The 123,332-nt window shown below is 49.3% G+C and overlaps 3 protein-coding genes and 2 long non-coding RNA genes across 8 annotated transcripts; 1 reads left to right on the top strand and 4 right to left on the bottom strand.

Annotated features, from left to right (window-relative positions):
- Window positions 1–26,824: 26,824 nt before the first annotated feature.
- On the bottom strand, window positions 26,825–49,949 carry Gm39923. Of its 2 annotated transcripts, none has more exons than XR_003953901.1 (2): window positions 49,729–49,949; window positions 26,825–30,270 (listed from the first exon to the last, which is right to left on the bottom strand). It is a non-coding gene; the product is annotated as a predicted gene, 39923 (long non-coding RNA). The 2 variants fall into 2 exon arrangements; XR_003953900.1 differs by lacking the exon at window positions 26,825–30,270 and adding an exon at window positions 42,303–48,385.
- A 7,228-nt stretch (window positions 49,950–57,177) lies between these two features.
- Window positions 57,178–61,220, bottom strand: Adra2b (adrenergic receptor, alpha 2b). Its single transcript, NM_009633.4, has one exon. It carries the CDS (start codon window positions 60,817–60,819, stop codon window positions 59,473–59,475), a length of 1,347 nt encoding a protein of 448 aa, NP_033763.3. The 5' UTR covers window positions 60,820–61,220; the 3' UTR covers window positions 57,178–59,472.
- Window positions 61,221–66,743: 5,523 nt separating this feature from the next.
- Astl (astacin-like metalloendopeptidase (M12 family)) lies at window positions 66,744–85,760 on the bottom strand. 2 transcript variants are annotated; one of them, NM_172539.3, is made up of 9 exons: window positions 85,514–85,760; window positions 81,923–82,048; window positions 80,384–80,445; window positions 78,856–78,949; window positions 78,341–78,458; window positions 77,070–77,251; window positions 74,154–74,235; window positions 73,787–73,941; window positions 66,744–68,058 (listed from the first exon to the last, which is right to left on the bottom strand). In NM_172539.3, exons 2-9 carry the CDS (start codon window positions 82,038–82,040, stop codon window positions 67,625–67,627), a joined length of 1,245 nt encoding a protein of 414 aa, NP_766127.1. In that variant the 5' UTR covers window positions 82,041–82,048; window positions 85,514–85,760; the 3' UTR covers window positions 66,744–67,624. The 2 variants fall into 2 exon arrangements, with proteins under 2 accessions (NP_766127.1, NP_001277932.1); NM_001291003.1 differs by lacking the exon at window positions 85,514–85,760 and adding an exon at window positions 82,648–82,763.
- Window positions 85,761–86,021: 261 nt separating this feature from the next.
- Dusp2 (dual specificity phosphatase 2) lies at window positions 86,022–88,240 on the bottom strand. The gene is made up of 4 exons (NM_010090.2): window positions 87,762–88,240; window positions 87,501–87,622; window positions 86,931–87,150; window positions 86,022–86,818 (listed from the first exon to the last, which is right to left on the bottom strand). The coding sequence occupies exons 1-4, from the start codon at window positions 88,159–88,161 to the stop codon at window positions 86,604–86,606; spliced, it is 957 nt and encodes a 318-aa protein (NP_034220.2). The 5' UTR covers window positions 88,162–88,240; the 3' UTR covers window positions 86,022–86,603.
- Window positions 88,241–88,847: 607 nt separating this feature from the next.
- Gm46762 lies at window positions 88,848–102,734 on the top strand. 2 transcript variants are annotated; one of them, XR_003953899.1, is made up of 3 exons: window positions 88,848–90,477; window positions 99,614–99,809; window positions 99,925–102,734. It is a non-coding gene; the product is annotated as a predicted gene, 46762 (long non-coding RNA). The 2 variants fall into 2 exon arrangements; XR_001783450.1 differs by lacking the exon at window positions 88,848–90,477 and having other exon boundaries at window positions 99,482–99,809; window positions 99,925–100,820; window positions 102,190–102,734.
- The last annotated feature ends 20,598 nt before the right edge of the window (window positions 102,735–123,332 follow it).

The raw sequence follows: 123,332 nt of genomic DNA, 5'->3' as shown, positions 1-123,332 counted from the left end.
CAAGATGTCCAGTGCCCTCAAACTGTGAACCACAACAAGCCCTTCTTTCCTAGAGTGGCTTTTGGTCAGCTGTTTGGTTACATCAACAGGCAAAGTGTATAAAGATGAGAGTGGGGTCATTTAGGTAATCGGCTCTGAGCACTCTAGGAACAAAGGACATATGGGTTCCTTCATCATTTCACTGTTGCAGCAAGCCACCAAGAGACCAGCCCTGAAAGGTCTCCACAGGACCGGGAAAGTGACTCAGCAGATAGGAGTTCATATTGCTCTTCCAGAGGACCTGAGTTCAGGGTCCAACAACTACATCAGGTGGCTCACAGCTGCCTGTAACTCCAACTTCAGGGATCTAGCACCCTCTCCTGGTCTCCTCAGGTAACTACACTCATGTGCACATACCCACACACAAACAAATGTTTTAAAAATAACAACTTTAAAAGGTTAGTGCAATATAAAATAAATTGGGGGGAGGTATTCCCTGTACCCCCAGCCCACGTGACAGCCCACTGACCTCCAGTTTCAGAACCTGTGAGGCCATGGGTCCCAAGAGCTGGCTCTTATTCCTAACCTCTACCTCTCCTCCACCGACATTCCCCTTGAGGGTATAGCCACTGTGTTCCCTGCTTTGTGCCATTTTGTGTCCCTCAAGGCCCAAGGGTCTCTTTCGTGGCTTGTGTGTGTGTGTGTGTGTGTGTGTGTGTTTTGAGGCTGGTCTCAAATTTGCCATGAAACAGAGGGTGGCCTTGAACACCTGACCTTTCTGTCTCTTCCTCCTCAGGAACAGCATCACCAGCTTCACATGTTGTATCTGGCTCCCATGTTAACTGTTGTTTTGTATCATAGTGCACAGGCCACAACAAGAAGACTCAGAAACTGAAAAAAGCAAGCAAGGAAAAGGAAACCCCATTATTTAGAAGCAGTAAGTTGCCCCCCCCCCACCTCCAAGTGCAAATCTAGATGTCTCCCAAGATCACCATCTGGATAGAAAGGTGAGCTTTTGTGGTTGGTTGTGAGCACCTCTCACCTTCTTGGAGGGATCTCATTCTGAGAGGGATCCCACAATAGCTGCTTCCGACTGGAAGGTTCCATGGGTAGGGACAGTGGGCCCCAGGGCTGTATTTAGCAGAGTTCTGGCCTCGTTCAGGCCTCAGCTGCACTTCTGCTTTAGAAAGGATGTGTTGGGAGGCTGCAGTGGCAACAGCTGCCTGCTGTAATTTGGGCATTGAAAGATGCATACTCTGTAGACATGGCTCAGGGTTTGATGCTAAAGATCTGACCAGCATTCTGGACCAGGTCCAGAGCTACATGATATGGTGAGACCTGCAGGCCAAATGCTATGCACACTGGTGGTCTGACTTGATCCTTGGAGACACTGAAACTCTCCTTTGCTCAGCCCATGAACCATGAATGAACTGAGAAAACCCCTCCCTGGACATAGGTACTGCCCCAAAGATCCTAACTCATGGAACTGACTCCTAGGGCCCAAAAGGACAAATGCCCTCCTGTGGGGAACACATATTTGCATGTTACTTCTGGGTGTTTCTAGAAGAATGGGTATTGTAAGAGTGGATGAAAGAACAGTTGTTCTCCCCAACTTGTGCAGACACCACCCAATCCACCAAGAGTTGAGACAGAGGACAGAGGAAGGGTGCATTTATCAGCAGGTCTAGAGTTGGGATACCCACTTCTTCTCACTAGCAATATGACACGTTCAAGGACTCCTAGAAGATCCTCTCATATGCCAGGAGCTCTGAGGACAGCCACCCTCATGAGGTGGCCATTGATGGGGCCTGATTTCTATGTCATAGATCTCTTCCTTCCTTCAGAATCTTCCATATGGTCTTGTAAACACTGTGGCAATCCACAGCCGAGAATGGGGAGCTCGACAGAGTTTGGATGTTGGTAGGAAAAGGTAGCAGAATTAATGCTGAGAGCAGCTGGTAGCATCTCCTTGTCATTGTTAGTTCTGTAGAAGCTGAAGCAGGAAAGACTTTGAAGTGTGTGTGTGTGTGTGTGTGTGTGTGTGTGTGTGTGTGTTCCATGCATGTTCACATGGCTGCAAATGTGGGTGCAGGTATGAATGTGTGTTAGTGTCTGTGGAAGCTAAAAGTCCACCTCAGATGTTACTCCTCTAGAGATGCCCACCTTGTATTTTGAGACTGGGTCTCTCTAACCTGGAGCTTACCAAGTTTGCCAGGCTGACTGGCCAGGGAGCCCAAAGGCTCCACCTATCTCTGCTTTCCTTCACTGTGCTTATGAGCACATACAGCATGCTTGGCTGCTTTACATGGGTCATAGCCAGAGGACGCAGCACAGGGAAAGGCACGCCGAGTAAGGAAGAGGGGCAAAAGGATGGTTCATGTCTGCTCAACGCAGGAGAGACCATCCCAGGACTCTCAGGATCCTCCACTTAGCATTGTCGTAGGTGGCCTTGGGGTCCAAAGATATTTAGGACCCTAGTAATTCCTCCCAGGCCTTTCTCCTGACCCCCAGTCCTTTCCCAGTAAGGAACAAGCTGGCAGGGTAGGTGGGTTTGATTGCTTGGAACTTGGAGGTTCTTTTTGGTTTTCCTCCTTAGCAACACCCCGGATCAAATCAGTGTGTTTTAAGCATAATGACTCTGGAGAGGGCCCTCAAGGGGTCCTGGTGCATTATAAAGAGAATGCTTGCTCAGAAGCAAATATCTATAATCAGTAGTTGCTTTCACCCCACAGTGGGCAAATGAGCAGTAGCCACAAAACAGCCTACTCCCTCCATGAGGGCCTTCTGGCCCATCCCCAGGCCCTGCCTCCATTCTCCTTTGCCTGCATTGTTACAACCCAGGCAAGCAGGGCTGGCCATTGATGCAGTATTTGGCTCTGAGGATGTGGAAATAACCTTTCTGTAGACAAATGGTTCTCAGCCTGTGGGTCTCTACCCCATAAGGGGTTGAATGACCCTTTCACAAGGGTCACCTAAGACCATCCAAAAAAAAAAAAAAACAACATAGATATTTGTATTACGATTCATAACAGTAGCAAAAATTATAGTTATAAAGTAGCAATGAAAATAATTTTGTGGTTGGGGGTCACCACATCATGAGGTACTGCATTAAAGGATCCTGGCATTAGGAAGACTGAGATCTGCTCTAGGCAGTTTTCATAACACCTTCCCCAGCCACCTGCAGCCTAGGGGTTTGAACACAGCCCTCGGCTCTCTGTGGCTGCGGTTCTGTAATGAACAGCCAGCTACACACAAGACTGAGCTCCCGCGGGGTTGTGAAAGGGAGCTAGCTGGATTGTTGCTCTTCCCTAGGGTAGGGGTGCTGATCTACACTGGCATATTGAAGCAGGGACTCAGCAGAGCAGAAATAGGGGGACTGGGTACGATGCTTCCTGCTGCAAGAAAGCTCAACTCAGAAGTGCTTAACCATAAAAGGACACATGTGACAATCAGTCCATGGGTAGGATGGCCCAGACCTGGTTAGTTCAAGGCTGTAGTGACATCAATAGGGGTCCAATCTTTATTCCCTGTTGCCCTCCTTAGTGGATCAGCTCAGACCAGTTTCCCAGGATTATAGGATAGCTGCTTCAGTTCTAGGCACCAACCAGCAGAGAAGACTACCTCTTTCTGGATACTTTTCCGTTATGCCTCACTAGGGCCAGAAAAAGAATAGAGCCTTTCCATGAGGGTCCCAGGCCTGCAAGGTGATGATGTACCTTCCCCCCCCCATCACCCAGCTTCTTATCATCACAAATCCCTGAGGTAGCCTAGAGAAGGGAGAGGGTCTTTGGGGCCTTGGTTTTAAAGGTCCCAGTTGCTAAAGAGACAAACATTCCATCTTTAAGACTCCAGAGCCAAGTCTGCAAGAGAGAAAGAAATACAAGCACTGCTTTCATGGCTGGGGAGGGGTGGGGGATGGAAGAGACCAGAAAGAGCTCCTTTCAAGGGCACACCCCAGTAATCCAAAGACATCCTCACCAGACCCTACCCCTTAAAGTCCTTTTGCCTCTCAGTAGTGCCACCCTGCCTTGGGGAACATGAGATGTGCAAAGGCTATTTGAGGCAGAGTGTTCTCAGGTAGGGTGGGATTTGAGATGTGTTTCAGCCTCCTTTGATCTCGAGTTATACGACATCGCCAAGTTATCTCTAGGGAGACAAAGACTATAGACAGATTTCTTTGTTTCAGTTCTAATGGGCAAGAAGAGAGTGGACCAACAGGAGGCCTCCACCCCAGGCCTGGGAGATACAATGGCTCCCTCTGGCTCCCCTGGTTTCTATCCTCCCTGTGCCTGAGCATCCTTCTATCTGGAGGCAAGGAGCTTTCCTAGAGTCTTAGAAGAGGTAGGTGTCCTAGTGTCAGCTTGGCTAGTCAACTAGACCTTAGGTAGAGTTGGAACGGGAGTGAGTTGGCGATGCAGGCCTGGATGTCAGTTCATCACTGGGAGAGCTAAGGCAGGAGAGGCCTCTTTGGAATGTGGATAGTGTTGTTCTTTGAGGGGCCCCTGCTCCTCCTGCAGCAAGGCTTGGATGGCTAAGACAGGATGTTGGGTGTTCTGTGTTCTGATCAAATTCATCCTGGGACCTCTCAGATCTCGATTTTGTAAGTAGCAAAAAGTCCAATTCAAATGGGTTGGCCTATAAAGGGAACCGGTAGGCCTAACCAGACACCAGAACTGCAGAGGGAGCTGGCACTATTTCTCTGCAGTATTTTCTCAGCAAGTCAGGTTTCTTTTGATCTCCACCTCTCTGCAAGTTAGTTATTTCAGGATGCTTGGCCCTGGATGGCAAAAATGGCCACCACAGTTTCTAGAGCCTTTAACACACACCCTGCAGGGAGCCCTTTCATTTCAAGATGCCTGTGAAGTTCTAAGCTTCTGCTTGCTCTGGTTGGCAGATGTTTGTCACCTGATCTTTGGGGGGGCACTTCCTGTAGTGTGAGACCCTGAGGGCTTGGAGGGGCTTGGCGAGGTTCTCAGTGCATCCTTTTCCATCAGGCCTCTGTCCCTTTCCTGGTAACATGACCCTCATACAAATTCCACGAGGCTATAGGACAAGAGAAGGGGAAACAAACAATGTCCCCGAAACCAGTGACCTCCAAGATCTAACTAACATGAACAGGACAACAAAACAGATGTGTAGGATGCCGGGATGTGGGAGTGTTATGGTGACTTCACACATGCACAGTGCACACCCTTAGCCCCAACCCGGGAAGGCTGCAGTTTGGGCAAAAGAGGGAATTCGTGTTGCTAGTTAATCCTGGATCAACTTTGGGAACCTTGAGCAATCCCAAGCTCTTTTGACTGTGAATAAAAAGGCGGAAGGCCAGAAGATTCATACAGACCGGGAGGGTGTCAGAGGCCAATAGAAGCAGCGGGCACCACCAGTAAAGCATCTGCAAGCTTTGCTTGGGTTTGTTTTGTTTTGTTTTGTTTGTTTGTTTGTTTGTTTTTTTGGTTTTTTGTTTTTTTGTTTTTTTTTGTTGTTGTTGTTGCAATAGAGTCAAGTTATGTCACATTAGCTTTACTTTGACCTTGGGAGGCAGCAGCTGCAGGAGAAGCGCACTTTACACTCAGGACAGCCCCTGTTCTCACCACCCTGTAGAGTTCCTGAGCAGCCCAGTGGCCAGCACTAATAATTGAACATTTGGCTGTGGGGCGGCAGCAGCTTCATCTGTGACTCCTGCTGATTGTGAGAACTACGTTTTAATGAGACTCCTGCATAGGCACAAGGCCACTCCCAACAAAGCCCAGAGCAGGAGGCAAGAAGGTCTTTGGGGGAGTGGCTTTGGGCAAAAGGTGGTATCTTGCTGGATTGAGGACGGGGAAGAACCCGGGTGGAACTAGATAGGCCAAGAAGAGAATTTAAAAAGCTGCTTCTGGAACATTCTGCCTCTCAAGATTCAGACGGACGCAGAGCAGGGCGCCAACTACAGAGGAGGGGTGAGAGGGCTGCATCTTTGGAAAATGAGCAGGAAATAGTAGCTTGAGCTTTGGACCAGAATATAGAGACTCCAGGAGAAATGAGATCACCTCTGAGGGGCGGGGTGGGGGAAAGGTTTGATCTTGCAGAGCTAGCAAGAGCTCCAGGGGACAGGCCAACAAAAGAGGTGAAGAGAACAGACAACCACTTCTGCAGCTGTGGACTCAGAGACGCAGACCTTAGAGGTAGCAGTGAGACTAGCAGGGGTGAGGAAGCAGGAAAGGAACAGAACTAGTCATTCACACACACACACACACACACACACACACACACACACGCACGCACGCTTCACTTTGCAATGGAACCCTTGATGGGCATCAACAGGTGGAAAAGCAGACCAAATTGGACATTTGAAGTGGGACTTTTGGGAAGAAATTAATTAAGTTTTTTTCTTTATTTACATTTCAAATGTTACCCCCTTTCCAGGTCTCCCCTTCAGAAACCCCTTATCACATCCCCCTCCTCCTGCCTCTATGAGGGTGCTCCCCACCTACCCACTTCTGCCTTCCTGCCCTGGCATTCCCCTACCCTGGGGCATTGAACCCCCACAGGACCAAGGGCCGCTTCTACTGATGTCCAACAAGGCCATCCTCTGCCAAATATGCAACCAGCACCATGGGTCCCTCCGTGTATATTATTTTGGTTGGCGGTCCAGTCCCTGGGAGCTCCAGGGGGTCTGTCCAGTTAACACTATTGCTCCCCCACAGGACTGCAAACCCCCTCAGCTCCTTCAGTCCCTTCTCCAACTCCTCCATCGGGGACCCTGCGCTCAGTCCAATGGTTGGCTGCGAGCATCCACATCCACCTCTGTATTTGTCAGGCTCTGGCAGAGCCTCTCAGGAGACAGCCTTATCAGGCTCCTGTCAGCAAGCACTTCCTGGCATCCACAATAGTGTCTGACTGTATATGGGATGGACCCCCAGGTGGGGCAGTCTCTGGATGGCCTTTCCTTCAGTCCCTGCTCCACACTTTGTCTCCATATTTCCTCCTGTGAGTATTTTGCCCCCCCCCTTCTAAGAAGCACTGAAGTATCCACACTTTGGTCATCCTTCTTCTTGAGCTTCATATGGTCTGTCCTAAGGAGACTTTGAGCAAGGGGCCTGATAGGACTCTGGCTTTATAGAACCTGAACCAAGATTCCTGCCTCCCCATGTGATGCCCTATGAGATGCTGGGACTCAGCAGAATTCCCATCAGAGAGAAGAAGGTCCTCACCAGAGGCAACCGCTGGTCTTAAACTCCTCAGCCTTGAGAACCAGGAGCCCCAGAATCCTTTAGTCTCTCTCTATAAATGACTCCACCTATGGCGTTCCAGGTCATCATCAGGAAGCAACTCTGTCAGACTGCTGCAAGGTGGCAACTGAGGGAAGTCTGAGCTGCTAATGGAGCTCACTTTCCCGAGGCCTCAGAGAGTCAGGGGGAGGCCTTCTAACGTGAGGGAGCAGGTGGCAGCCCCCATCCCAGGCAGCAGGCCTCCTGCAGTCCATGGACCTTGCCCATCGCCAAAAGCAAGGGGCACAATCCAAAACCTTTACTCACTGTCAGAGTTCTGCCAGCTCACAGGGGTGCATCAAGTACTGTGGCTCTCAACCTTTGCCCAGGGCAACATTCTTTTCTTGTTCTTTTTTTTTTTTTTTTTTTTTAAGACTAACTCTACAGTCCAGGGTGGTTTGGAATTCTCAGTATGTAGCCCAGGCTAGCCTCAAACTCATGACAGCCCTTTTGCCTCAGCCTCCTTAGTGCTGGGACTACAGGTGTGATGCAGTGGCAGTCGTGATTTCTTCTATCCTTCCTTCTTTCCTTCCTTCCTTTCTTTCTTCCTTCCTGAATTTCCCCTCTTCCTTTTTCTTCTTTCTTCCTCCTCTTTCTTCTCCTCCCATAATTCCATTCAGCCAACCTCTGTATCATCCAACCACACAGCCATCATTCAAGGTAGGCACCATTCCAACCCACTTTATGGATATAGACTGAGGCTAAGAGAGAGCCTCAGATAGTGAGATGAGAAGTCTCAATCCACACCTTCATCAATGACTGCCTGCACATATTCTATCACCCGGGATGGTTGTGGAATAGCTTCAGGATGGTGGCTGCTGTCTGGGACAGTCCCCTTCTCTATTCCCTGGCAGAGGAAGAAACAGAGGTGGGAGTGAAATGCAATTTGAATTTGCTAAAGTCCCCATGAAGTCCCTGCTCTTTTCTCTGTACTAGCATTTTCAACCACAGAAAGAGCTGCAAGCTGCTCTGTTGAATACAAGTCACTGTCCACACTGTGGTCCCAGTTTATCCCCAAGCAGAGAACGCTCTGCCAAGCAGGGCACAGTTGGCTGACACCGACCCTGTCCTCTGTCCTGCACATCGTGTCCCTGCTGAATCCTGATCTTTCCAGTTCCCTCAGGTTCAAGAGCCAGAAGATTCCTTATTCCAGTGGAATCAGAACCTGGTGTATGCCCAGTCCTGGGCGTGGGGGGCAGTCCCGCTACCAGCACTGATGGTCCGTTAATCATCTGCTTCTAAGCACTGGAGCCTGTTAATTGAAAACTCAGTCTCTGCTTCAACTGCCGACCTCTTGCTCACTGTCTTTTCCGACCCTGGATTCTCCATATCGGGGTCACTGATCTCTTCCTGGTTGGGTAACGTTTGCTGAACCTTCTGCAGAGATGTGTGTCAGGGCTGTCGCATCCTGTGTGAGGATCCTGAGAGTCTGGGTCTCATCCCCTGTCACACACACACATACACAGAGGAATGCCCTTAGAGCTGTTCTCCCGAAGTATCCTGTGTGAGGAGGACACTGATCTCTTCCTGGTTAGGTAGTGTTTGCTGAACCTTCTGCAGAGATGTCTGTTAGGGCTGCCGCATCCAGCGTGAGGATCCTGAGAGTCTGGGTCTCGTCCCCTGCCCCACCTACCCACCCACCCCACACACACAGAGGAATGCCCTTAGAGCTGTTCTCCCAAAGCTAACAGCCTAGGAGAAGACTCTGCCTAAGCATATGAAAGTCTTCTGAAGCCAGAATGCAGTTACCTTAACCCAGTTAAGAAGGGGATCTGATATTTTTTTTTTTTTTTTTTTTTTGGTTTTTCGAGACAGGGTTTCTCTGTATAGTCCTGGCTGTCCTGGAACTCACTCTGTAGACCAGGCTGGCCTCGAACTCAGAGATCCGCCTGCCTCTGCCTCCCAATTGCTGGAATTAAAGGTGTGCGCCACCACCGCCCGGCTTGATATTTTTTTAGTGTTATTTTATAATTACATTTTATTTCTTTGTTTTGTGAAAGAAGGAAAGGCTGAAGAACACTAGTGGGACTCAGTTTCCCTTTATATCATGTGGGTCTCAGGGACGAAAATCAAATCCTCAAGCTTGAGGGCAAGCACTTTTACCCTTGGGACTATTTCTTAGGCCCCTGTAGTGCTTGCCTTTGACTTGAGCCAGAGTAGAGTCATCTGGGAAGGGAGTCTCCATGGGAAATCACATGGATTGGGTTGGCCTGCGAGGGATTTTCTTAACTGAGTTAATTGAGGTGGGAAGACCCAACCTGAAAGGGGGCAGCACCACGGAATGGGCTGGAATTAATATGGAAGGAGGCCACTAAGCACTGGCATGCATTCATCAACCCACTGCCCTCTGTTCTTAGATGTGGACACCACACAGCGAGCTCCTCTAAATCCTTGCCCTGCCTTTCCCTCAGTGGTGAACAGTAGTAACCTGTAACGGTACGCCAAATAAACCCTTTCTCCCTTAAAGTGCCTTTGTGGTTGGAGTATTTTTAGCACAGCAACAAGGAAGAAACTAAGGCAGGGTCTTAGGACTGGCTGCTGGGAAGGGCTGCTGGGAATCTTGTCGAGTACTGCACCAGAGGCCCGAAAGTGTCTTCCTTGAGTGCCGAGACTTAATCAGTGCAGGCTGGACTTAACCTTCAGCGTCTGGGAACATCAGGACTCTGGGTGGCCCGGGCCTCCCTCCCCACTACTCTCCTGGGCTGGGTACAGACAGAATTGGGCCAGGTGTGCTAACATACACCGTAATCCTAGCACTCAGGAGGCAAAAGCAGGTGGGGCTCTGTAAATTTCAGGACAGCTTGGTCTACATAGCAAGTTGTGTGCCAGTCAGGACTATGTACTGGGACCCTATCTCCAAAAAATTCTGATGTTTGACAGCCGGTAGAGTTCTGCCTAAAATGCTCAAGGCCCTTGGTTCAAACCACAGTATAAATCAGACATAGTGGGGCATATCTCTCACAGCAGCACTTGGAAGGTGGGGGACCAGAGGGTCAGAAGTTCAAAATCACCCTTGGCTACACAGTGAGTTTGTAGCCAGCCTGTACTACATACATAAGGGCCTGCTTAGGACAAGTAAAACACAACACCATGTCACTCTTCTAAGGGGACTCTGAGTGCTGTGGGCAGTGCATGCGCAGACATGTTTTTGTGGGGCTTCTGGTTTTGTCTCATAGTGCAGGAACCTGAGCCCAAGGCCTCACACGTCGCGGGTAAGTGCCGCTACCGCTGAGGTGGCTTCCCCAGGCCCTGGTCCCGCCTCTTAACGCCATCTCTGGAGGAGTTAGACTGTACGGTGTGACTTCTAGGGGTAGGACCTTTGGGTTATACATAGTAGCCACTCTGCCTGTGAGAGCATCTACTATGGGAAGGTGTAGTTGGGAGAGGACGAAAAGAAGAGCTACATTCTCCCCAGTAAATAGTCTTTCCAGGAAAGGGAACCAGTGAATATTTGTCCTTTGATGGCTACCTTAGGGTTACTGTTGTTGGGAGGAGACACCATAACCAAAGCAACTTGGGAAAGAAAGGGTTTGTCTGGCCTATCCTTCCACATCACTGTCCATCACTGATGGAAGTCAGGGCAGAAACTCAAACAGGGCAGAAACCTGGAGACAGGAGCTGATGTAGAGACCATGGAAGGGTACTGCTGACTGTCTTGCTACCTATGGCTTCCTCAGCCTGCTTCCTTATAGAACCCAGGACTGCCAGTCTAAGGGTGGAACCACCCACAATGGGATGGACCCTACTCTATCAACCATTCATTTTAAAAAATGCCCTTACAAGCTTGCCTACAGCCTGATCTTAAGAGCATCTTCATGATGGTCATAGTGGTCATAACAGTGTGTCACCAGCAGCCTCTGTCCAGTCTCCTTTTATTGAGGCCATCCAAACAGTCAATAAATGACCTGTTGTCAGGAAAGGGAATGAAGGTTGGGATAGCATTGGTTAGTGTTAGCTGGCTTCTTTTCTGAGAAGTTGGAGTCTGAAAGAGTCCTGTGAACCCCAGTGTTGCCAAGTCTGTTCCCTGAGACTTGAGCACCCAGTCTGTTCTTTTCCTTCCTAATCTATTCCTGTTCTTCCTCCAGCCTTTTCAGAAGATGCCTAGGAGAGAGGGAGGCGGGAGATGGGATATGGCTGGTTCTTGACATCGACCTTAGCCAATTTGCTTTGGTGGCCCTGCTCATCTTAACCTACAGTGATGGGACCTCCATATGGGCATGGAGGAGGTGCCTTGAAGGGCTCTAACACCATCTAAGACTGGGCAGGTCAGCTGACACCTCAGAGGCTCGGGTTCTCCATTCTCCTTCTGGACTGGTTCTGACATCTGCCTGTTAGCTCCAGGTAGATGTCGTGTGCCTGACGGTTGTGATTCTCTGTATGAGATGACACCTGGGCTAGCACAAAGCTCAGCTTAGCAAGGCAGTGGCCTTCCTGAGATCCTCGCTGAGACTGGTCCTAGAACACCCCCTCCCCCAGTGGATGCTCCCAAGTCTTCCGACTCGCCATCATGCCACAGCCACTCTGGCAGCTTTGCAGAAGAACTCGCCTCTGAGACAGAGTGATGATTTCACCTGCCTCTCAGCCCTGCCTGTCCGGGAAAATCTCCCAGCCCACGTAATCACGTAATCTCCCTCATGTGCACCCACGTGCTCCACGGCCATTGTCTCCCTCATCAGCCGGATAGCTGAGAGAGGCACTACAGGAGGAGAGAAGGAAGCTGAACACACAGGCCACCAACTCACTAGGTCAAAGGCAAAAGTCACAGGTTCCTGAGCCTCTGCCTTCCTGGGCTCCAGATGGGGGCTAACGTGGAAACCAGGCCTATATACACAGCCTACCCTATCTAGGCTAGCATAAATCTCACCTTAGCATGTCAGTGGGTTTCCTGTGGCCTTCACTGGTCTTGCTTCCCTACCCCAAAAGAGTACCCCCAAGTCTCCTATCACCTCAGACATGCCACAGCCTGTGGCAGCTTTGTAGAGCTCACCTCTGAGATTTTAGACACAATGCTTTCTCCTAGAATTTTACATTTTAAATTGCCTGGGATTCAGAACTTCCTGCCACTTGAGGCCTAGAGGGTAAAGAGACCAGGGAAGGTACCCACACTGGCCACACAACCCATGGGGCTCTGCCACCTACCTCTGTTACCTGGCAGAGGTAGCTGGAGCTAGGACTCAGATGGCCAAGGCCTCTCCTTTCACAGCAGAACCTTTCACAGTGCCTGGTTCATTGGTCATTTAGATAAAGCCCTAAAGTCCCCAGAGAATGCAGGTAATCTCTGAGTGGGGCATACCCTAAAATAAATTGGACCATGGGGTCCCTCCCCTCTCCTACCCAGACTTATGGGTCAGAGGTTTGTGATAAGAAAAGGAGGTTCAAGAAAATGAGACCCGGAGAGGCAAAGGCAAGGGACAGGGGGAGGGAAAGCCCAGACAGGGCTCAGGGGTCTGGATGAGGGACGTGGAAAATAGATTGAGGCCTGGGACACACGGGTCACCCACTCAGAGGGGACATTGCTGTCTTATCTGAGACTGCAGGAAGAGTTGTAGCCATAGGACCTTGAGACCTACCCTAGAGAAGCAGGCATCTGATGGCCAAACAGGACTCCTGGTCTCACTCCCCATTCCCAAAGTTCATCCACCCCCAACAACCCCCCATACCAAGCTGCCTGTTCAAAACACCAATAGGGTGTTGGTTTCTGGCACCAAATGGTATGGGCATTCACTCAGAGACAGACCTTGGGGACATAGGCCCTGCCTGGGGGCTGAGAAGGAGGCTTCCCCATCCCATACAGGGCCATAAATATGCTGTGCTCTTTAACCTAATAATCTCACTGTTTGGAATTCCTCCCAGAGCTACCACAGAGGGGAACGGGCTATACGTGCAGTGCTGTTTATAGCAGCGTTCCTTAGAATGATGACAAGTGGGACCAGCTAATGCCTTCTGCAAGTGGAGGGGCATGCCATTTAGACAGATGCATCCAAGAAAAGTGGGAAACCGGACGGTCACGCAGTTATGAGAAGGGGGGTGAACACATGCTCATGACAGCCTCTTGGGTCACAGGTGATAGCAGCACCCAGCTCTGGGACATGCGAGACCCTGAGAGAACCAAGTCCTACCCTAGAGGAGGGGCCAGTCCAGGGGTGAGCCTCGTATGACAGGCAGTGAACAGGTAAATGAAATCACAGGTAAGTTCCTCCCTGAAGCAGATCAGCATCCCATGTCCCAGTTACCCTATGGCCTGCTAGGAGGTTCACATTTCCTCAGCAGGTAGTCACTCTCAGGATGACACAGCAAAAGTCCATGGGCTCCTGAGGCAGGAGCTGAGCTCAGGAATGAAGCTGGGAACCCTGGGAGGCAGTGAGATCTGCTCTGGGCAAGAGCAGAGCCTACACAAATACAAGGGACTTCTCTCCAGAATGGGGCTCTCAGCAGGTCATTTTTAGGATGTTCCTTGAGCACCTGGGGTGTCCATTTGACCCCCCCCCCACCTTCCACAGTGTGAGCTGTACTTCCTACTAACCTGGCAAGCAGGGACTCAGGCCTGTGACAGAGGGACTGAGGAGACAAGGTATAGATGGGTTGGCCCTGTGCCTGCCCACTCTCCAAGGTCCACCATGGAAGCTACTTGAGCCTTGGCATGTTCAGCTGGCAAGAGATGAGTTGTGAGGCCATTTCCTCAGTCCTAGAGCCCGAGAGAGCTACCTGGGGCCAGGGAGATGAAGCAAGAAATTGCAGCAACATACCACCAACACTCACCCTCCTATCCCACCCCCTACCCTATCCCCACACACACACCGTAGCTCCAGGGCCAGGCCTAGAGTCCTGGGAGAGCCACTGGCTTGGATGTTGCAGGAAACAGGAAGGCCCCTCTGCTGCAGAGGTTTTCCCTTATGTAGCAAAGCAACTTCCAGCTCTGAGTCTGTGGGAGGCTCCAGGCAAACAGAGCAGTCAGCAAGCTAAACATGCTATTAGCAGTGATGGAGAAGTGCTGATTACACATACAGCTGTCAAGAGCATCCCCAGCTCCTCCTCTGCCCTCCCGGATACACCCAGCCTGGGAAAGAAGCCCACAAACTGAGTCCTCTGACAGGCCTGGCAGTCAGGCCCCTTGTCTAGTGCGGGACCTGGGCCTGGACGTGAGGCTTGCCTCTGCATCTGCCCCTGGGCCTTTAGGTCTCAAACTGTAAGCTAGGAGTACAAGTGACACCAGCTTACAGGGCTGCTGGGCAGGTCCTGAGGAGAAATCTAGTGTGAACACACCTAGTGTGAACACACCTAGTGTGAACACACCTAATGTGAACACACCGTGCTGATTAGGATTCATCAAAACCCAAACCTTGGGGCTAGAGATGGCTCAGTGATTAACCAACTTGCTGCCCTATCAGAGGCTCACAACCACTCACAGCTCCAGAGGACCAAAGGCCACCTCTGGTCTACATCAGTACATGCACACACATACACATACTCATACTCATACTCATGTGCGCGCGCACACACACACACACACACACACACACACTCACATATATGCATACACATACTCATGCACACACATACTAACTCACACACAGTCACACATACACACTCACATATATATACACACATACACATAGTCATGCACACACACACTAACTCACAGTCACACATACACACATATATGCACACACACACACTAACTCACAGTCACACATACACACACTAACACACACTCATGCATACACATACATACTCACATATACTCACATACACTCACATACACACACACTCTTATACACACACATACACACTCATGCTCAAACACACTCTCTCATATACATAAAAGAAACAGCCAGACACCTGGGGTTATAGTCCAGGGGTGCAGTATTGCCTAGCACATATGAGATCCTAGATTCGATTTCTGTATCATAAAAAACAAAAACAAAAACTGTCTTCATGAACTGCCACTGATTCATTCACACAGGATGTAACTGAGGCTCAGGAAGGGTCACAGCTTGACCAAAAGTACACAACTGTAAACAGCAGAAAATGTCACTTTCCCGTGTTGGGACCATCAAGAATCTCAAAGGGCATCCGACCAACACACTGCAAAGGGGATGGAAGCCCAGGAATGAGAAATATGTCATCTATAACCACAGAGTGTCAAAAGACAGCACCTGAGGTCTCTGCAGCTCTAGGCTGTCCTCCCCTCACCCAGGGGGGCAGCCTCAGAAAGAGCTAAGGCCAGTACACTAATGAGAACCCCTGCAGCTCTCGGAGTTCCTCATACTGGAGGTGGGTGTCCGAGTGCACGTGGGCGTGTGTGTGTGTACAAGGCCCAGTAGCAGGACCTGGAGAACCGCACTCCTGGAGATGGGATGTGGGTCTGGGGCTGGCTCATTACATACATGGGTGTGGGTACATAGTGGGTGGGAAGGAACCTGATCAGACGCAAAGCAAGATGAGCCTTCTGACACTTCAGATAACATCTGAGGCCTTGGGAGCCTGGAGCCTTCTGTTGTACTTGAAACCCAACCTTCTGTAAGCCTACCACTGCTTTGTTTGTGATGTCTCCACAAAGATCAGTCTATTCTACAGAGGAGAGTGCCCTGGGCAATGGGAGAAGACTTAGATGGCCCCGGAGGAGAGAGGAGCTGCCCACAGGTACATCACCACCAGCTCCTGCCTGCCTCATTCCCATCAGCCTGTGCGCTCCTGGAGTGCATCAGGAAGGTAGAAGTGATCACCCAGTGTGGGAGGCCTGTGGGAGGTGGGAGGTGATTCTCGGGACAGTGAAGAACTGGAAACTCTCTGAGCCTTGCCAGTACAGGGAAGAGGATGGGTGCTGGTGACTCAGGGATACCTGTGGATAACACTTGACCCCCCCCCCCGAAGCCACTGATATCTGTACCCAGCCCTGCGCCTGCTGCAGCATCTTTTGCCCTTGGCCTCTTAGCAACTGTGTGGAGAGTGAACTTTAAGTGTTGCCAGCTGCAGCTGGATTTGCCAACCTTCAGCAGGCTACTGCCAACCTCTGGGCCTCACTTAAAGGTCTGTGGATGGAGCCAGAGACCCCAACCCACAGAGCCGGATGGCCTATCTTGTCACTACAAATGGCTTAGCTCCTAGCATGTTGTGAGGTGACTAGAGGGTTGCTGTAGTCAGCCTTGAGATGACCCTCACAATCAGGAAATTCCCCACTCCTCCAATTGTCTTGTTACCCAGTACCTCCTCCGTTCTGTGCTGGCCTCTCTGGCCCTCCATAACAACCTCCTGCACCCCCTGCACCCTCCTGCACGGCACTGAGGATCTTCTCTGATGTCTGACCATCACCAAGTCTCCTCCAGCAGGCTATTGACCCCCAGCCCAGGATGGCTCTTTTCCTCGCCCAGGACTGCCCTTTGCCTTCTCCATCATGGAGACTAAACCAGCCTATCACCCTTAACTGTTCTGTGAGGGTGACAGGACAAAGGCTCAGGCTTCCACCCCTCTCTGTCCGTCCGTCCGTCCATCCATCCATCCTTCCTTCCTTCCTTCCTTCTTTTCATCCATCTGGACATCCCTCTGTCTGTCTATTCATCTCCACTTCCATCTCTTCATCTTCTATGGATGTGAAATGGCCCCCATAGGCTCATATGCTCAAACACATGTCTTCCAGTTGGTTCTCACCTTAAGGGCTGGATGCCTCTGAAAGAAGTGGATCTCTGGTTTACAGGTTAGCCCCAGGGCCAGCCCGAGTTCCCTGCCACTTCCTGAGTAGCCACTGAGACAATAATAAGTTGTCTTATACTCCAACCACCACAGCTGCCAGCCACTGCCATTCTGCCTTCCCTGCCACTATGGAAGATCCCAGATAAGCGGTGAGCACAGAAAAAAAAATTCTTATGCTGCTTTGTCAGGTATTTCATCGCCACAACAAAACCCATCCATCTCACCCATGCACCCACCTCTGTATTCATCTACCCACAATCCATACATCCATACGTCCATGCATCCATTCATTCCTCCATCTGTCTTTCTTTTCATCCATCTATCCAGCCATCTTTATATCCATCTCTCAAATTAATCACATCAATCTACCCACCCATCCTGGACCCAGAAGAATCTGTGACATCATTCTTGGCAGGGTCTCCTAACTGGAGCAGGACAGCTGCAGGCTTTGCTCTTTGTAGTGGTCCTGGTGCCCAGAAGCTGGCGCAGAGTTAGTGTTTGGTGCAGATCTGTTGACTCTCAAATGAATAAATAGCCAGATCTCTCACCTGAAGGGTGGTGGCAGAGCTCACAGAGACAGAGGTTCCAATCCAAGGAAGGCTACGACTTGTCCCAAGTTCACAAAGCAGGGTCGGAGCAGCGCCAGGTCTTCTGCCTAGGGATCCTTCCTGGATGGATTCTCTCCACCGACTGTGGAGAGCTGCATGTGCTGGCCACTCATAGGAGCATGGATCCTAGAAAGAGGCAGGAGCAGAGCTAGGGGCAAAGCAGGGGCCAGAAGAGACAATCAGTTTGTGCCAGACGGAACTGATAAAATTATCCTGAGCTGCGATGGATATCTGAGGCAACAAGGGGGATGTGACTCACCTTGTCCCAAACGGACAAGGTGTCTAGAGTCAGGGGGCTCTGTTGGTATCACACCCAGCCCAGGTTTGTCAGACCCTGCTCAGTACTGTCCACTCTGGCCATACTTCTGGGCCCTCTGCCTACACCACTGGGGAACCTAAGATCCGGTGCCCAAATTCTTTCCCAACCAGAACTGTCTAGAAGCCAGGTCTAACCTCCTCCTGCCTGCCTTCTGCCAGCTGTGTGACCTCAGGCAGTTCACTACCCATCTCTGTACCAGCCTAGATCTGTCCTTCATAAACACCACATTGCTGAAAGCACACTCTTGGGCTTGTCACGAGGGATTCTAGTCTGATATGTCTGAGAGTCTGCAGTTTACAAAAGCCCATGGCCCGGCCTTTGGCTGAAGCCATGAATCAAAAGCTCTGGGCAACCGCCTCATTGTCCTGGGCTTCAGTCTCCTTCCCTACAAATAGATATACTCAGAGTCGTGTAGGCTTTGGTGGGCCCCATGGGAGATGACATGGTGACTGTCTGTGACAAGTCCTGAAGATTCCTAAGAACCAGGAGCTTAGGGGTTCCTCCTTGATCTGGCTCACAGTACCTGAGTAAGATGGAGTATGGTTCTGTCTTCTTGCTGGCTGTGTGTTGTGGTTTGAATGTGAAGTGTCCTCCCTCAGGCTCATGTGTTGAGCACTTGGTGTGGTGTTGTTTTAGAAGGTTGTGGGACCTTTAAGAAGTGGAACCTACTGGAAGAAGTGAAACACTGGGGGAGGGTCTTGAGACTTCATTACGTGGCCTCACTTCCTAACGGTTCTCTGATCCTGACTGTGGGGGCTAGGTGGCCAACTGCCTCATTCTTCTACAGCTACACACACCATGTAGGGATGGACTACACCTTCCAACTGTAGTCAGAATCAGCCCTCCCTCCATTTAGCTGCTTCCTGCCAGGTATTCAGTCACAGCAACAGATGAGTAACCACGGGGCTCACGGTCAGTTCTCCTCACTGTAACAAGATGCCTGAGCCAAAGAATCAAAAGAGGAAAACATGGTCTGGGCTCCTGGTTTCCAACGGCTCAGGGTGTGGTCAGGCGGCTCTACAGCTCTGAGGCCTCCATCATGATGGTGAGTCACTCCATCATGGAGGAAGGGCATGGCCAAACAAAGCTGCTCACTACATGGTAGCCAGGAAGAAAGAAGAGGCTCAAGGCTCGGCGTGGAGGTGCACACCTCTAATCCCAGCACTCCAGAGGCAGAGGCAGGTGGATCTCTGTGAGTTTGAGGCCAGCCTGCATAGCAAGTTCCAGGACAGCCAGTAACACATTGAGAGATCCTGGCTCACCAGATAGAAAGAATACAGACTGCCTTTGGAAAGCATTCTCCTAGTGCCTCACCTACTCCAGCTAGGCCCTACCTTCTAACCACCACCACCCCAACCCCAACTGTGCCATGAACTTATCCATGGATTCTTCTGTTGGTGAGGTTAGCAACCCTATGACCCAGTCACCATCCACACATGAGCTTTCAGGGACACTTCCTATCCAAATCACAGCACTGGCCTTATGGATTTCTAGCAGAGAGAAAATTACAAGAGCTTGCTTCCCTAGAGCCACTTCAAGGCTAAGGCATCATGCTGTAACTGAGCCCTAGAGAATGGGATCTCAGAGAAAAGCTGCTGAATTTCCTGGGGAAAATACCCTTTTAGTGTCTTTGGATATGTGCGGGTTCACTGTGTAGTGATATGGCAGCCATCTTGTGACCGTGAGGAGACAAGCCCAAGGAAGAAATCATTTTTGATCATCCTGCCATTGAGCTGATAAGCTAACCCGCTCAGGAAGCACCCTGGCTCTGTTTGTTATATGGCATGATAACATAGTTTCTGTGTTTATACACTTGGCTTGAACAGTTTGTTTACTGATAGGCAAAAGTTGCCTGACATAAGTCTCAACATCAGTGGGAACCCATCTGCTTTCCCAGCCTCGTTTTCTGATCCATCTCCAGGAAATGCTTTGCTTTTTTCTTTACTAACTGTAGAGTCCCTCTGGCCTTCTCGGCAAACTCCTAACCATCCTTCAACGTCCAGCTTCAACACTCGGCGCTCAGGTTGCGGTGAGCTCCCTCAGATAGGGTCCAAAGGCCCATCTCATTACTCTAAATGTCTTCACTGAGGAGCTTCCCAAGTTATCCCTCTGCACTATAGGTTCTTTAGGGGAGGGGCCTCTCCTTCATCCCGGTCCCTTCAGCATCACACCAGGTAACTATGGCTTTACTGACAGCCCAGATTCCACATCTCCAGCTCTCTGCATCCAATGTCCCTACCCCAGCTGTGCTTTCAAGACAGCCCTAGGGGAAGTCAGTGCTCAGTGAGTGTCCCACACTTTCCCCACCACACTTAGCCCATTGTCATCTCTCAGACCCTAACAAAAAGAAAGACACCAAGGTCCCCAGGCTGCCTGGGGCAGGGAGGAGCTCCAGAACTCAGCAGGGGAGTCTGGGTCTGTCCCAGAGTTGGGGTGACAACAGGGCAGGCATGGTTGGGAGGCTGGCATACTGTGGGAGCCTGGCCAGTGCCACCCTCCAGCCACCCCTCCCCTAGACAAAACCCCTTAAGAGAAAGAAGCCATGGATGGAGGTGACAGACCCAAGAGTCCCACCTTACCCTAGGCCAAGGCTCAGCCACTTAGTCTATGCTCAGGGTCCACTAGTGGAGGAAAGGGCCTAGGGGACTCTGGAGCTGGGGATGGATGGCCACAGATGGAGAGTTGCCCCATGGGAGATCACATCAAGAGTACCATCCAGTTCTGTGGGGTTGCACTGAGCTCACCCTGTCCTCTGAAGGAGGATACAGGACCCGATGAACATCCTGGTCATTGAGCCCTAAGGACTGGGACTCGGAGTATCCTTTGGACCTGGGCCTGGAAACGGCCCCCCTAGCTGCAGACCAGGGTCCTCCCCTGGGAGCCTGGGCCTCTGAACAGGGTGGGCCATGGAGAGGAAAGGGAGAAGAAGCTGAAGCTAGACTCAAGGGGGTTCTTTTAAAATAGGTTTTTGAGAGGTTTTTTAATTGCTCAAGAACATGTCTTTGTTAATTTAAAAAAAAAAAAAGGTTTAAAGTATTCCAGACAGAATTAATGCATCTCTTCACCACCCTTCCCTCCCCCAAACAAAATCCTGTCCCCAAAGGAAATGTCTTCAGCTGGTGTTTTAAAATAAAGATAATAGGGGCGCGCATTATTCAATGTCTTGTCTGAGATGACATGTTTCCCTCCCCCAAGCCATCATGGAAGGGTTTCTCACTATTTCTCAGATCCTTCAAACCTCAGGCAGAGAGCTTTGTCCTTTAGGCTTGTTCCTATGTCTGTCCTTCCAAATGGCTCGCCCTGTCACGGACCTGCCTCCAGCAGCGGTTTCTCCTTTTGTGGACAGAGAAGCTGCCAGAGCGCCTGCGAGCACATCACAGTGATCCTGGGGAGATGCCTGGGGTCTTGGCTGTGTGCGTCCAGGCACCCTGGGAGACACTCAGAGCATCTGTCATCACTCTAGACTTAGCTCCAGTCTCTTCCCCTGGAGCAAGAGTTAGACCCATGACCTTTACATTTCTTCCTTCTCTCCACTGTCCCTTGCTCATTATACAATGTCAGAGACCCAGAGCCCCTGGCCAGCAGGCCCAGCAATGGGGCTCAGGAAAAGAAGCCCCCAAACAGCTCTGCAGTACCTCACTGCCGGGTCCTGCTGTGGCTTCCAGTTTAGAGACAAACACTCTCTACACCAAAAAAAAAAAAAAAAAAAAAAAGGGAAGGCAATAAAAACGTAATAATTCCTGGGATAAAAAAATCTTCCCAAGCAGGAGGAGGCGGTAGCTGCTGTAGCCAAGTTTGTCACAGGCAAGGGTGGGCTTCCCTCTTCCCCCCCTCTCTCCTTGTAGTTAATATGTGTTCCTAGAGACTCCAGTATAGGTAAGTAGCATAATTTTTGCTTAACTTATGCCAAGCACTGGATTAGAGTCCAAGGCAGATAGGTAGGTAGATAGGTAGGTGGATGGGTGGATAGATAGATAGATAGATCAATTGATCAATTGATAGAGGACTGAGAGGTACCTAACCTCTGTGTGCTTTGCTTAAGACAACAGTGGCTGCTTTGCTGGTTAGTGTTTCCTGTACCTGCTTGCTAGAGCTTCTGGATGTTAGTGTGGAGGGCAGATGAGGGACATGTCCCCAGGTCAGAAAAGCTGCCCAGCAGCTAGAATCTGAGAGGTCAGCCAGGCTGGAGGTCAGTAATCTGTGCCTGAGACTGAGACTGTAGTGGCTAAACTGGTCCCCAGTTTTCAAGTACCAGAACACTTCCTTCCCTCCAGCTCTGCTGCCACTCCATCCAAACAAGAGGGAAGGGGTGTGTGTGTGTGTGTGTGTGTGTGTGTGTGTGCCCAAACCCATCACCAGGCAATTTTTATCCTGAAATCTGCCACACCTTCTCCATTTTCCTTCTGTTGCATGCAGCATCAGTGTAGGTGAGCAGCACCAGGTCATGTCATGGAACTGGGATACAACTGAGTGGTCTCTAAGGAGAGGGAAAACAGCCTGAATGCAGGATTCAGCCTCTTAGGACACCTTGGCGGTACCCTGGGCTGGCATGCAGAAAGGGTTCCATTGTGAAGGCCAGCCGCTGTGCCACCAAACACAGCAGCTGCCGAGGCTGGCCTTGAACCTAAGGAGGCTGCCCACTGTTCATCCTGCACCCTCACTCTATTAGGCTGCCACTCTGGACTGAAATTGCAACCCCTCCACAGACTGTGGGAGCCCTACACTGACCTTTGGATGCTGAGACCCAATGCCACCGACTGTGGGATCCTTGGCTGTACTGTGTCTTCTTCTCATCATTTTCATCTCTCCCTGTCCATCTTCCTCCAAGGGTGGGATTAAAAATAAATGCAAGGCCCATTCATCTTTGGAGCCACCACATCCCTAGTGGTCCTGTCTACTCACAGGTCTATTTAGCTCATGGGTTACCATGCTAGCCAGCAGGACTTGTTCATTGTTCATACTTGCCTACATTGTCTGGGAACAGGTCTTCACAAGCCTGGGCTCATCCATCCAAAGACACACCAAGGAAAGATTGGGGTAGGGGGCAGGGGTTAAAAGTGGGTGTGGCCTTGGATTTTTCTAGAGCGGGGGGGGGGGGGGAGGGCTTTGGCTGTCAGGGCCACGAGAGACTAATAGCCACTGGTCAGCTCCCATCTGTGCCCACATCTGTCTAGGACTCATCACTGCTGAGAAACTAGATCTGACCCACCAGGGTGTGAGACTACTCAGCTAGCCGGGGCTCTTTCTCCAGTCACCTGGTCTCAGGCCTACACGTGCCCAATGATGAGGGCAGGCACTTTGGGCAGTGTAGGTGGGAGCGAGCTCACAGGCTGGCTCAGAGCTCTGGGGTGAGAAGAGCCTGGTGTATCCATAAGAAGCCCAGAGAAGATGACCTGTGGCTGATTGTTTTCACCTGTTCCCTGGAAGTGCCACATGCCAGCATAGCCCTTCCCCATCTCAAGGCTGCTAGAAGCCAGTGAGGGTCTGCTGGCCTCTGAAGCCACTCCTGCCTTCTTCCCTGGAGGAGGCATGGGGGAAGAAGGGAGGCCTCCCCTCCCCCAGTGGCAGTCAGCAAAGCTGTTAGAGCTTTGTCTACTTTCCAGAGCTACCTCTCAGACAGCCATTAAACCTCCTCTTATTAGCACACAATTACTGCGATGTTGGAGTTGGGGGCTTGGTTCCTTTCATTATGGAAAGAAAGGCAGCTGAATCTCCCAGAGAGAGGGGTGGGAGGGCGTCTGGCTTGGGGAGGTTCCTCCTGGCTCAGGCTCTCCTTCTCCTGTCCCCAGGCTCCTGTGACATACGTTACAGTTACGTAGTCACTGAGCAAAAACAGCCCAGAGCTTCTGAAGTGATAGGAACTGCCCTGGGTGGTGGTGAGCTGTAAGGAGTGGCCACCACACTGCAGTCAGGCCTGCTGGCTTTTTTTGGCCCAGCAACCATTGTCAAGGGCTGGCCTGAAACACTCAGCATGGCTTGGCAGTGTGGAAGTATAGGACCATTTATTTCTCTCTCTCTCTCTCTCTCTCCCTCCCTCCCTCCCTCTCTCTCTCTCTCTCTCTCTCTCTCTCTCTCTTCTTCCCCCTTCCATCCGTCTTTCTCTCTTTCCTTCCCAGGGATGGAACCCAAGACACCTCAACAGGCTAGGCCAGCGCTCCCCACTGCAGGCGGCTTAGCCCTCACAACGCTGAAGAACCAGAAGCCTTGCTGTGTGGTAGGGGACTGACTTTGTGAGCAACTTGAACTCCAGGCAGCTTTGTGTCTTCAGGTCAACAAACAGCTCGAGTCTCTTATTTATGGTGAGCCCTAGAAGGGCTAGGAAAAGCACCCCATCTCACTACCACTTCCACGCCGCCAACTAGCTGGACTCTGAACCCAGCTTCTTCTGCCTCTGTAACTTCTCAGCCTCAAGAATGTGCAGTGGAAAATACTAGAAAGATGGGTGAGGGATCAGAAAGGCAGGACAGAAGGACCACTGGCTATTTAAGCATCAGCCTTTGCTTTACAGGAAAAGACATGAGTTCAGGAAGGTTGGCTGATGTGTACAAGGTGAGACTCTGCCTGCCTGTCTCCCACCTCATTCCATGTGTTTCCTGTCAGCCATCAGAATGGATTCTTGGAGGTTGTTCATCTGCTAGCCCTTTAAGGGCTAATGAGTAGTTGTTCACACATTAGTATGAATTAGCGTTATTGGCTGCTTTCTCAGTGCGAACAAGGCAAGGGCACTATGGGATTTTTTTCAGAAGAGGTAGACAAGGATAATTGTGGACCCTCTAGCTTTGTTCAAAGGGGACAAGATGAAACAGGGGGAAGAGCCAAGGCAGAAGAGCCAAGGCAGCTGTTGTACAAACAGGAGGCTTGGTTTCAAGTTTAGTGTCTACAGTATGATCATTCTGAGTTCTAGGTCCCAGTGCTGGCCAAACCAGAAATCCCCTCTTGGCTGACTTTTGTTCTTGAGATAGGGTCTCAAGTAGTCCAGGCTAGTCTCCAACGTAATATGTAGCCAAAGATGACCTTGAACTTCTGATCTTCCTGCCTTTACCTTCCAAGTGCTAGGATTACAGGTGAGTACCACATCTGTTTTATGCAGGCCTGGGGACAAAACTCAGGGTTTCAGGCAGACTAGGCAAGCACTGAGAGCTACATACCCAGCGCACACGAACACACACACACACACACACACACACACACACACACACATACACACACACACACACACACACACACATACACACACACACACACACACACACACGGGGGCGGGGTTGGGGGAGAAAGGATATCAGTCCCTGTCACACACTGTCTGATGTCCTTTGGGAATGCCAGCAGGAAACCATCACCAGCCGTGGCCCTACAACCTCCCAACATCAGGATCTTGAACCAAACCAATCCTTCCTTCTTCACGATCCAACCAGCCTGTGGTGTTGTGTGATTAGCAACAGAAAACCAGTAGCTATGCCCCACTGCCACCACAACTGTGTAAGTACCGTCGGTCAGTCCCCTCTGACCTACGACTGTGTGAGTACAGTCGGTGTCCTCTGACCTGTGGCTGTGTAAGTCCAGTCTAACTGTGTCAGGCCCCTCTGACTTATGAGTATGTGAGTACAGTCAGTCTCCTCTGACCTGTGGCTGTGTAAGTCCAGCCGAACTACGTCAGTCACTCTGACCTTCGACTGTGTGAGCATAGTCAAACTGTGTAGGTCCCCTCTGCTCTAGGACTGTGGAGGTATAGTCTAGCCACACTTGCCCCCTGGGCCCTCTGTACTTCTGCACTTACCTCTGCATCTCTGGCAGCCTTGGTTAAATAATCAAAAATGGGGGTGGGGAGTAAAAAAAGATCTCCCATCTGTCCACATTGTTGATTTTTCTGGGGCTTTGTTTCCTTCTGATGGGCTGGCGATCTCTGCCAGTCTCTTTCTCTCTGACTTGAAGAATTCCCACTAAGATTTTGTTTCAATTTGTTGTTGAGTTTTTGTTTGTTTGGTTGGTTGGTTGGTTGGTTTGGCTTGGTTTGGTGTTTTGATTTTGGTTTTTAAGCAGGATGTCACTAGGCTGCAAAGGCTGATTGTAAACTCCTGACCTAGGGATCTGACATCCTCATACAGGCAGACACCAATGTACATAAAAATAAATAAATCATCTAATCTCCTGACCCTCTGCGTCCACCTCCCAGGGGCCAGGGCCACAGGCATGTGCTGCCATGCCTGTTCTGGCCTGTTATGGAACCTATTGAAGAATTATGTCACTTCAGTATTTTACTTTCTGTTTCAGAATTTACACTTGCTTACATAGGCATTTTCTAGTTTATTTAGTTGATTAGTTCATACACATGAGCATGGGCCCATACATGCACTGGCATGTAGGTGGATCTGGGTTAGACTTTGAGTCAGAGTCTGTTGTTGGCTACTATGTAGATTCAGCCTTCTGTCAACCTCTGTGTGTTTGAAAATATTATAATAAAGTGTTTGGAAAACAGCCCAATTTGCTAAGGAGAAGAGTTGGGGTGAACAGGGAAACTGAGCTGCCAGTGAAGGGTGGGCGGCCCCTCCAGGAGGAAGCACTTCTGTTACAGAGGGAACGAGAAGGGGGTGCTGGCCTGGTGACTGTTCTTGTCAGTAAGGGGCAGATTGCTACTCTTAGGGATGCTGACTAAATAGAAAGTTCCATAATGCAAAGATGAGACTTCCTTCTCGACTTTTCTCACATCCTTTTTTGAAGAGACACTGGCAAATGAAGATTCATCAGTCAGGATAAACTAAGTTTTGCTGCAATAACAAAAGATCCCCACATATCAGTGATCTCTCTCTCCTGCTCCGTTTCCCCAGGCTGGAGTTTGGGCTACAACTTTGATACATGTCAACTGTATTCTGGGGTCCAAGGTAATAATGATACTTTCATTTAGAAAATCCTACTCTAAAGCTGAAGGAGCCAGGGAGGGGACTGGACCACTCAGGAGGCTGAAGCAAGATCACCATGAGTTATACATAGAAAGACTGTTTTAATCAATCAATCAATCAATCAGTACAGAGGAAGACAAAGGGATTGACAAAACACAGATTGTAGCAACTTTCTAAAGGGGCCTAAAAGCCTGACAATTCTTCTACATAAATTCCAATGGCTAAAACAAGTCCCTTGCTACACCTTGACTCAGATGCACAAGTGCCCCATCATTTGGCTATGAGAGTGCTACATCCTGTGACCAATGGTGACTAGTCCTGTAAGACTCCAGGGAGCCTTAGCTTACTGGAGACCCCCTGAGTGAACCACATGGAGGCAGGATTGATGCAAAAAGCAAGAGGAATTTATTGGTCCAATGCACTGGGGTCATCCCAGACCGGAAGGAGAGGCAGCAACCACCAGCACCAGTTGAGGAGTTTTTATATGGTTTCCAGGGGCAGAAAGGAGCATCAGCAACTAGACCACAATATGATTGGCAGAGCAGTACACCCCTTAAACTGATTGGTCTTTAGGGAATGAGGTGACAAGGACTTCCCTTGTCTGAAGGTGTGCAACAGTCCATCGTCCTGCGGAATGTGTCCCCACCCACAGGTCGGTTCTGTCCTGTCTGAGAAATGTTAATTAGCCTCTCCCTTTTGGAGGGGCAACTGTTTCATGGCCTTCCCAAAGTTCCTAAGCTGACCTTTTCAGTCCCACCCTGGGGAATTATCAGAATGGTTGGCGGTCTGGGAACAGTGAGAAGACTGGGTCAGGGCATGCCTGAAGACGGGACAGCACAATGGTTCTCTTCAAATGTTTTGAGGCTGGACAAGGCCTGTTCTGTGCCAACCTGGAGGCAGCCAGCCTGAAAACCTTACCACAGAGTGGAGGCTGCTGGGTTCTGACCATAGGACTGTCCATAGCGATAGAGCACGTGTGAACTCTGGCTACCTCTCTGGGTCCTGCAAAGACCAGTACAAGAAAACATCTCTATATTTCAGCATTCCCCTTTTCTGCTTGAAAACAAAGGATAGCAGTGAGCTCGTATCCAGGAAGGATGGGAGTGGCTGTCTCCTGGGTGTTCACTGAGTGGTAGTGTTGTGGATGGAGCCCTAGGACAAAGAGAACTAGATAAGCCTCATCCAGGCACTGGTGTCTGTAAGAGAACAGGGTTCCCACCAAACACATTATCTGAGAGGGACCACTGAATAGAAAACCCCAGCCTCCTAAATCTGCCCAGGGCCCTGAGATCTTGAATTCTGGCCAAGGCTATTACTGACCAGCCCTGGGACCCTGGGCAAGGGGCCTTGGCCTGTGTCTTTGAGTGTTTCCAAGTGAGGGCATTGAGCGCTGGCCCTTACCGTGAGAAGGCATTCCAGTGACGCCACCTCCTACTGTGCCTGATGTCTGCAGAGAGGAGCTGCCACATCCATGGCTGCTTTGCTTCCCAGGGTTATCAGTGACAACCTTGTCATGAAGTCATCCAAAGTAACAGAGTCTTTGCAGGCTCCCAGCCTGTGTACTGACCAGCATGGGGCCAGTCTCGAGCTCATCCTAGCCCCGTTAGCTACTAGTCTGAAAGACAATGACCCTAAAACTAAGCAGACTTCTGGAAGCAGTGCCCAAGGAAGAGCTGCAGGTCCTAGTGGACCTCAGCTTCTGTCCCTCACCCACTGTCTCCAACTACAGATCTCTAAGCCTTCATTCTGAGCTCAAGGGTTTCAAGCTTAGGACCTTGCATGACCTTACTGTCACCAGCAATAAAGATGGTATGACCTGGAGCCCTGGGTTGCCCAACCAGCAACTCCCAGGACCTTCCACAAGCACACAACAGGAAATATGACAGCAATGTGGCTGGGACTGTTATCTCTAATGCAAGAGGGAGATACCCCCCTGAGTCCCCTAGGTATGCTGGCATCATGAGGAAGTCCCATGAGGAGAGAAGATGGCTGAAACGTGGGGAAGGGGGAAGAGAATTTGGTAGGTAGAGTCCAGTAGCATACTAGAAAACAAGCCAAGTGTCTCAGGGCAGATCTTGGAAGGCCTTGAATGCTGTTTAAATGGAGTTTAAAGGTTAAGCTGTAGGTCAAGGAGCCTAAGGGAGGTCTTGAACAGAGAGAGATGATAGACATGCCCATTTTGACTTGTGTGGTGCTAGGAATGGACCTGCTATATGAATTCTTGGTCCTCCTGCCTCTGCTTTCTCAGAACTGCATACACAGGCATGAGTCACCATGAAAGGGTTTGGAAGCCTAGATTTCCTGAGTCCCTTTATAGACCCCTGTGCCCCAAGCAAAAGCCCAAGTGGAACCTTCTATTTTCCACTGGTATGAAGTGTCATCAATTAATTCACACCTGTAGGCCATTCTTGTCATCTCCCATGCCTGTGTGCAGTGAAATTTACATGGAAACACTTGTGCCCGAACAAGGCCCACTCCTGTCCTCATCACTTTGGTAGAGACAAAGAATACACCTTGTTCCAAGCCACACCATGTGCAAGGGGCTCACAGAGCCCAAAGCCCCTTACACAGATCTGGGGCTGCCATGGATGATGAGAAACCCTGCTGAAGCCAGCACACCCTGAGTCAACACCAGCTCTCCTGGCAAGCACTGCACAATGTCACTCTAATTAGGAGACAGCATATGGAGGCCGCCAAGGCACTCACAGCAAACCCCTTCCCTCCCTGTCCCAGCTCAGCCTTTTGCAGAATGTGGTCAGCCATTGACCTCCAATAAGGTTATGTGAGGAGGAGGGGATGACAGGCCTGATGCCAAGATCTGACCAGTCAGAGGCCATAGACCAAGAAGCCACTCACGTCTACACATTTCTGAGCATCCACAAGCCTTGACCTGCTTCCCCGGGGCCAAAGCCCCTACGCTTCACCCTACCCTTCAGAGCTGACTCAAGAGCTCTGGCTGGCCCAGCCTGGAGCCAGACCTCAGCAGACAGGCACGCAGAAAGCTCAGTCTTCCAAGCCTTCCCAGGCCCAGCCAGCCCTGCCTTAGGAGTGCACAGTCAGGGCCTATGCCTGCTTAACTTCACTGGAATCCTGACTGCTCACTGCCATTCCAGTGCTCTTTGCATTTTTTAAAGGACACGCCTCTGCCTACCTCCTTGCTCTTGCAGACCTTGAGACCCTGGACATGTCTATGGCTTTCCTTGTGCTGGAGCAAGGCATATGCCGGTTTGCTACCCACCCACCCTGCAAACCTTCCAGTGTGCCACTTGTGTGAGTTGGCTTTTCCTCTGCCCCACCCCCTTGAATGCACATGCATCCTTAAAATGATCAGTACGCCCATGTTTACTCAACCCTGTCCATCAGCACATGTTGGGTTACAGAGTCAGACATCTTTAACATGAGAGGGGCTGTCACTCAGCTCCCAGGCTGCCAGCACCATCAGTGGCACTCCGACTGGGGTGATGGGTTCCACAGCTCTGCAAACCCAGGCTGCCAACACTTTTCTTCAGTCCTCTGACTCTTGAAACCTGAAAGGGTAGAAAGTGGTTCTTCTGTCTCGGATTACAAGGAAACCAGAGTTTCTTCTCATCAGCATGTCGGTGACAGGGGTATGCATGAGTAGAATTATGTCCCCTCCCCAAATTGATTTGTTGGAGTTCTTTAAAAACATCCCCCCATGCTTCAGGATACTATTGAGAAGGTTTTTAAATGGTGGTTGAGGAGCTAGAGAGGTGGCTCAGCATGCGCGCTGCTCTTGCAGAGGATGTCATTCACTCTCCAATACCCGGGTTGGGTGGCTCATAACTGCCTTAACTCCAGATCCAGCGATCTGACACCCTCTTTTTGGCCTCTGAGGGCACCCATACATACATACATGGCATGCATACAGTCACACACACACACACACACGCACACGCACACACACACACACATACACACTAAAAGTTAAACAATGACTGTATTGAGTTACAGTGAGGTCATTTGAATGGGCCTGAAATGAACAGGCCTAGAATCCTGCTGAGCAGAGAGACAAGAACTCAGGCACAGGCATAGGACAGACCTTAGGAAACCATGGATAGACAAGAGGGGCTACACATGAAACCAACCTGACCACCACCACCACCACCACCTTCAATTCAACAGAGTCTCACTCTTCCCACTTCCAAAACTGTGAGAAATAAATGTCTGCAGAGTGAGCTGCTTGGCCTGTGGTGCTTTGTTCTGATGATCCCGGAAAGCAACAATATTCAAAACTCATAATGACCAGAGAGGCAGGTGTGCCAACCAATCAAGAGTTTGTGATGGTTGATGCTGCCAACTTAACAGAAACTACAGCCAGCTAGAAGAGAAACCTCAGTTTCTATATTTGGTTAACTGAGCTGAGAAGATCCTCTCTAAATGCAGCATCATCCCATGGATTGAGGGCTTGTATCAGATAGAAACGAGACAGTGAGCAGAGCACCATCGTTCATCTCCTGCTTCCTGCCTGCTGATGCAGTGTGGCCAGCGGCCTTCCCTTCCTTGCCGTGACAGACTATGTCCCCTCTGATTGTAACACAAAGCAAACCCTTGCTCCCATAAGCTAACACCACAGCAATCAGAAAAGTAACTAATGCCGAGATAAAGAATCCACTGTACCTGTGACCACTGCCTCGGAGACAGCGCCATCTGGGTCCCCGGGTCCCACATCCAAATGCAATGGTCAGGGTAAGTTTACACCCTCTTAATGCCTCATAAAAGAGGCTAAGGGAGTTTCCATAGAGAGCATGAACTATAACAATAAGGTTTTCAATGTACCAGCCATCAGGGAAGAATCTGAACATGCAACAGCTAATGTAGCTAGCTATGTTGGCCGACCCCACCCAGTGCTAAGGAGCTTGCTGCTGGACCATTTAGGGCCCTTCCCTAGCTGCCCCCTATCATTGTGATAAGGGTTATGGCCAAAAACAACTTAGGGAGGAAATGGTTTATTCCAGTTTACAGCTTATAGTCCATCGTCAAGGGAAGGCAGAACAGGTACTGAGACAGAGGCCACAGAGGCACATAGCTTATTCCACAGTGTGCTCATCCTACACAAGACTACTTGCCCAGAGGTGACACCAGCCACTGAGAGCTGGGTTCACCCACATTAATCATTAATCAAGAACAACCACCAAACCCAGACACTATTGTGGATGCCAACAAGAGCCTGATATAGCTGTCTCCTGTGAGGCTATGCCAGTGCCTGACAAATACAGAAGTGGATGCTCACAGCCAACCATTGGACTGAGCACAGGGTCCCCAATGGAGGAGCTAGAGAACGTACCCAAGGAGCTGAAGGGGTTTGCAGCCCCATAGGAGGAACAACAATATGAACTAACCAGTACCCCCAGAGCTCTCTGGGACTAAACCACCAATCAACGAACACACGTGGTGGGACTCATGGCTCTAACTGCATATGTAGCAGAGGATGACCTAGTTGGTCGTCAGTGGAAGGAGAGGCCCTTGGTGCTGTGAAGGCTCTATGCCCCCAGTATAGGGGAATGCCAGGGCCAGGAATGGGAGTGGATGGGTTAAAGAGCAGGGGGAGGAGGGATGGGATAGGAGATTTTCGGAGGGGAAATTAGAAAAGGGGATGACATTTGAAATGTAAATAAAGAAAATATCTAAGGGGGAAAAAAGAAAATAAAATGCCCTACATGCTTGCCTACAGACCAATCTAATGGAGGCATTCTCTGATTGAGGGTTCTGCTTCCAGTACAATTAACCCCTTGCAACCTGACATACAAACATATCATTATTAAACCAAAACTTTTCCTTTTTTTTTTCATCCCCAAGATCTCAACTAAATATCAGAATAAACATTGCTCAACTTTAAAAGTCCCACGGTCTTTAAAACATTTAAACACTAAAAATTCAGTCTCTTTAAATTATCCAACATCTTTAAAAATCCCAAGTCTCTCAACTTTGAGTTTCAGTAAAATTAAAGACAAGTCATATATTTCTTATTCCAAGATGGAGAAGAGGGACACAGTCACAATCAAAGCAAAGCAAAAACAAAGTCTGACGGTGTGCCTGATTCACAGTGCAATTTCTGGGCCCCACTTCCTCATTATCTTCTGGGCTCTAAAGGGCTTGAGCAATCATACTTCTCTGGCTCCACCACTACAATACACACAGTTTATCTTGTAGGCTCAGGCCGGCTCCACTCCATACCTACTGCTGTTCTTGCATCTCTAAGATTCTTTGGTCTCCCCTGCAACCGAGTCTCCACTTTCACCAATGCTTCCTTAGGCCATCTCCTGGGGCTCTGACCCTTCCACATATTAAGCCCCAGCCTCTCTCCATGACCCCTTCAATCCTGGGGCTTCCACTGTGACTGAAGCTGCACCTTCACTCTGGCCTCTCCCGGCCTTTCACAGCTGCTCTTCATGACCCCTTCTATCCTTCAGCCCTTATGCTGCGAAAACCAGTACCAACCTGAGAGACTTACATATTACCAAGCTCAGCTGCCAGCTTGAGACATAGCCTTGGCTCCCTCTGGACCTCAGCTCCTATTTACAGACTCTAAGGAAGTACTTTCCAGATGGCTAATTCGGTGATGCTGGTCTCTATTAATCACAGTCAATTTCTTGGCCCCAGCTAACCAGCACTCATTGTCTCAGTAAAACCGAGGTTTCAGTACAGTCGTGCTGGTCTCTTGTTAATCACAGTTTATTCTCCCAGGTCTCAACTGGTCAGAACTGCAGACATATGTTTGTGGTTTTTTGGTTGGTTAATTGGTTGGTTGGTGTTTTGTTTTGTTTTGTTTTGTTTTTGGCAGAGTATCTCTCTTTTTAAATTATTAATTAGTGTGCATTGTGTTTTGTCTGTGTGAGAGTGCCAGATCCCATGGATCTGGAGTCACAGACAGTTGTGAGCTGCCATAATGGGTGCTGAGAATTGAACTCAGGTCCTTTGGAAAAGCAGTCAGTGCTCTAAATAGTTGAGCATCTCTCCAGCTCTTTTGTAGCCCTGGCTAATTTAGAACTTGCTAGACCAGTCTGGCCTTAAACTCACAAATCTGCCTGCCTCTGCCCTCAAGTGCTGAGATTAAGGGCATGTGGCACCATTCCCAGCCCAGAAACCACATATTCTTAATAGAAAATATCACGTGAATGGCCCCAGTAGAATCTGCAGGACTCTGAAAGTTCATAAGCCAAGACACCGTCGTTGGCTCTCAGCACTCTTATCTCCCAAGCTCCTACAAAACATCCCATTAAGTTTGGAGCACTAATGGATTTTCCAGCCCAAAGTCCTAAACATTTCTCCAGCTCTTCCCAAAACAGTGTGGTTAGGTCTGTCATAGCAATAGCCTACAGACTGATTCCAATTTCTGTCCTGTTTTGCTTCCTAGGACTTTGATAAAGACGACAACTAAAAAACAACTTGGGGAGGGGAGGGTTTGCTTTACCTTAGAGCTTCCAGTCTGCCATGAAGGGAAGCCAGGGCAGGGGCTCATGGGAGGAACAGAAGTAGAGGTGATGGAGTAAACACGCTTACTGCTTTGTTTCCATGGCTTGTTCAGCCTGCTGTTTTTATGCAACCCTGGAGCTCAGGGCTGGTAATGCCCATGGTAGGCCAGGCCCTGCCACCGCAACCATTAAGAAAATACCCACACACACTTGTCTACAGGCTAATATAATGGGATATTTTGTTACCTCTTTCCTAAATGACCCTAGCTTGTATTGTTGACAAAAGCAAACAAACAAAACAAAACAAAACAAAAAATCCTAACCACTACAGGGTCTGTCGTTTTTACATTATTGGTTTAGTTTCATAGTATCAAGGGTTGAACCCATAACTTGTGCATGCTAGGCAAATACTCTACTACTATGCTATAGGACCCCCATTTATACTTCTTTAACAAATGTCCTGCTTGTGATGGGTTGAAGGCATGTCCCCAGACTCATGCCCACCTGGAGCCTGACTCTATCTAGCAATGGGGTTTTTACAGATATAATTGGTCAACTGAAGATCAGGTTACAGTGGATTAGAGCATCATAGGACTCTTAGGGGAGATGGGGACAACATTTGAATATTAAGTGTACTGATAATATTACTATAATGTTTTGAAAGCCATTGAAGTTTGCTGTGTGTGTTTTGTTTTTGTTTGTTTGTTTTTTGTCATTGTTGGTTTTGTTTATTTGTTGCTGTTTAACAGTGTTAGGGATTGAACCCAGCCAGGGCCTCATCCTTGTGTGACAAAGACTATACCCCTGGGCCACAGCCACAGCTCTTGAAATTTGTAGTCTATATGGCAGTCATCCTATATAACAATATATTTTGTCTTGCTTTGTTCTGATTTTTGAGACGGTGTTTTGTGTGGCCCAGGCTAGTCTTAAACTTCCAAGGGTCAAGAATAGCCCTGAACTCCTGACCTCCTAGTCACCACCTCTCAAGTGTTAGGATTACAGGTTATGTGCTACCACATCCAGCTCAAGGTTTTTACAAATATTTTATGTTTGTGTGTGTGTGTGTGTGTGTGTGTGTGTGTGTGTTGTACATAGTGTGTATGCAGTAGCCTACAAAGATGGCCTACCTGCTAGGCTGCACTCTCCTGGGTTACCTCCTCTCTGTGACCTCCATCTCCTTGCCTATAGGAAGGAGAGAGCACATAATTTCTTAGGCCTTCACCAGCTCCTCAGCTATGCAGCTCATGGGGTTCAGGCCTTTGAGCCACATCCCTGGTCCTGAGAACCCATGCTAGGTGCTACCCCAGTGGAAGAGATAACCCTGGGAGGGAAAAGTTCTAGGCTCAGCAGAAGTTCAGGGAAGCCTTTTTTGTCATAGTGAGAAACAGAAGCCAGCTGAGTTTCCAGCAACCTAAGAGCTGTCTGAATTATGACTGCAGCTGGGCCTGCTCCACTGGGGCTATAAACACGAGCACTGTGGGGAAACACTGCTGCTGTGTTGGCCGGAAGGTAGCACCTGGAGATGAGTGGGATGGGGGCTGTGATCACAAACACATGGCTAGTGGGGACCTGGGGTGCTTGGAGAAATGTCAGGGCCGAGAGTATGTCCCCTCTATCATTCAGAGAGCCATTTGTGTTCACCATCATAATAGTATAACAGTGTCTGGATGTACATATAGGTTGGAGAGCCCCCCCCTCAGTGTGTGATCTGTGGGCACAGGTTACCTGCAGGTTGTCACTGTCCCAAGGGGCAGGAAGAATTGAGACTGAGAGCCACTGGGCTAAACCCAGGCTGTCTCTAATGTGGGGTCCCTAGTGGGTAGAGCTTACTTGGGGTAGCTTCCAGGAACCTTGGTGAGCTGGGGTTGTGTATCCCTGCGTGTCCACACTGCAGAGGATCCTCAGCCAGCTTAAGAGGGGCTGATCTGGATCCCGGAGAAACTGAAGCTTTCTCTGTGAACCATGACCTAGACACAGAGCCCATTCTCTCCTGCTCTCCAGCCCTCCTGTGAGGCAGAAAATTGGTAAAGGCTGCAGAAGTTGAGGAGGGTTCATGTTATGCTCTAGCCGGATTCTTCCAGACTTTTCTCGGAGGTAGAACAGTAGCCTCAAAGGGCCAGCAGTATCCTTCCCTCTGGCTGTGCCAGGCCTGGCCCAACTTGGCTCAACTCTCTCCTCCTGTGCTTCAGCAAACCCCAAAGTCAGCTGCACGGGAACCTCAGGCGTCCTATCACCACCGTAGCTTCCCCACCAGTCCACCTAGGCATCCTGAGCATAGGTAGGGATGTATCTCTCTGAGCTTTCTGGTTCTTCATCTGCATTCCATCCTTGGCAGAGGCCAAAAGGAGGAAAGCCCACTCTTCTAACTTACGCACAGGGAAGACTCTCTAGAGGAGGCCATGGCAGAGAGAAGGAGGATGGAGAAAGTAGGAGGGCTGGTTTACATCTGGGCTCTGGCGTGAGAACCCCAGGCTGTCTAGCAACTTCCTGTCCTTACACCCAGCTGTCCTCAGCTACATCTGGCCAGCTGCTGGTGGATTCTAGAGTAGGGAACTATGACCAGGGAAGACCTCAGACAACAGCTGAGAGTGACCCAGGCTCCAGACTTCATTTGAGTTTTACTTGGTGGCAATTGCCTCAGTAGCTACAGTCTTTGGGCTGGGGTGGAGGGGTGTGAAGAGACAGACAGACCAGGATGGCAGAGAAGTGTCACAGAAGGGATAAAGGAGTGAGTCTCCTGAAGTGGGGCAAGGATCTTTCTCACCTTCAAAACCTTGGTCCATCCCATGCTGCTTGGCCCAGCCCAGACCAAATAAGACAAGTCTCATCTACAGATGAAAATACCGTTTGTAGATCTTGTTTTGGATAAAGCTCTATGCAGACTGGTTGTAGTATCAGGCATAGCAGAGACAGAAGGACAGAGTACTAAGAAGGACACACCAACGGAAGTCCATGCAGAATGTTGGCTCTGGCCTCAGACCCTAGAAACGGGATTCCAAGGGCTGGAGCTTCAGCAAAGGCCTCAGCTTCAGATGGATCTAAAAGGGGCCTGGAATGGAAAGGGCAGAGGAAAAAAAACCAATCAAAACAAAACTCCAGGCAGATGCCAGGTGTGGTGGCATGGGCAGGGAGATGGCAAGTCTGAGGATACAAAGCAAGACCCAAACAGAAGAGGAGAATAGGAAGAGAGGGTGGGAGTGGGGATAGAAAGGGGAGAGGGAGGGGGAAGGGAAAGCAGAAGGATGGATGTCACAGAAGCCTAGAGCAGATATCAAACCATTTCCAGTGCAGAGGGCTGTGACAGACGTAGGAAAGCATCCATTTGCCCCACCAAATGGATAGAAAGGGCACCAGTGGCTCAAAGAAAGAATTCTGCCTGAGTCCAGCTTGGTGAACTGATGGGTTTACTTGCGTTGCTCACAAGGACTGTGGGTGAGTCACAGCTACAACACAAGAAGCCCCATCCAACTGTTACTTTTACCTCATCCACTGGCAACTGGGGTCTCAGGACCCTCCATGAGGAAATGGGAATAGGCCTCGCCTCCCAAGGCCTTGTCCAGGTGAGCAGGAGGCCCTGGTGGTGTTCAACACGGAGGAAATTGCTGCAGTACAGCTGGCTAGGTGCCAGGTTCCTGGGGGACCCTCCTTGTTTCTTCTTTTCTGTAATTCTGCAAGGGCTACCACCTCATCTCACTGTGAGGAGGAAACTGAAGCGTTATTACCCTAGTCACTTCTGGGTACCTAAGATTTCTGTATGTTGGGGTACCCTAATTACTGTAACAGACTCCCCAAACCTCTGCAACCAAGAACAGGTGAGTGCGTTTCTCCCGCCCCCCCCCCTCCCCCCGCAGTCCAGACCGGGTCCAAGCAGTTACCCAGGAATCCAGGATCCACTTCCCTGGTGCTGTTGTTTTAAGCCTGTGGCCTTTAAGGACCCAGAGCAAGGGAAATGAAGGGGACTGTGCGTGCAAGACTTTTATCTGTCAGGTAGAAGGGGCATGTGTCTTGCTGGTCCCTCTTTACCTGCTGACTCATTCCCAGATGAAGGCAACACAGGAAGGGACCCCCCACAGTGCCAGGACCTGAGCCTAAAGCTACTTCTGGTCTGCATAGGAGGACTGGGCAGAGACTGCTAGGCTTGTGCCTGGCCTTCATCATATGGGCAGTAAGGAGCTGTAATCAGGCTATAATCTAGGAAGTGCCTGGGGCAAGGCTGGGCTGCAAGGAGATAAGGCTGCAGGGGAGGACATTGGGGACGTAGGACAAGGGCTCCCAGGCTGTCCCCCCCCCCCGTTCCCCCCCCCCCCCCGTGACTCCACAGAGTACCTCCAGCCTGCTGCAGAATTCATCCTCTTCCATCCTGTCCATCCCAAGAGCTCCACCCTCACCTTCTCTGCAGGGGCACTAGGAAGGACCTCAGCCCACCCAGGGAATAGCTGAGGGAGCCACTGGCACAAAGGACAATGGACCAGTGTAATTCAATTGGCGGTGTCTGGAAGCCACCTGGGCAGAAGACCAATAGATAATACCATTTGCTCATGGAAGGCATAGAGGACATCACCGAAGCCCTGCAGGAACAATTAGCTCAGGAAGTATGGCCTACAGAGAAGCCACTGCCCAGCAGCCATCACCAGCAGTCTCCTCAGGGAAGGGCCCTGTAGACTGAGACCCAGTAAGGACATTAGCAGAGCCATTTGAGAGACTAGGAGGCTGTCAGCTTCCTAAATCAGAAACACTCCCAGAAACTGGAGAATCCAGACCCAGGAGCTTATGTGTTGCTTTTGGAGTCACGTCTATGCCATCAGGATTCTCATACATTAAGAACATGATTGGGGAGGCTGAACAAGGATCTTGTGGTAGAACCTGTACTTAGCATGCACAAGCCCCAGGAGCCTCTATTCAATCCCTAGCATCGCACCACCACCACCATCACCAAAAAAAAAAAAAAAAAAAAAAAAAAGCAGCCTGATAGGTCTTCACAAGACTCGGTCTTCACAAGACTCAGTGTACTAGCACCATACAGAGGTGCATCCCACTGCTGGGTATATACCCAGAAGAAAGAAGGATGAACCTGGAGGACAATAATGCTAAGTGAGAGAAACCAGACCCAAATGGCCACTTCCATTAAATCTTCCTGCGAGGTAAATCCAGAGACAGAAAGTGGATTCAAGGCTGCTGGAGATGGGGGAGGAAAGTGTAGAAGCTTCGTGAGAGCATCTTCTGGTGCTGAAAGCATTTTAGAGTGAGCCAGTGGAGGAGGTTGCACAATTTGGGACAGCACCATCCACTGGCTGTGCATGTGTGTGTGTGTGTGTGTGTGTGTGTGTGTGTGTGTGCACGTGCAAGTGCCTCTCTGTGTATGCATGTGTGATATGTGTGTGTATGTGATTGCCTCTGTGTGTATGATATATGCATGTGTGTGTGTGAGAGAGATGTGCATGTTTATGTGTATGTGCACATGTGTGTGTGATATATGCATGTATGTGAGAGAGATGTGAGTGTGTGTGTGTGCATGTGCCTCTGTGTGTGCATGTGCATGAGAGAGATGGAGAGGGAGATATGCATGTGTTCACACCTGTGCTGGTACTTGTAAACACACACCATTGAGTATGTTCCTCTCCTGGTCTCCACCTTGTTATTTGAAACAAGGTCTCTTCCAGAATGTGGAGCTCACAGTTTCAACAAGGCTGGCTGGCCAGTGAGCTCCCAGGATCCACTGGACTGCACCCAACCAGAGCTGCATTACAGACACACCCACAGCCACACCAGGCTTTTATGTGGGTGCTTGGGGTCCGAACTGGGATTTTTACACTTGCACGGCAAACACTTTCTCCACTGAGTTATCTCTCCAGTACAAATTATATATTTTAAATGGTTAATTTCATGTTATGTTAATTTATGCCAATAGAAAATACATTTCCTTACCAACAGCTCATAGGATGGTAAACTACCACAAATCAATAATGTGAGAACACAATTTTTAAAAATGGGTTAAAGATTTGGCCAGGTCCTAGCCCAGGAAAGTGCAAATTAAAACTCACTGGATGGTTCTTGTTTTTAAAAATAAACAGAGAATCGCTTGCAACAGCTGCTCACTGCTGGAGAGAATGCGGTGTTAGCACAGCTGCCCAGCCTTGTGGCCCACATCTGTAATCCTAACACTGTGGAAGCTAATGTAGGAGGACTGCCACAAATCGGGAGCCAGCCGAGGCTCTGCACCAAGGCTGCCTCCGAAACACAACAGAGGGCCGGAGAGATGGCTCAGTGGTCAAGAGCACTTACTGCTCTTACAGAGGACCCGAGTTTTATTTCCCAGCAACCATACTGAGAGGCTCACAACCACCTAGAACTGAAGTTGGCTGGGGAGGGGGCAGACGCCTCTGGCCTCCATAGGCACCTGCACGCACACATACCTAACCACACACATACACTGTGGAGGTTTGAAAAAGAATAGCGGCCATAGGATTTTATATTTATATGCTTAAGGAGTGACACTATTTGAAAGGATTAGGAGATGTGGCCTTATTGGAAGTGTGTCACTGGGGGGTGGACTTTGAGGTTTCAAGGGTCCAACCCAGGCCCAATGTCTCTCTCTCTTCCTGCTGCTGTGGATCCAGCTGTAGAACTCTCAGCTACATCTCCGACACCATGTCTGTATTCTACCACGCTTCCTGTCATGACAAGAATGGGCTAAACCTTTAAAACCGTAAGCAAGCCCCAGTTAAATGCTTTCTTTCATAAGAGTTGCTGTAGTCATGGTATCATACACATAATTGAAGACAAAAGAAAATCTTTTAAAACTGAATGTGTTTTAAAAAGTAAGAAGTACTGTTAGTGTGGGAAATGGAAGCAGTGGCTACTCAAAAATTAAAAATAAAGCAAGAGTAGTGGTGCACACCTGTAAGCACAACATTAGGGGGAAGGATCTGGAATCCAAGCCCATCCTCGGCTACACCGTGAGTTCAAAGTCAGCCTGGGCTATATGAGACCTTATCTAAGTAAATAAAACTTAATAAAGAAAAAAATTGAAGCAAAATATGAATCAGCAATTTCACTTTTTGGTATTTGCTCATAAAACAGGATGGAGGGGCAGTGAAAGGTACTTAGGGAATTAGGTAAAGAGCAAACAACCAAGTGTGAGCTTCTTGGGAGAGTTAGTGAGGTGTCTTAGCAGTTAGCATATATACTGCTTTGCTGGCTTTCAAGTTCCATCTAAAAAGTTGCTAAGAAATTTGTTTTCCTCTTTCTCTCCTTTAAAAAGTCATTTTTATCCAGGCAATCATGGCACACACCTTTGATTCCAACACTCAGGAGGCAGAGGCAGGCAGATATCTGAGTTCAAATCCAGCCTGGTCAACAGAGTGAGTTCCAGGACAGCCAAAGCTACACAGAGAGACCCTGTCTTGGAAAAAAAAAATGTTTAATTATGTACATGTGTTGGGGCATATGTTCGGGAATCAGGTGCCCATGGAGGCCAGAAGAGTGCACCAGGTCCTCTGAAGGTAGTGGTTGTGAGCCTGCATGTGGGTGCTGGAAACTGAACGGGGGCCTTCTGCAAAAGCATTAGTACTCTTAACTGCTGAGCCATCTCTACATCTCTCCTTCCATTTTGATAAATGACACTGTAGAGTAACTCTGGGAATTTACAATCTGGCAATGTAAAAGCAGGAGCCAGCAGGGTTGTGTGAGGGAGTAGGACTTAACCTTGTACTGTAAATGCTGTGTCTGTGAGATTGCTAGAAAACCATGGGCTTTCAGCTAGGAACAGATGAAGGGCACATGCACTTAGACCTCATGTGTGATTCATGCTGTTTTTAATGTGCTTATTTGAAATACCTCTATATAAATGGAATCTGGTCCCAATGTTAGCTGATGCTGTGAACTGAGTCTTTCAGCTGGTGAGAGACTTCAGTCAGACCAAAGACAGGGGCCTCGTTCCCATAGCCCATCCTAACTTTCTATCCTACCCCACCACCTTCACAGCAGCATGGTTCAAGTCAGAAGGCAGAATCAGTTCTTTCAGTGGGCTAATGAGCAGGGAAACAAACATGCAAGAGAACGTTATTCCAACATTGAAAAGACAGCATGGTCATAGTGCAGACGAACCACCCAGTGAAATAAGCTGATTACGAGAAAACAAATGCTGTATGACTTTACTTACATCGAGTTCCTGAAGTAGTGGGGATGGTGGGGATGGAAGGGATGGGAGCCAGTATTTGATGGCTAACATTTCAGTTTTGCAAATAGAAAAGGTGTCTGAAGATGGACATTATTAGAAGATGACACGTTGCCAGGCAGCGATGGTACACACCTTTAATCCCAGCACCCAGGTGCAGATCTCTGAGTTTGAGGCCAGTCTGTTCTATAGAGTGAGTTCCAGACCAGCCAGGGCTACACAGAATTATCTTGAAGAACAAAACAGAGCACAGAAAAAAAGGATGGTACATTAGTCTGTTTAATATTGTTGATTATTTAAACATTTTAAGATAGAGGGATTTGTAGTCTGGGGATGGATATAGATTGATTCTTAGAGCTCAGCTAGTCTAGCCATACCATTAGCTCTGGGTTCAGTGGGAGAGCAGGTCTCAAAGATGGAGAGCCATGCATTACATAGACCACTGGCCTCTCTATATGAACACACACACACGTGCAAATGAACACATACATACATATGCATGTGAGTACATACATACACACGGAAATAGTTAAGATAATGTTGTTTTACAGTGAAAACAATTGAAAAGTATCTTCCCTGCCACAAAAGATATTAAACATACCTCCAAACTAGGTAATGACAAAAGGAACGGTTAACACGGAGAAGGACGAGGAGCTACTAAAACTCACACCCTGCCAAGGAAGTGTTAATTGAGAAAATAATTCTGGAAAACCAGAAATATCTACTAAAAGTAAACATCCACCTGTTTTATGACTGAGTAATTTCACTTCTGTGCATTTACCCAAAAGAACTAAGTATGTGTGTCTCTAAAAGGTATATCAACAGGCATAAATACTGACTTTATTCATAGTTGCCCCAAACCAGAAGTAATACAAATGTCCATCAATAGAGGATGGATAAATTGTGGTATGTCTATACAATGAAATACTATTCAGAATGAACAACAATTAATTAATACTGATACAATATGAGTAACTCATCCAGTTAGAATAGTGAAAGAGCCGGACGTGGTGGCGCATGCCTTTAGTCCCAGTACTCGGGAGGCAGAGGCAGGCAGATCTCTGAGTTTGAGGCCAGCCTGGTCTACAGAGTGAGTTCCAGGACAGCCAGGACTACACAGAGAAACCCTGTCTCGGAAAGGAAAAAAAAAAAAAAAGAATAGTGAAAGAAAGGAAGCCATATTCAAAGAGTATGTTTGTATTTTTGTGTCTAAAGTTCTACAACAGGCAAAAGTAATCAGAGGTGAGAGATGTCAGAATGATGTTCCCTCTATGAACATATTAGTGAGTTTTGTTCTGTAATAAAGTAATAAATACCATGACCCAGAGTAACTTAAGAATTTGTCTTAAGGTTCAAGAGGACTAGATGTCCAGAATGGTGGGGAAGGCACGGAAGTGGGAGCAAGAAGCAGAAAGAGCAAACCAAGACTGAAGCCATACATTCTCAAAGCCTTGTGGGCATACTTCCTCCAGCAAGGCCCCTGGCCCTGAAAGTTCCATAACCTCGCCAAAGAGCACGACCCATAGGTGACCACGAGTTCAGACACATGCTCCTGAGGGGGCATTTCTCATTCACACCACCACAATGGGAAATTAACTCAACCTAGCCATAGCCAGCCAGGACTATAGAGAGACCCTGTCTCCAAAAAGAAGAAAACGGAGGGGGAGGAGGAAGGAAGAAGAAATAAGGAGGAAGAAGGTGGGAGAAAGGAAAGGCAGAGAAGAGAGAGAGGGGAGAAAATGGTGATTCTACCCAGCATTCCCCTCTCTCTGGTTCATGACTTGCCATAACGTATGTATGTTATGTCAGTACTCTGTTCTACCATGTCCTCCTCCTCACCATGACAGACATAAACTTCCCTAAGTTACTTCTGTCAAAATGTGGGCACCGCTGCATGCAAGTAACTAATACACGGATGCTGTGTCTTTTCAAAGTCCTAGTGGGACCCAGAAAGACAGAAGAGGGTCCCTCTGACACCACACAGATGGGTAAGGCCAGCCACCTTAGAGGACATAGGAAGGAAGCTGAGTGCTTAGCATAGCGCCTGGCTTACCAGGTCACAGACTCTGGGGTATTAGAACCAACAAAGTCCAGGGGTACGGGAAGCACCTGAGGCCCTGATGTGTATACCCTCATCACCTGAGATACAGGAGTTTCATGAAAGGCCTTAGGTAACTGGAGAGCCACCTGCTTTCTTCCAAGTGGGCAGAAAGACCTACAAAGACAAGGGGCCATGTGGCTAGCCAGAGCAGGCCAGGCCTCTGCCCCTTGACCTCCTAGCTTGGCCACTGGCCCTGATCAGCCTCTGTACCTGCAGCCTCTAGAGAGGGATAGGGCTCATATCTGAGGCCATCATTACTCTAGGCCCTGAGAAGGGTTGACAGCCAGGTAGCAGCCCCACCCTGCCCAAGGTATCACCAAGCCAAGATTGTCCTCAGTAGCAAGGAGGGAGAGGGAGAGCAGAGAGTAAGACCTGGAGTCTGTGGTCCCTACCCTCCCTAGTGTCCCTGGCTTGGAAGAGGCTTCTGTCCATGAGTCTTGGCTGTTAAAAATAACTGGCCCCTTCATCATCCCGACAGCAGCACTTCTGGGACAATGTGTTCCGAGGCCTGGGCTGCTCTCTAGGGACTGTGTAACAGGCAAGAAGATCTAGGGACACTCAGCAGAAGGCAGACCCCACCAGGCTTCCCAGCCACACCTCCACCCTCTTTCTTGCTCTTCCTGGGTGCCGTGTCAGCAGCAGGAGCCCTGGGTTGCTGGGGCTACCAGGGGATACTGCTGCTGTAGAATTTGTAGGATTTTCTTAATGACCTGGAACCTGAGAAAGAAGACACATGGCCTCTTCTCCATGGTCCCCAAACTGGCCTAAACTGGAACCACAGGGACATTACAGAGGGTCTCTCAGATGCAGCACTGAAGGTTAAAAGGCAGAGAGGGGTTGGTTTTAAATCCTAGCACTGCCTTGACTCCAGTGTGATCTTGAGGAAGTGACTTAACCTTCCTGCGCCCCAGTTCCCACACTGGTGGAACAGATAGGTGTTCAGGGCCCAGCAGGCTAGATTGCTCCACATGCTGCTAAACGCACTGTCTGATGCAGGGTGAGCACTCTGTAAACAGTGTTGCTATGATGACAGCACCATGGTTATGGAGATCAGCGATGGGATGGAATTTCAAATCCTGCCTCCTCGATTGGCCAGCTGTGTGGCTTCGAGTGAGTTGTTTGACCTTTCTGATCCCTAATTTCCTAGCCTGCAAAAATGGAATTTTGCCATTCACCTCCTGGAGCCTTGGCAGGCTTCCTCAGTCAGTGCCCTTAAGGAACAGAGTCAGCACCAGGGAACTGTGCAAGGCCCCTTAGGATCATCAGAGCTGAGGCTACGTGGGGTTGTACCGGTGCTTCAACTGCTGTAAGGGCAGCCAGCGGCTTGGGCCACATTTCTTCAGGCCTTTCTGTCTTCCCGGTCACACATGGATGTGTATATGTATGCGCACATACATGTGTATACACGCACATGTGTGTGCATCCCATAATAGCTGGAGGCCCTCCCATTCCCACCACCCACTTTCCTGTTACCCTGCTGTGCCCATGAATGGGAAACAGGCAACAGAGCAAGAGAGAATCTGGCTCAGAGTCCAGAGAGAGGGGGAAGAGGAAGGTGGGGGAGGGGAGAGTTCTGGACACAGTGAGAAAAGATAGACGTGACTAAGCTTCCCTGAGAAATGAGGAAGACGGGAATGACCCAGTCAAGAGACCCAAATAGGAAGAAGGGTTTGCTAGGGGACCCTGAGGTGCTGCAGGGACAGTGATGGAGTCTGGGGAGCCAGAGGCAGCCTGATCCCCCTGCAAAGCAGGGCTTTTATCTGAGGATGGGAAATGTGTCGTCATGACAACAGCTGTCACATGTAGGGTAATGACTGGTGAATAATACAGGGAAGAGGTGGCAAGACTGGAGTTAACCAGAGCCCAGGGGTGGGGTTTGGAGACAGCCTGCTTCCCACCTTGTCCCATTTCAGACCCAGCCTCCACTTAGTCAGGACATCCCCAACCCAAGGTTCGACCCTAGTGTTGCCCTTCTGAACCCCAGCCCCAGGCTGTGCTGTCTTCTCCACATCCTGCCTAGGGATGGCAACTGAGCCAGATGCAGCGTCCAGACAGACATATCTGAACCAAGCTCCTCATATTCTTTATGGTGGCCCTCAGGGTAAAGGTACCGCAGCCACCTCATGTCTCAAATACTAGCACAAGAGTCACGCTGAGTAACTCCTCTGAGGTCACAGAGCAAGCCAGCTAAGAAATGAGCACAGCTCCAACACTCTGCTCAGCCCCAACCCAGTAGCTTCCAGAGCTAAGGCTGTTCCCAGGAAAGACTAGAGACAGGCTGGCCTTGAACCCATGCACCAACAGCAAGGAGTCAAAGATCAAACTTTCTGGTAAAAAGAACAAAAGCTAAGAATGTTTTACACTGGCTATCAGCCGTGGTACCATTCTGTCCTTTGAGACCTTTGCTTCTATTGCAACTCACTCAATCAGGAGCGTATATGTAGGTGGACTTGTTTTGGGCTGTTTATTAGGTTCTTTTTCCTACCTCCCTGCACCACCCCTATTCCCTTCCAACCTCCAACACTAGGTAGGAGAGAAAGGTTAGAAAGGTTAGAAGCACCAATATCATTAGACTACTTCCTGCTGATTAGGGGCATCGAGTTCCCTTGGGCAAGTTTGATCTTCATCAGAATATCTCCCAACCATCAAGCAAGCAGCAACAACCAGCGGTAACCTCCCCACCTCTTCGGGCATTGGCATTTTATACCCTCTAAAGAGTCCCCAGAATTCCAAACATAAACTATCCTCAAATTGGCAGAATCACGACCCTACCATAGCATGAGACAAATCATAGCCAGCTGCTGTGGATGATCTGAAGCAGGCCCATGTCCCACACCTGAGACTGAAACAAACATACTCTCACTACACATACATACAGAGTAACTATGGACCAAAGCTCAGATTACTGGGGTCTTTTAAGTCTGTGAGTTTGGGACCTTGGAGGTCCTAGCTGCCTTCCAGCTTGGGTAGCTCCAGGCCTAAGCTGTGGAATCTATAGACATCCTTTTCTCCTCCATCCTCTGGGTTATTGGTCTCCCATGCAAATAGCCTCAGGGACACTGGCATGGGGTGGCCAGGTCAAAGGGCAGTGAAATGCTGAAGTGCTGAGGCCAGCAGGGTGGGGTAAAAGCAGCAGGGACCAGACACGGCCTCTACAGGAGGCCATGTCTGTGAGTGAATCCCAGTGTCCGGAAGGATGAGGTTCTGCAGGCCACAGGCCTGAATCCCATGCCTAGAGCTCAGAACTCTGCCTGACTGGCGTCAGGGTGACGGCCAAGGGAAGCTCTTCACACCCGGAGGCCCATCCCTAGGGAGCTTCCTTAAGGATGGGGCTCAGACCCCTGTGACTCCCTAAAATTATCCTAGGAAGGTTGCCAGCAGTGGGGCGGGCCCAGTGGAAGGAGGAAAGAGCCTGGGTGGGGGCTTCCAAACATATGAGAGAGAGACAGAGACAGAGAGACAGAGGAGAGACAGAGATTGTGATTACTAAGCTAAAACTATATTTAGGAAGACAGGGGTGAGGAAATACAAGGCTTCTCGAGTTCGTCAATAGATGTTGTTAAACATGAAGAGGAAAGGAGAAAAGATAGGGAGTTGGCAACAGACCTCTCAGCTGGTCGCCTTCAGTCCTGTTCCCCTCATGTTCCCTGCTGCTGAAGGTGACAAGGAGGAGCTCTGCTCACCCAAAGGCTCTCTCACATCTCCAGACCAGCTGCAGTCAGAGACAATAGGAGCTGGCTTGCACCTGAGAGGGCCTGCCCACACTTCCTCACTGAGGACCCAGGGCAGCCAGTAACCCCAACCTACCTCCAGGGGTCTCCACTCAGCGGAGGCTCACTAAGCACTGAGACAGAAGGCCAGAAAGCAGGGCACAGGGAAAGGGGGCTCTCTGTTGCAGATAACCTGGGGATGGGCTTGGGAGAGCTGAGGTGCTGAGGAAGAAGAAGACAGAGTAAAAGAAGCTGGGGTTTTGTGGCCAGAGCCTGGCATGCAGCCAAGGAGAGTAAGCAGTAGGCACGCTCACTATGATAGACATCTGCTGCGTGCCCACAGATCTGTGCCAGTTGCTGCTGACCAGCTGCCTGACCCCTCCTCTAGGGTGATGTGTGAAGAGACACTGCCACTAACGGCATCGAGCACATGGAGATTTAAGCCAAACACGGGAGCATGTGGCCTGAGCCAAGTCCCTGAACACCAACCCCCTCTACTGTGGGCATTTCCAAAAGGTGCCAAAGGACCCAAGGTAAGGTCTTGGGAACCGAATCTCTCTCACCTTCCCTGATGAATTATTCTCTTCTCCATATATATATGTATATATATGGAGCATAGAATATATATATACACATATATATAGCATAGAATATATATATGCATATATATATGAACATGAGAGAGAGAGAGAGAGAGAGAGAGAGAGAGAGAGATGAGAGATGAGAGATATACCTCAGATAATTCCCCAGGGACTGTGCCTGTAGGGAGACTGAGAACACCAAAGATCCCACAAAACTCAATGACTTGCACTAGACCACAGAACAACAGACTAAGAGATATGGGGTCAGGAAAGAAGATAAACAAACAAGCTTGCTGGCCGCCTTTGCAGAGACACTCTCCTCCCTCCCCGGCTCCTCTTCCTGTCTGCCTCCATAGTCCATCTCATCCAAGAGCCCCCTCCCAACACATTCTTCCCTACTTCCGGGAGACAAGAGCTCCTGACATCCCAACATACTTTTAGTCCACTGCTTCTGGAGCTGAGCCACTGCTAAGCCTCACCCTGCCCTGTCTCCTGCTCCTAGAGGGAGCAAGCCCACTCTAAGAGCCTGGCTACCATGTCCCCAGCTCCACCACCAGACTCTCCTGCCTCCAACACCATCTTCCTGTCACTCTCCCTCCCACCTGAAGCTCACATCCTACAGGTACCAACTCGGCCCTGCCTTCCTCCAAGTGTGCCCCACTGAGGCAGAGCTCCAAAGCCTTGGCACTGCTGATACCCCATGCCTCCACTGTTGGGGCACAAGGGAATGTTGGCTCCCTCCATGGTACATTAGGCCAGTATCAAGTTGAGTACACTGGGGACCCTCAAGCACAAAGGGATCCAGGCCTCCATGTAGATACAATTCCTGACTAATCAAATGGCTCTGAGCCAGCTGTCCGTGCTGTAACTACAGGCAGGAGGAGGACTGGGGACACAGGTCTTCAGCAAGCCGCCACCAGCCCCAAGCTGCACAGTGCACCATGGCGGCAGGAAGCTGAGCTGTGCAGGGACTTGGGTGCTCACCCTCTGCTTGACCCACTCAGCAGACATGATGTTTGCTTCTTGCTCAAATCCATCTCTGGAGGCTTCACCTGTTCCCCATCCCTGGGAGGAATTTTCACAAATATGGCTTCTTCTCAGGGTCTCCTATGGAAGTGTTGGGAGAACTGAAGGCCCTGAAGGGCATGGGAACCCCACAGGAAGACCAACAGAGTCAACTAACCTGGATGTCTGGGAGCTCTCAGAGACTGAGCCACTAACTAAAGAACACACACAGGAGCTGGAATGAGGCCCCGGCACATATGCAGCAGATATGCAGCTCCGTCCCTGCATGGGCCCCTAACAACTGGAGCAGAAGCTCTAACGCTGTAGCATGACTGTGGTATCTTTTCCCCAACAGGGATACCTTGTCTGGCCTCAGTGGGACAGAATGTACCTAATCTGGCAGACTTGATGTGCCAAGGTTGGGGGATACCCAGGGAGCCCCCACCCTCTCAGAGGAGAAAGAAAGAGGGGGAGTGTCTCATGGGGGGAGGGGGACCAGGAGAAAGACAGTTCTTGAGATGTAAATAAATAAAAAAACCAATATGGCTTCCTCCATCTAACCACCCTTACAGGGATATTTTGGCACTCCAAGAGACAATCTGAGGAACATCCCTCAGGACTCACACAGTAAACAGGATTACAAATATTCTCGGAGCACATTGCTGAGGATACTGGATTTTGAGGATGAGGACCTGAGGACTGGCTCGTGGCTAGGGATCCCCAGGTAGAGGAGGGAACGCGGTTAGGATTCCCCCTCTGAAGGGGATCAAAGCTCACCTCGACAACGCAGATGGTCAGACCCTCAGAAGCTGATTGTGCATGAGGTCTGGTGCCTCTGCAGCCATCCTTACCTCATGTCTAGCTTCCTGAGAGGATGAGACGGCCCAAGGTTTCCCTTCTTAACTCTGGCCCAGGTCTAGGGTTGCAGACCCAAGAGCTCCACCTTCATAAGTGCCCACCCTGCTGCCTGCCTTGTTCTGGGCTGCCAGCCCTTCCCCAGACTGCCTGCCCGGTCTTCTGCCTCAAACCTCTGCTCCCTCTGATGGCTTTCTCGTGATCTTGGGGATATCTGGTAGATCCTTGCTGCAGCAGCAATGTAGGGATCCTAAAAGCTCTGGGGGTCAATTCCCCTCTCTGCTCCAACTGGCTTGTTCATACCACAATGGACTTGACTTCCCTTTCTCCAATGCCCATGAGGTGAGGTTGGGGTTCCCCACAGAACTCAGGGACAAACCAGTTTTATCTTTCACTCCATCAATCATTTGCAAGAGGTCTGCCTGGATCTTAATGCAGTTTTGTCTGTGTTCACAGAGAAAGTTTGGTGATCTATTACTGATGTCTATCATGGGCCTGGTATGGGGTCGGGGGTCAGAGACTCTGATGGAGCACATTAGATCGTTCTCTGAGAACCTTCTGATCCCTCACATTGGAGAGAACCTGCTGGAATTGTATGTGGGGGTGGGAAGGCTTTGGAGTCACAGAATCAATGGTGAGGGACGACAGTTGGGACAGATGGACACGGACTATTCTGGAAGAGTCACCTCCCAGGACACAGAATCTACCCTCCTCTCATCAGGTTGCTGAGCAGAGGATTCTGTCAGCTCACCTTGCAGAGGATCTGGGGTTCCAGAGTAGCACGGTGACTCTGCCGTTTGCATCCCCATACCCTCTAAGGACATCCTATAGCTCTTTGCGATCGCTTCGCTCCCATCTCCAATCTGAAGGTATCCAGTGCCAACCCACTTTAAATGAGGGACCTGAGACTCCGAGGGGTTTAACTGTTTCTCTGAGTGAACAGCCAGTGAACAGCAGAGCCAGGTTTGTGGCCAAAGCCTGTTTTTGTTCCATGTTGTCATCAAAGTAGCCTCAACCATACCCCATCTCTTCCAGTCTCCTCTCTCTCCCGCTGGTCTACACCTTGACTCTCTGTGGCCAGTCCTTGGCCTGGTCCATCTCAAACTCTGTGAGGACAGCTCTTATACCTCTAGCTCAGCCACAATCAAATGGATCTCCCAGAAGACTCTCCCAAGGAAACTGTAGGGAACACAAACCAAAACAGAGAACAAAATACAAACTCTACATCCAAGACATGTCCCCAGAGTCCAGAGTCCTCAGCATCTGGATGACAAATGCCAGGATAGCTCCAGTTTGCTGAACCACTCCCAGGTCCCCTAACTCCTCACTAAAAGTCTACCTTGGGGCTGAGAGGACCGGGCTGGCACCTATGGCTAGGTTATCCGCACAGCCTAGTTCTGTGGGCCCCTTTGTTGCCAAGGCTTGGTGAGCCCAGCCCATGCTTAGGAGACATAGCCTGACCTGGTCATTCTAAGATATGACCTATGAGAGTGCAGGTTCCCACCAGCAAGGTCCCTCAGCTCACTTCCTGCCTTGCCCCTCCCCCATGACTACACAAGCTCTCCTTTGGACATACTTTAGACAGAGTGTCAAGCTCAGACAGGTAGCCAGGTCCCCCTGTCTTCAGTTCCCCTGCCTCTTGCCCTTCCCTGTGGCTCCTGAGATGTTATCTAAAGTTTGTTCTAGTCCTGGCTCTTCATCAGTCAAAAAAGAAGCCCAGAGAGGGGAAGGAATTTACCCTAAGTCACCCAGCTATTTATTTGGTAGTCCTGCCTCTGGACTCCACAAGGACTTCTGAGACAACTAGGGAGCCTTTCAAAAGCTGAGTAGCTGTGGAACACGCCTTTAATCCCAGTTTAGGAGGCAGAGGCAGGTGGCTCTCTGAATTCAAGGCCACATGGACTACAGAGTGAGTTCCAGGACAGCCACAGCTACACAAAGAAACTTTGTCTCAGAAAAGAAAGGAAAAAAAATATCAGTAGTTAGGTGTCCTTGCAGCCTGAGCCACCAGGCCAGCAAAGGAAGAAGGGCTCCAGCTGGAATAGCTGTGTCAGAGGCACCTGACAGAGAGCACTCTGGGAGGGACCCAGTGGAGCCTGCAACCTATGACCATGTTGGGCCACCCTCCACCCCTGTGCTGGGAGGAAGGCTGGGTTTAACCCTTGCCTTCCCCTCCCCCCAACTGTCCAGGGAATCCAAGTGGCAAGTCCAGCCAGCCTCTCACGCTCCCTCCCTCACAGCTGCAGCTGGGATGGGCTGGGAAAGGGACACAGGGACACCTGGGTCCCCTTAGTCACAGCCCAGAACTTTTCCCTCCTGAAGTGTCCCCAGGTCCCCATGGGAATGGGGGGTGGGGTCGGGTGGGGTGGGGTGGAGGTGGGGTGTGTGTCATTCTATGGAAACCTGCAGCTTTGAGATTGGAGAGGCCCACCCCTTTGCTCCAAAGTGGGCCTGTCCCTTTATCAAGGAAACCAAACACACACACTCACACACACACAGAGGCCTGCCCCCACACCTCCCCCACCAGCGTCCTGCTCTAGAGCCCTGAGCCCCAGAGGGAGGCAGAAAGGACAGAAATAGCCCCAACTTTCCAGGGAGAGTAGCACTCTTTTGGTCTCTACACTGCTCCTGTTCCCTCACAGCCACCACAGGTCCATGGAGCCTGCAGAGCCAGGACCATCCCTCTGGGTAAGGAAGAAGCCTGAGGGTCCAAAGGAGGCAGGAAGGCTGAGTAGGGGGTGCAATCTTCAAAAACAGGGTCAGGAAGAGAGGGAGGGGGATGGGGGGCACTGGGGCTAGGATCCCAGGGCCAGAAGGGGGATGGTGATGGGTCTCTCCCTTGGAAATCACTGCTAATCGATAGGTGGCCACAAGGCCAAGCCAAGGGCAGAAGCCTTTGGCCCAGAGCCTGGGCAGGGTGTGAGAAGATCAGAGCCCACAAGCTGTGGAGGGTGCATGCAGACACCGGCTCCTTCTAGTGCTGGCCTCCTGACAGCATCTTTCCCCAGACGATGGAAGAGGGACGGATGCAGAGCACAAAGAATCCCAGAAGCTAATTTTAGCCTAGTGTGCCCCACCTCCCCTGCTGACAGTGAGCAGGGACTGAAGGGTGGGAGTTTGCACCCCCGCCTGGGCTCCTGCTTCAATGGGGGTGCCACAGGCAGGGTCTACCCGCAAACCACAAAGGTGACACAGACAGAGTGACCCTATAGCTCATCCAGGGGACGGGCTCTGGGGGCTGCTGAGGACAGAGGCTGGGGTCATAGGTTGTGCAAGCCCCTGCCTCTACTCTGGTGGACATCAGCAGGTTCTCCATCTTCCTCAGCCCTGTCACCTATGGTACGGGGATAATAATAATAATGCCACCATCTCCGGCAAAGCATGTTAAGTCCTGGCCCGCGACAGCTCCGAGCTGTCTTCATTTCTCTCGCTCCTGCATACCTCAGAGGACTGCAAACAGATCTGTCACTCTAGGCCTGGTGCGCAGTTCTTCTCTGAGGTACAAAAGCGAGGCAAACAGCCTGATCCTGGCAGGATTCAAGCCTTGAGAACAACTGATTAACACAGTTGATTCATTTGAAGAATCCCCATAACTGGACCTTGCAGGGAGTTGGGAGGAGGAGGAGGGCAGAGAGGAAGCCACAGGCTGGAGAACTGTGGGACCATTGGGGCAATCAATCATCCATAGGCAGGCAAAGACAAGGAGGCCCAGAGAAGGGTGAAGCCTTTCTCAAAGAAGCTCAGATCTAGCAGAGGCAGGACACAAACCCTGGGCAACCCACCTCCCCACTGAGATTTCATGGAAACACAAGCCCCACACCAGCCCTACCACCCACAGTGACCAGGTCCTGAGAGCAGATTTCCCGGTCTCAGTAGGGAAGCCAAAGGTTGTCCTGTATCAGCTCTAGCTGGGCCAGAAGCTCCTCCCAGCCAGCAGCTGCCCCACTTACAGGCTGGTCCTCAGGTGACTTTCCTTGCACACATGTGCCCAATGGAAGCCACACAGGGCTTGGGCCTGAATACCGACAAGACTTCCCTTGTTTCCAGAGCCTCCTGTTCTGAGCAGGTGGTCCAGGATGCTCTAAATAGGAATTCTCGAGAGCTCTGAATTCTCCATAGCATGGACTGACTGAAGCCTCGCGCGCGCGCGCGCGCGCGCACACACACACACACACACACACACACACACACACACCCCGCAGTGGAATTAACCTAGGCATACATTCTCACAAAGCAGCTGGAGCAGCTAGAGGGCACCTGCTTCTTTAGCTGTCCTCTAAAGTGGGACTACCCTTCTGTCATAGAAAGGGATCTTTGAAGGTCCATGTTCTCAGTTCTCCTTTACCAGGCAAACTGCAGAGGCCCCTTGTTGGCACTCTGGCCACTAGCCATGCTTCCACTTTATTTGCAAACATTTCTGCCTCATATCTGCACCTCCTTACCAACCTAGTGGTTCTCAGTTGGGCTCAGAGAGATCAGGAATGGGAGATAAAGGAATGGGAAGAGAGATGAAGAGCAGAGAGATGGAAACTGGAGCCAGCACCCACTCCCTCCATTGGCTGTGTGGGCCTGGGTGAGTCCAGAGAACCAAGGTAGCAAACAGAGGTGTGCCTAGCCCAGGACCCGGCAGACAGTGGTTGCCAGCAGACCTTTCCTAAACACAGGCCCATTACTCCTTGACTCTGCATGTATAACAATCCCTTCAGTAAGACGTTGCAGTACACATGTTCTTGCAGAGAACCCAGGTTTGATTCCTTGCACCCACCCATAACAACAACAACGATGACAATAACCACAAATCTGTAATTCCAGTTCCAAGGTATGCAATGCTCTCTTCTGACCTCCGTGCCCCTCCCCCAACATGTACGTGGTACACAGACATTCATACAGGCAAGACACCCATACACTTTTCTCTTTAAAAAAAACTAAAACAAAACTGGTAGGCTAGGCTACCTGGATGCTAGATCCAGCTCTTGCCATCATGTGTGTCTATGTAATTCCTCCTGAGGCAAGTGATCTTCCCTTTCTGGGTCCTCAGAACTGGGCCCTCAACAGAGTTGCCAGAAGCAGAAAATCTGAAGCACAGTTATTACCTCTTAGGTGTTTGGTGTCGATAGCAGACATGAATAATCCATCCTAGCACTGCTGCCTATTAAATCCAACTGGCTCCCAGCCTCAGAGGCTCCATCCTGTCAACACTACTGAAGGAAGGCTGTCATCATTGAGAGAGAGCAAATCCTTCAGCCTGGATGTGATCGATGCGTGGTTCCTGGCTTCAGTTGGGTGACCCGTGTCTCAGTTTCCTACCTTGTAAAGTGACCTCATATAGAAAGAGTATGTGGATTGAATGACAGTAGGATCTAAATTGGCTTGCACTAGAACTGTTTAAGTCCGACTCCACCTCCATTCCCAGAGATCAGTGGGATCCACTCTCAGGCCCTTGTAGCCCCTTAGCTGACAGAAAGATATGTGATCCAGCAGGGCAATCAGGGGCTTGACCTGTGGTCACTGCACCTTCCTGAGTTTTATCTCCCTGAGGATAAGGTAGGTGAGTGCCTGTATGAGGGTCTAGAGACCTTAGAGCTGGTTGCCCTGCTGGGCAGGAGCTGAGGGCAGGGCAGGACTTTCTTGTTAGATTAGCAACAGATGCCATGTCCACTGATAGCTGTGGACACACTGGCATTTTTAATGATTGGCCCTAGCAGATGCATGGGCCTAAAGAAAGTAACGGAGTTGATGAAAGTATAGATTTTGAGGATGTGGGAGCAGAACGTCCCTGTATCCTAGATCACTCACTGCTCCTCCCTCTGTCCTTTCCAGCGTGGCATTTGCCAGGGGCCTTGACCCTGATGCTGCCCTCCTGCCGCCAGCCTGATGGCTCTTCCCCTGCTCATGGAGCCAGGTCAGCCCAGCTTGGAACCCAGGGGCTGCCTCTTCTGCCCTTTCTGTGGCATCAGAGCATAGCTCGTTTCTTTTCTCACTCACAGAAGACTTGGGGCTTCAGGGCACCTCACAGGCTCCCAGTTTGGAAAGCTGGATGTTGGTTTGGGATAGCTGAAACAAAGCCTTCCTATCTGCTCCCCTGGCCCTAGCCAAACACAGCTGCTGTGTATCCACCACTCCACAGTGGCCTGCCTCCCACTGCCTCCAGCAGCACCTCCCCCACCCCACTCGTGACCACGCGGCAGGGGAGTTCAAAGATGTCTCCCAGATCATCAACTCTACGTGGCCTTCCTCTGCCCCAAACACTTCTCTGTCTTGCCTCTTGGTGCATTCCTGCTCCAAGACCAGATCCATCACAAACGTCACTTCTACGGAAGTCTTCTTGTCTCTCCCTTAGAGGTCAGCTGGTCCTAGTGGCCTGAGCTGAGTAAGAATGCTGCCTGTGAGGATGAAAAATGCAGACAGGTGGGGCAGAGGGGAGAGCGAGCAAGCCCTGGGAGGGAGTCATCAGGCTCATTAGGCTGACGCTCACGGAATGCCAGGAGTTACCTAACTTCTCCAGTCAACCTTTAGACACAGGACTTGACTTTACCTAACTTCTCCAGGCAACCTTTAGACACGGGACTCAGCTTGCTTATTAAAAAATAGCCTTTATTGATAAAATAGCTCAGAGTCTTAGAAACACCTATATGTCACAACAGGGGGCTTGGGTCCCATGAAGCATACACAAGATCAGCCAGCAGATGGTTACAAATCTGCCCTGCTGCCAGGCAGTGGTAGTGTACGCCTTTGATCCCAGCACTCGGGAAGCAGAGGCAGGCAAATCTTTGTGAGTTCAAGGGCAGCCTGGTCTAAAGAGTGAGTTCCAGAGTAACCAGGGTCACACAGAGAAACCCTGTCTCAAAAACAAACAAACAAACAAAAAACAAAAACAAAAAACCAAACCAACCCCTCAGCCACACCCCAAATCAATGTCCTAGCCTCGAAACAGCAACCAACCAAGGACCAAGCTATTCATCCTCTCCAAGAGGAATTCAATTTAGGACCCATCTTTGTCTTTACCCGAGAAAACTCCCTTAGCACCTTCAAAATCTGATAAACCCACCCTGGGCTAATAGCCTGTGTAGCTTGTAGCCTGCATGGCTCAATCTACCCCTTCCCTGAGGCTAAGAGGTCTATTGCCCAAAGCTGAAGTCAGGCTGCTTGTGGGGAAGGCCCAGATGCATCCCCAGTCACTCTGGGGAGCAATTTCTAAGTCGGGGAGACAACCAGGAGGTAGAGACACCCTAGTGCACAGCTGTATCGCCATGAGGGTTCGTAACAGCTAATGAGACATCCTTCTGAGCTGGGGTCTCCTTCTGTCTCCAAAGGTGTTACATGGGGTTCAGAGAGTTGTCTGGGACCCCACAGAGGGTGGCTATCCCAGGAGTCCACAGGGCCTTGGCTGCCTGTTCTAGCCCCAGCACCCCACCTGAGGATCTCATCTCAGACTGCTTCCTTGATGTAAGTATTTTTAGCTTAGGAAAACGATTTGCCTGCTCAATGACAAAGAGCTTATCCCCTAATGGGGTTGGGGCCAAGCCACTGAAAACTCTGTTACAGGTAACAGATGGAGAAGCTGACAACAGCATAATAACTCAAACCTTTTCAGGCACAAGAAAGCATTCTCAAAGAAATTCCGGAATTTGAAAGAGTGACTCCGTGCACCTCAACCCACTTCCAGTTTGGGGTAGGAATTCACACACCCCAAGCACAGAACAAAAGTCTACAGGAAGGCTCACAGTGGTAAACACACAGGAAAGGGATTTTTATATCACCAGATAATCACATTTGCTGGCTCTCTAGCGCATTTCCCCCATGGAGCTCAAAGCTCTCTGCAAAGCCTTTCATCTCCCTGCTGCAAGTAGGCGGCAGGCAATTGTCACCCTGCTCTCTGCGAGGTTGAATGCCAGTGATCAGGACCTTAGTGAGGTCGAGGCCAGGATTCCAGACCATTCCACTGAGGCATCCACGTGCCCACTTGCCTCCCAGAGGGATGCTGAGTGAGAAAACAACCCATGCTTCTAGCCTTAAAGACGCTACAAAGCTTAAAAACAAAACAAAACAAAACAAACAAAAAACCCAGCAACCAGCACTAGACCATAACCAGCCACCGCAACAGCCAAGGAGAACCACAGGTGCTCAGCACGGCTGAATCCTCTTCCTTTTGTCCTCTTTCTCAGCATCAGGTCCTCCTGGGAAATGTAGAAGATGGGCTTCCGGCTCTTTGAAAGGCATGAGGAAGATCAAGGCTGGGGATATAACTCGGTTGGTTGGATGTTTCCCTAGCATGCTTGAAGCCCCGACTTCATTCCCCAGCATCAGGTAAACCAGGTATGGTGGTGAGCATTGTTACTTCTCATGCTGGAGAGGTAAGCAGAATCTTAAGATCAGCCTCAGGCTGCATAGCAAGTCTGAGACTGGTCTGGGCTACATGAGACCCTGTCTCAAAAAAAAAAAAAAAAAAAAAAAAGAAATGAAATGAACAATAAAAGAGAAGAGAAGAATATGATGAGAAAGAAAGAAAACCACCACAAGTGGCCTGCCAAGGCACAGGGGGTCTCCAGGAAAGGGAAGCCTGCCTGTTGGCTTACAGGTGGCTGGGAGGGAGGTATTCTAATCAGCCTTGGCCACGTTCGAGAAGGTCCAAGCTACCCTTCCTGAAGAGAGAGCAGGGAAGAGGTATCCCACAGTACAGTCAGCAAGGGAAGGTTTCAAATGAGCCCCTGGGAACAGCACATTTGTCCTTTCCCCTTCAGGGGTGTCTGAGGATGAGGTCTGCAAATGGGCCCCAGGGAAATGGTCACATAGACTGCGGAGGTGGCAGACTACCACCGGGTGGTCCTGGCACTAACCCTGCCTGGCACTGGCCCGGAGCAGGCAGGCTCACCAGCCAGTCTGGGTCCACTGCCGGCAAAGGATCCTTCGAAAGGCACGGCGGAAGTCCTGGTTGAAGATGGTGTAGATGACAGGATTCAAAGAGCTGTTGCAGTAGCCAATCCAGAAGAAGAACTGGAAGAGGCCATGGGGTACCTTGCAGTGCTGTGGGCAGATGGCCCCCAGGCTGTAGCTGAAGAAGAAAGGAAACCAACAGACCACAAAAACACCAATGACCACCGCCAGCACAAAGGTGAACCTCTTCTCTCGGCTCAGCTGTGTCCGACGGCGCCACCACTGCCCACTGGCCACACCCACATTCTTGCTCAGAAGCACCTGGCCACGTAGCGTGGCCAGCACCCGGGAAGTCTGAGGCTGCTGCAAGGGTGGGTTGAATACTGAGGCAGGAGAAGCTGGCAGTGTTTGGGGTTCACATTCTTCCACCTCCTCTTCATCCTCTTCAGCTCCCTTCTCTGCAGTTGCCCCACTAGTCCCCTTCTTCTGGTCCTGGACTGATCTGGGCAGGGCAGACCAATTGGGTGGCAAAGCCCTGGCTTCGGGATCTTCAGGGGTCTCCCCCTCCTCCTTCTCCCTTGGAGGCTTGGGGTGTCCATTAGCCTCTCCGACAGAAGATAGAGGAGAGACCAGGGTGGGCACTTTAGCCGAGGCTGGAACTCCCCCGGCGGCCGGATGGGGCTTCTTGGACTCACCCTCCCCAGAGCCCCTCTTAGCTCCGAGACCTCTGCAGTGGCTGCGTTTGGCAATTACATAGATTCGCAGGTAGACGAGAATCATGATGAGGCAGGGAGCAAAAAAAGATCCGATGCTGGAAGCCAAGATGTACCAGGCTTCTTGGTTGAGCTCACACTGGGGGAGCCCGTGGGGCTCTGGGCGCTGGTCGCCCTTGTAGATGAGGGGCGGTAGAGAAATGACGGCTGCAATGAGCCACACGGTGAGGATGATGCATTTGATGCGGCGTGGAGTGCGCTTGGAGTTGTACTCCAATGCTCGGCTCACTGCCCAGTATCTGTCCAGACTGATGGCACACAGGTGCACGATGGAGGAGGTACAGAAGAGCACGTCTAGCGCCAGGTAGACCTCGCACCACGCACGCCAGAAGTACCAATAGCCCAGCAGCTCGTTGGCCAGAGAGAAAGGGATGATAAGAGTAGCCACTAGGATGTCGGCTGCTGCCAGTGACACCAGGAAGAGGTTTTGTGGTGCACGGAGAGAGCGGCTGGTCAACACAGCCAGAATTACCAGCGCATTGCCGAAAATGGTGAAGAGGATGAGAAAGGTGATGGCCGACGCGATGGCGGCGGTGGCCTGCACCGAGTAGGGCTCCTGGTGGACCATGGCGGGGCCGGACATGTCCAGAGAGAAAGATGCTGGCCAAACTCACAGTACGCAGGAGAAAGCGCCACCCTAGCTCCGCTACTGTTGGGGGCCGTCCCCCCAGGCGGTGCAGATGGCTCTGGAGCACCGTAGCCTGGCCGGAGGTCCGGGGACACCCAGGACCATCTATCGCTCTCTTACGTTCTCTGCCACTGGTGCCCGGCGTCCCTGCAGTCCGCCCCAGAGAAGTTTTCCAAGTTGTCTCACTGCCGTCCCGGGACCAGAGGAAAGTCGCGCCGTCGTGCGGCACAGCTGCAGGACTCACAGAACCGACTGGGGAAGCGCACCCTGCTCTCGGTAAAGGCGCTCTCTCCCGGAGCCGCGCCTGCAGTCAGCCCTCCGCGCAGGGGCGTGAGGAGGAGAGCCAGCACCGCGGGAGGAGGGAGGAGATTGGGGGCGGGAGCTGGAGGAGGGAAGGAGGCGGGGCGGGCGATCCGACCAGGGTGGGTGGAAGGTGCGCTTTGCGGGACATGGACCTGCGACGCACATCTTTTACTCGCCCCGGGCCCCAACATCTTTCTCCTTCCCGCCGCTGCGCGGCCGAGTCTAGAGAGCAGGGAGTCTGGGGTCGTCGGCGTTCTGGGAAGAGTATGTACCGAAGAGAATCGGTGCGTGCTGAGACCCGGAGCTGGTCTGTCCCAAGGGTCCACTTGCCTTCTGTCTGCGAGTCTAGGACAGAGCACCCAGATCGATAGACTGCTTTTGTCGCTTGCAGCAGCCCGACAGAAAAGCGTGTAGGAGAGTGTTGAGCTCTTAAGCATAATAAGCCACACCTCCATCCAGCATCCCAGCAACCGAGAACCTTAGGGGCCGGACCAAAGTGGGGAGAGAGTTCCAAATCCCCTTTCCTAACGCTTCCCCACCCAAACACCACTAGGTCTAGGTCAGACTTGCGAGGTGCAATGAGTGAGTCTCTGTGCTGCGAGCGCCCTCTGCTGCCATCTGAGTGCAAGAGGCTAGGGGCCGATGTCCTCGCAGGTCCCAGACACACACACACACACACACACACACACACACACACACACACACACACACACACACACACACACACACTAACTACTCCTTGGTGAGAAGCGACTAGTGGACTTCAACCACCCTATTGCTGCTTCCTTTTTCTCCATTAAAGGCAAAAAAAAAGTTAAAGTAGGAAGGGAAAACTGGAGAGATGGATCCGTGGTTAAGAGTGCCTCTTGTAGAGAACCTGTGTTCGGTTCCCAGCAGCCACAACAGGTAGCTCAAAACTGTAACTCCCGTTTCAGGGATGGTATGCCTCTGGCCTCCACCTACACTCCCCTGAACATAGCCACACAGAGACCCATACTTTAAAACAAATCTTAAAGAGGGAAACAGCTTGACTCAAAGCGCAGGTTTGGAGAGGAGCCTCTTGACCAACGGAAAAGGAGGTCCCTCCTCCAGAGCGGTGTGAGGAGATCTCTCCATAGCTCAGAAAAAGTCAATGTGGGTGGCTCAGGTGTAGAAAGGAGCCGGCCTTGGCCGCCCCAGATGTTCATGCAGCCTATCCAGTGGGAGAACAAGTTTGAGTGCTGAGCGCTTGCTCTTGCAGAGGACCCGATTTCAGTTTCAAACCCCTTTCCATCAGCTCACAACAGAATGTAATTCTAGTTCCAGGATATCTGATGACCTCACTTGACGCCACAGGCACCAAGCGCACAGGTGAAACATAAATACACGCAGAAAAAAACAATCATACACAAAAAAATAATAAATCTTTAAAAAAAAAAACTTTGAACTGGGCCCTGCTCCACCCCCAGCCTCAAGGAGGTTTCTCCACAGCTTGTGTGAAAAGAACCAGGCCTTGTATTTACAGCTCCTAATTCTGAAGGGCACTACATAAATATATATATATGAATCCCTAAAGATGGAGTCCACTCCCAAATCTCACCTCAAGTCAGTGAGTCTACTGGACTTGTCATGGCCACCACTGTGAGATCTCAAATGTGACCGTTGGGTCCCCACAGACCAGTCTTTCCTCAACTCAGTCTCCAGATCACCATGCCTAGCCACATGGGGACACTTTGAGCAATGCCTCCCCACCTCAGGCCGAGCTGCAGCTAGCTCTCTAGTTAGGTGGGACTGTCACAACCAGAGAGGGTGGTGCCATGTAGACCAGGCTTGAAAAGGACAGCCATTCACCTGCCCCTTTGAGGCTGTAGTCTTGAGACAGGTCTTACAGACCATCACGTTGGACAGGGCTTGAGTCCACAGCCACAGGTGATGAAGAAGTCCTCGTAGCCCCATTTACTGAGAAAGGGCTGAGGGTGGTCGTGGGAGCTTGAGAAGTAGCCACTGAGGCAAGTCCCTACTTGTCCCAAGCAACCTCCAGCCACACTCAAACTGAGAGAAGACTTCACAGATGATCAACGTCAGATGGGATATTTTATGGCCCATTCTCCTTAAAGGGCCAGGTCTCCAGGATCCTGCAGGAAGAGCAGCCAAGGTTGCCCCTAATCCCACCTTACTCCAAGCCCCACTGACGAACATTCACCTTGTTCTTCCCTGAAGGGGCAACTCTACATCTACCAAGTGTCAGGACTCACCAAGTCGGGTGTCAGCCCAAGATGACCACAACTTAAGAGAGGTGCTCTCCTATCCTGCAGCTAGGAGGGCAGCAGGAGCTGTCCCAGAACCCAGGAGTGTCCCAGTCTGTGTATCATTAGTCCTTCCCAGGGTTTGTTCAGCCAGACACTCTCAGTCTCAGTGGGCTCAGCTCACGCTCCAAACTCCATATGCCCTTTGACACTCGGGTGTGGTCCAAGGACTTGTTGAATTACATCCCCACCTCCATCAGGACACCTCCTCTTTATTGCTGAGAACTGCCATGGTTGTTGGTGGGTGAAGGATGGTAGACGCTTATCAGTGAATGGCAGACTCACTGTGCTCAGAGCCATTGTGCCCACACTGTCCCAGAGTGCCATCTCTGGAAAGACTGGGAATAGGGGCAAGGTGATTTTGCATATAGGTGACATCATCTTTTTCTAAAGAAGGGCAAGCTAGCATGGAATCTAAGGAGATGTGTGACATCTAAGAGCTGAGAGAGGGGCACTGAGTCTCCTGGTGGGAACCAAGCAGCTTCTAGAGCTGCTCTCCCTGACCTCAAGATCCCTCTGGGACTGATCCCATCCTCTTGTTGAGCTACTTAGTCTCCTTTCCAAGGGACCCTTACGTCTAGAACACTACGTCATGGTTCTCAACCTTCCTAATGCTTCCACCCTTTAATACACTTTAATACAGTTCCTCGGGTTGTGGTGACCCACAACAATAAAATTTTCATTGCTACTTTATATAACTGTAATTCTGCTACTGTTAGGAATCATAATGTAAATATCTGATATGCAGGATATGTGATATATCATTCCTATGAAGTTGTTCAACCTCACCCCTACCCCAGCAAAGGAGTTACAACCCATAGGTTGAGAACCACTGCTCTATGTGGTCAACCTTCCTCATCTCCATTCCTCCACCTACTCCCATGCACAGACACTGCCCCCACTACCCTTAGGCTACATTCAGTCCCCTGGTCCCCTACACACTCTCCTTGATCCCCTTGGGGTTAGGAATGCATCTGCAGTCTGCCCTTCCAGAGCCATAAGTCACCGAGAACCAGGTCCCTGTCTGTGTCCTCTTTCTCAGTGAGCCAGGAGTGTGGACCACTTCCTAAGTTGGCAGTACTTTAAGGTGCCATTCCTCCTCAGCATCCTGTTCTGTCAAAGTCTAACTCAGAGGATCTCAGTGAATGTGGCCATACTCAGCCCACAAGGCAGTGCCTTGAGACACCTTTGACAGTCACAGCACGGTGAGGCTGCTACTGACATCTAGCACACACAGGTGAGCCACCATAGTGAAGGGCTGCAAAAAGGACTGATGGCATTGAGATCTAGAACACACGACGCACTGACTGCTCCTAGAGCCCTCCTTTCCTGCATCTAAATTCTGCGGGAGTTTCCACCCAATGATGGCACCCCGCCCCCTCCAATGCTAGGGCATTTCTGCTGTCCTGAGCCCCAGAGCCTTTGTGCTTACCCCTTTATTGACCCACCCATGTGATCTCTTACAGCTGACTCAGACCTAACATTTCCATGTCCTCCATTCCTATCTCTTCCCAGGTTCAGTTTTCAAGGTTGCTGTTCACCTGGCTTTCCCCAAGTTATGCCTCAAACCCCAAAATATGCCCAAGATTTTGTCAACTCTACAATGCCCTTCACTCTCACTTTCATGACCATGGCCAAGTCTCTGCTTCTAATCTATTTCCCATGGAATTTATACAATGTATTTGTTTGGTGGTTGTGGTGGTGGTTTTTTGGTTTTGGTGTTTTTTGTTTTGTTTTGTTTTTTTGGTTGGTTGGTTGGTTGGTTGGTTAAGTGTTTAAGACAGGGTTTCTTTGTATAGCATGGTCTGTTCTGGACCTCACTCTGTAGACCATGCTGGCCTCAAACTCAGAGATCCACCTGCTTCTGCCTTCCAAGTATCAGGATTAAAGGCGTGCACTAGAGAAAATGTCTTAAGCTTGTGTTACTCCAGGCTGTTCTTAGAAAACTCTCCCCCTGATCTATCCCTGCCAGCCTCACCCTAATACACTGGCCAGAAACTTTCTCCTTCCTGCCCCAGGACCTTTGCACTGGTGGCTCCAACCCTAGCATTTTCACAGGTAAGCACAGGCCTGTGCATGCATTCTTAGAGGGGCCCATCCTAACCAGCAGGCCGCAAGTGATCCCCAGTTCCTGTCATTTATCAATCCAACATGCCTACCTTGTTAGAGTTATCTATTCCTTTCCCTGCCTTATTCATGTTAAACCTGGTGCCTAATGGGCATTCATAAGTGCCTGTTGAATAAATCAATCCAGCAGTGAGCAACGAACACCACACAGCTGTGTTAGGGGAGTTTGGGGAGGTGGCTAAGCCACTCTGGTCAGCCTGCGGGCTAATGAGCTTCAAGACCTGGACCACCAGCTGCTCTACTGTAGAATGTGGCTTATTAAACATTCCAGTACCCAGAGTATCACGGAGACCAGGCTTTCACAGGAACACGTGGAATACCTGGGGCAGAGGTAACAGGAAAACGTTGTCACCCCCAAACAAAGGAGCCACCAGATTCAGTCAGCACAGTCTTCTGAAACTGGATTTTAAGACTGAGAGCCACATCTTCAGAACAGAGTCTGTTTCCCAAGATTGAATGAGGGGGGCAGTTCTGGGTGTATCAGTCTCAGCAAGGGCTCATGCCCCGGGATACTGTTGCTTTCCTTGATCTTGGATATAGAAGGATCATATATAGGATATATATAGTCTCATGATAGCCTTGGGGGAGTGGGGTCTCAGAGCCTAGAGTAGATCCCCTCTTCTGATCTGGTAGGACCCCTGGAGACCCCAGTTCAGTGCCAGATGCCTAGTATGGATAAAGAGATGTCACAAGACATCAGATATTTTGCCTTGTCTCTCCTACTGGACTGGTGTCCGAGAACACTTCCAGAAGCCCACTTTACTAACATCACAGCCAGAAGCCACCTCCTCCTCTATCCAAGATCAAAGAAAGGAACAGCACCCCTGGACATGAGTCTTGGCTGAGCCTGACACCCAGAAGTGACCCCCTCATTCAATCTCAGGAAATACTGTTCTGAAGCTCAAACTAGACTGAGGGCAGAGGCTGCTGGGTCCTCATGGCCGCTGAAGCAATCCCAGCACGTGACCTCCTCAGAAAATAGCAAAGGCTAAGTTCTCACAACCTTCAGGCACCACACTGCTCCGTGTCTGCTTCCTACTCTGCCACTTTGAGCAAGTCTCCATGGGTCCAGAAGCCTGGCCCTGTAGAGAAGAGGGTGTGACTCCCTGGGAGCCCTCATGGGCACTTAAATACAGGCAGCACAGCACATTGCATGAAGCAAACACCCAACTTTATTTCTACCTTTTCCCACATGAAGTGCCCTTCCTCGCTGGTTCTGGTTCCCCTTCTATCCCAAGCAGGGCTCCCCTGGCCCCCCAACAGGCTCCTGGAGAATTGAGGACTCCTGGCTCAGACCCTACCACCTACATGCTTTGTTCTTAGAAGAAACCTCATAGATCAAGGAGGAGTATGGCATGGCTGAAGGACAAGTCGTGTGACATTTGCCCTCAGTGGCTTCTAGTTGAGCACCTTGTGGGCAAAACAGTGATCTGACATTCACAAAGACTCAAGGCTGCTGTCCAGGGACTGGTGGTCTTGCCAAGGCCTCCACCATGCAGAGCTGATAAGGAACCATCTCTTGCTAGTCCAGCTTAGCAGGAGAACCAAGTGTGTTCTCTGCCTCCTGGAGAACAGGACTTAATCCCAGGGCTTCAGAACATCTTTAGAGCCAGGCATCATGGAGAGCAGGATATTCAAGGTTCCAGCCACAGGGCTTCCCACTGAGGTCCATGCCCAAGGCAGCACTTGAGTCCATGCTGGGAGCTAGTCCTCAGTTGAAGAACTTCCAGAGGCAACCAATACTGGAACCTTGCTCTTGACGGCCACTCCCAGGATCCTGTCTCCATGCCAAGCATCTTCCAGGGCTAAGGCTCAAGCCAAGAAAAGCCCCTAGAGCCTCTCTACCCCTAGGAACTCTGCAGGGTGGGGGTGTTGTGGGAAAAGAGACCAAGGAAGTGACCTGGGCCTGCTAGAGTAGCCAGTGCAGGGGATAGAAGACAGGGGTGATGCCCAGAGGGGCCAAAGACTGGACGACCTAGCTGATCTAGACAGAATACACCCTCTCCACTTGGGGACAGAAGTCTAAAGGCTCAGTCTCTGGGCACCTCTCTAATGTGACTTCCAGGTGCACAGCCTCCTGGAAGTGGAGCTAGCCTCTCAAAGGCATCTTGGATAGGTGCTGGCTTGTCTCTGGCTTCTGGAAATAGAGCAAGAGGTACAGTGGGGGCCTGGGCTAGCTGGAACTGCTCTAGAGACAAGCTGTCTGCACCTGCTCCAGGCCCCGATTTTGAAGCATCGGCTAGCATCTGAGGTGGTCTTGCCAAGGCTCCCACACTGAATGTGCTCTGAGGAGGATGCTCCCATCCTTGCTGGCTGTTACCAAGCCCGGCAATACTCTGGCCTCCAGTCCTGGAGCCACTAGGGGCAGAGCTTCCAGATTCCTCTGACAGTGCCTCGAGAAGTCTTTGTAGACGTGATATAGAGGCAGGGGTGAGGCTGCTTCCATCACTCTGGGCCTCAAACCCTAGAGCAGGAAGAGAGCAGACGTTAGGTCTTAGAACTACAAAAGAAAGCTATTGCGTGGCCTTTGGCTTTACTTAAGGGGCTATGGAGCCAAACTCGCAGAGGTCTCCGGCAGCCCACAAGGTCTGTGCTAAGGCACAAACTATTACATTTCTACTGCATACCAGTACAACTGTTGGATGTGACGATCTGTGCCTGTATCTTTGTACTGGAGAGGTTGAAGCTGGAGAATTGCAAGTTTGTGGTCAGCCTAGGTTACACAGAGAGACCAGGTCTTGAAGACAAATAGGAGCAGCCAGGACAACTGAAGTGCATTATTTTTTTCCTCATTTGGCCCCTCGGGTCACCACAAAAAGATCCTGCCGGCCTTCCTACCAACACCCCAGCAGGGCTTCTGTTAGCCTAACCGACCATATAGCTTCTCCTACCATATCTGTCTTCAGCCACCCAGCACACACCTCCCACCTACACATCTTGAACATCTCCTGGAACCATTTCTCTTCAAGCCAAGGGAGGGCATCAGAAGTTCCTAAGTGCTCTCTGGTCTGTTCACTACCAGGAGGGGGAGAACCTCTTTGCTTTCTCTTTGCTGCCACACCTAGACTTGACTGGTATAACTTTGTACGACCTCGCTGCTGCCTCATGGTCTCATCATTTCTGCTCACACACCTCCATCATCAGTGTCCGGTAACCCATCCGTGCTGTCTCCTTTAACCAGTGACCCTCCTCCTGCCCAATTCTGCTGGTCTCACAGCCATGCCCCCTCTCTGAACTACATCAGCACCAGAAACCACAGGAGTCAAAGCCTCCATTTCTAGCCATTTGTCATCCAGCAGTGACATCTCTACCCTCTGCTGGGTTGCTGTCCACCTAAGCTGCCATCATCCCTCCACAGGGACCACACCTGCAACCACCTTCTGTCCCAAGTCCCTGCCACTTCCCAAGTCCCCAGCACCATCCTATGTCCTGCCCTCTCTACCAGGTTCGGGTACTTTGTAGGCCATGCCCCTCCCACTACTCTGTTAGCAGCTTCCCCTCAGTGTGTGGAGCAGAGGCCATAGGCGGTCTCCAGATCAATACGTGGACCCAGGTCCACTCCTGAGGTCTTCCTTCCCATTACGTCCATGTCTGACCCTCGCTCCCGCCTTTCTGACTGGCCCTCCTTTCTCCTCCAGGACCTGCCCCCTTCTCCACTGTGTCATCATTTCAACACCCAAATATGCCAGTCTGTCCCCATGGTGGCAGCCCTCCCTTGGACCAGTTCCTCCCAATTCCAGTTCTCTGCTCTCTGTGATCGTCAGAGCTCCAGGCTGACCTACAGTGTCTCACATCTCATTTTCTAGTTTTAACAAAAAAGTTTGTAATATTTGATTAACTACAAGTATACATATATATCAGAGAAGGTGACATTAAAAATGATACTTAAGCCAGGTGTGGTGGCACATGCCCCTAATTTCAGCACTGAAAAAGGTGAGCTGATCTCCGGGTTAGAGGCTAGTTTCATCTATATATTGAGTTCCAGGGCAGCCACCACTACATAGTGAGACCCTGTCTCAGACTAAAAGGGAAAAGGGGGTTGCTGTTCAAAGAACTATCTAGGAAGCAAAAATCAAGTGCACAGACTGTGAAGAAATGTTTCCAAATGACATAACGAACAAAGAGATACAATTAATATTCTTTTAAACTCTTATAACTCAGCAAGGAAAATCCAATCCAACTGAGAAGGAGGCAAAGAATCTGTGAGGACATTTGTCTAAAACCAAAAAGGTACAGAGAGGACCTGCCATCTCAAAGAGGCTAGAGGTGGATAGCCGTTAGAGAAAATGCAAACCAGAGTGGTAATAGATACTTCTAATTCCACTGGGGATACTCATAATCAAAAGCATGGACTACAAACCTCAGCAATTATGCAGAAAAGTCAGCATCACCCTACATAGGTAATGGAGTTTTAAGTGGATCAACTGCTTTGGAAGACAGCCGAGTACAGAATCACCATGGGGCCCAGAAACGTTATGGCTGGGACAGATACCGACATAGTATATTCATAATAGTCCCAAACCAGAAATAACTCAAATGTCCATCAAGTGGTGAAGAAGTTGAGTGTCATTCAGCAGAAAGGGAATGAAATGCTCACAGGTTCAACAACAGATGAATAGCAAAGGTTCTGTGGAGGGCAGTGAGCCAGACACAAAACGCATGTGGCTGCATTTATAGGAAATGTCTAGACAAGGCAAATCCATAGAGGCAGAAGGTAGATTACTGATTATCTAGGACTGCTAGGGAAAGGGGGTGGGACTCAGGTGTAGATGACCTAGAAATAAAATCTGGGTCACAGGCACACACAGCAGCTTCACTGGGTGTCACACTGTCTTCCAGAAGGGTTGCAGCCATTTAGGGTCCCGTCGGTGGGGTACAATCATCCTCTGCCCTTTGTGGGTATTTGATATTATCATCACCGAGATAGTAGACTTCTGCTAATTTAGGGAGAGTGAGTGGTGGTGCGATTGCCTCTCATTTGATTTCTTCTGAGGTGCTTATTAACCACCTCATGCATTTTTCTACCTGTACTTTGACTTTCTGTTTACAGCCCTTTCATAATACTAGTTACGTTCAGAAACAGCTCTACTTTATAACTCATATTTTAGATTTACTTGTGGTGTCTTTATTCATATGAGTACACTGTCACTGTCTTCAGACACACCAGAAGAGGGCATCAGATCTCATTATAGATGGTTGTGAGTCACTATGTAGTTGCTGGGAATTGAACCCAGGACCTCTGGAAGAGCAGCTGGTGCTCTTAATGGCTTAGCCATCTCTCCAACCCTTGTGGTGTCTCTTAACAATGCTTATTATGGTTACTGTTGGATTTATTAATCTTTCTAGTTGTTAGGGTTATTTGTGAAGAAACTCTTCCTCATCCCAATGTTGAAGACATCTTGCTAGTTTCTTGCTAAACTTTTTACAGTTTCTTCACACACATACAAGACTTCTTTTATGCAGTATGGAATGTAATGCTGTGTGACGGTAGGTGCCTAGGTACCACCTCAGAACCAGGCAGAGCAGTGGCTCTCAGCCTTCCTAATGCTGCTGTGCCCTTTAATACAGTTCCTCGTGTATTAAACCAACCTCCAACCATAAATTATTTTCACTGCCACTTTGTAACTAATCTTGCTACGGTTACAAATTAAAATGTAAATATCTGATATGCAATTCCTGTAGAAGGGTTGTTGGAGCCCCAGAGGGGTTGAAACCCACAGGCTGAGAACCACTAAGCCACCTTTTCATAATCAAGCCCCCGCCCCCAGAGTTCTCACATTTGATTTTTTTTTTTTTTTGAGACAGGGTCTCATTACATAGCTCTGGCTATCCTGGAACTCACTATGTAGACCAGACTTGTCTCCAGCTTACAGAGATCCACCTGCATCTGCCTCTCCGGTGCTGGATTGGATTAGAGCTGTGTACCACTGTGTTTGCTGGTTTTCAATTGAGTAGAATCCATTTCTGAACTTTCCTCTCTGTTCCCACAGGCAGTTATATATATTTACAGCCATCCTCTGCACTTAACGCCATATATTCGGAATGCAGACAGGTTTTTATACATTTGTGTACTTTACATACACTTAAGGACATCTTATAAACTCATAACTGGCTAGGGAAGTCTTTCTACACCCCCTTTTTTGTTGCTGCTGGTTTTGAAGACAGAATCACTGCCTTGTAACCTTGGCTAACCTTGAATTAATATAGCCTAGGTTAGCCATGAATTAGACCTAGGCTAAACCTATGCCTTGGATCACAGGTCTGCATTGCCATACCAGGCCCTGCCACTGCTTTACATCAGGAAAGTCTTAGCTGTTGTCTTTCATCTTGCATAAGTTGCTCTGCCTGTATTATCAAATTTGTTATGATTTTTAGTGTGAATTTCTAAGGATTTATTTTGGTTTTAAATATATGGAGGGGTATATGCAGGTGAGTACAGATGCCTGCTGGAGACTCTGGGGTCACAGGTAGTAGTGAGCTGCCTAACATGGGTGCTGGAAACCAAATTCAGTCATGCTTGCCCTTAACCACTGAGCTATCTTTCTAGGCCCCTGAGTGTAAATTCATTGGATCTATAGATCAGACTGGGAAATGCTAAGATTTTAAATACTGTCTTCCTATCTGTAACTAGGACGTACACTTCTTTAAGTGTTTCTGATACAGGCAGGCCAGGTGGGCCTCAAACTTGTGACTGACCCTCCCCTTCACTTCCAAGGACTAGGATCACAGATGCTTGGCAACTTTTAAAATAAATATTTCCCCCTGGAGAGTTTTTGGGTAGCTTCTATCTCTTGTTCTTTGTGCTCTCATTTTAAAGTTATTTTTGAAGGTTTACAGAAATAGAATTCTTATTATCAGCCAAGTATACTGGTATTTTAACATTATCCCAGTCTTAATTTGTTCATTGATTTTTGCTTGTTTCAGTATCATAATCTATGATTAGTGTCCATTGCTTCTTTTGGGTTTTGTTGGTTTTTGAGATAGGGTTTCTCTGTGTAGCCCTGGCTGTCCTGGAACTCACTCTGTAGACCAGGCTGGCCTTGAACTCAGAAATCCACCTGCCTCTGCCTCCCAAGAGCTGGGATTAAAGGCATGCATCACCACCACTGGGCAGATTTTTGCTTCCTTTCTAAATACCAAAAACTTTGTGTCTTTTCTTGCTTTACAATGGCAACAGCTAAGTGTTGCAGGATGTTAGATCACACTGTGAACCCTGAGATTGTGTTATTTACTGGAAAAAAATCTGCTTCTAGTTGTGGTGTGCCTCACCCTTAGCCCACACCTTTAATTCCTATGGCTGGAACACAGACATGTCCTTAGAAGGAAGCACCCATGTTTGAAATTGATGTTTGTTTGAGTAGCAGAAAGACTGACAAATCAGAGAAAGATCTGAAAGAATAGGATGTGCCCAACTCTCACGAGAAGAAAGAAGAAAGGGAAGCCACTTAGAAGAGAGTGGTACACACACAGAGAGGGAGAGAAAGTTGGGGGAGGCAGTTTAACTGGGAGAGTGTTTTACAGAGACAGTTGAACAGATTGGTTGTTCTCTGAACAAGCCAGAGAATGAGAAGGAGCCTAAAGATTAGAACAGATTGTGAAGGTTAGTATGAGGCCAAACAGAGCAATTCAGTCAGAGGCTGAGAGGGGAGCCAGATTGAATCAGTCGGCTTGGAACAGCTGAGTTGAACCAGCCAACAGCAGTTCAGAAAGAATTAGAAAGTGCGAGCTTATTCAGCAGCAAGTCTAAGAAGCTGAAAACATTCTAGGCCCTGTTTAGATTGTTCTGAGGCTAGAAGCTTCCAGGACTAGGGACTAGGTTAGCAGACTGAGGCAGTAAGCTTTGGAGATGACAATTACATCAGGCGGATAAAAGGTACTTTTACAGCTAAGACCTCCATTTCAACACTGAATAGATGGATAATAGTGGGAAAACTTCTCTTGGCCATAAGATTTAATATTTTGTCATTAAAATTATTTCTGCTCTAAGTTTTGATAGATGTGTATTATCTGGGTTATTTCTCTTTGCTAAGAGGTTTTAGTCTTTTGTGGGTATTAAGCCTTTTCAAATATATTTTCAAATTCAATTGTGATGAGTCATTAGTGACCCAACCCACCTCTCCTTGCCATCCCTCGCCATCCCTTACATCTTTACCCTCGAACTTCAGTACCATTCCCTAGGTTAAGTCACTTACCTCTCCCGTGGGAGTCAGGGACACTCCGGCTGCAGTTATACAGCCTGCAGACCCGGGTGATATCTGAGGTACTCAGGTTCCATCGCTGGCCAATGTGAACACTGGAGGTCCAGAGTGGTATGATGGTGGGCTGCCCACGCCAGCTGAAGGCAAATCTGGAACCCAGAGGTGGGACCTGTGTTAGATCGCAGTAGAGGGGCTGGCTAGGAGAGTAGTGCAAGGGTATGGGGAATGGGAGGCAAGGGGATAGGGGGCAAAGGGGAGGGAGAGTCAAGGAGCAGGAGGAAGGGGTGGAGAGGGCAAGGAATGGGGTCAGGAGGAAAAAGGCATGGGAAAGGAGGGGCACGGGGGAAGGGGGTGTCCTCACCTCCCATAATGCATCACAGATGAGTAGTCATAGGGAACTAACATATTGGTACTCCGTGACTTGATGAAGTTGATTTCAAAGCCTTAAAGCACAGACACACACACCTTTGTACATATATAACAAATAGACAGGTAGGGAAGACCAGGCAAGGAAAGGGAAGTGGGGAGACTTCTGAGAATTCACAGCCTATGAGTGGAAGAGTCTGGCTCCCCTGGCTGAACCTTTTTTAGTTAACCCCGTTTTCTATATACCTTTGCTACCCTACTCTACTTGACCCTGGAAGTAATCCAGACCTGTACCAGGGGTGCCTCATGGCCATGCACACGACCATAACCTCCCATAAGCTCGCTCTGGCTCTTCCTCCTTTACAGCTCACTTTGCAGGACACTAAACTTTGCAAACCTGCAGCATCCACAAAGCTGTGGCTGTGGATGCTGTGCCTTAGACACTGGTACCCTGTCTACTCTACTCCTCAAGCTAGCTCCTAAGATGTGCTGTCTTCTCCATCCACGATTCTGGTGCCTGACCCCTTGATGCCCAGACCATCTTCATCCTCCCATCTTAGAGCACAAAGCTGCAGATCTGCATCCTAGCAGTCCAGTCACCCTGGCTGCCGAGAATGCACTCTTTCTGCTCCAGGCCAGTGAGGAAGGGAAGGTTGCTGCCTCCTCAGGGCTGCTGGTCCTTACATCTTTGTTGCCCAGCCCTCCCTGCCCCCCAGACTCAGCAGGCTGGGTCCACACTACTCTTCCCCAAAGTCAGCAGCAGCCTCTTTAATCGGAGTCCCACAGAATACCACTTTTTTTCTTTTCAAAGACCCTTTATTATTAAATATAATTTTGGATAGGCAATATATTCCCCTAACTCAAAAACCAAGTTATCGAGCCGGGCATGATGGCGCATGCTTTTAAACCCAGCACTTAGGAGGCAGAGGCAGGCGAATTTCTGAGTTCGAGGCCAGCCTGGTCTACAGAGTGAGTTCCAGGACAGCCAGGGCTACACAGAGAAACCCTGTCTCGAAAAAAAAAAAAAAAGTTATCTAGCTGGGCATAGTGCTATACACACCTTTAATCTCAGCACTTGGAAGACAGATGCAGGAGGATTTCTGTGAGTTCAAGGCCAGCCTAGTCTGCATAGTGAGTTCCAGGACATATACTGCTACACAGTGAGACCTTCTCTCAAGAAAACAAGATAACCAAGTATCTAGTGTGCCCAAGTGCAAGCCCCAGTGCTGTGAAAATATAACACACATATATTAAAGATAATATACACTAATATTAAAGATAGTTGTGAGTCTCCTACACCACCTGATTCTCTGAATTTCTACCTCTCAATCCTTACAGAATTACTGTGATTAAGTTTATGCCTCCACAGAGTTTATGCACATTAGTTTATGCCAACAGATCTCACTTTTCATATTTCCCCCATTATGATAGCGGAGCATTTTTGCTGGCACTAGGCTGGGAACCCAGTTACAAACCAGACAAGTGCCGTACCTCTTTGCTTTGTCCTTAGCCCTAGGTGGGTAGTGGTTTTGAGCCAATCTGATTATTAGAAAACACTAATTAACCTCAAGAGCTGCTCAACTCTAATTTATGCTTTTACCTTAATTAATTCCCCCTTTTAACTTAAATGGGCATGTCTATTTGTTCTCTTTCATTTTATGGATATAAGCATTGACAGCCTCTATACATCCCCTGAATCTACCCTTAGCCAGAGACTATTGATTTAAAAATAGTGCCTTACAATTATTTAAAGACAGGGTCTATGTATCTAGACTTCACACTCGGGATCCACTTCCTCAGCCTCCAGAGTGCTGGGACTACATAGTTTTCTCTTCCTTTCCTTTCTTTTCAAAATCCCTGCAATTCCTTCAAACCCCAGAACTAAAAGGATTTGTCCCACATGAGAGCAGTTTTGGTGGTTGGTCGGTCATTGCCTTCTGCTCTGTCATGATCAGGATTATCTGCACCGTATTTTTCAAATCTAGTTTCTCACAGCCTGTCATCAGATGAGTGCTTACAAGCACCCAATAAGCACTTGGAAAGGTCATGGTCACCCCCAGCCCTACCCAACCAATCCTGTCCTTTTGTCATGGTCTACCTAGTTACCTCAAAGCATGGTCTCTGGGGTAAGTTTCACACTTTTCATCTGGCCAACCCCAGAGCATCAGAAGAAGCACCACTGATGGGGCAGTTTCCCCACTGGCAGGAGGCCTCCACCTCCTCTGCACCCCCAGACACTGTGGATTCTGTCCTTTCACAAGCGTTCCTCTTGCCCAAGGCAGTTCTTCTTCTCACCGCTGAGCCCTGAGCCCCACCTATATGGGCTTACACTGCACTCTGATCCCTGTTACTGTGCCCAGAACACATGCTCCTCTTAGGCATCAGGGCTCCTCCTTCTGTCAGCCTTTGCTCTGTTGCTTCCAGGGTATTCTCTGAGCCATCTGTCCACTGATGTCCATCTTGTGCACCTCAGCCTTTCAGCACTGCCCCTTCCCTGACCCATGCATCTGAGCTGCCCTCTGAATTTCTGTCTTGGCTCAGTGTTCCCAACTGACACATATCGCCTGCCCCAATAGCATCTGCAGTGTGGGGGACAGCTGAGTCAGTGGGCCAAGAGTCAAAGGACACTGCCAACCTCACATTCAGATGACTGACAATGGCAGAGGGAGGTGAGACACAAAGCTAATTATTGATGTCCTTTTTTTGGAGTACAGCTATGGAGGCCCAGAGCAACAGCCACAGAGGAACACTCAAATACCAGAGGGGCACGAATCCTACTTGCCTTGTGAAAAGGGGTCAGACAGTGTGGGGAATGAACTCTTCAAGGGGAGGTGAGCCAACTCCTCAACTCCAGCCCTGGCCTGAGGCCTGTGTCTGGGTCCTCTGGGCCCAGCCTAGTCAGCTGACTTACCCGGGAGGATCTCGTTCCAGTTGACTTGGATGTAGCGGTCCCGATCTGCCCGTGAATGCTCATGCCAGAAGCCAAGTACGTGCATGAGCTCATGTAGGACAATGCCTCGGCCCTTCCGGAGACAAGTGGGTGCCAAGGACACCACCTGCATCCCTCCACTGCGTCCCACACCAGAGAAACACCTGTAAGACCATGAAAGTGAGCTGGCATGAAGGTGAGCTGGCTGGGTATATGGGCTGGTTGTGTGTGTGAACTTGACACAGGCTGGAGTTATCACAGAGAAAGGAACCTCCCTTGAGGAAATGCCTCCAGGAGATCTAGCTGTAAGGCATTTTCTCAACTGCTGATCAAGGCAGGAGAGTCCATTGTGGGTGGTGCCATCCCTGGGCTGGTAGTCTTGGGTTCTATAAGGAAGCAAGCTGAGCAAGCCAGGGGAAGCCAGTAAGTAGCATCCCTCCATGGTCTCTGCATCAGCTCCTGCTTCCGGACCTGCTTGAGTTCCAGTCCTGACTTCCTTTGGTGATGAACAGCAGTGTGGGAAGTGTAAGCTGAATAAATCCTTTTCTCCCCCAACTTGCTTCTTGGTCATGATGTTTGTGCAGGAATAGAAACCCTGACTAAGACACTGGACATCAGGACAGACACTGCTTGTGCTCTAGGAGCTGGGATGGACCAGTGCAGACTGCCCATCTTACTCCCAGACTTTCTGTCCCATCTCCCAAGTCCCTTGACTGCTTGGCCTGTGGAGAAGCCTCAGTACTACCCAAGCTGCCAAAAGGTGGCACCAGACACTCATGGGTAACAGAAGCAGGTCATTACATGAGTAGACCTATGTCATAAGCCTGAGTCACAGCTTCTGTCCACACCACATCAGGCCCCAATGAAGGTAGGATATAACCACTACCCCATCTCAGAAAGAAGGCAGAAGAGGTTAAATTAGGGAACTCATCTAGATTCAAAGTGGCACACGAATGACAGAACCAGGACCCAACATTTGCTCAGATTTGTACCACAAGACCTCCAGAGGTGAGGGCTTTCTAGAGGAAGGTCCTGTACCCAATGGCCATCCCTTACCTTTCGCCCAGAAGGTCCAGATCATGGATGAACCATTCTGGGTAGGCTGGGGTTGAACCCAAGAAAACAGGCCCAGAAATAAGCTTGGATTTGTGCATACTAAGGGATAAACAGAGAGTGAGCATGCACATGCACACGCACGCTCGCGCACACACACACACACACACACACCACCCCCATCCATCAGGAGCACTTACCCCGCCATAGGAAGAATGGAAACAAAGTCTCTCTGACCATGGTAGGCAACAAACCGGATGCATGTGAAACGTTCAAACTCAGCAAAGGCATCCATAATGACCCGGCGGCTGAGTTCATCTGGGAAAGACACACCGTGGCTGACCCCCTGTGGAGGTCCCATAGCTCTTGAGGGGCTTTGAAGTCCACATGGGGGCTGAGACCAGTACATTAAGCTCACCTCCCAACACAGTATTCAGAGGGGACAATGCTGAAGAGGATGCCTGAGCTGCAGAAAAGACCCTAGCTGTGGGACTACGTGACTCAGAGGGGATGAGAGTTCCATCAGCACCTCCAGGATTTCAATACTCCCTTCCCTGCCACAGCTCAGGATGCCTTGGGGATAGGAGCTCTGCACAACACTATTGCTGTAAGAGAGTGGGTGTGGATCTACAGAAGGAGATGCCAATGCATAGATGCTGCAGGAGTCCTGATGTATAGGGAAGGAGGGTGGAAGGCTACCTCTGCTCTCACTCACCATACTTTCTGGAAAGCAGGAAGGGGATCTCCACAAAGCCACCAACGCCCTTGGGCCATTTATTATTGGTCACTGACAACAATCGGAAAGGGCTCTGAGGAGAGAGGGCAGCTCAGAGTTAAATGGAGGACACGGGCCACCTAAGCTGTCTAATTGTCCAGGGTGCCATGCCTAAGTCTACCAGGACTCTAAAGATGTGAGCGGCAGGACACGGAGGCCTTGGGAGTGAGGAAGCCACTAGAAGGGAGATGGAAGCATGGGAAGTGGATGGGCCAGCTGTGAGAACTCAGATGGCAGAGGTCACAGCATGTTCTATCAAGTAGATAAAAGCACCTAAGGCTGGTACCCAGGAGGCCTGGCTCAGGAGGACTCTGCCCTTTCCACGCACCTCCATGAACAGGGATATGGCAAAGCTTCCCCTAACATAAAAATGGGAAGGGTTACTGGGGAGTGGTGTTACACACCTTTTATCCTAGCACTTGGGAGGCAGAGGCAGGCTGATTTCTGAGTTTGAGGCCAGCCTGGTCTACAGAGTAGGTTCCAGGACAGTCAGAGGTATACAGAGAACTCCTGTCTCAAAAAAAAGAAAGAAAAAAGAATGGGAAGGGTCCTATGTGGAGTGGCAGCCTCACAGTGCTTCTCTACAATCTCCCACTAGCAGGAACTCTACAGTGTAGGCTTCATGGCTATCAGAAGGCCCTGTCCCTCTGGCGGTCAACATTTGATTCTGCTCTACGTGTTTCAAATGCCAGGCACCTGTGTTCACTTCTCCACTGGATAACCTAAGCTCTCCAGCCTGTGAACTCTAGCCCAGCTTCAGGGGCCATCAATCACCTCTGAACAAGCAGAATAGTCTTGCTTTCCACTTCTACTGTCACATTCAGCAGCCCTCTGCCACCTATGATGGCACTACCTCTCCTGAACAGTGTGTCTTCTCTCTGAAATAAGTCATTTCCATTCCTACCAGCCTCCTCCCTTCCGACTCAGCCCTCCAGCCACAGGCAAGATGGTCTCTCCACGTTACTTCTTATTCTGGTTTCCCTAAGGGGGATCTTGACAGCCACCCAGGTCTCACACACATACACAAGTCAATCTGGGCTCATGTCTCTGTTTTTGTTTTTCTGGTTTTCAAGATACGGTTTCTCTGTGTAGCCCTGGCTGTCCTGGAACTCATTATATAGACCAGGAGGCCTCAAACTCGGAGATCCGCCTGCCTCTGCCTCCCAAGTGCTGGGATTAAAGACCTGTACCACCATGTCTCAAGCCTTGTGCTTCCTAAGCACTCTCCCTGGGCAAGGTGACAAGAGGAGTCAGAGTTTGAATTTCCTCTTCCAGGAAGCCCTCTTGAGCAGACTGAGTAGTCATTTCAGCTGTCATCATTATCATATTCATGACCTTGAAAGTGGTACCTAACCAGCCATACAAACCAAAGATAGACCCCCAACTGTCAAGCACTCATGACAGCTAGAAGAGGGTTTTGAGCGCTGTCATAGCCTTGAAGATGCTCACACCCCATGTGTGTACTCACTGGCCGGATAATGTCCCCTTCTACCAGGAAGCTGCTTTCTGGGGTCTCCTCTGAGATGAGCCCTGGGAGGGAAAGGAAGAAGGAGGGATGTATGTGAGCCTTGACTTCCAGAACACAGGCTGGGATGGACTCAGCAATGCCAGTGTCTATATCTTCTACTTGGAGACTAAACTTCTGTGAGCACCAAGGCTGTGTGGCTTTGGGGAAGTACAGCAGCCCCTGCTGGGTCCTAGCCTGCAAATGTGTGTGTGTGTGAGGTTCTCGGCCTGTTCTCATCCTTCCCCTGGTTAAATGCAGTCCATGACTCCCTCAGCATGTGTGAGCCAACCCCAACTCCAGGCCCCCTGCTCTCCGGATGCAGGTCCTTCTTCTATCCAGGCTCCCTCCAGCCCAAGCCACACTCCCCAGAACATGTCCTGGTCTCTCCTGCCTTACCTTGCTCCCACCCACCACCTAGTTTCTATTATCCATAATCTGAGGTAGCTAGGAGCTGAAATTGCAAGTCACAACCACAGAAGGGAGTTGAGGTTGGTGAATACTTCTTGTCTCAGTCTGCTTTGGTTTCTCATCTTCCTGTCAGGGAGCCTCCTGCAGCTGACTGCTGGGAAGAGAAATCTTGGGACCCATGAGGCAGTGAAGGAAGCCACAGAAAGCTTGAGAGGAGTGACTACAGGAGCACTGCCGGATCCCCATCGTAACTTCTGACTACGGATGGTGGCACAGACTAGACCCACCCTCTTGTGAGTCCTCTTAGGTAGGAGAGGTCGCCTCAGGATTATCTGATCAAGGTTGCATCCTGAAATCTAAAAGGCCACTCATTCTCCAGGATCTGGTATAGTTGTGTGGCCTTAGCCCTCAGAGCTGTCATTCACAGCTGCAGCTGGTGGTGTTTACGAACAAGACATCAGCTAGGCAGGGACAGCTGTTAGCAACTACTGTGAGCCCGAGCATGGGAAAGTCTGTGACTTTGAGAGCGAGTGCCAGGGAAGCCATATGACTGACCGAGGACTGGGTCCATCTGAGCTTCTAACCAGAGAATGAAGGGAGCAGTAGTCACCATCTACACTAAAGCAAGATTACCGCTGTTCTGCCAACATTTCAGCCCATGATGACGCCAAGATCTGAATTCATTTCCATTGCCAACAACTTCAGCCCAATGCGTCTGTGTTCCTCATGTCCGAGATCCCCAGACAAAGATGCCCTGAGCCACAGACTTCTTTGTTCCTTAACAATCCACCCCACTTGGCCAGGTCACGCTTACACACCGCTACTTACAGAGAGATTGACATGCTCTCAAATATCGACTGATGATTTTACTCAAGTCCCAAGCCGAGAGAACACCAGTGCTCTTATCAGATCATTCTAAAGACATTTACAGTATCTCATATAAAAAATATTAACCAGCAAAAGAATACAGAAAAACAGACAAGCATTTCCTCATGAAACTTGATTTCCCTGCATGCATGGGGACATTTCCTCTCAATCTTTTCCGCATGTCCACATTCAGCATGGCTTTGGAGTGTGGCCCCGTGTTCTCACCTTGGTTAATTGCGGGGATGTCCTTGTCCTGAAATACCGGGCTTCCCTCAGGAGTGAAGCCTTCTGGAACACTGGTACTGCAGACTCCAGAACATCTGGATGCTGAGGGTGCTCCCATGCTCAAACCTGGCTCAGGAAGACAAGTGCAGACATATAGATGCCCCCGGGACTCCACTGTGAGCCGGGACAGCAGGCAGCAAAATCCAGCCCCTTCCAGGAGAGGCCACCCAGGATGCATTCCTGAAGCCTGCCTGGCTATCTCACTCATCATACCTGGTGACAAGGCCTAGATGCCTTCAGTGAAGGAGATCCCTTTAAGGGACTAACACTTGGCTCAGAAAGGCTAGGGCAGCCAATATGAGGCAGAAAAGAGGCACAGTAGACTTTAAATCTTCAGGCAGCACCAGAATCAAGGCTGGCCTCAGACCCTACTCTTGAACATTTCTCTCCACTCAGGCTGAGTGCCTGCTGCCCCAGCCAGGCTAGAAACTGGCTTACCTTAAAACAAGTAGGTATATGGTATGACACTTGGCAATCTGCTGTTAGGTGGGCCCTCTCTACTCCTACAAGTATCAGGAGGCCTCCTCCTTGGTTCCCAGGGGCTCACTCATAGGTACAACCCTACAACGCCATGTTGGAGCTGTGAAACTAAGTTAAGATTATCTTAAGCCACAGCTGCAGCCTCTGGCCTCTTCCCAATGTCCCAGAGACTGGAGCCAGCTTACCTAGCAAGGAGAGCATAGTTAATATCCAAGGCCACAGGCTTCCCATGATACCCATGGTGGGTCCTCACTGCCCTCTTGGCAAGCAACACACAGAAATGTGGCAGGGAAAGGCCTCCTTAACTCAGGGACTCTACCATCCACCCCCTTTAATAGGGGCTTCTCCAGCCCACACCTGCAGCCTCCCAACCACCTCCACCTGCAGTTCCTCCCAACAACTATCACCTGAAGACCTGCCCAGTCTTACCAGAGGACTCTACCCCTGTCCCCAGCCTGAGCCTTCTGGACCATAGTCCCATCCATCTTGGCTGAAGTGGGTAAAAAGTGGGCCGGGGACACAAAACAAATCCTTAGGATACCCTTGAGCAGGGTAGCTTCCCTGAGATTCCCCCTCCTGCCACCAGAGGGCAGAGAAGCATTGCAGCCTCATGTAGTTCATGACTTGGATTGAGATCCAGTCACTAAAAGGGGGCTTTCCTTTTCCTGTTCCACCAACTACCGGAGGGTTCAGACCCAGAAAATCTGCTGGGAAACTCAAGGCACCTCTCCCTATGTGGTCACCATACCCGTATAATCTCTCCCCTCCCCCCTCCCCTCCTCTATTTATACGAGAAAGGGTCTCATTAAGTAGCTTTGGCTGTCCTGGAACTCAGTATGTAGACCAGGCTGGCCTCAAACTCAGAGAGATCTGCCTGCTGCCTGTGTCTACCTCCTGAGTGCTGGGATTAAAGGCATGTGTCACTATGCCCAGCTATAAGCTTTTATTTCAGAAGCCATATAGGAAAGTACACAGGTTGCAAGACTCTGAGAAACTTCACACTGAACACCAGCATCATCAGCACCCAGAGACGCCCCCCACTGCAGAGGGGACACTTTTGAACTCTTAGACGCTCATATGACTGTGGTCCTTCCAATGCCACTGCCCACTGACATGATCGGCCAGGGCCCCTTCCCATTTCACTAATTCAAAATACAAAGCTCCCAGACTTTCTTCCTTTACATCCTGCCATCCAGAGACCCGGCCTGGATGGACAGCCTGGAACATACCAAGTCCACCCCCATGTTCAGTAAAGGAAAGCCAGAGCTCCACAAGGACCTGTTGGCATTCTTGCTGAGCCTGGGGCAAACATCTCTCAAGAAGTAGAAGCTAGAGCCAGACAGAGGGGCTATAATAAAAGCAGATGCTGCTGATGCCTGAGCAGAATCTAGACTGGTTTCCAGGAATCCGATGGATATGCTAATTATCTTGACCAGCAGACTCATTCCTTCACAGTGCTTATATATGTCAAAGCTTGTCAAGTACCTTAAACACTCCATTTTTTTCCCATTAAAAAAGAAGATGCCAGGGGTGGTGGCGCACCCCTTTAATCCCAGGATGTGGGAGGCAGAGGCAGGAGGATTTCTGAGTTTGAGGCCAGCTTGGTCTACAAAGTGAGTTCCAGTACAGCCAGGGCTACACAGAGAAACCCTGTCTTGAAAAACAGAAGAAGAAGAAGAAGAAGAAGAAGAAGAAGAAGAAGAAGAAGAAGAAGAAGAAGAAGAAGAAGAAGAAGAAGAAGAAAACGACGACATGAGTTGTCATGGTGGTTCACACCTGAAATCCCGTAGAACCGATTGAAAATTAGCCTGGGCTACATAGTGAGGGGCCATCTCAAAAATATATTTAAAACAATGACCTAACTACTTAAATGTGCTTACTAAAATCATTATCATCACATTAGTGGAAAATCTCATACACAGTATTTGGGAGGCAAAGGTAGGTGGATCTCTTGTGAGTTTGAGGTCAATTTGGTCTACATATTCAGTTCCAGACAAATCAAGGCCACATAGTAAGACTGTCTTAAAAAAGGAAAGGAAGGAAGAGAGGGAGGAGAGGAAAGAAAGAAAGGCCATTTGCTAGGCAGGTAAGATGTTAGAAACACAGAAGGGCAAGGAATAGGTCTAATGGGACCGCCAGCAACCAGCCATGCTATGTATAAGATAATGAAAGGTTAATGACTCTGGGACGCAGGTGTCCACCCTGAGCTGGGCATCAAGTCCACAGGTCCCAATAGAAACTGGTAGGGTTGCCTGCCTCATGGCCTGGTACAGGCGGGCACCAGTACAATAAACAGATATAAGATGAATAGTGGGGAACATAGAAAAACTAAGCAGTGTGTGTGTGCTACGGAGAAAGGCGAAACTGGAGATGTGATTGATGGTGGTGACGGATGAGAGAGGGCTGGTGGACACGCTGTCATTGCCCAGGAAGGTTGGCAGAATGGCAGCCTGGAGCTTATGCTGATGCAGACTCAGCTCCCCAGACCTTCTGCCTGGCCTTGAAATCCCGCTAGCTCTGAGCAACCATGGAAGCCCAAGATGAAGAAAGGTTTGCTTTCTGGATTAGACCACCTTAAAGGTTCAGGAAGTCATGTTGGTATCTATAGTCCATGTTGCTGCCCCAGGATGGAGATGCAAGTCTGTGCCTCTGACTAATGATTTGACGTCCCTGGGCTTTGCTGCCTGGGGTGGGTGGGGAGGGGGGCTCAGGTGGAAGCATGTTGTTGCGAGCGGCATTTGTAGCCACCTGAGGCCATGTTGTAGCACCTGCCCAGGGACAGCTGCTGTGAGCCATGAATAGGTTAGTGGCTCTGATATGGCCAGCCCACTTGATGCCTGTGGTTACCACTAAGGCAGGCTGCCTGAAAACACGTTAAAGTCTGTGGGTGTGGGTGTGGGAGAGCTGGCCCCGCCCCTCACTGGCTCTTCCTCAGTTGATGGCTTCTGGTATGGAGAAAGGCTAAGAAAGACTCCTCCTCCTCCTCCCTGTGGGCCACTAAGAATTCAACCATGTTCCAGTGAATATATGGACAAAACAAAATGGACTTACCTTTTCCTTTTGGGGGGGCAGAACATCCTGGGGAGGGGAGGGAGCAGATGTGGGAAAACTGGGAGGTGAGCACAATCAGGGTGCTTGATGTGAGATTTCCAAATAATTCATTAAAAAAAAAAAACTGATACAATTCCTGAGGAAGGCTCAGAACAACCCTAGCTCTTGAGTGCTTTACCCAGAGCAGAGAAAATGGGCGCCAGGGGTAGGTTATGCACCCTTCATCCAGGGAGCCAGTGCCCTCTGATCTAAATGCCCTCAGTCAACACATACCTGCACACCACACACTAGGTAAATGTGGGGTCTGATCAGGGATGCACAGAGCCGCTGTGAGGCTGAGGCCGACCTCGGCCTTCCTAACCCTCCCAGTTCAACCACAGGCTAGAACCTGTATGGGAAAGAGCCCAGCCCAGGCCAGCCCAGGCCAGCCCAGGCCAGCCCAGGCCAGCCCAGGCCAAGGCAGACCACTCAGCCATCGCAGGCACAGACTTGAGACCAGACAATGTGGTACTGCTCTTTTTTAAACAAAACACTGTTTTTATTGACACAACCTCAATGTTCTATATAAATATAAAGTGCTGTTTCCAACGCCCCTCCCTGGCCCACAGGGCCGGGAGGAAGTTGGGGAGAGAGCGTTAAATGTCAGTTGAACACAAATAACTTTTCAGCACCAATTACAGCGAGATGCCCACACACACACACACAAAAGTCAGATGTCCGTAACATGACACACACGTCACTTCCTGGCTCCCCTGGGAGCACAAGGCTTAAGCTTTGGGTCAAGGGCTGCACACCCCTAGACATGGTTTCTGCTTGTCACAGCTTGTTTTCTGAGCCCTTGGGTGACCAAGGGCTTTAATATAGTAAATTAATTAATTAAATTAATTTCTGCAAGTCGAAGGAGGGAGAGCAAATAAGGGCCAGCCCTTATGCCACCTCAGAAGAGCACCATATCAGAGCAGCCGTCATCCTGGATTTCCTAGCACCCCAGTGGGACGGCAAGATGAGGAGGGAGGAGCTGGGCCACAGCAGCTTCCCCCAGGAGTCAGTCAAAGCCAGAGCTGTGGGTGGGGCCAGGCTGGGCTTTGCCTCAGTGACACAGCACCTGGGTCTCCAGCTGTAGCAGCTGCCCCATGAAACTGAAGTTGGGGGAGATGACTCCCCGACGTTGCTTAACAAAGTCAAAGGCCTCGTCCAGCCGTACCCGGTGGCTCTGAATCAGGTATGCCAGGCAGATGGTGGCTGAGCGAGAGATGCCAGCTTGGCAGTGCACCAGCACCCGGCCCCCACTATTCTTCACCGAGTCTGAAAAAGAAATGTGGAGCCGAGAGTCAGACAGGAAGGTGGACAGAGGAATCAGGTGCCTGTACCTTCTCCCCTACAGTTCCCACAGAACCCTGGGCTGAGGCTCCCCTACCTATGAAGCTGATAGCCTCCTGGAACCAGGCACTTATCTCCACCATCTGGTTATCTTCTACTGGAATGCTCTTGTAATGGAAAAGACCCTCAAAGTGGTTGGGGCAGCTGGCAGAGACATTGAGAACTGCTGTGATGCCGCAGGCCTGCAGGCCCTGAAGATCTGAGGAGTGGTTGCAGCTGCCCAAGTACAGGTAGGGCAAGATTTCCACAGGACCACCCTGGAGGAGGAAGGGGACGGTGGTGAGACCTCACTCAGCCTTGTGCTGGAGGGCTTGATCCAGACATCTTGGATTGGCTAGAAACAAGAGAAGCTCTAGGCCTTCTGACCAAGGACAGAATTAAAAGTCTTGAGGCCACAAGGGGACATATGTTCAGACACTTTGTGCCACATATGCCTTAAAGTCTGTATGAGGATATATACACGTTCACACCATTTGCAGGTCACACAAACACTCTCCACATCTGGGAATGTATATTGGAACACACCCCTGTCTTTCCCCACTGGCGTTCTCCAGAGGCATCCCTCTAGAATGCACAATGAAGACAACAAATTCGAATATCAACTCACCTGGTCATAGATCGGAACCCTCGGGTCAGAGTTGCTATTTTCGGCCCCAGCAGGAGGCAGGGCCTGGGCAGGAGCTTCAGAGCACAGATCCGGACAGTACGTCTGGAAGCTTTTGAAACCGCCTGTGGGAAAGACAAGAAAGGGTATGATTAGCCAAGAGGTCGGGAACGGGGCACGGAACGTGGGACAAGGGGCTAAGAGCGCGGGGCGCGGAACATGGGAGAAGGGGCGAAGGGCGCAGGGCGCGGGGCGCGGGCTCACCTCGCAAGAAGCACACGGTCGTGGGTCCCCCGCGCATCTCGTGCTGCAGTGCGGCTAGCAGCAGGTGAGCGGGGCCGTCCGGCGGGAGCTCGGCCACAGACGCGCTGCTTTCATCCAGCACCACGGCACGGGCCAGCTCCCCGCGGCCCAGGCGCGCCCGGAGTGCGCGGTCGGGCAACAGACAGGCGAGGGCAGCGGCGGGGGTGCCGCGCGCACGCCGCCGCAGCAGCGCGTTCCAGGGCACCGGTCGCGCGGCGCGCACGTGGCTCCGGCAGAAGGCCAGGAACGGGCGGCAGTCGAGCAGCAGCGTGCGCTCGGCCTCCCGCGGCTCCCGCAGCAGCGCGCCCAGCGCCGCGCACTCTAGCTCGCACGCCGTCTCCAGCCCCATGGCGATCGGCATCGCAAAGCCTCCTGCTTCCGGATGTCCTCTCCCTCGGCTCCGGCGGCGCGGTGTCTGTGTGGCGGGAGCTGACGGTTCTGGGGGCTCTTCGTCGAGCCCGGGCTTAAATACTCGAGGGCTGGCCCCTCGGGTCACCATACAAGGGTAGAGCAGGAAGGCGCCGGTGCCCGCCCCCGCGGCTTCACGTGGGACTCTGGCTGGGCCGCCCCCGGGGCTCCCTGAGCGGACAGGGGGTGGGTGGGGCGGGGCATCAGGGGGAGGGACACGCGGGGGAAGAAACTGGGAACCAGACCGTGACAAGTGTCGGCCTGGAGTCTAGAGGCCCCACCCACGTCTCTCCAGTGTATATGCCCCAGTGCTCCCCACTCTTTGCCAGGCTTCAAGCCACTAAGTGCTTAGGAACTCAGCTCTCAGCTGCACCGAGCCTTTGAGTTACTCAGGTCTTCAGCTTCCTCACTTTTCCCATTTTCTCCCAGGGTTTTCATTCTAGGAATTTCGATAGCAAAAATGGACAAATTACCTGTTGCTACCCATAATGATACACTATTAGGAAAGACACCAACCGTCAGGAAATTGTCCTATTCTCCCATGTCAGGCCCAGGCCCAGGTGGAGGAGTCCTGGAAAGCCAAAGCCCTGGGGCAGGGGCGGGGGTGGGGTGGGGTGGGAGGGGCTTTAATGGGGAAGGGGCGCAGGGGCCTGTGACGAGTTTCCTCTTATGACTGGGACAGTTTCTTTCCCCAGGGGCCCAGGGAAACCCCCAAGAGCCTAAAAAGAAGTAGTTCCCATGCCACAGGCCAGGGCTAAAGAGGAACTCTGTTGACGATGCTGGGCTCTCCCAGGGCATAGCCAGGCCTGGCGGGAATTTCAGGGGAAGAAGGACTATTCACAGAACCTGTTCCCTTCCGACCCCTTAGGAGCTACAAACCCCTCTGGGACAGGCCCTGGTCCCACACCAAACTGTAAGAATGAAAAACTGGGTAACTCACAGCCATTCTGTGCTCCCCCACTCAAGTGCCTGCCCGCCCCCCCCTCCCGGATGTGGTGAGGCCCAGCTGCACGTGGGCCCCCCGGGACACTCCTGCGTTGGGGGCGAGAAAGTTGGTAGGTGGCTGAACTGAAGCAGGCGGGTGGGGACAGTGTTCAGAACCCAGCCTCCCAAATCTTTATTGCCCTGAGCCAATCCTCTGCCTTTACTAAGACCCTTCCAGCATCCCTGCAGATCCTTTGTTTCTTGGAGGCCTGTGGCTAGAACCTGTGGGGACCCCTAACATAAGGTATGGTAGGTATATAGGTGCTCGAGCAAAATATTATGCCTTTCCTCTTGATTTGGGGAACTTGGGGCTTGTGGGGGATACAGAATGCCAGGGAGAGCTACGAGGACTCCTGGACCAGGAGTCATGGACTTGTGTCTCAGTGGCACGGTCATGCAAGTTGGTTCCAGGGCCACAGCCTGGGTCCCTTCCCACCAAGCCTGTCTGGAGGCTGATACAGCACAACTGGCAGCCCAGCCAGGGAGTCTGGACCATAGATCCCTGAAGCTGATAGGGGGCTCTTATCCTTGGCATCAGCCTCACAGATGACTTAATGGCTGATTCCAGGGACAAATTACAGAGCATGGAGGGGGACCATCATGTCTAGTCTTGCTGAACAGAGTCACCTGCCATGCCTGGAGCCACAGCCTTCCAGCTGTGGAGAAGAGGGGAGGCCCTGCTAGCTGAGGTCCCTGCAGCAGGAGTGAAATCAACTTAGCTTTGTGGGAAACTCCAGCCCCTGACTCCAGTGCTGAACTGAGCTGCTGGGCCCCCTGGCAGGGTGAGAGTGTGTCCCTCAGAGTCTGCTGGGTGCCTCAGTCTTTGCATATGAGCCAATGCGGATCTGTCACACATACACCCCAAAGCCACTGTCCTTGGCGTGGTACCCTTTTCAGCTCTGACAAACACAGATGAACTCAAAGAAGCCAAACTGAACCATAAAAGAGGAGCTTGCCTTCATCTTCTGCTGGAGTCCCAAATCAGGGGGAAACCCCCACCTTCAACACCTGATGAAAGTCCAAGGCTGGGGTAGAAGAGCCCACATCCCTCCCCAGCTCCTGTTCTGACTGAAGATCCCCACCCCCCAATGCCGCCACCAATGAGTCATCTGTAGGTTGTCTGCCACCCCTTGCTACCTCCTCAGGACCCTGTTTGTCCAGAACCATTCGCTGGAAGCCTGCCAAGAGGAGATAGGACTCTGGACATCGGCTGGGGATAACATGAGATGGGGCCCCAGCCAGGATGGCTGCTGGCACAGGCTGCCAAGTGCCTCTTCACTAGACAGTAAGTGACCACACGGTTGGTTTCTGTTTAAGGTTGTTCATGGCCTGGCTGTTACAGAACAGACCTAACAAGTGAGTTTGAGGCTCAGGTTTTATTTATTTTTCTTTCTTTAATTAAGACCGTGTGGGACTCATTTGGAAGAAGTGATGATTCCCTGTGTTGTTCTTTTCTGTAACCATTTATTTGGATGGCTGCTTAGACGTCACTGGCCTTCTGCCTTTGGGATTCTGGTTTGTCTGCTCAGTCTGCTTGCCCCATGGATTTCCCTTCCACAGTCAGATGCTCCAGGCTCTACCCTGACCCTCTTTCCCTTCCTCCCCAGTCCAAGGCCAGCCTCAAGTGGATGGCCCGGGTGGAAAGGAGATGTGAGTGACTGGGCAGAGAGGCCTGAGCCAGGAGAGTCATAAAGGTGAGAGTGACCGTGGAGATGAGTGACAGGCCACCCACCCCCAGCCCTGCCTGAAGAGTGAGTGAGTCAGGAGTGACGTCGGCTTTCCGGTGCCAGGCCTCCCACCAGGATGCTATGCTGCAGCCACCCCCATAGGCTCCTGTCGGGCGAAGACCTGAACCCCAGGCCCTGAGCTCAGCTGCCATCACAGTCTTGCCAGAAGGTCACATGGCCATTCAATCTCCTGCTGGGGAAGGTGACTCAGGAAGACCCAGAGATCATGCTGGTCAGACTGTAGACGGGGATGTGGTAGAAGGGACTGGCATGTCCGACATGTCTGTCAGATTAGTTTACGGGGGCAGGGGCAGAGAGATGTAGGCAGCTCTACCAAGGAGGCTCCCCTGGATCCTCCCTCATGCTGAATGTGGGTAAGAGGGGCCGGCCACCTGAGCTCTGGGTCCCTCTTGTGCCCATGTGGTCCTCTGATGTGCAGAGGCAGCATTCTGAATAGGGCACTGAAGAACTCCAAAGCACACAGTAAGGAAGTTCTACGCTTTTCAAATCCCTTTCAATGATCCGACTCTGTCCACTTGTGGCTGGCTAGCTTTGGGGCCCCGTGACCTCCACTCTTCCTCCTCGTCACCAATGCTCAGGTCCCTCACCCCTGCACTCATTCAGTGACTCAGTCCTGAGAACTTGAGTGCCAGTCCTGCTTTGGGGGTGGGGATCTAGCAGTAAACCCCTAGTGACGCATGCCTTCAAGGAGCTGACCTCATCCCAGAAATACCTGCCTTCTCGACCATGTTGTATTCGTGGCGGGTGACACTATCCATTAGAGTAATGGTTATCTTTTTCCTTTTAAAATAAATGCTAGGGTTGTAAAAGAAAATCAAGTCAACTTGGGAAAGCTATTAGGTAAGACCCAGACGGTTCCCAAACACTTTGTAAGCGATGATGCGGGTAGGAGACACCAGAGTGGGAACACCTTGCCCTGGAGGGCGCTGTCACTGCCCCTTCCAGTGCGTTGTGTGCATTGTGTGATTCTGGAGATCTGGCTCTCCCCATGGCTATGGTCTCCTGTAAAAACAAGAGCATGAGTCACAGGGGAAGGGGGAGCACAATGGACAATGGTGAGCACCCTCATGGTCAGGGCAGAGTCTACACCGTGACCCGTGTGTATCCATGCAAGGACTGGGGTTTTGCCTATGCCCCTGCCTGTGTCTGGACATGGCTGGAGGGGACGCCCCCCAGTACACCCATCATCTCCAGCATATATTGGCCTCTCAAGCCTGGATGACCCCCTCCCCATCCTCCCCCATCTCCCAGTTAACTAACCCCACTCCCATGCTGGCAGCCAGAGGCATCTGTGGCTCAGGCACAGTGAAGGAGTGAAGAGCAGGCTGTGGAGGAAAAGCTGCCACCAATGTACAACCTCACAAGCAACTCATTCTCAGAAATGTCACCAAACTGAGTTCCAGGGTGACAAGAGGACTCCTGGGACTCTGTCATGACCAGAGCTAGGTACACTGTGCTGGGAGGCAAAGGGATTTCTAGGTCCTGAGGATTTAGAGACTTCCAGGATCGGAGACCAGGCTGGGCTTCCCATACCTCCCGGAAGACAGACAGACTGGTGGCAGTGGCAGCAGAGATGACAGAGGCAGGTGTAAGATAACTCAGTCAGCCACAGGGGCTCTGGAGTCATATGGCCTTGGCTGAAACACAGTTGGGCTGCTCAATTAGTGTGGATTTTAGGCAAATGCTTTACCCTTTTCTGGGCCCTTTATAAAGGAATCAACAACTAGCAGTATGTTAGGAGCCTTATAGGCACTGCTATGTCTAAGCTTCATCATAGCCTACTGATCTCTGTCTCTTGGAGACAGAGAAACTGCGATGGCTTCAATGCATTCACACAAAAGTATGCCTTGGGGCTGGAGAGATGGCTCAGTGGTTAAGAGCACTGACTGCTCTTCCAGAAGTCATGAGTTCAAATCCCAGCAACTACATGGTGGCTCACAACCATCTGTAATGAAATCTGATGCCCTCATCTGGTGTGTCTGAAGATAACTACAGTGTACATATATATAAAAAATATATATATAAAATAAATCTTAAAAAAAAAAAGTATGCCTTGGCTACTTACAGTGCTCCATGCAACAATGTTTAGAACACTGGTTCTCCATTTATAGGTCATGACCCCTCCAGGGGTCAAATCACCCTTTCACAGGGGTTGCTTAAGATAATACATATGGCTAAATAAACACATTGGTTAAGTAAACACATATATTTACACTACAATTCATAGCAGTAGAAAAATTACAGTTATGAGGTAGCAACAAAAATACTTCTATGGTTGGGGGTTACCCCATCATGGTCACAGCATTATGGTCACAGGAGGTTATTTAGAAGGGCCTAGTGAGAGGTGACTATGCCAAGAGAGTTGAATGGGTTGGTGGGGGGAAATGAGTCCACCCTCCACCAGAGTAAGATGGCCGGCCCTCCAGTGATGCCAACCCTTCTGGTTCTGTCCCTGTTTTTTAGTAGTTGCGCAGCCTCGTGCACTCGGTTCTAGCAGCACAAATGAACTGAAACAAACCAAAGTTGAAAACCATGCCAGTGGAGGTACCAAGGCCACTGTGCTGGCTAGTTTTTTTGTTAACTTGATATAAGCTGTCATCAGAATGGAGGGAGCCTCAATTAAGAAAATGCCTCCATGCCTCCGAACAATAGGCTTTAGACAAGCCTGTAGGGCATTCTCCTAATTGGTGATTGATGGGGGAGGGCCCCCACAAGTGTAGGTGGGGAGACCTATCAGCTGGTGGTCCTGGGTTCCATAAAAAAAGCAGACAGAGCAAGCCATAGGGAGCAAGTCCGTAAGCAGCAGCCCTCCATGGCCTCTGCATCAGCTCCTGCCTCCAGGTTCCTGCCCTGCTTTAGTTCCTGCCCTGCCTTTCTTTAATGATGGAACAGAGATATGGAAGCCTAAGCAAAAATAACCCTTTATCTCTAAGTTGCTTTTGGTCGTGGTGTTTCATCACAGCAACAGGAACCCTAACTAGAACAGCCACCCAGCCTATGGGAATACTGAATGGAGCCTGGGTTTTAACCGTTAGACTTACCTGCCTTAAGACAGAGTCTGCAAAGACCTGCCTTTGTCCTGCATTCACCCCCTCCCTGGACACATACCACCCACATGCCCTTCTTCACAATAATGACTACGTTGAATGTGACATATGAATGTCAGGCCCTGCTCTGACCTGATGAGACCTTTCTAAAACTGATCGGAATCCCTACAGGCCAGAAAGAATGCTACATCAAATATATATAACAGTGTTCCAGTGTCCCAGTATGGGGGACCCAAGATGCTGAGAAACTGTGCAATTTGCTCAAGCCCTTGGAGTCAGCTGACAGCCACACTTGGAACTTAAGTGTTAGGCCCTTCCTACAATGCTCCCAGGATCCGTGCGGAGCCCTAGATCCACTGCCCAGGTCCTAGATCCCACCACATGCCCTGCTCTGCCCACAGCACCTCTTCTCTTTAAGCCCTGGCCCCTGAATTTCCCATCTTGGAGACACTGGCTATCTCAGGATTGGGAGTGATGTTTCCCAGCCTAATTGCAAATATCTGGAGGCTGCAGACACGCAGGCCTCTGCTCCTTGCTAAGAGTCCACTGTGCTCCCCACCAAAAAAAACACAGTACCCAGGTCTGGTTTGGGGATCGAGGCATCTCTACTGGCTTCCCGCCATTCCCAAGGCTCCAGAAAAGAAATGTCCTAAGGTCCTCAGAGCAGGGGACGATTCTAGAAAGCAAACATTCCAGGCATATCAAGGAGTGATAATCATCACTTCCATGAAGAGCAGAATGTCCTGGGTCCAAGGGCAAGCTCAGCCACATCCACTTTGGTGACTTGCCTCAGACCTCCTCACAACCCAGTCAGTACTCATGGCTCACCAGGTATATACATCTACAGGGTGCTAGGCTTTGTTCTGGGTGCTAGGGATGTGACCATGAAAGAAATAGACAAGGCTTCTGTCCTCTCTGGGTGACCTTCCATGGGAGCCAGAGACCAGGCTGTAAATATGTCAGAGTGGCAGAAGCTGTGACAAGCAGCTTCTCAGAGGGCATGGAGAGAGCAGAGCCATGATGAGGAGGGTTCCACTGAATGTGGCCTTTAGCTATAACTTGAGGGATGACAGGGGCCAGCTGGGAGGAGGTAGCCCAGAGCAAAGCAACAGCAGAAGGCCAAGCAGAGGGGTTTGGGGAGCAGCTGGCTGGCAGGCCCTTTACTTCCAGTGAGGATCTAACCCTATTGAAAGGCCAATGGAAACCCTTGGAAGGTTCTGATGGGGCAGAACCATCAGACTGGCACTTAGCTGTGAGAGATGAACAAGAAGGGGGTAAAGGCCGACACAGAGTAAGCTAGATGCTAATGCAGTGGCTCAGGGACTGGGGACAGTGACTTCAGCATGGGTATCAAAGGAAAAGAGCCAGCAAGAACTTTGAGTCCACTGGAAGGGGTAGTTGTGAGGAGTGGGGAGGACTGTCGATGTAGCCAGATTCCTCGGGCAAGATGAGGCCAAGCCTCCTGTCCATCCTCGTCCTGTCCATCCTCATCCCCCTGTCCATCCTCATCCCCCTGAAGCCAAGCCCAGCCAGAGTCCTGCTGTGTGTGCTCCCTGCAACTCCGACTTCTGTGATTGCAAGTGGTTTGCTCACTCTAAGCTGAGGCAAAGGCTAAAAAGGAGAGTATCCAAGCCACAGTCTGAGGGAACTAGCAGGGGAGGGGGAGGTGGAAAGGAAATGGACAGACTCAGCAGGATATGGGGACAGGGCCTCAAGTTAACAGCAGAGAGGAAGCACCTGGGAGCCTCAGGCAGGACTAATGTTCAAGTTAGATAAGGTGTTTCCTGCAGATGATGATTCCTGAAGAAGCTCAACCATTGCAGGTCGTCCCAGAGTCTCCCCAGACGGGGGTGGGTGTGTGTGTGTGGGTCACATGTGCTCATACACAGACGTGTACACAGTCTCACACACATGTACCCTGAGATTACACAGCCCTATTAGCATACCCGTCCTCAGAGCCACAGTGCTACACAGTTAAAGCGAGACATCCTCTGTGACCCATGGATACGTGACACACTCTCCATGATGTGGCCTCCCAAGTGCCAGCGTAGCCCACAGAAAGCCTGCATCAGCAGTTCCACCTAGGAGCCAGACCCCAGGTCCACAGGCCAACTCCTCACACACTCCCTCCTGTCTTTCTGCAGCTCACAGCCCGACCTTCACCCCTGACCACTCATCCTGAGGCAAAGCACTACCTGTAAGTGCCTGTCCACGTCTAGTGTGGACCGTATCCTGCCTACATGCAAGTCCTGTCCGCTCAGGAGTGTCAAGCTCTCAGACTGCCATGACCATTTCTGGGCCTATTTACTGTTTTATTCTCTCATAGGTACTGACACCCACAACAGTACAACATACACACCATCAGATATACCTCATTCTGATATACCTACAGGTACACCAATCACACACACACATTTACTCACATGTACATGCACACACCACATCGGTTAGAACCAAAGACCTCACACACACCCCTCACACATGTTTCATCTCCATTATCAGTGCTGATCTGAGAGGGATGTCAACTTGGGAGATGTCCAGGTAGAAAAAAATGGTTCATGATGTCTCATCAGTCTCCGACTTGTCAATTTAGCAGTAGGGTTCTCTACCTCTGGTGTCAGGTGCTATACTGGGTGCCCCAGGAACACTGCCAGATGGAGATGAGCTTGGTCATCGCAGCGATGCGACCCTGCAGCCCTTCACTGCTCTGGGATGAGGCAGCAGCCAGTGCTGTGGTAGCACCATGCTATGCCTTATCCTTTCCAGGACCTTCTGGAGAATAAATCATGTTCTGTCCCCTTTTCCTTCCAGGCTCAGGCTGCTGGCCTGAGGGCCCTGTTCCCAGCCTTTCACCCATATTGGGGCCTAAGCAAGGATTAACGGCCTCAACTTCCCAATACAGATTTCCCTGAAGAGGGAAAAATCCTGGTGAGGTGGCTCCCAGTGGCCAGGAAAGGCCTTCCAGGCTAGACTAGGCGAGAGCTGTGATGGCATACACCTGGCTTCTGGACCAGAACCTAGAGGAACCAGGCCCACCCTGTGCCAGCTCTCACAGGGCTGGGTGGCTGGGATGGACATCTCTCAGGAGCAGCTCAAGAAAAGGAGGAGGAAGCCCCAGGCCTCAGTGGGAAGCCCCAGGCAACAGTCATTAGGCCTTGGTGGTGCTGAGGCACCTCCCTGCTGAGGGTGAAGACACACAGGACATAGCAGCACAAGGGAAGGCCTGCCACCTTCACTCAGGCTGCAAGCCAGGGAAAGGCGAAGGAAAGCCAGTGTCTTCGCTTCTCTCTAGGTCTGGCTCTGTTCTCTCCAAGCCTGCCAGCCCTGCCCCTCCTCCTCAATTTCTCCCTCCTGCCCTCTTTAGGCTGCCCCATCCTCACCCCTGCTCCCAACCCTGAGCCTTAGCCAGAGGAGGACAGGAGGGCTCAGGAAGGAGGGCTGAGCAGTTGGGCTAGGGGCCCAATCCTCCCACACCTTGACAAGTCCTTCTCCATGTTAGCTTCTTCTGCAGAAAGAAAGGTTGAGCCCCTGCCACTCAGGCACTGGAGCCTACACTGATCAAAGCCTCGGGATAGTGTTGACCTCATTCCCTCCCTCTTTAAGCCTGGCTTTAAAAAAAACTCCACACACTAGCTACCTGTGATGGCAAATGCCTTTACCTCCAGCACTCAGGAGGCAAAAGCAAACAGATCTCTTGAGTTTAAGGACAACAAGGTCTACAAAAATCAAGTCTCAGGATAGCCAGAGCTGTTACGCTGTCTTGAAAAAACCCTGTCTTGAAAAAAAACAAAACAAAACAATAAACAAACAAAACAAAACAGCTTCCACCCACAACTTCATTCCCTCTGAACCCGAAATTCTGCACGTTTGCTCTTGGTATTCCTTGCGGTGTGGATAGGAAGAGGGGTGCACCTCGGCTATAGAACTTTCACACATCCTAGCTGGACTCAGCTGACTTGCCTCTGCACCTCTCCCCCAACTCAGTGGCAGCCCCAGGCTGGAGCATACACTTTGAGACCAGAGTTGGCACTCGGTGCCACCTCCCTGGTCTAAGAATGGACATGAGCATCCTGGCTGAACCAGACCAGGTCTAAGCTCAGCACAGGTTATTTGTCCCTCGGAGCAGAAGAAGTAAAACCAGAAAGTATAGGATGAAGGACCAAGGTAAGTATTCTGAACACACACACACACACACACACACACACACACACACACACTCGTACACTCACACACCATCCAGAGTCTTTTCCTTCTGTGAACAGGGGTGTCCTTGAGGCAGGGGAATGGCCAACAAGACCTTCACAGACCCTTCCAGTTAAGTACAGCAAGAGTTTCGGCAACTTCCTCATGCACCTTTGTCCACTCTTCACCTGCCAAGCCAGGAAGCTTATAGGTGTCAGATCCTAGTCTAGTTGTTAATGGACCCAACTGGAAAATTCCCCATACATACACCACCTACCTACACCATGCTCCCTAGATCCTAGAACCAGACTATCCCTGACAAGAAACCAAATCTTGTTGCAATGTCCCAGGCCCCGGGCACTGAGGGGTTTTTTTGCTCCATTCTAGCAGCCCCAACAATACAAAAAGAACCACTTGGCCACATTTTCACATTCCCAAGTACTCTGAGACTAGCACAAGACAGCTTTCAGCTTCCCATTCCTCTGAGAGACAGTAATGACCAGCCCCACTATAGATGAAGAGATCTCCCAGAATGTGAGCCACGTAGAAGTGAGGAACAGCCCGTTCTTTCGGTTTTTTTTTTTTTTTCCTTTTTTTTTTTTTTTCAAGACAGGGTTTCTCTGTATAGCTCTGGCTGTCCTGGAACTCACTCTGTAGACCAGGCTGGCCTCGAACTCAGAAATCCGCCTGCCTCTGCCTCCCGAGTGCTGGGATTAAAGGCGTGCGCCACCATGCCCGGCCAGCCCGTTCTTTCGTGTGCCTTAGCCACCTGCCCTATTTCCCAGTGACAGTGCCAGGGAAGCACTCCCACCAAGCCCTCTGGGGAGGGCTCCCAAGAACGGGTGCAGCCTTGCTAGCCCTTCCATGTCCAGCAGCTTCTGAACTGGTATGCAATTAGCCCTGCCCAAGTGGGAGCAGAATAGAGACAGATGTCTGTCCAGGATCTGGGGCATGTGACTTTACATGTGGCCAGATCCCATCTGCTGGGACTCTCTCCCCCAAACACCTGTCTTTACTCTTGAAAAAAAAAAAAAAGTGTGTGTGTGTAGGATAGCAGGGTATGCCGTACCACAGCATACATGTAGAAATCATGGTATAACTCTGTGGATTGTCTGTCTCCCTCCATCTTCCAGGCTTGTGAGGCCAGAGCTTTATCTGCTGAGCCTTCTCCGCAGTTCACGTATGACCCTCCAGAACTTGTTTGGAATGAGGGCGTAAGGAAGGAGAAGGGCAAAGAGCAAGGCTTTTTTGTTTGTTTGGTTGGTTGGTTGGTTGGTAATGTTGTTTTGTTTTGTTTTGTTTGATGCAAGATCCACGTTTTTGTTGTTGTTTCGGGTTTTTTTGGTTTGGTTTGGTGCATATATCCAAGACTGCCAGCTGGCCTCTAACTCCAGCACAGCACATTGACCGTGAACTTCTGCTCCTCTTGCCTTGGCCTCCTAAGAGCTGAAACCACGTGTGTGTGCCTGGTTTTACACCGTGCTGGGGACCGAACCCAGTGCTCCCAGTGAGTGAAGAGCAGAGCATTTGACCAGCTGAGCCATGTTCCCAGCCCACACTGGTTAACAGGAAGGCAGCACTTAACACCGTGGTGTGAAAGGATCCTGTGAAAGGATCCGAGAGACTCACCACCCACGCATGTGAGTGACAGAACAAACTGTTCTGAGGCCCAAGTGAGGTTATGGCACAGAGGTTTCCCAAAACAACCAGTTCCTTTCAGAACTAACCAGCTAACTCTTGTTATCTCCTAACCAGATTTCAAAACAAGCAAAGGACGGCAGCAGCATCTCCTCGTGTAACCGGGCCTGGCCTCAGTCCTCTCCACTGTCCTGTCTCAGCCTCCCAAGTGCTGGGATCACAGACAGCTGCCACTGCTCTCAGCCCTAACCTGACTATGGTAATGGTTCCTCCTGCCCAGGGCCTGGGTGCCTGCCTCCCAGCTCCAGCCAGCTTCCACACTATTCCAAATTATTTGCCTAAGGACATCTGAGGGGAACCTGAACCCCTCAGCAGGACAGTTAAGGCTGTTATCTCTTCCTATTTCTGGCTCAGTTCTGTGGCAAAGCCCAAGAGTTCCCCCCTACCATGCAGCTCCCTGGGTCCCCACACCCTTTTAGTTCACAGTATCCTTTCATCCAAGAGCCCAGATAGAGGCAGAATGCTCCAAGCTCCCTTGCTGGAGTGCAGCGCTGGTACCACCTCCTCCAGGAAGCCTCCTAGTTTGTGAAGTGACTACCTCTTGAATGCCTAGCACCCAGTACTGTGAAGCACTTAGAGGCTTGATCCCCTGAGGCAAGGGTGCATACAGCTGTCACTACCCATCCCACCCCTTCTCCCCAGTGACCTCCTCCATCCTCACCCCAGGGATTGTCTTCAGGCCTCCTTCATGGGAGAAATCTGAGACCCAGAGGGGGAAATGAGTCATGGCCTCCAGAGGCCTAAGCAAAGGGCTGTGTGTGTGTGGGGGGGGGTGCAGATTGATTCAGGCTGCCCCTCCCCCCATCACTCTGACTGACTCAGGCACCCCCTTCTACACCCCCACCCCCATTCTACAGGCCTTGGCTGGTCCTTCTCCCAAGCGTCAATCAGCACCGGAACTGTGGAAAGCCAACCCTGCAGGGCAATGGTGGCCTCTCAATATTGAATCCAGGGTCAGTCACAGATCCCAGCAGGGAAGAGACCCAACAGCTCTTAGAATGAGGGTTTAAAAACTGGTTTGGTTCCTGTGGGATGGAAGAAATTATCACAGTGGTGTCCCAGACTTGGTTTTGGTAATGCCTGTCTCCCCATCCAGGACCCTGGGGGCCTGGGAAGTGGGAGGCAGTACAGGCAGGAGGGGCTTATTGGTTAATGGCTCCTCCAACTGTAGAAAAGGATACAAGGGGGTGACCCTGGGGGCACCCAGCAAGGTGGCATCCAGAGGCCCAGAAACCCTGACATAAGGCCAAACATCTCAAACCACACCCAACCCTGTAGGGCAGGAGGTAGCTTCTCATTATTGAGTCCAGAGTGGGTAACTGATCCCAGCTGAGAAGAGACCCAACAGCTCATCAAATGAGAGAAATAGAAACTGTTTATGTACCAACAATAAGGAACCTTTCCCTTCCCAGCCAGTGCTGGGCTACCCCTCTGATGAGTCATGTCCCCTTAGCCTCACTGAGGAAGGGGCTAAAGCCGGGCCACCTCAGCACTGTGCTGAGAAAATGCTGTGGAAATTCACCGAGCCTCGCCATCCCGGAAGGCATTCTGGAAACCGTGAAGGGCTGTCTGTGGGGAAATGATTTAAATAAACAGCAGATTCATGCCTTCAAGAAAGTTAGTTGGTCCTGAGAACAGGGACAGCACCCAACTCTAGGGAGATCCCAAGCTTGTTATACTGCCCAGACACAGGGCTGCCTCTGTCCTGTGTGCCCTCTCCCAACTGAGGACATAGGTTCCCTCAGGGCCTTTCTTTTCTTGGTTCCTCAATCTCCTGGCCCCTGCCCCACTTCCTGAATCCTGGAGGCAAGAGAAGACAGAGAGAAAAGCGACCCTTATGGTTGTCCACCTTCAGGCTGGGTCCACAGAGAGCCAGTGCCCCGCCAGCCTATCTGAGCCTTCCTTGTAATGCCTTTTGCTGAGAGGTTTGTTTTGGGGGAACAGCAGCACTAATGCTTGGGCCTGGAGAGGCCTGGGACCGGGAAGACATCCCTCCTGAGCTGTCAGCCACCTGCTCCTGAAAGAAGTTTTTTTCAAGATCCACTTCCTCACACATACGTAGAGAAGCTCACCCCATGTGTTAGTCAGGGTCCTCTAGGGTCACAGAACTTACCGAATGTCTCTATATATTAAGGGAATTTATTGTGGTGACTTACAGTCTGTAGTCCAACTAAGCCAACCATGTGCAGCTGTGGATGAGAAATGTTAGCATTTCTTCTAGGCTCCGCCCCACAGTTACCTGGCAACAGCCAGGTGTGCTTAAGCTCATCTTTAAAAATTATCATGCCGTTAACAAATGTATCTCTTTTGTAAACTTATAAGCTACAGGAAACCCACTCAGATCTACCTCTCGTGGACCAAATAAACTCCATCCAGATAAGTACACCTGCCAGTCAATGGCCTACCTATCCCAGACGGTGAGCTTCCTCTCTTGTGCCCTGGGATTGGGACTCCCCTCACCCCCAACCACCAAGGCCTAAGGGTTTCAAATGTACTTTCAAATATGCCTAAGAAACTTTTTTTCTCCCAAACATACTTAACTTTATTCTCTACCTCTAATATAAATGTGTGTGTTTCAGCATCTTGTCAAGTCCAGTTGTTTATTCAAAATCTACATCCAGGACAGCTCCAGAGAAGCAACTCACAGATGTTCAATCTGCTCTCACAGACACAGCGGCTTCTACTGGACCTGCTCCTTCCTACCCACGGATGGTTCCACAGACCCTGACAGCAAGGAAACAGCTGACTCTCCTAAGGCTAGACCAACATCCCATCCACATCTTCTTAGGCTCCCCAGACACCCCAAAGTCAGCAGGAAGCAGCTAAAGATCATGAAGGCCCTATTCCTGCTTCACCATCGCCCTGTCTAGTTTTTCCTTTTTTTTAATTAAACCAAAATGAAGGAATGTTAGCATTCCTTCTAGGGTCCACCCCACAGTTACCTGGCAACAGTTAGGTATACCTGACTCACTATAAAAGGGGCTGTTTGCCCCCTCCTTGTTCTCTTACTCTCTTACTTTCCTACTCTCTCTCTCTCTCTCACTCTCTCTGCCTTTCTCTCTCTCTACTCCCTCCTCAATTCCCCTCCCCATGCCCTAAATAAATTCTATTCCATACTATATCCATGTATGGCTGGTACCTCAGGGGGAAGGGATGTCTCAGCATGGGCCCGAAGAGGCACCCCTTCCACCTCACCATACCACGCCTCTATGAAACATATTCTGGTTCTTTCATTTTATAACAACAGGAAGTCCAAGAATCTAGTAGTTGCTCAGGCCCACGAGGCTACTTGTTTCAGCTGGTCTTCTATGGAAGTAGTTCCCAACAGATGTGCTGGCAAGTAAGAGCAAGCAGTCAAAGAAGAGTGAATCTTCCTTCTTCCAGTGTCCTTCTGTAGGTCTCCAGCAGAATGTACGGCCCAGATTAAAGGTGTGTGCCACCAAGCCTGTATCTAAAACTTGCTTTGTCCCAGGCTGACCTTGAACTCAGTGATCTCCTTGCCTCAGTCCCCTGGGATTAAATTCGTGTGCGACCTTGGCTGGGCTTAAGCTTTTCATGGCCACTAGGCCTCAAGATCTCCATGCCCAGATCCAGGTCAGAACCTTGTATCTTCCAGCCTTAAGATCTGGATCACAGGTGTGCCCTCCAATTCTGAACTGTAGTTCATTTTAGATATAGAATGACAATAACAACCAGGAATAGCTATTACATCCCATCAGGAGGCTAGACAGAAGACAGACTGCACCTGGATAGGCCTAGCTGGTCAGCCAGCCTGATTTGCTCCATCCTGCCCCACACCTTAGGAAGCTAATTCATTAGGTCAGAGAAATCTGTAGGACCCAGGAATATATGGAGGATGGATTGTGGGAAGGGAGCTGTCTACTCTGTCCTGAGTCCCATTCCTTTCTGCTGCCTGCAATAAATCTATCCTCTCTCTCTTCTCCTCCCTCTCTCCTTTTTCTCTCTTCTCTTCTCTTTTCTTCTCTTCTCTTCTCTTCTCTTCTCTTCACTCCTCTCCTCTCCTCTCTCCTCTCTCCTCTCTCCTCTCCTCTCTCCTCTCCTCTCCTCTCCTCTCCTCTCTTCTCTTCTCTTCTCTCTCTCCTCTCTCTCTCTCTCTCTCTCTCTCTCTCTCTCTTTCTCTGTTTGTGTCTTTCTGCCACTCTCTATCTCCATCTCTCTCCATCACTCTGTCTGCCTCTGTCTCTCTCTTGAGACAGGGTCTCTCTAGGCAGCCCTGGATGTCCTAGAAGTTATTACATAGACCAGGCTGGCCTTGAACTCACAGAGTCCTGATCTGCCTGTCTCTGTCTCCTGAGTGCTGAGATAAAGGCATGTGCCAGCACACCTGACGTTAACTTTTAACCTCCAAATTCTCCCCAAGAGTAGCCTACAGCCTGGGATAGGAGACACCATGTTTCTGGAACAAGTTAGAGCACTGGGTGCTGCCTCAGCTTTGGGGATGCACTGTGTGGGAGGGCTGGTTGTTTTACTTTCTGTCTTTCCAACTCATTTCCTCCCTGGTCTGGACCCTCAAGTCTAAGTGAGTTCCCTTCTTTTCGTAAGGATTTTGCCAGGAGGCTCAGGCAGGCAAAGAGATGAGAGATTTGGGCTTCTGTGCCAGCCCTATCTCCAGCACTCATGTATGGCAGTAGCTGGTTTTCCTGGGACTCTAGGCACCCAGGGACAGCTGCTTTTGCATGGCCCCAGCTCTGACGTCTCTTTGTCCTCCTGTCTTTCCGGTGCCCTTAATGTATGAACACTCTGAAGCACAAAGCAAAATGCTCATGCCATATTGATGCATTTATACCCAGAGCGGGAGCCTCACTCTCCTCAATTTGCCCAAACAAGTTACAAGGGAGCTGGCAAGGTATCTCAATGAGTAAAGCCCTTGCCACACAAGCCTGACACCAGAGCTCGATCCCCAGAACCCATATAAATGCTGAAGAGGAGAACCAGCTCTACAAAGATGTCCTCTGACGCCCACAGTGCACCTCATCATGTCTCTCTCTCTCTCTCTCTCTCTCTCTCTCTCACACACACACACACACACACACACACACTGATCATTCACTTTTGTAGATGTGTGTCTGTCTGAGTCCCCCGGAGCTGGAGTCACAGGCACTACCTGCAAGCCATCTGATGTGGGTGCTGGGAACTGAGCTACAGGGTCAATCTGTGTGCTTAACTAGAGAGCCATCCTTCAGCCCCAGTGATAATACATTTTTTTTATAAAGTCACAGCGACAGCCCAAACCCTGAGCAGGTTCTTTCCCACACCCTTCCTGAGAGACCATGGTTTCCTGTGTTATGTGCTTCCTCGTTTGTGATGTGGATACGACTGGTTTGCTCAGACACAGATGTGTCCCTGGTAGTCTTTGGTGGAGGAGTTGACAGACATCACCTCCAGCTTAGTTCCTGCCCCAGCATCCAGAATTAACTTTCTAAACTATATTTCTTGTCATTCCTCTGCTTAAAACTAGTCTGTCCGTTTTCTAATGCTATAACAATACCTGCAGCCAGGTAACTTATAAAGGAGAGGCTGATGTTGGCTTGACTGATGTTCTGGAGGCTGGAAAGCAACAGGGGCTTTGCTCTGCTTCAGCTCATGGCAGCAAGCAGGACAACAGATGGATATGTGAGAAAGAAACGGAACCCCACCATACCTAACCCATCCCTTCAAGGAAGGCATAATCCACTCATGAGGGGTTCCATGACTCCCATTCTTCCCACAGGCTCCTGCTCCCAACACTGCCGCCCTGAGAATTGTAGAGCCAACACACTTGAGTGAGACGGACCCTCAAACCACAGCAGAGAGGTTTCATTTGACAGTAACTGAGGGACAGCCGCTGAGCACTAGGTAGGAGTTCAAGGTTGGCATGGAGGCTCACCTCAAAGCTCACAGGCATTGGCTCCTTCCATCCTTACCTCTGCAGTATGTGGTACCCATGTTCAAGTTTGCCTCATAGTCTACAATACCTGCTGCAGCTCCTGCTAGCTCACTGACACTTCAGCTAATAAAAAAGAGAAAGGGGAAAAGAAAGATCTCTCTTTAAGAACTTTCAGAGGAGATTATTGACACTTCTGCTTATATACCAAGGTCCAGAACGTGATCGCCTGGCCACACTTGACTATGTGGAGAGCTGTGCTTGCCTATTGCTAGCCTATGCACACGGCTCTCTGCCCAGCAAGACTGCCATGAGACTGCCAACACTCAACACTCAGCCAGGTCACAGGAAGTGGGTTCTTAGAACACTAGACATCTTAGCAGTGAAATATAAAAACTTAAAAGTGGCCAAGCCCGTCACACTGTTGAGTGAAGTGCTCCTTGGAGGAGCAAGACATACAAGGATAACTATGGCTCCCTGTTCCAGGAGTGATGGCCCTTCATAGAAGAAAGAGATGAAGAAAAAGGCAAGAAAATAACCCTAACTCCTAAGCCTAACCCTAACCTCTAACCCTAAACCCCAATCCTAACCCTAACCCATAACTCTAACCTCTAACCCTATTCCTAACCCCTAACCCTAACCCCCAGCCCCATCGCTAACCCTAATCCTAACCCCTAACCCTATCCCTAACCCCTAACCCCCAGCCCTATCACTAACCCTAATCCTAACCCCTAACCCTATCCCTAACCCCCTGACCCTAACCCTAATCCTAACCCTAATCCTAACCCCAAACCCCTAACTCTATCCCAAACCCCAGAGAAGTCAGCAATGTAAGCAAAATTGAGATCATACACAAATCTTTGTCTTTTCATATCCCAGAAACTTCAGGTAGAAATGATGATCAAAGCCAGGCGTGGTGGCACATGCCTTTAATCCCAGCACTTGGGAGGCAGAGGCAGGAGGATTTCTGAGTTCGAGGCCAGCCTGGTCTACAGAGTGAGTTCCAGGACAGCCTGGGCTATACAGAGAAACCCTGCCTCAAAAAACCAAAAAAAAAAAAAAAAAAAAGAAAAAAAAGAAATGATGATCAAAAAAATGTTACCTCAGCCAGACAGTAGTGGTATATGCCTTTAATCCGAGCATTTAGTGGGCAGAGGCTGGTGGGTCTCTTAAGTTTGAGGCCACCTTGATCTACAGAGTGAGTTTCAGGACAGCCAAGGACACACAGAGAAACCCTGTTTCAAACAAAACAAGGCAAACAAGCAAAGTTATCTCTAGGACACTGAGGCTAAACCCCAAAGGATTCTGTGAGAGCTAGACACGGAGCTCTGCAGTGTGGCTGCAGAGTAAACAGAGCTGCTGAGGTCAAAGGGGATTGTTTCCTGTCCAGTGTCTTGGTCTTAAAAACTAAAGAAGCTTAGTCCATTATCATCATAGCAGGGTCCCTGGCAGCATGCAGGCAGACATGGAGCTGGTGCAGTAGTTCAGAGCTTTACATCCTGATCCGAAGGCAGCAGGAAGGGAAGAGAGCCTGGGCCTGGTATGGATAGGAGGGCAGGTTTTAAATCACTGTTCATGTTAAAAGTTTCCAGCACTTTTGGACAATGCCTGGCATATAGTAAACACCTTTGAGGCCATTCTGAGCCAGGAGGGTGTGGTGGAAATGGCTTCCATCATTACTGACTAGGAAGGAAAGAGCCTTCCTATAGCCTTCAAAGGCTCTGTCAACTTCCTAAGGTTCTGAATGCTCAGGATAGCTCCAAACTTTGGGAGCTATATGAACTAAAGAGAAGAAAGAAGGTGTAAACTAGGAAAGTAAAGATGTGAGCTATTTCAAAATCAACGAACTGATCATCAATAAAGTGAAGAAGAATCAAGCATACTGTGTTCCCAGGAGTGGGGAGGTTACAGGCTGAGGTGTGAAAGAATGTCAGTGTACCCACTGAATGAGAAGAGTATGTCACCCGTTAGGATGGCAGGCACACGGCCAGCACACTGGGCAAAGCAGGTAGATGAGAGAACAGGGCCCTCTGCTAGGAGTGTTCTGAAGACACTGTTGGAACACCAGTGGTGTAAAGGCAGAGACTCGTATGAAGACTTCCAACTTAGCATGGTCTCTGTCAGGGGAAATGAAAAATGATTTTTATTGTCCTTGAAAGGCTCTATTTGAGAAGATAATGAGAGAGGGCGAGGTGGCTCAGTCTTTCTGCCAAGACTGAGGGCCTGAAAGCTACCCCAGGAACCCACATGGTGGAAGGATAGAACCAGTGCCACCAAATTGACTTCTGACAGCCACAAGTGTGGGAGAACTTGTATGCACATGCCCCATACTAATGCATTATCATCATCATGTTGACTTTATACCTACGTATTCCTAAAATTCCTTCCCTGAAAGAAACATATACAATGTCTAACCCCTTCTCCTAAGGTCTCAAAACCAGACTGAGGCACCATCTCACCAAAGTTCACTCTGGAGAAGCAATGAGTTTAATGGACTTCCTTATAAGCCATAGATGAGGGGCTGCTTACAAGGGTGTGTCCCACTCCCTGCCCCCTACTCCCACCCTACCTGGAAAGGCTTTACCCAGCAGGGATGAGGACTTCGCTCCCCATATACTCTAGTTCCTCTCAGAGGCCACATCAATTAAGACAGAGTTGCATATGTAACAGGTAGTAGGGAGCAACTGGATACTCTGAGGGAGGTTTCATGATCTCTCCATGAGGGACAATCATTTTGTAAGAAGGCACAGTTGGACTCCCCAGGATAGTGGTTGTTTGGTTCAGAGGACGGTCACTCAGACCACTGATCTAAAAGAAAACCCAAGCCAAGCTGGAAAAAGGATGCTTCAAAACTAGGGTCATAGCTGGGCAGTGGTAGCTTGTGCCTTTAATCCCCGCTCGCAGAGGCAGGTTCGATCGAGGCCAGCCTGGTCTATGTAATGAGTTCCAGAATAACAAGGCTACACAGTGAAACCTGTCTCAGGAAAGAAAGAAAAAAAAAAGGTCTTAGTGTACAATGTTGTCTCAAATATAAATAATAAAAGAGAAAGGTCTAGATTCTATATGAAACTGAATAGGAATGGGTTTCTGATGGGAGAGTCTGGTGTTAAGCCAAGTGAGAAGCCTTGGTCCATCAGATGGCTGATGGTGATTTGGGGAGCTATAGGGACTTTCAGGGACTCAACCCCTCAGCTGAGTAGAGAAGCCAGGTTAGAAAGCTGTGCCAGAAAAACCCCATGTAAGTCAAAGGAGTGGGCTCTTGCGGGCAGAAGGCCTTGGTGACACACTGTAGGCTCACAACATCCCCTCACCTTCACATATACACAGACACAAACATACAGACTCACACACACTTACATGCACATACACAAGCACATGTACTCATGCACACATGCACACACACTTGTACACACACCTGCCCATCCTCTGAGACTCCTCTTAGGCCTTACTTCTTCCCAGAAGCCTTTGCAGATGCCCAGGCTGAATCAAAGGCTTGTCCCTGAGCCACCCAGAGCCTAGGTTCTGCCCCTTTTAGGCTTTATTCTATGTCCACCCACCAGGGCTCCCTGACATCGGGGAGTAGGCCTTGGCAGTTCTGCTTTGTCACACCAGCTAGTGCCTGGATGTCACTGTTTTTCCATTCATTGGATGGATGGACAGCCCACTCTGCCTGCCTCGGTTTATGTTCAGGTTCACCTTGAATACCAGGCTTCCCTGGGGAGTCAGGAACACTAGTTAATCTCAACCCTCTGAAAGGTCACATCCCGTCCTTCTTTCAACAGACACCCTCTCCCCTGCCCCAAGCCCAGGGGTCAGACCATGCTCTGAAAGGGAGCCAAGCAAGGCTGGGGGGGGGGCTGGTTATCAGCAGGATGTGATGACACCCACACAGCCCAGGGTCTTTTTCCACAGCTAAGAACACACAGTGCCAAGTGGCCCCTTCTGCTGGAAGCCACCTTATTTTTCACACCCCCCTCTCTGCTCACATCCTGTTTCCGACCCTCTGACAAAACTGGGCCCCACGCCCTGGGCCCCCACCCTGCCTCCTGGGTTTTCACGTGGCTTTTCTGAGGTAAAGGCAGGCCACAGATCTCTTGGTTTTAAGCTTCTTGGTGGCTTGAGGAATTTACTGCTGAGGTGACAGTCTCAAATGTGTCTAGTGTGGCCACTTGGGGTAGCCTCCTCATAGGTCGTCGGTGAGGGTGAGAGTGAGGAGGGTAAGAATTAGGTGAAGGCTGAAGATACAGGCTGGAAGCTAATGGACACTAACACACTGTATGGCTTCAAGCAGGATCTTTTAGCAGGCTGAAGCTCCCTTGGGCTACAGGAGTCCCGCAGCGGTGGCCTCTTGGTGTGAGCCAGACCAAGAGAATCCACAGGATGGACCAGAGAGGCCTTTGAGGCCAGAGGACAAGAGCCTCCAAATCTGCTTCTTCCTGCCTCTACTATACAACATCCGCTATTTTCTATAATTCCCAGAAATCCATCCATAGGCCACTGTGGGGCCACTTCCCTCACACCAGCCCTTTGACTCAGTTCAAAGAGACAGGAAGAGATGGGAAATGACTGGGAACAAAGGCCTGATACTTTCCCAGCAGGCCTGGCAGGACCCTGGGAGTGTCTGCTGCCCTCCTCAGGCAGCAGGAGGTTCGCTCCTCCTCTTCCCTGTCTCCCCTGGCTGATTCCACCAACCTCTCTCACTGCCCTTAGCTCTCTTCTCCTCGGCTTCTCTCCTTCCAGGGCAGAGTAGGAGAAGCTGCCCCCCCCGACTGTAGTCAGGCCTGTTTTGAGTATGGCTGAGGTTGATGGTCTCAGATCTCCTTGCTAAGTGAACAGTGTTCTGGTCTGTGTAGCTGACAGAAACATGTGAGTAAGTCAATCATATTGGTGAGCGCAAGCCATGAGCACATGGCCAAGGTCATTGTGTCCACCCAAGGTAAGAAGACATGTGAAACTCTAAATTAACTAAAGGGCCATCAAAAAAAAAGTACTTTTTCCATTGTTTGTTCTGAGACAGGGTCTCACTCTACAGCCTTGGCTGTTCTGAATTCACTTTGTAGACCAGGCTGGTCTTGAACTCAGAAGTATCCATCTGCCTCTGCCTCCCAAGTGCTGGGATTAAAAACATGTTGCACCACACTCGGCTAGATTTTTCAAATACTTTTATTTGTACATTAAATTATACACACACACCATATGAGTACCCTAGGAGACCAGAAGAGGGTGGTGGGTCTCCTGGCAACTGGAGGTTGTAAGCTCCCTTGCATGAGTGATGAGACCCTAACTGAAGTCTTCTGGAAGAGTAGTAAATACTCTTAACCACTGATCGATCCATCTTCAGTCCTTAGACAAAAGTTTCTTAGGACACAAAAACACAACATAAAAGTAAAAGTTGATAAATTGGTTTCCCTCAAAATTGAAGTCTTCTGGTTTTTGGAAAAGATCATAAAAACTAAAAAGTCAAGTCACAGACAAAAAGAGTATTATAAACACACATGCATGCAAAGGACTTTCACTCAAGATATATCAATATACCGCTTGACAAGGAAGCGACAGTCTGAAGATGGGCAAAGGCTGTGGAGAGGCAGCCCCTTAAAGGAGGTACAGAAAAGCAGACAACTGCCGTCATGAAGCATCAGGAAAGTGCAAACCAAAACCATAGTGAGACACCACTTCATACAAAAACAACAACGGAAAGGTAATGAATGGTGTGGAGTTGGCAGGAAAATATTTCTGGTATGAGTGTAGAATGGTACAGTTGCTTTGGAAAAAATTTGGTGGTTCCTCCAAATTTAACCAAATTCTGTGTTAAACACAGAATAACCACATGACCCAGCAATTCTAATCCTAGTTCTAACCAAGAGAACTGTAAGCCAGGTCCACACAACACTAGTATGTTCAGAATGGTATAATTTGTAGCAATTCCTCTCCTCTCAAAAACAAAAATAACCCAAATGACAAGCAACTTGGAAATGAATAAAAGGTAGCATAGCCATAAAGTAGAATATTACATGACTAGAAAAAAGAATGAAGCCAGGCAGTGGTGGCGCACCCCTTTAATCCCAGCACTTGGGAGGCAGAGGCAGGCAGATTTCTGAGTTCGAGGCCAGCTTGGTCTACAAAGTGAGTTCCAGGACAGCCAGGGCTACACAGAGAAACCCTGTCTTGAAAAAAAAAACAAAAACAAACAAACAAAAAACAAAACAAAACAAAAAAAGAATGAAGGTTCCAGACAGCTAAAGCTACAGAAAGACCCTGTGTCCAAACAAACAAAGAATAAAGTACAAATAATGGTGTAACATGGAAGAGACTTGAAAACATTATGTTAAACAAAATAAGCTAGGCACAAATACACATGCACAGATTGGGAGGTGGTTAGAATGAGAATGGCCCCATGGGCTCACAGTTCAATGCTTATGTCTCCAGTGGATGGAACTCTTTGAGAAGGATTAGGAGGTATGGCCTGGTTGGAGGAGGTTTGACACTGGGTTGGGCTTTGAAATGTCAAAAGTCTGGGCCATTTTCAGTTAGCTCTCTCTCTCTGCTTCCTACTTCTGGATAAGGATGTAAGCTCTCAGCTACTGCTCTAGTGCCATGCCTGCCTGCCTGCCTGCCTGCCTGCCTGCCTGCCTGCCTGCCTGCCTGCCGCCATGCTCCCCATCATGATGGTCATGAACTCACCCTCTGAAAATGTGAGCAACTTATCAGAGAGGCAAATTAAAGCATTAAAAGGACTGGTGGCAGGTTCAGGTGAGGAGATGGGATGTTGGAGTTCTCAAACTCTGTGGGGGACACACAATGGTGCCACACTTTGAAAGACAGTTTGGCAGTGCTTTTAGAGTGTTTTTAAAACAGCCCACCATACTATCTTGCCATCCCATTCATGGATATTTTACCCTAGAAATAATCTAAAATGGAGCTGAGGGTGTAGCACAGTTGGTAGAATGCTTGCCTAGCATGCAAAAAGCCCTGACTTCGATCCCCAGCACCCACATGGAGACTCAAAAATCTTATTTCCAGGGGATTTTATGTCTCTGAAAGTCATTAGACAGGCCTGTGATATACAGACATACATGATAAAAAATACACATAAAATAATATAATAAAAATATATAAATAGTAAAAGTAATAAATTAAGTATATATGGGGGCATGAGAGACGTCTCAATAGTTAAGAGCCCTTGCTGCTCTTCCAGAACCAGAATTTGGTTCTCACCCCCAATAACCATCTCTGAGTCTAGTCACAGGGGATCTGGTGCCCTCTGCAGGCACCTCTACTCAGGAACATATGCTTGCAAAAACAACACATAATATACAAAACACACATAAATAAAAATAAAATATATCTTTAAAAATATACATATATATTTAAGACTCCATTCATACAGAATTCTAGAAAATGCACTCTGGCTGCCTGGTATGCACAAGGCCCTGGGCACCATCATTGATCTCACAGGGGCAAAAACAACAACCACAAAACCATCCTCTCTTGATTTGAGGAGGTAGTCCCAAGCCAGGGGTCTTGTCTAGCATGTTGGGAAGGTGAAGAAAAGAAGGACACCAGAGCTCAGGAGTTCAAAGCCAGCCTAGGCAACAGAGAAAGGTCCTAAAAATAAAAATTAGGGGACAACATGAAAAACGTCGAATTCTCTCAGTAGCCCAGACTGAGCTCTCTTGGCCAAGGGTTCTACCTCCATACACGATGCTGTCACTGGGCCACGGTTTGAGATCTGGAGAACTTTCTATAAGTTTTTCATTTCCTCTTTCTTTTTGACCCAGCTATTCCCCAGACAAGTCACCTAAACTTAGCCTCTAATGCTCCTTTTTTTGTGTTCCTCCTCCCCCCACTTTTTTTCTTGCTTATGCGTTTGTATGTGTATGTTCTTGTGTACGATGCATCTATGTTTCCAACCGACATTTCAGTAATTAAGAATTAGCCAGTACAGTTGGGACTCCAATACTATATATCTTCTGTCTTGTCTCCCTTGGCAACTACTGAGGGATATACCAAGAAAGAGAAGATGGGACTTAAAATTCATGAAACCCTGACTATCCATAGTGTGGTGGTGTGATAGAAATGGTCCCCATAGGCTCATACGTGAATGCTTAGTTACCAGGGAGTAAACTCTGATAGGATTAGAAGCAACTTTGATAGGATTAGGTGTGGCCTTGTTGGAGGAAGTGTGTCACTTGGGGTGGGCCTTGAGGTTTCCAAAGCCCATGCCAGGCCCAGTCTCTCTCTTCCTGGGGATTAGGCTCTTAGCTACTGCTCCAGCACCATGCCTGCCACCTTGAACCTTGATCACTCTGAAACTGTAAGCAAGCCTCCAATTAAATCATTTCCTTTCTAAGAGCTGCTGTGGTCGTGGTGTCTCTTCACAGCAATGAAAAGATAGTGATTAAGAGAGATGAAGTCAGAACAGCTGTGCTCACTCTCAAGTGACACAAGTTTGCACCTATTAATGTTCCCTTATGGAGTCTTAGAGGGCTGCTATGTTTGTACAAAGTCTTGCCCCTCCCAAGGATATATAAGTGGTTAACAGTTGCTGGGATCCCTCTTCAGTGCAATAACTGTCAGCAAGTCACTCATACACTTTAACCCCAATTAAACTCATTGGTTCACCAAGCTGACCTTGGGTGGCGTCATCTCTTGTGGATCAAGCCCAAAGCCCTCAGGTTCAATTCCCAGATCCTGTGATGAAAGGAGAGTACCAGCCCCTAGAAGTTGTTCTCTGGCTTTCCCACCCATGCTGCGGTAGGTTTCCCCCCAACACACACACACACACACACACACACACACACACACATACACTAACAATAAATATCTTTAGAAATAAACATTAAAATAAATAAATAAATGCAACATGCTTTCTGGGCGGCTGTAATTTTTGGCAAAGCCGACTGGTTGCCTCCCACTTCTGCTCTTCCTGCTGCCCTCGTAGGAGGCATCAGAATGGGTTGATGAATGCTCAGAATTTAGAGTAGTGATTCTCAACTGTGGATCTTGACCCCTTTTGGGGTTGTCAAAGACTTTTGGAAAACAAAAGACATTTACAACTCATAACAGTAGCAAAATTAGATGTGAAGTAAGCAATAAAAATAATTTTGTTTGGGGTCACCACAACTTGAGGACCTATAAGGGGTCGCAGCATCAGAAAGGTTGAGAATCGCTGACCTTAGCGTCTGCTTCCCAGAAGCAATGGTATTCTGACTACATGCTGACGTCAGGCTGTGGAAAGGAATGATGGGCACCAGTAAGGAGATGGGCACTTTTCAGAACGAGAGCGTGCCATTGTTCCTCCTTATCCCAATCCAGATGGGAAGGCTGGCAGTGAAGCAGGAGCCACTAAGGGACCAGCGGCAGTGGCCAGTATGGTCCTTTCCTTGTGGGAGCAGATGGGGTCCAACCCAGAACTCCACAGTTTAAAAAGGACACTGACATGCTACAAAATGTACAGAAATACAACCAGGGGAAACTAAGGCGGCCGAAGTGGATCTGGCAGTGTCTCAGCACACTGTGAGTCCAGTTAAACATGAATTTTAACTCTGCAGGCCCATTTATATGTGGATTTGTCATTGCTAAGATTTTTGACAATTCGAAAAAATGCAGATGAAGTTTGGAGCCTAGAAACATTGAAGATACTAAGAAAAAAAATATGGGGTCTGGAGAGCTTGGGCAGTGGTTAAAAGCACTTGCTGCTTAACCATGACAACCAGAGTTAAGACCCTAGCACCCAAATCAGGCTGCTCATCAACACCTGTCAATCAAGCTCTAAGAGATCTGATGCCCTCTCCTGGCCTTCATGGGTATCTACACCCATACCCTCACAGACACAGCAACACAGACATAATAAGGAAAAGTTACGCAGGGAACAGTATCAATTATTTAATAAGTAAGATAAACACAAGTAGCTGGATGTGAAGGCACACACCATTTATCCCATCATTTGGAAGAAGAGGCAGGCAGAGCTCTGTGAATTTGAGGTCAGCCTAGGCTTCATGACAAGATTCAGGCCAGCTAGGGCTACATGTGAAGACCCTGTCTTAAGAAACAAGACAAGAACCGGGTGGTGGTGGTGCACGCCTTTAATCCCAGCACTTGGGAGGCAGAGGCAGGTGGATTTCTGAGTTTGAAGCCAGCCTGGTCTGGTCTACAAAGTGAGTTCCAGGACAGCCAGGGCTACACAGAGAAATCCTGTCTTGAAAAAACCAAAAAAAAACCAAAAAAAAAAAAACCAAAAAAAAAAAAAAAAAAAAAAAAGAAAAAAGAAAAAAGAAAGAAAGAAACAAGACAAGAAGATACACACAAATCTATTATAAAAAGTTCCAAGTGTCAGGTATAGTGGGTCACACTTTTAGTCCCAGCACTCAGAAGGCAGAAGCAGGTTGATCTTTGATTTCATGGCCAGTGTGGTTTCAAAGCAAGATCCAAAGACAGCCAGAGATACACAGAGAAATCCTGCATCAAAAAACCAATAGTTGAAAGTTATCAAACTTATGCACACAGATTCAAAACATGCAGGGTCATTTGCAGAGGAGAAACAAACACAGCCACAGTCAGAATTGTTAACAGCATAAAACTAACCATCCTACACTTGTTATTTTTAATCATTTATTTAAAACGATGTGAATATGTGTGTGTGTGTATGCCCTTGGAGGCCAGAAGTGTTGGGTCACCTGGAGCTGTAGTTATATAAGGCTGTGAGCCACCAGATATGGCGCTCTTAAGTGCTGTGCCATCTTTCCAGCCCTCAGCCTACATTCCACACTGAGGAGGCCTAGTGAACTGCCAGTCGTTAGTCTAAGCAGTTTAGCTTTAAACTGTCACAGCATAGGGTCCTGAACAAAATGTGTTCAGCACCTGCCTGTTACCAGTTAAGGCTTTTAGGCAACAGCAGGTTTTGGGCATATATATGGAGATGGGAAGGTGAGACAAGGTTTCTTTGTGTAGCCTTCATGGAGCTTTGTGTAGCTTTCCTACATGGCCCCTTTGTTTTCTGAGACTTAATTATTAGTAAATGTGTAGGTCATAAGCTTTGGCTTGTTCCTGCTAGCTAGTAACTCAAGTATTCCATTTAAACTAGTTTAGACTGCCATAAGGCTAGTTACCTTGTGAGGACAGAGTTAGCCAAAGACAGGCTGACTTCATGAAAAGTTTGTAACAAGACAATTCCAACGTGGGGTGGGAGGGGGAACTACACCTCACGGTCAGCCAATCAGGAAGTTGCCCCACTACCTAGCCTGATCTAACCTCACAGGCAGGAGTTGTAGAAACTGTCCCACCACCTAGCTTGAGCCAAGTATAGCTAATCAGCAAAAGCTCCCCACCCCCAATCCTTCAGAGCCTTAGCCAATCATAAAGGCACCTATACCCCTGGAGATAGAACCAACCAATCAAAGGAAAGAAAGGTAAAAGTGACCCACACCTCCCCTAACACGCTTTAAATTAACCCTGTAAAGTCCACACCTCTGGCTTCCATCCTAAATATGGTTGACCCCTGCATGCAGGCTCTCTACAGAATAAATGCTCTTTGCTGTTGCATACTATTTGAGTCTGGGGTATCATTCTTCGCAAATCACATATCTTTACACCTCTCCTCAGTTTCGTACGTTGGGCAAAATCTCCTGTCTCTGTCTACCAGAATTCCAATTTCTCTACTGAATTCCCACCTATTACTTCCTGCCTTTTGCTAATAGGCCATCAGCTTTTTATTGACAAGTGATGCTTCCACTCAGTGCACAAGAGATTCTCTTTATCCCTTGAACTCACTATGTAGGCCAGGCCAGCCTCAAACTCAAAAGAGACTCACCTGCCTCTTTCTCTTGAATTCTGGGATTAAAGGTGTGTGCCAACACTCTCCAACTCTTTGTGATTTTTTTTTTTTTTTTTTTGAGAGGTGGGAGTTGTTGTTTTAAAAAAACAAAAACACCCAGACATTCAATTTTACCAATAAAGACTCAGGAGTCTGATGCTGTGGTGAATGCCTGCTAGCTCAGAGAGGCAGAGAAAGCACCCAGTTGACCTTCCTACTTCATCAACCTCACATAAGGAAAAGGCTACTTCTTCTCCACACTACCTTAAATATGTTCAGCTCAAAGGTTCTTCTTTCTCTTTCCTGGGTTTCCATATGTCCACTCCCTGTCAACTGGTTGCTTGCTCTACCTCTTGACTTATCTTTGACTTCATTTAGCTCTTGTTTACAGAAAGCTCTTGATAAAAGGTGTGTGCTAGAGCTGAGCCATATAACAATTAGGTTTTCCAGTTCAGGGCTGGAGAGATGGCTCAGTGGTTAAGAACACTGACTGCTCTTCTGAAGGTCCTGAGTTCAACCACATGGTGGCTCACAACCACCTGTGAGATCTGATGCCCTCTTCTGGTATGTCTGAAGACAGCTACAGTGTACTTACATTTAATAATAAATAAAGTTAAAAAAAAGTTTCCAGTTCACAATCTTGGGGTTCACAATATGATCAAATATCCTGCAAGAGGAAGTCAATTATATAGAGGTTAGTGCCTCCAATTCCAAGTCTGTTCCCAAGTTTTAGGGTATTCACCTTTTTATTATTATTATTAATAGATATTTTCTTTATTTACATTTCAAATGCTATCCCCAAAGTTCCCTGTACACTCCCCCCACCCTGCTCCCCTACCCACCCACTTCCATTTCTTGGCCCTGGTGTTTCCCTGTACTAGGGCATATAAAGTTTGCAAGACCAAGGGGCCTCTCTTCCCAATGATGGCCGACTAGGCCATCTTCTGCTACATATGCAGCTAGAGACATGAGCTCTGGGGTTACTGGTTAGTTCATATTGTTGTTCCACCTATCGGGTTGCAGACCCCTTCAGCTCCTTGGGTACTTTCTCTAGTTCCTCCATTGGGGGCCCTGTGTTCCATCTTATAGATGACTGTGAGCATTCACTTCTGTATTTGCCAGGGACTGGCATAGCCTCACATGAGACAGCTATATCAGGGTCCTTTCAGCAAAATCTTGCTGGCATGTGCAATAGTGTTTGGATTTGGTGGCTGATTATGGGATGGATCCCCGGGTTGGGTAGTCTCTGGATGGTCCATCCTTTCATCTTAGCTCCAAACTTTGTCTCTGTACCTCCTTCCATGGGTATTTTGTTCCCTATTCTAAGGAGGAATGAAGTAGCCACATGTTGGTCTTCCTTCTTCTTGATTTTCTTGTGTTTTGCAAATTGTATCTTGGGTATTCTAAGTTTCTGGGCTAATATCCACTTATCAGTGAGTGCATATCAAGTGACTTCTTTTGTGATTGGGTTACCTCACTCAGGATATCTCCAGATACATCCATTAAGGCAGGGACTCTTACTCTTATTTTACTGATGAGGAAAACAGAAGCCCAGTCATTTGTCCAAGGCCATGCAGCTCTTGGCTCTGGCTCCAGAGAAGCTTTGGACACCTCCCTGTTGTTTCCACAGATATTGTACATTAGGACTCTTGGGAACGTAAAACGGGCTGCTGGGTTTCACTCCTGAAACGCTCTGATTCCACCTCAGGGGAAAGCAGGAGCCTGGGACTGGGGGCCATGGAGCCACTGAACTAGCTGTGGACTGGCTGCATTCAAGAGTTCAACAGTACATTCATTTCAGCCATGCTGTTCCTTTCTGTCCCTAGACATGAAAGCATAATCTTAACCTGCACAACAGAGCTGAAAAACATGAGAATGAACTGTCTAAAATGCTAATATTACTGCTTTGAAAAACCTGTCCTACAATTTTAGGTGTGGTTAAGCTATGTAGATGTAAAGTCAGGTCCTGACCTACTTCCTAAGTTAAGTGTGAACATAATCAACCACACTGGGAGGAAAACATAGTTGACAGTACACAGCCAAGGTGTTCTGCTTGCATGATATACTAAGCAGCCACTGAGGTTTATGGTAATGGAACACCTTGCCTTAAGACCACACTTTTTTTTCATACATCATTAATCTTGAAGACTTTTAAGTATATTTATTGGATATAATGGATCTTAGATATTTTTTTTTTCCTGAGACAGGGTTTCTCTGTATAGCCCTGGCTGTCCTGGAACTCACTTTGTAGACCAGGCTGGCTTCGAACTCAGAAATCTGCCTGCCTCTGCCTCCCAAGTGCTGGGATTAAAGGCGTGTGCTACCATGCCCGGCTGGATCTTAGATATTCTATATTCACTATCTGAACTCTACCATGCTAAGAGAAGAGACCAGTCACTTTGAAATGTAAGACTTATAAAGTGTTGCTGGGCTCATTGATGCATACCTATATGACCAGTATTCAGGAAGCACAGGCAGGAAGATGGCTAAATGTATGAGTTCTAGACCAACTAGGGCTGTATGGCTAGACCGTCTCAAAATAAAGCAGAAATAGATAGATAGATAGATAGATAGATAGATAGATAGATAGATAGATAGATAGATAGATGATAGATAGATGATAGATAGATAGATAGATGATAGATAGATAGATAGATAGATAGATGATAGATAGATAGATAGATGATAGATAGATGATAGATAGATAGATAGATAGATAGATGATAGATAGATAGATAGATAGATAGATAGATAGATGATAGATAGATGATAGATAGATAGATAGATAGATGATAGATAGATAGATAGATAGATAGATGATAGATAGATAGATAGATAGATAGATAGATAGATGATAGATAGATGATAGATAGATAGATAGATAGATGATAGATAGATAGATAGATAGATGATAGATAGATAGATAGATAGATAGATAGATAGATAGATAGATGATAGATAGATGATAGATAGATAGATAGATAGATGATAGATAGATAGATAGATAGATGATTGATAGATAGATAGATAGATTGATAGATAGATAGATAGATGATAGATAGATAGATAGATAGATAGATGATAGATAGATAGATAGATAGATGATAGATAGATAGATAGATAGATGATAGATAGATAGATGATAGATAGATAGATGATAGATAGATAGATAGATGATAGATAGATAGATAGATAGATAGATAGATAGATGATAGATAGATAGATAGATAGGTAGATAGATAGATGATAGATAGATGATAGATGATAGATAGATAGATAGATAGATGATAGATAGATAGATAGATAGATAGATAGATAGATGATAGATAGATGATAGATAGATAGATGATAGATAGATAGATAGATAGATAGATGATAGATAGATAGATAGATAGATAGATAGATGATAGATAGATAGATGATAGATAGATAGATGATAGATAGATAGATGATAGATAGATAGATAGATAGATAGATAGATAGATAGATGATAGATATATAGATAGATAGATAGATAGATGATAGATAGATGATAGATAGATGATAGATAGATAGATAGATAGATAGATAGATAGATAGATAGATAGATGATAGATAGATAGATAGATGATAGATAGATAGATAGATAGATAGATGATAGATAGATGATAGATAGATAGATAGATAGATAGATGATAGATAGATAGATAGATAGATAGATGATAGATAGATAGATAGATGATAGATAGATAGATAGATAGATAGATAGATAGATGATAGATAGATAGATAGATAGATAGATAGATGATAGATAGATAGATAGATAGATGATAGATAGATAGATAGATAGATGATAGATGATAGATAGATAGATAGATAGATGATAGATAGATAGATAGATAGATGATAGATAGATGATAGATAGATGATAGATAGATAGATAGATAGATAGATAGATGATAGATAGATAGATAGATAGATAGATGATAGATAGATAGATAGATAGATGATAGATAGATAGATAGATAGATAGATGATAGATAGATAGATGATAGATAGATGATAGATAGATAGATAGATAGATAGATAGATAGATGATAGATAGATAGATAGATAGATAGATAGATAGATAGATAGATAGATAGATAGATAGATGCACTGTCTCACTATACAGCCTTGGTTGGCCTGGAACTGTGTAGACCAGGCTAGTCTCAAAATCTCAGAATTCCATCTGCTTCTCCCGCCACAATAAATACTGGGATTAAAGGCTTGTCATCACACTGGACTCCAAAATGTTTGTTTGTTTTATTTGGTTTTGTTTTTTAAAGGCAGGGTTTCTGTTTCAGCCCTGGTTGTCCTGGAACTCACTCCACATGTCAGGCTGCCTCAAACTCACAGAGATCCCCCTGCCTCTGCCATCACCACCCAGCTCCAAAATGATATTTTAGGACTGTCCCAAGAGTGCCCTCCACCTTTTAGATATGATGTATATGCAGAGTTTTGGGGGGAGAGAAATGAGGCCAATGCTTCAAACAAGGAAACACTGCTGAGGTGACCTCATAGGCAAACTCAAGTCATTGTCCTGGGTGAAACATTATTGCAGATGTGTTAAAAAACAAACAAACAAACAAAAAAAAAATAGCTACAATGGATGCCTCAGAACAAATCAGTGCCCCTGGAGAAGCTATGCCACCAGGTGTCTATGGAGAGGTCAAGGTTAGGTCATCGGCCTGGCTCCATCATCACTTCCTGTGTGGCCTTGAGCAAGATGATTACACTACCTCTTAAGGCAGTTCCTTTTCTGTAGTACAGGGTTAGTGGCACAGGAGACTTAGAATAAAGCATGGCACACAGTACTGGAACACCATGATCTCAATGTTGGCCAATTCTGAATTCACTCTAAGCCACCAGTACGACTTACCATGGAAGTGCACAATCTAGGGAGAGCTCTGTGTTCGCCTTTCAGGACATGCTGCACTTGAAGACCATGCTACAGTAAACTCACCCTGAGATGCTCATGCCTGGGCTGGGCTAGGGGTATCTGCTCAGGCTCCAGGAGTTTAGAAAAATTAGCAGGTGTAGCCAAGTTTAAGGTGATGTTATATTACAAAGAGTAGGTGGATGCTCTAGATTTAAAAAATGGATAAAGCTGGGCTGGCTAGCTTGTCCAATGGGTAAAAGTGCTTGCCTCCAAGCCTGACAACCGTAGTTCAATCCTCAGAACACACATGACTGAGAAACTGGCTTCTGGAGTTGTCCTCAGCATGCATGCTATGGGACATATGACTCCCCCACCACAATGAATATAAAAAAAAAATTAATGAGTAAAAAGACAAATGTAACACATAATACTTAGATAGAGGGCATTGGGAACTGTAAGTCATTTGGGGGTCAAATAGGGAACTTTTAACATGAGCTGCATTACTAGGTGAGACTACTGGGGAGAGCAAGATGGTTCAGTAGTGGCTTGCTGTGCAAGTCTCCTAGGATGAACCTGATGTTCATCCCTAGAACCCAGAGAAAGGTGGAAGGAGAGATCCAAGTACAGAGTTATCCTCTGTCTTCCATACTTATGCCATGGAACACATGCCTCTCCCACTGTATCTCTCTCTATCTCACACACACACACACACACACACACACACACACACACACACACACACACACACTGGCATCTGTATTACTAAAAGGATGTTCTCTGTGGTCTTATGTGGGCGTGGGGAGCATGCTTGTCACTTGTTTTCAAACAATCTTGGAAAAGCGTATGCAGAGAAAGTACTCCCATCCTCC

This window comes from Mus musculus, chromosome 2, assembly GCF_000001635.26.
Source record: "Mus musculus strain C57BL/6J chromosome 2, GRCm38.p6 C57BL/6J".
Taxonomy (NCBI): domain Eukaryota; kingdom Metazoa; phylum Chordata; class Mammalia; order Rodentia; family Muridae; genus Mus; species Mus musculus.
Note: the sequence above shows the minus strand (reverse complement) of the source record. Positions and strands in the feature narration are given on the sequence as shown.

Bases quoted from the DNA above. Each gene is read 5' to 3' on its own strand.
- Adra2b (NM_009633.4), bottom strand. From the start codon at position 60,819: ATGGTCCACCAGGAGCCCTACTCGGTGCAGGCCACCGCCGCCATCGCG.
- Astl (NM_001291003.1), bottom strand. From the start codon at position 82,702: ATGGGTATCATGGGAAGCCTGTGGCCTTGGATATTAACTATGCTCTCC. The intron at 82,049-82,647 runs GTAAGCTGGCTC...TTCCTGAGCCAG, and splicing joins AACTATGCTCTCCTTGCTAG to GTTTGAGCATGGGAGCACCC. The intron at 68,059-73,786 runs GTAAGTGACTTA...TTCCTGCTCTAG, and splicing joins CCCTGACTCCCACGGGAGAG to GGTTTGAGGCCCAGAGTGAT.
- Dusp2 (NM_010090.2), bottom strand. From the start codon at position 88,161: ATGCCGATCGCCATGGGGCTGGAGACGGCGTGCGAGCTAGAGTGCGCG. The intron at 87,623-87,761 runs GTGAGCCCGCGC...TCTTTCCCACAG, and splicing joins GACCGTGTGCTTCTTGCGAG to GCGGTTTCAAAAGCTTCCAG. The intron at 87,151-87,500 runs GTGAGTTGATAT...TTCCTCCTCCAG, and splicing joins GGGTTCCGATCTATGACCAG to GGTGGTCCTGTGGAAATCTT.